Consider the following 125,421-nt stretch of genomic DNA (forward strand, 5'->3'; position numbering starts at 1 on the left):
TCCTGCCATCATCCCTTGACATATTAGCTTCTTGGGTAGACTTACTATTTCTTTATCTTCCACTAAATTGGAAGATTTCAATATAGAAAACTGAGGAACCCATCCCACTCATACTATTTTCTTCATCCAACAGTCATTTTTCAGTTCCTATTATGACCAGTACTGTAAAGGATTATCCACTTCTAAACATCTAACATTTACAGCCCATGTATGCATTCCAGTTCTCTTTTTGCCAAGCCAAGAGAAGCTGCTCCTACTTGAGAAAGAGTGATTGGCCAAGGCTGCAGTTGTTTCACAGAAATTTTCAAAAGAAAATTCCATATACCCACTATCTACCTGCAAGACCCAGTCACTGGGGGAGTGGGAGAGGAGACAGATTCCCCAAGCCACTCCCTAATTATTTCTTTCAGTGAAGAAATAATGAAGCTGCCCAGAAATGTCATGGTATACACAAGTCGTTAGGGAGGAATTGGTGGTGAATACTCCTGCCTCAATTTTTCAGACCCGTAAGTGGGGATTATAATAATCCTTATCTTAATTGTTTTGAGAATTAAATGAGCTAATGCTTTAGAACAGTGTCTGACACATAGTGAGCACTCAATAAAATGAACTCTTATTGTTATCCCAGAATGCAGGTACCCTCACCAGTGCACAGTCATGAAGGCATTGCCAGTCCTGCAGAGAGAATGAACACAGAGAGAACACAGATAAAAGGATGCTGAAGTTAAACAAAGCCACAGCACCATGCAGGCCTTTTCAGTAAAGAATTAAACAGCCGTCCAGAAAGTTGTGAAGCAAACTGGAGAGAAGCCAAGACTTCAGCAGACATCACTGAAAGGGATTTTATACTTAAAGACATTTCTTTGGGCAACTTAGGACCTGTCTGTGATGAGCACTGAGAGCCCTGAAAAAAGACTTCTAGCAGGACAAGAACACCTTAGATCATCCAGAAAAAGGTCCAGAAAGAACTTAGATTATTCTTTGAGCCACACTGCATAGGCTTATTATCAGTTCTTTAGTAAGAAAGAACAGGATAGTAGTCCACTCTAAAATCTTTATCATAAAGCTCACCACAGTATGGATTTAGTCCTTCTTTTTACAAAAGTATCCTTTGTCTTTGTAAAGTCATAGATGAGTTGGGCTTTGTGCTAGACATTGGAAACACATGGTGAACAAGACAGACCCACATGAGTTTATGATTCAATAGGAGAGACTGACATTGACCAAGTAATCACACAAATGTCATTGCAGGCTTGATAAGTGCCCAGAAGAAATATAAAGTAGTCAATGAAGATAATATCTGGGAATTTGAGACTTGGGGGTCCGACAGTTTTCTGACAGTTTTCTTTCCCAGACAGTGCCCCCTTATCCTGAGGGTGTGGCAACAGCATTGCCACACCCTCAGGATAAGGGGGCACTGTCTGGGCAAGAACTGTAGCAGATGGTGCCAGGGAATAGAGAGTGTGCTTGAAGGCTCTGGGGTGGGGCTCTGGCTGTGGGCCAGCAACTGGAAGAAGGCTTGTGCAGGGAGCATGTCAGCAGGATAGAGAGCCTGCCAGGCAGGGCCAGGTTAGCATCTTTGCTTTCTTCCAAATACAGGGCAGGTCATTGAAGGGTTTAGGCACACACAGTTGATTGTGACATATTTAGATTTGTGTTTTTAATGGATCCTTCCAACTGCAGTGTGGAAAGGAGTTTGAGGGACTAAAATGGAAAAGAGAAGTCCATTTTGGGAGACTTTCAACCTGGCCATTAGAACCAAGATTATGGTGAGCACAACCAAACACAAAGACCCCTTTACTGAATCAGATCCCAAAAGGCTCATACCTGAATGGATGCTCCATGTGCTGGAGAGACACACAAACTGTAAGAGTCCAGGTGACCACAGTGAAACTGTTATTTGGGTAAATTTAGTTGAATCAGAAAGTGTCAAGAATAACACTTAGCCATATAGAAGTTCATGAAAATAATGGGCTTGACCCAGCAAAATAAGTAGCTGGGAATGTGAGACTGAAATGATTAGCCAACATACTGGGGTTTTGAACAGGCCACCTGGATTCAGAGCAGCTTAAAAACAAGAGAAATTAGACAGATGAAGATCAAATTACTCCACCAGTTTTATTAAAAGCAGAGTTGAAGAATTTGGCTTAGGTCTACAGGCAAGCCATGTTGCAAAAATTTCACTTCTAAATTCACACTCCGCCTCTCAGAGTGTGCCCTGTAACTGAGGGAGGAGGTGCAGGATAGAGCCTGTTTGGGGAACTTTTGCCTTTTGTGGGCTCCTTCCATAAGCAAACATTAGAAATTATATTTTACAGCTGCATTGGTACAGAACTATAAGCCAGGGTGGTTTATATTCACTTTCTCTTCTGATTTTAAAAGAAAAAAACTTTTTTTGTGGCCCTCTAAACCAGGATGCATCAGCCCAGCACAGGGCAGAATCCTGGTGTTGCAGGTACATTGGTCCTGAGATGCAGGAAAGGGGACTTAAGCTGAAAGTGCCCATGATGGACAGTGCTAACCTTCATGGGATCTGCCTATGGAACATGACTGGTTGTCCCGCCAACAAACTACACTAGGATCCAAAGACATGTTCTGGTCCTGGATGACCAAATTTCTGTACCAGCAGATTCTGGTTCCCTCAGTTCCACGTACCAAGTGGCATTAAATACAGTCTTGGGACTTCCCTGGCAGTCCAGTCATTAAGACCACACTTACAATGCAGGGGGCATAAGTTTGATCCCTGGTAGAGCAGAGACATTACTTTGCTAACAAAGGTCCATCTAGTCAAGGCTATGGTTTTTCCAGTGGTCATGTATGGATGTGAGAGATGGATGGTGAAGAAAGCTGAGCGCCGAAGAATTGATGCTTTTGAACTGTGGTGTTGGAGAAGACTCTTGAGAGTCCCTTGGCCTGCAAGGAGATCCAACCAGTCCATCCTAAAGGAGATCAGTCCTGGGTGTTCACTGGAAGGACTGATGCTGAAGCTGAAACTCCAATACTTTGGTCACCTCATGTGAAGAGTTGACTCATTTGAAAAGACCCTGATGCTGGGAAGGATTGGGGGCAGGAGGAGAAGGGGACAACAGAGGATGAGATGGCTGGATGGCATCACTGACTCGATGGACATGGGTTTGGGTAGACTCCGGGAGTTGGTGATGGGCAGGGGGGCCTGGCATGCTACAGTTCATGGGGTTGCAAAGAGTCGGACACAACTGAGCGACTGAACTGAACTGAAGAGGAGCTAAGATTCTACATGTCGTGTGCTGTGTGGACAAGAAATAAAAATAGTCTAGTAGCCAAAAATAATGTGTTTTCCAGTCTTTGTGTCTCTTGGAGCATGTTAATTAAAATCTGTAACTCGTCACAACACATCCAGAAAGACTGTTCCTTCCTAATTCCGTCAAGCCCTGCAACTGACTGCCCTTACAGCAAACCCACCTATCTGACCCTAGTCTGGCTTATCGGTTTCTGTCTGGGTGTTTGAGTTGTCACACTTGGACAAGTGGCACATGTGTGTTTCAACAGCTGGTGCTTTCAAACTCCAGAGAGGGGTTCCATGATGAAGTTTCCAGGCCTGTGATGCAGCCCAGCTGCCAACATGACCTGCATTTCCAGGGAGGATAAGTAAGCCATAGTCTTACATCTTTGACTAAACAAGATCCACGCCTTCTGATAAGGCAAGAGCTTAAGAAATAACTAACTCCAAAGTGTAACTGCCTGTTTTCACATGATGGGAGAAACCACATCTCTGTATTATTACAAGCTTAAGTAGGCTCTGGGAGTGACTCTGTGCTATTAAATCTTTAAGAACAGTTGGTGTTCTATATATGCAAATTTCTACTCACCAGGCAGACACTGCAGCTCCGTTTGCTTGAAAAAGATGGCAGAATAGCCTGGACCTAGACTTCCCAATACATCTCAGGAGGCTGAGTCTGGGTCTTCCTACCATGCTCCATCAGTGGTGAAACTAAGCCAAGCCAGCCAGGGGCTGGAATGCACCCGCAGTCAGATGCCCCTACAGTTCTTAAAATTTTGATGAATAAAAGCTAGGGGGTAAATTGCCCTGGCATTTAAAAGCTCCAGTAGTTTCTATTTCACAGGCAGTGAAAACTTTGTTACTTTGTTAGGGTAAAGTGGTACCAGCCTTCCAGGGAAACCAAAACTTGTTCTGCGTCTCACAGGAAGCTGAGGACACAAGCATGTGAAATTATAAGTAGGAATTTCACAGGGCACAGACTCACTTGTACAAAGCATGTTAACTGTCTTTCTTTGGGTGCCTCAGATCCTCATTTGTAAAATGGAGACTATTCCTACCTTAAAGTTTATCACAAAGATTAAATGAACTAATACAGGGAAGCTTTTCATTCAGCATATACTCGAATACTGAACAAAGGTTAGCTATTACACAACTGTAATATATTTTATATACTCACTTACTCAAAAAATACATATGTATATATATTTAAATTCTATCTCAAGCACTGTTCCAGCTGGCAGCAAAAACTCGGTCCCACAGAGAGGAAACCCAGCAGTACAAAGTCCCTGTAGAAGATTTGAGCCAGTGGCATTAGGAAAGGACACTTTCCTTGACATCCCTGTCTTTGTTCCTGGCATTTCTGCATTTGTCTTTGCTTCCTGATGTGAGAACCCCACTCGGAAGCCTGGGAGTGTGGCATGACCTCCCCAACACCTGAAAGTGGGAAAAGGAGTGGCAAGGGGGAAGCATGTCAGCTAATATTTCCTGCTGCAATAGAAATACTCTACAGTTCCCATGTAGCTTGTGTTTATCATCTATGAGCTGATAGTCTCCAGTCTGGATGAGTCCTCTGACTTCTAGATTTCTGTACCCAACGGACATGTGCACTTGCAAGTCAAATAAGCGGCTCACATTGAACAGACCCAAGAAAAGACTCTTGGCTCCCTTGCCCCCCTCCCCAGTGTTACAAACCCAGTCCTGCTATCTCAGCAAATGGCCCCATGGTTCACCCAGCTGCTCAAGCCAGAACCTAGGACTGATCTTTGAGACCTCTCTTTCCTTTACCCCCACCCATATCTCATCTATCCAGTAGATTCTGCCTCCGGAATTCATACCAATTCTGTCCTTGTCTGTCCATCTCTGATGCCACCACCCTACACCCTAGTCTGATCCTCCATCAGCCCCATCAATAGCTTCAGATATGGTCTCCATGCTGCCCTCTTAGCAGTAATAACTCATTTCTCTATACAGTGGAATGATCTAATATAAACTGTATTATATCCCAGCTCAAAACTCTCAATGGTATCCCTTCCCACATAGAAATGTACAAACTTCTCCCCCGGGCCATGTCATCTTTCTGACCTTCTCTTATGCCATCTTCCTTCTGCTCTCTGCACACACCCACGCTGGCCTTCTTTCTGCTTTTCAACATGACAAGTTCATTTCTTCCTTGAGGTCACATGGGACTCTTTTTCTTGTGCCTTCTCTCAGTGGGTTGGCTTTTTGGACTCAATTCAAGAAGGCACCCTAGTGCTAACTACCCAAAACTAAGTTAGTCTTTTAAGTCTGTTTGTATCACCACCCCTCCCATCTTTATCATATTGCTTACCATTCGTTGCTTGAAGTTAACTTATTTCTCTAGTTGTTTGTTATCCCATCATATTAGAAATACATGGCATTTTATCCATTACTTTACAGTTCACACACACATTTGAGATCCAGGAGAACAATGATCTTGTCAGGCACAGTAGTATTTTTTAATAAATGAATCATCTTATTTGATACTCATGTTCTTCTCACTCAATCTCATGCAATTCATACACAAGAATAAAATAAACTACTTGTAAATCTCTGAAACATAATAATTTCAAACTTCCTTGACTTTACACAGTGGTTCCCTCTGCTGAAATGTCCTTTATTTGTTCTTCTATTCATCCTTCAAATCCCTGTTTGATAAGCAGCATGCAGAGGGATGCGAATAGGAACCATGGAACTGATGAGGCAGGGAAATAGGTAGCCTGCTGCCAGTTGGTAAGGTAAGAACTTGGGGCTTGAAGGAAGACTGGAGTCTCTGTAGGGAAATTCTGCCCCAAACCTGGAGCCTTCCCTTTCCTCAAGACAGGAAGCTAGGGGGTGGGGGACTTTGAATATTCAACAGCCTACTCACCATCTCCATTTGTGTGTTTTTTTAGGTTCCCAAACTTTTACTATCCAAATAGAACTTGACATGTAAGATAGCCCCAGTCACCTGCTCAGCCTAAAAGCCGCAGAGAAATTTTTGACTCCACCCCCCACACATACAACACACACACACACACACACACACACACACACACCTCACATCCAATTTGTCAGCACATCTGGGCCCTTCTTAGCGCTGCCCCCCAACCCCCCACTGGCACCCTAGACCAAGCGTCATCATCCCTTGGCTGAGCCATTATCATAACCTCTAATTATCTCTCTTCTCTCTCCCCTTGTCCCGACCCTTCATTCTCTGCAAACAGCCTAGCAACCTTTTTAAAACCTAGACCCTGGTAGGTGGTCCTAAGATGGCAGAGGACTAGGACAGGGAGACCACTTTCTCCCCCACAAATTCATCAAAAGAACATTTAAACGCTGAGTAAATTCCACAAAACAACTTCTGAATGCTGGCAGAGGACATCAGGCACCCAGAAAAGCAGCCCATTGTCTTCGAAAGGAGGTAGGAAAAATATAAAAGACAAAAAAAGAGACAAAAGAGGTAGGGACAGAGCTCCATTCCGGGAAAGGAGTCTTAAAAAGAGAGAAGTTTCCAAACACCAGGAAACACTCTCACTGCCGAGTCTGTGGCAAGTCTTGGAAGCACAGAGAGCAACATAATAGGGAGAAAAATAAGTAAATAATTAAAACCCACAGAATACGAGCCCAACCATAACTCCCCCAGCGGAGAAGCAATGCAGACACCTGCACCCGCCACTAGCAAGTGGGAGCTGGGCAGGGAGGCGTGGGCTGCATTGCTTAGAGTAAGGATCGGGCCTGAATGCCCCGAGGGTAATCAGAGCGAACTAATTTGGCCTAGCAAACCAGACTGTGGGATAGCTACCACGCGAAAAGCCCTAAGACACCACCAGGCCTGCACACAGAACAAAGGGCTGAACAGAACTAGCCAGCTTCAGACAATCCCCCTCCAGTGACAGGCAGCCAGAGCTGGAAGGGGGCAATCGCAGCCCCAGAGAGACATTATCTACCTAACTGCAAGCAGGCTTCTTTGCTAACTAAGACTTCTTGGGGTTCTGGACAGTCATCATCCGCCTGAGAAGGTGCGCTGGTTGTACACCCAGAAAACCAAGCAGCAGGGACAGGAGAGGCAATAAGTCTCAGTGACTGCGCTCGCCAAACACCTCATCACCCAAGCTGCTCAGAGCTGGGAAGGGCACAAAACGCAGGCCCAACGGAGTCTGTGCCTCTAAAGACTGCCCGAGTGCCTGAATCTGAGTGGCTTAGACCTGGGAGGTGCATGCAGCCCAGGGCCCACCTCGGATGGTTCCCAGCGGAGCAACCTAGAGCCTGAGCTGTGTGGGTAGGGAGGGTGCACGCGCCATGAGCGGGGGCAGGCCCAGTGTGGCTGAGACACTGCAAGCACATGCCAGTGTTATTTGTTTGCAGCGTCCCTCACTCCCCACAGCGTGACTGAACAAGTGAGCACCGCCCCCCCCCCCAAAAAAAAGTGTCCACCACCGCCCCCCTTGTGTCAGGGTGGAAATCAGACACTGAAGAGACCAGCAAACATAAGAAGCTAAAACTGAGGGAACCGCCTTGAAAGTGACACTGCAATAGATTAAAACCCTGTAGTTAGTACCGACTACATAGGAAGGGGGCATATAGATCTTGAGAAATATAAGCTGGACCAAGGAACTATCCGAAAATGAACTGACCCCACACTGCCCACAACAACACCAGAGAAAGTCCTAGATATATTTTTACTATTTTTACGATCATTCTTTTTTTTTTCTTTAACTTTTTTTTAATTTTTAAGTCCTCTATTACTCCTTTAATTTTCATTTTTATAACCTACTATTACTTTTCAAAAAAAAGACTATTTTTTAAAAGCAAATTTCATATATATTTTTTAAAAATAATTTTTGTGACTTTGTTTTTTTCTTCTTCTTCTTTTCTTTAATATTGTATTTTGAAACTCCAACCTCTACTCTAGAATTTTAATCTTTGCTTTTTGATATTTGTTATCAATTTTGTACCTTTAAGAACCCAATCTTCAGTACCCATTTTTACTTGGGAGTGAGATTACTGGCCTGACTGCTCTCTCCCCCTTTGGACTCTCCTTTTTTCCACCAGGTCGCCTCTGTCTCCTCCCTCCCCCTTCTCTTCTCTACCCAACTCTCTGAATCTCTGTGTGTTCCAGACGGTGGAGAACACTTAGGGAACTGATTACTGTCTGGATCTGTCTCTCTCCTTTTGATTCCCCCCTTTTATCCTCCTGGCCACCTCTGTCTCCTTCCTCCCTCTTCTCTTCTTTGTATAACTCCATGAACATCTCTGAGCGGTCCAGACTGTGGAGTGCACATAAGGAAGTGATTACTGGCTAGCTTGCTCTCTCCTCTTTTGATTCCACCTCATCTCATTCGGGTCACCTCTAACTCCCCCCTCCCTCTGTTCTTCTCCATGTAACTCTGTGAACCTCTCTGGGTGTCCCTCACTGTGGAGAAACTTTTCATCTTTAACCTAGATGTTTTATCAAAGGCGCTGTATAGAAGGAGAAGTCTTGAGACTACTGTAAAAATAAAACTGAAAACCAGAAGCAGGAGGCTGAAGTCCAAATCCTGAGAACATCAGAGAACTCCTGACTCCAGGGAACATTAATTGATAGGAGCTCATCAAACGCCTCTATACCTACACTGAAACCAAGCACCACCCAAGGGCCAACAAGTTCCAGAGCAAGACATACCATGCAAATTCTCCAGCAACACAGGAACACAGCCCTGAGCTTCAATATACAGGCTGCCCAAAGTTACTCCAAAACCATTGACATCTCATACCTCGTTACTAGACACTTCATTGCACTCCAGAGAGAAGAAATCCAGCTCCACCCACCAGAACACCAACACAAGCTTCCTTAACCAAGAAACCTTGACAAGCCACTGATACAACCCCACCCACAGTGAGGAAACTCCATAATAAAGAGAACTCCACCAACTGCCAGAATACAGAAAGGCCACCCCAAACTCAGCAATATAAACAATATGAAGAGACAGAGGAATACCCAGCAGGTAAAGGAACAGGATAAATGCCCACCAAACCAAACAAAAGAGGAAGAGATAGGGAATCTACCTGATAAAGAATTCCAAATAATGATAGTGAAAATGATCCAAAATCTTGAAATAAAAATGGAATCACAAATAAATAGCCTGGAGACAAGGATTGAGAAAATGCAAGAAAGGTTTAACAAGGACCTAGAATAAATAAAAAAAGAGTCAATATATAACGAATAATGCAATAAATGAGATCAAAAACACTCCGGAGGCAACAAATAGTAGAATAGTGGAGGCAGAAGATAGGATTAGAAAAGTAGAAGATAGAATGGTAGAAATAAATGAATCAGAGAGGAAAAAAGAAAAATGAATTAAAAGAAATGAGGACAATCTCAGAGACCTCCAGGACAATATTAAATGCTCCAACATTCGAATCACAGGAGTCCCAGAAAAAGAAGACAAAAAGAAAGACCATGAGAAAATACTTAAGGAGATAATAGTTGAAAACTTCTCTAAAATGGGGAAGGAAATAATCACCCAAGTCCAAGAAACCCAGAGAGTCCCAAACGGGATAAACCCAAGGCAAAACACCCCAAGACACATATTAATCAAATTAACAAAGTTCAAACACAAAGAACAAATATTAAAAGCAGCAAGGAAAAAACAACAAATAACACACAAGGGGATTCCCATAAGGATAACAGCTGATCTTTCAAGAGAAACTCTTCAGGCCAGGAGGGAATGGCAAGACATATTTAAAGTGATGAAAGAAAATAACCTACAGCCCAGATTACGGTACCCAGCAAGGATCTCATTCAAATATGAGGGAGAAATCAAAAGCTTTACAGACAAGCAAAAGCTGAGAGAATTCAGCACCACTAAAGTAGCTCTCCAACAAATGCTAAAGGATATTCTCTAGACAGGAGACACAAAAACAGTGTATAAATTCGAATCCAAAACAATAAAGCAAATGGCAAAGGGATCATACTTATCAATAATTACCTTAAACGTAAATGGTTTGAATGCCCCAACCAAAAGACAAAGACTGGCTGAATGGATACAAAAACAAGACCCCTATATACGCTGTCTACAAGAGACCCATCTCAAAACAGGGGACACATACAGACTGAAAGTGAAGGGCTGGAAAAAGATATTCCATACAAATAGAGATCAAAAGAAAGCAGGAGTAGCAATACTCATATCAGATAAAATAGACTTTAAAACAAAGGCTGTGAAAAGAGACAAAGAAGGACACTACATAATGATCAAAGGATCAATTCAAGAAGAAGATATAACAATTATAAATATATTTGCACCCAACATAGGAGCACCACAATATGTAAGACAAATGCTAACACATATGAAAGGGGAAATTAACAATAACACAATAATAGTGGGAGACTTTAATACCCCACTCACACCTATGGATAGATCAATTAAACAGAAAATTAACAAGGAAACACAAACTTTAAATGATACAATAGACCAGTTAGACCTAATTGATATCTATAGGACATTTCACCCCAAAACAATGAATTTCACCTTTTTCTCAAGTGCGCACAGAACCTTCTCCAGGATAGATCACATCCTGGGCCATAAATCTAGCCTTGGAAAATTCAAAAAAATTGAAATCATTACAAGAACCTTTTCTGACCACAATGCAGTAAGATTAGATCTCAATTACAGGAGAAAAACTATTAAAAAATTCCAACATATGGAGGCTGAACAACACGCTGCTGAATAACCAATAAACCACAGAAGAAATCAAAAAAGAAATCAAAATATGCATAGAAACGAATGAAAATGAAAACACAACAACCCAAAACCTATGGGACACTGTAAAAGCAGTGCTAAGGGGAAAGTTCATAGCAATACAGGCATACCTCAAGAAACAAGAAAAAAGTCAAATAAATAACCTAACTCTACACCTAAAGCAACTAGAAAAGGAAGAAATGAAGAACCCCAGGGTTAAGGAAGAAATAGAAAATCTTAACAGACCCATCACAAGCACGGAAATTGAAACTGTAATCAAAAATCTTCCAGCAAACAAAGGCCCCGGTCCAGATGGCTTCACAGCTGAATTCTACCAAAAATTTAGAGAAGAGCTAACACCTATCCTGCTCAAACTCTTCCAAAAAATTGCAGAGGAAGGTAAACTTCCAAACTCATTCTATGAGGCCACCATCACCCTAATACCAAACCTGACAAGATCCCACAAAAAAAGAAAACTACAGGCCAATATCACTGATGAACATAGATGCAAAAATCCTTAACAAAATTCTAGCAATCAGAATCCAACAACACATTAAAAAGATCATACACCATGATCAAGTGGGCTTTATCCCAGGGATGCAAGGATTCTTCAATATCCTCAAATCAATCAATGTAATACACCACATTAACAAATTGAAAAATAAAAACCATATGATTACCTCAATAGATGCAGAGAAAGCCTTTGCCAAAATTCAACATCCATTTATGATAAAAACTCTCCAGAAAGCAGGAATAGAAGGAACATACCTCAACATAATAAAAGCTATATATGACAAACCCACAGCAAACATTATCCTCAATGGTGAAAAATTGAAAGCATTTCCTCTAAAGTCAGGAACAAGACAAGGGTGCCCACTTTCACCATTACTATTCAACATAGTTTTGGAAGTTCTGGCCACAGCAATCAGAGCAGAAAAAGAGATAAAAGGAATCCAAATTGGAAAAGAAGAAGTAAAACTCTCACTATTTGCAGATGACATGATCCTCTACATAGAAAACCCTAAAGATTCCACCAGAAAATTACTTGAAATAATCAATGACTATAGTAAAGTTGCAGGATATAAAATCAACACACAGAAATCCCTTGCATTCCTATACAATAATAATGAGAAAGCAGGAAGAGAAATTAAGGAAACAATTCCATTCACCATTGCAACGGAAAGAATAAAATACTTAGGAATATATCTACCTAAAGAAACTAAAGACCTATATATAGAAAACTATAAAACACTGGTGAAAGAAATCAAAGAGAACACTAATAGATGGAGAAACATACCATGTTCATGGATGGGAAGAATCAATATAGTGAAAATGAGTATACTACCCAAAGCAATCTATAGATTCAATGCAATCCCTATCAAGCTACCAACAGTATTCTTCACAGAGCTAGAAATGGAAATACAAAAAACCTCGAATAGCCAAAGCAATCTTGAGAAAGAAGAATGGAACTGGAGGAATCAACCTGCCTGACTTCAGGCTCTACTACAAAGCCACAGTTATCAAGACAGTATGGTACTGGCACAAAGACAGAAATATAGATCAATGGAATAAAATAGAAAGCCCAGAGATAAATCCACACACATATGGACACCTTATCTTTGACAAAGGAGGCAAGAATATACAATGGATTAAAGACAATCTCTTTAACAAGTGGTGCTGGGAAATCTGGTCAACCACTTGTAAAAGAATGAAACTAGACCACTTTCTAACACCATACACAAAAATAAACTCAAAATGAATTAAAGATCTAAACGTAAGACCAGAAACTATAAAACTCCTAGAGGAGAACATAGGCAAAACACTCTCTGACATACATCACAGCAGGATGCTCTATGACCCACCTCCCAGAATATTGGAAATAAAATCAAAAATAAACAAATGGGACCTAATTAACCTTAAAAGCTTCTGCACATCAAAGGAAACTATCAGCAAGGTGAAAAGACAGCCTTCAGAATGGGAGAAAATAATAGCAAATGAAGCAACTGACAAACAACTAATCTCAAAAATATACAAGCAACTCCTACAGCTCAACTCCAGAAAAATAAACGACCCAATCAAAAAATGGGCCAAAGAACTAAATAGACATTTCTCCAAAGAAGACATACAGATGGCTAACAAACACATGAAAAGATGCTCAACATCACTCATTATCAGAGAAATGCAAATCAAAACCACTATGAGGTATCATTTCACACCAGTCAGAATGGCTGAGATCCAAAAGTCTACAAATAATAAATGCTGGAGAGGGTGTAGAGAAAAGGGAACCCTCTTACATTGTTGGTGGGAATGCAAACTAGTACAGCCACTATGGAGAACAGTGTGGAGATTCCTTAAAAAACTGGAAATAGAACTGCCTTATGATCCAGCAATCCCACTGCTGGGCATACACACTGAGGAAACCAGAAGGGAAAGAGACACGTGTACCCCAATGTTCATCGCAGCACTGTTTATAATAGCCAGGGCATGGAAGCAACCTAGATGTCCATCAGCACATGAATGGATAAGAAAGCTGTGGTACGTATACACAATGGAGTATTACTCAGCCATTAAAAAGAATACATTTGAATCAGTTCTAATGAGGTGGATGAAACTGGAGCCTATTATACAGAGTGAAGTAAGCCAGAAGGAAAAACATAAATACAGTATACTAACGCATATATATGGAATTTAGAAAAATGGTAACAATAACCCGGTGTACGAGACAGCAAAAGAGACACTGATGTATAGAACAGTCTTATGGACTCTGTGGGAGAGGGAGAGGGAGAGGGTGGGAAGATTTGGGAGAATGACATTGAAACATGTAAAATATCATGTAAGAAATGAGTTGCCAGTCCAGGTTCGATGCACGATACTGGATGCTTGGGGCTAGTGCACTGGGACGACCCAGAGGGATGGTATGGGGAGGGAGGAGGGAGGAGGGTTCAGGATGAGGAACACATGTATACCTGTGGCAGATTCATTTTGATATTTGGCAAAACTAATACAATTATGTAAAGTTTAAAAATAAAATAAAATAAAAAAAAGAGAACCCCAGGGTTAGTAGAAGGAAAGACATCTTTAAAATTAAGGCAGAAATGAATGTAAAAGAAACAAAGGAGACCATAGCAAAAATCAACAGAGCCAAAAACTGGTTCTTTGAAAGGATAAATAAAATTGACAAACCATTAGCTAGACTCATCAAGAAACAAAGGGAGAAAAATCAAATCAATAAAATTAGAAATGAAAATGGAGAGATCACAACAGACAACACACAAATACAAAGGATCATAAGAGACTACTATCAGCAATTACATGCCAATAAAATGGACAAGGTGGAAGAAATGGACAAATTCTTAGAAAAGTACAACTTTCCAAAACTGAACCAGGAAGAAGTAGAAAATCTTAACAGACCCATCACAGGCACAGAAATTGAAACTGTAATCAGAAATCTTCCAGCAAACAAAAGCCCAGGTCCAGATGCCTTCACAACTGAATTCTACCAAAAATTTAGAGAAGAGCTAACACCTATACTACTCAAACCCTTCCAGAAAATTGCAGAGGAAGGTAAACCTCCAAACTTATCCTATGAGGCCACCATCACTCTAATACCAAAACTTGACAAACATGCCACAAAAAAAGAAAACTACAGGCCAATATCACTGATGAACATAGATGCAAAAATCCTTAACAAAATTCTAGCAATCAGAATCTAACAACACATTAAAAAGATCATACACCATGATCAAGTGGGCTTTATCCCAGGGATGCAAGGATTCTTCAATATCCACAAATCAATCAATGTAATACACCACATTAACAAATTGAAAAATAAAAACCATATGATTATCTCAATAGATGCAGAGAAAGCCTTTGACAAAATCCAACATCCATTTATGATAAAAAAAAACTCTCCAGAAAGCAGGAATAGAAGGAACATACCTCAACATAATAAAAGCTATATATGAAAAACCCACAGCAAACATTATCCTCAATGGTGAATAATTGAAAGCATTTCCCCTAAAGACAGGAACAAGACAAGGGTGCCCACTTTCACCACTACTATTCAACATAGTTTTGGCAGTTTGGGCCACAGCAATCAGAGCAGAAAAAGAGATAAAAGGAATCCAAATTGGAAAATAAGAAGTAAAACTCTCACTGTTTGCAGATGACATGATTGTCTACATAGAAAACCCTGAAGACTCCACCAGAAAATTACTAGAGCTAATCAATGAATATAGTAAAGTTGCAGGATATAAAATCAACACACAGAAATCCCTTGCATTCCTATACAATAATAATGAGAAAATAGAAAGAGAAATTAAGGAAACAATCCCATTTACCATTGTAACAAAAAGAATAAAATACTTAGGGATATATCTACCTAAAGAAACTAAAGACCTATATATAGAAAACTATAAAACACTGGTGAAAGAAATCAAAGAGGACACTAATAGATGGAGAAACATACCATGTTCATGGATGGGAAGAATCAATATAGTGAAAATGAGTATACTACCCAAAGCAATCTATAGATTCAATGCAATCCCTATCAAGCTACCAACGGTATTTTTCACAGAGCTAGAATAAATAATTTCACAATTTGTATGGAAATACAAAAAAACCTCGAATAGCCAAAGCAATCTTGAGAAAGAAGAATGGAACTGGAGGAATCAACCTGCCTGACTTCAGGCTCTACTACAAAGCCACAGTTATCAAGACAGTATGGTACTGGCACAAAGACAGAAATATTGATCAATGGAACAAAATAGAAAGCCCAGAGATAAATCCATGCACCTATGGACATCTTATCTTTGACAAAGGAGGCAAGAATATACAATGGATTAAAGACAATCTCTTTAACAAGTGGTGCTGGGAAATCTGGTCAACCACTTGTAAAAGAATGAAACTAGACCACTTTCTAACACCATACACAAAAATAAACTCAAAATGAATTAAAGATCTAAACGTAAGACCAGAAACTATAAAACTCCTAGAGGAGAACATAGGCAAAACACTCTCCGACATAAATCACAGTAGGATCCTCTATGACTCACCTCCCAGAATATTGGAAATAAAAACAAAAATAAACAAATGGGACCTAATTAAAATTAAAAAGCTTCTGCACAACAAAAGAAACTATAAGCAAGGTGAAAAGACAGCCTTCAGAATGGGAGAAAATAATAGCAAATGAAGCAACTGACAAACAACTAATCTCAAAAATATACAGCAACTCCTGCAGCTCAATTCCAGAAAAATGAATAACCCAATCAAAAAATGGGCCAAAGAACTAAACAGACATTTCTCCAAAGAAGACATACAGATGGCTAACAAACACATGAAAAGATGCTCAACATCACTCATTATCAGAGAAATGCAAATCAAAACCACTATGAGGTACCATCTCACACCGGTCAGAATGGCTGCTATCCAAAAGTCTACAAGTAATAAATGCTGGAAAGGATGTGGAGAAAAGGGAACCCTCTTACACTGTTGGTGGGAATGCAAACTAGTACAGCCACTATGGAGAACAGTGTGGAAATTCCTTTAAAAACTGGAAATAGAACTGCCATATAACCCAGCAATCCCACTGCTGGGCATACACACTGAGGAAATCAGAATTGAAAAAGACACGTGTACCCCAATGTTCATCAGCAGCACTGTTTATAATAGACAGGACATGGAAGCAACCTAGATGTCCATCAGCAGATGAATGGATAAGAAAGCTGTGGTACATATACACAATGGAGTATTACTCAGCCATTAAAAAGAATACATTTGAATCAGTTCTAATGAGGTGGATGAAACTGGAGCTGATTATACAGAGTGAAGTAAGCCAGAAAGAAAAACACCAATACAGTATACTAACACATATATATGGAATTTAGGAAGATGGTAACAATAACCCTGTATGCAAGACAGCAAAAGAGACACAGAGGCATAGAATAGTCTTTTGGACTCTGTGGGGAGGCGGGGGCGGGGGGCGGTGATTTGGGAGAATGGCATTGAAACATGTATAATATAATATAAGAAATGCATCGCCAGTCCAGGTTCAATGCAGAATACAGGATGCTTGGGGCTGGTGCACTGGAATGACCCAGAGGGATGGTATGCGGAGGGTGGTGGGAGGGGGGTTCAGGATTGGGAACACGTGTACACCCATGGCGGATTCATGTTGATGTATGGCAAAACCCATACAATATTGTAAAGTAATTAGCCTCTAATTAAAATAAATAAATTTAAATTTAAAAAATTAAAGAAAAAAAAAAAAAAACCTAGATCCTGTCACCCCTACTAAAAGCCTTCCAGTGGCTTCCCATCATATTTAGACAGTTCAGCAAAACCTTCATCATGCCTGCCAAGCCTCCCTCCATGCTCTGGCCCAGACTCTGGCCACTGGCCACCTCTCCAGCTTCATTTCCTTCCATCTAGAGCACAGAAAGAAGGTCAAAGACACGGACTCTGGAGCAACTCTTCCATCATTGCCTGTGTGACATTGGACAAATTGCCTGATGTCTCTGTGCTGCGGTTTCTACATCTCTAAAGAGAAGATGACAACACTTTATCAAGCTGCTGTAGGACTAAGGGAGTCCTGAAAAGGGTCTCCAGCCCATAGTAAGCTTCTGTACATGTTTCTGGTTTTAAGTAGTTTGATGTCTTAACCCTCAAATTCAGAGAAGAAAGTGAGTATGAAAAAAAAGATTAAGAGAATATACTTGCAGTTTGCTTAATGCAGTTAAGGACACATTTTTATGAAGTCTCTATAAAGAAGTTATGAAGGTATGTACATAGTGAAATCTCCTTTTGCCTTTTAACTGTAGAAAAACCTAAGAAAGTGTCATGAGTTTTAATAGCATTGAATTAATCAATGGTGTAGTTAGTTAAAAAAACAATAATAGTCTATTTAAAACTCTCTTTTATTTTTTTCATTCCTGATGTTAAACACCTTCCCCCAGTAAAACCAGTCTTGGATTCCAAAGGGGACTGGCAAAATCACTGATCTGACTGACATGGGAAGGGAGGAGAAGGGCACACCTGTGGGCTGGGCGGGCCGGGAGCTCTGGTTGGTGCTTCATGTCTGCCAGGATGGCTATAAATCACCTCTTCTCTTCCTGCTTTGGCAGCTCGGGCTTCCCCAAGGCTGATAAGCATCCAGGTTTTTGCCCTAACATATCTGCTCTCCAAGAAAAAAATAACCCTCTATCTTGGTGGAGGTATTTTTTCTGGCATAATGCCTTCTCTTTCCAATTCTGATGAGTTGATTTTTTTTGTGAATGGAAGAAAGGTAAGTTTATGATATGATTAATATGAATTTTCATATGTCAGAGATAAAAACCAAGCTGATTTTCTTTCACTAATACTGTTTCTTATTTATTTAAACTCTCTTTTCTGTCTTTTTCAAGTCATATGTAGTAGTATGAACTTGACCATGGGTCGTTAGTTTAGGCTTTAGTGCGAAATTATTAAAGCTTGGGAGTGTTTGTTCTTTTCTTTTGGAATCAATAAGGAACTCTCATTTTATTTGTTAAATTACAATGGTAGTGAATTCTGACCCAGGCATTAAAAACTATGTCATCCTCCCATTACATGGATGTTAGCTCTGCTTGAGTTTAGCAATACTATTTTATTTTATTTATGTTTTTACTTTGGAGGCTTGTGTTTTATTCATGGGCTATCAGCCTCCCTCCTGCCCACCGGGGCAGGTAGGAGGAGTGAGGGAAGGGAGGGCAACTGGGCTAGGAGGGGGCCGACTGCCACTGCCCTTTGTAGATGTACTTCAGCATGGTGGTGATGGTGCACATGTCCAGCTCGATTTTCTGAGCCCAGTTCTGCACATCCCTGATTTGTACCTGGTTGAAGTTCTCCACCATCCCAAGCCACTGACCTGTACGCTTGGCAGACTGGGCAGCCTGAATCTGTAGGGTCTTCACCTTGTTGTCCAGCTTTCTCTGGCTCCTGTTGGCCTGGGCCACACCCACATTGAGGTGATCCACAAAAACTTCTGTCAGGCAGGTGGCTGGAGTGATGGCCTCTCGCCTCTTCGGCCGCAGCTTTTTGCATTCGTTCTGCTTGGCCTGGTGGTCTTTCAGCAGGTGAGACAGCATGGTCATGGTGGGCTGGGGGCAGGGCACACCTGGCACCCTCCCAACAACACTGTTTTAATAGAAGGAGTATATGACATTGGGGATAATAATAGCAAAGGAGGATCTTATTTTGCCCTAATAAATACTTTCAGGCTGATCCATGAACCTTGAGGCTAAAGCATCCTGGCCTGCTACTTTGGGCTTGGAGCAGTATCGTGAATGAAGACAACACTAAATCAAGTGTAGCAATGATCCGGCAATTAGAATGGTTGAGAAACATTGACCTGGAATGTTGCATCAGGAACATCGATGTCTTTATAGCACAGAATAGTGTCAGCAGGCTGTGTCTCCTCAATGTAAGGGCACACAGGAGGAAGGGACAGTGGTCCTGGCTTGCAGGCCATCACTCCCGACCTTCATCTTGTTTCCACCTTGGAAATAATTTCTGTAGCCACACAGTTAAGGTGTTAAAGCAGTCTAGGTGTAATGCTTTGCTTCTGCGATGACATTTCACTCAGCCTGCTCTGCACGCTGAGATTCTGAATGGGGAGCACTGAGCTCATCTGTGGCTGAGTGAATCTTCTGAGGGCTCAAAAGGAGACTTGAAAATAGGAGGCAGTTATGAAAAACAATGTGGTTTGTTACTTTTTCTGGGGTGATCAAAAATACGTTTAGTGGAATAAGGTCCTGTGTCTCTAGTCTCAGTGTTGCACCTCTTCCTGATGGGTTCCGCTCCAATTCTCCTCTCTAATCTTGCCTGACTGTATCCAGCAGAGATCTGCCTGAGTCAGGGAGGACAGATAACTTTATCTCATGTGCAGGCTTCAGTCTATTGGGATTAGCAGCCTGGAGCGCCATGTGACAGGCAGAGGGGAGATTCCTGTTCCCTTAAGCTCTTCCTTCACCCAGGCACCTCCGTTTCAGTGGGCAAGGGGAGCTGGTGGGGACAGAAGAGGCTCCCTCATAACATACTCTCCTATGACTCCTTTAGAGAATCTTCTCTAGCTAAGCTATTTCATGACTTCATGTGGCTGAGTTATCCTGAGTCAATTTTGGAATCTGTTTCCCTATCTGGATCCTTTCCGAGTAACTCTAAGGAAAAAATAAGCCAGAACTTACAGTTGTCACATATATGAGAAAGTTCAGAGACAGTGAAACAGCCTTCCATTATTTCTCCAGAATTCTAGTTCCAGTGTTAGAAAAGGCTTCTTTTGTTGTTTTTGGTCCTTGCAAAGACAGCACCTTTCAAAACATGCCCCCAAAACAACAGATAGGATTGCCATAACATGCTGGTATTATCTTCCTAAAATCCCTTCTTATTTCACAATGTAGGTCATAGAGAAGAATGCTGATCCTGAAGTATATCTACTATTCTACTTGAGGAAAATCCGTATCCTTTTATTTTACTGTAATAAATCTGGCTTTGGTGGTAAAAAGAAAACATGCTAAGACTTCTAAAAGAAGTCATTCTTTCTTTTGTATTTGCTCTAGATAAATAACCTTGTATTCAATTTGCACAGTCTAGTTGGAGTTCAGAGAATGCATTTAAAAGTGACAGATATGTGCTATATTCATTGTATTTTTTGCCTGGGCAAAACCAAAATGATCATCCAGTGAACCATGAGTGTGCTAACGTTGGAAATAACTTTTTGACTTTTGAGCCCCCATGGTCACCTTGATGATGATTTTATATTCAGCAGTGTGAATGTGAAAATGTCGAGCCAGGAACTTCCCCAGTGGTCCAGTGATTAAGACTTCCATGTCTGGGGGCATGGGTTCAATCCCTGGTTGGGGAATTAAAATCCAACACGGCAAGCCAACCAAAAGGTTAAATATGTCCAGCCACTTGCTGTGTACATGTGGGTACAGTGGGTACATGCCACTGACAATGACAATGTGTGTACCTTCCCACAAGGGCATTTCATTGACTTGTCATCTATGCCTTTTAATAATCCTTATCAGAGAAAACAAGGTTTTATAAGCATATTTCAAAATCCCAATGTATAATTAATGCACTCCAGCTCTTCACTTCTGATCTGGACCCTTTTTCACATCTCACTCCTCCTGCACCTTCAGTAAATATTCAAAAAGAATTTCTTGGGCTTTAGTGTAACTGTAAAAGCACAAGAGAGTGACTGTGGCAGTGGTTACACAGATCTATGAGATACAGTTGCATAGAGCTGAGTATACCACATAGTATGACAGCATGCATAAGAGGCAAAATCTGAAGAAACTCTAGCCTCTGGTTATCCATCTTCAGTATGATACCTATGTCAGTTTCCCGGTTTTGGTGTTGCACTGTAGTTCTGCAGGATGTCAGCATTGGGGGAAACTAGGGAACAGGTCCATAGGGCAGTCTGTACTATTTTTGCAACTTCTTATGAGACTACAATTGTTTCAAAATAATTTGGAGATTTTTTGGGGGGAGTTTCCTAGTACCTAGTGGTTAGAATTCCAGGCTTTCACTGACATAGCTTGGGTTCAATCCCTTGTCACGGAACTGAGATCCTGCAAGCCACATGGCCAATAGATAAATCAACAAATTATAAGTTAAAAATAAGTATACTTAGTCAGTGTCTACTAAGAACAAGGCACTGTATTAAGCTCTGAGGAATCAGTGGTGTGCCAGACAATCCTCTCTCCAGAATCTTCGTTTCCTTCTGCTTCTGGCTCTTGGCCTCCCAACACACACATCTAAAAACATGAAGCATGACTTCCTTTCTCCCTGACCTTTCCTTGCCAGACTTATCTAATAACTGTGTGTACTTAATGTCTCATTTCTCTGCTGACTCCATCTCTCACTATTTAACATTTCAACCTGGTTTCCTACCCCCATTATTCTACTACTCTAGCCAGTATAGCCCCCCAGTGTCCCCATTGCACTCACTATTCAGGGAATTGGGATTACAGTTGAAACAAAACAAAAAAACCAAACAGGCCAAATCCTTCCTCCTTAGTTTTGCCACCTCCCATTTACCCAGCTTTAAAATCTGTGTTAGTCAGCATACCCTATCACTTCCCTTTTCTTACCTTTCTACATCTGTGCCACACTTTACCATGCTTTCTCTAGACTCCCAAAGTGAAGAAACTCTATATTAGGAACAAGCTGAAAATTCATGGGCTCCCAGGTAAGCAAGGCTGATAGAGCCCTAGACAGAATCATCCCCAGCCTCCCATTTCCCTGGTGGCTCACATGGTAAAGAGTCTGCTTGCAGTGCAGGAGACCTGGGTTTGATCCCTGGGTCGGGAAGATCCCCTGGAGAAAGAAATGGCAACTCACCTACGCTGCCCAGACCTGCTGGGGTGCAACCTCATGTTACCTCTCCTTCTACATGACAGATCCTGGCCTGCTGTTAAGCAATCTGACCTGTAAAAGCAAGATACTGCACCAGCAAGAGTTGATGTCCCACAGCTACATGGATTAAAGAGGATGTGCCGGGGTCCAGCCCCAGTTGGATCCAGGGATTCCCTTGGGAGGATGGCATTGGCGAAAAGGATAGAAATAGAGAAAGAGATAAGGAAAGAATTTTGCAGTTGAGAAAATAGAGGAGAGAAAAGAAGCTGGTATTCCTTGGTTTACGCAGAAAACCAATAAGGCCCCAGCACTGGACTTGCTCTGTTCACGTAGGCCACAGGCGCCCTCTCGAATCGCAGAAGGTGCCCCATCTTAGGCACCTTCTCGAGTGGGTCTTAGAAGCCCAGGCAGGAAAGTGAACGCAGAGAGCCCCTGTGCTCCATGGAATCAGCCTGAATAGGAAAAGGAAAGAGAAAGAACGACATGGGGAGACCAAGCCTCGGTGAGCAAGGCCCGCACTTTATTTTCCAAAGTAGTTTTTATACCTTAAGTTGTGCATAGAGGATAATGGGGGAAGGGGTAGAGTCATGCAAGGTCAGCAGTCCTTGATTCTTATCGAAGCCAGGCTTTCTTTCTGCAAACTTATCATATGCAAAAGCTCTAGGTGATTTACATCATCTTCTGGCCAGGAGGCTTGTTAACCTTCTATGACCCTTTCTTCAGAAAACTTATTTTTCTCTAAAGGTGATTATTCTAAAGTCAGGCGCCACCCTCTGAAAGAATTAGATAAAGTTGCTTTCCTATAGGGCAAAAGTGTGGTGGGCTATAACAAGAAAAGAATTAACTCAAGGGTCCAAGGTTACAAACATTAAAGCTACTACTTACATTTCTATACACCAACTATATTAATCAATACACTCCCAGGGACACAGCAGGTAAGGGATATGGAAACTTGGCAGCAAGCATTAGCTCAACAAAGAAATCCTCTACTAGTTCTTTTCTAACAATTTTAACTCTCTGAGAAGCTCTGCATTGTTAGAATATCTTAAGCTTCCCGTGCCTCACGTGGTTGGGAGGCTGTGAATCTGAACAAACCTGTCAGGCAAGCTAGAAAGTCATCAGAGGGGTTTGAATTGAAACACTCCTATTATGCCCAGAAGATTTATTAACTAGAGCTCTAAATTGATTTTCTTCAGAGAAAGGTGGTAAGGGATAGCCCCCCATTAACGTCAGAAGAGTTGGTGAAAGTCGTGAAATGGTAAAACAGACAGATTCTGGTTTTGGGGTAGACGCTCAGGCAGACCAGGGATGGAGCCCTTGAGCCCTGACTCGCCTTGCCCGTCAGGGCTCTCCCGCATGACCTTGTCATGGGTGGGAACTCCCGTGCTGGCTCCCGGCAAGGATGTGTCATTAGGGAGTTGCTTTGATGCAACTGTGAGATCCTGGCTCTAGGATAAAACTGGAAACGCTTATCCTCATTTTCCCTCACTCTTCACATACCCAGCCCTATCACTTCTTGCAGTTCTTGAAACAACTCTTCATTCAGTAGATGAATTTTACCAAGCACCACGTGTGCAGAAGTAAGCTAGAAGACACAGCCTCTGCCCTCAGTCTAGAGAATGAAGAGACAGATAGCGGGTGTGATGAGTGCCGTGTTATGGGAACATGGACAGGGCACTCCCACCAGGCTTGAAGAAGGAAGGGAGAGAGAAGGGTTGTGTAGGAGTTGCTGGGAAAGGGGAATTCTTGGGGAAAAGGGTATACTTGGTGGTGGTGTGGGGGGGATGGGGTGGTGCAGAGGCAAGAGAATATATTGCTTTAGAGGAACCCAAAGCAGTTTATTCCAATGGATGTACAGCTTTGGGGGGTGGGGGTGGGAGGTATAGCAAGAGATGAATGAGGAGTGAGATCCTTGAGGCAAAGAGTCAAGTTTGGCATGCAAGACACAATCACTCACTGATGAATGACCAGAGGTCAGTGGAAACTCCAGGGTCAACTGCACACGCTGGCCGTGAGCATTTAGTCTCAGGGTAACTTCTGTATATGCCCATAGTGTTGTGTATCTTGGTGCCCTGAGAAAGCTCTTTTCTTAAAGGACCAAAAAATAAACTTCTGATATATTATTGTTTGTATTTGACTTATGTGGGGTTGTCAGCTTTAGCATATAGAAATATAGTATGCCCAGGTAAATTTGAATTTGAATGCATGGGACATACTTACACTAAAATATAATTCATTTTTTATCTGAAATTCAGATTTAACTGGGTGTCCTATATTTTGTCTGGTCACCCTACCTAGCAAAGAGCTTTAGGATGAGTCAACAGAACATGGAAGAAACTGCCTGAATCAGGCACTTCTGGTGGGACTGGAGGAAGGAGGCATCAAACTACTTGTGTGGTAACCAGAGGGCAAAGCAGCTGGTTGAATCAACCTTTCACTTTTCACTCAAGGCAATGTTAACACAAGAAGCAGAGAGCTGCTTTAAGGTCTGACAGAGTGAACAGTCAAAATTTGACTCTTCTTTGAGTCAGACGGCTCCTGGATTCCTTTGCTTGAAAATATCAGGTCACCAAAGGCAAAGAGAAGGGGTTTCTCTGACTTTTCCATTCAGGTCAATGGAACACTCTAAGGCATCACCCACGAGACTCTGCCTGAAGAAAGCAAGCTTGACTTGCCTGAGTGGGCTCAGACGAGGGAACAGAGGAAGCGGGGTGCCACCCACTCTGAACTTCTGCAGAGAATCTCAGCTTCCTACTCTGCAGTGTCCTGACCTGTTATTACCTCTTCATGGGCAGAAATTTCTAAGATGAAATTATTCTCAGCTTCCACCCAAGCCAATTATAATCTGCACCCATGAAATCTTTCTTAAACCTCACCTGGAAAGGTCCCAAGCAAATTCTAGTAGACTCTAATAGCACCTGAAGCAAAAGAATCACATACATTATTTGTTCTTTCTTTGTGGAAACATGCCAGTATCTTACAGGGAAGAGGTACGAAAGAGTTTGTTGATATTACTGGTTCAGGAACCAAGTTATCAATTCATATTCTCTAATCTTGTAATCCTATAAGAAAATAAAAGCATTACATTGCTGAACCAGGAAAAGTTAAACTTCCTGGTGGGGGTTTCTAAGTTTTACATATGCACCACCTCCCAGCACCTCCACAACAACAATATGAGTGTAGAATCCATTGTCCCCAACTCTGAATTCAACAGGCTTTTCCCTATTCAAGTGGATGAAGACTATCATCTAACTGGCATGAGGCTCTTTGTAGTCTTCACGTGTCCCACTCAGTATGAATATCCAGAGAACTCACTTTAGAAGCATGAGCTTTTGATTATAAGGTGCTGCCCTCACCCCACTGGAGAGCTACCATACTGTCTTTCTAAAATCAAGAAAATGCCACATTCACAAATGCATCGGGGATTTCAGATAAAGCCCTGTGATGTAGGTGTGTAGGGATATCTTCTCACCTGTCATCAATTAGCTCACTTATGTGCAAAAAGTGGAACAGCTTTCTTAAGCAGGGAATCTTAGGAGAGTCCAGAAAATGACTCACTTGTTATCAGTATCTGAGGAAGAAAAGTATAGAAAGCATAGCAGCCTGGGTCCCTCTTTTCCTTGACTCCCTTCCTTCCAGTCCACCTCACCGGCACCAAATACAGCTGTGGGAGCGGAGGCTGCGGTGCCTGCACTGTCATGGTGTCCAGATACAACCCAAAGACCAAGAAGATCCAGTATCCTTTGCATTGGCCCAAGCACTTCTGAAAAGAATGCAGAACCTCCACTTCCTATCCCTGTGTCCCCTCTCCTCTCTCCAGGTGTCCATTGTACTCACATGGCCTCTGGACCTGCTCTCCTGTGACTTCCCAAGCTCCAGATCTTTCCTATGGACTTTCTTCCCATCAGGGTGTATCTGTGCTGGATTCCAGTCTCTCAGGGCCACTCTGTCTCTTGCTGTACAGATATTTACTTTGCTTTTGAGCAGATCTGACTGAGGGCCAGGCAAGAACGGGTTTACACACAAAGAAGTGATGCATTGTCCTGGGAGAAGGTTTAGGTCAACATACATTAGGAAAGTTATTCCTTTGAAGGGCTGAGACCTCCCATCATGCTGTGTGACTGAGCTAACGTCACCTTGACCTAAAGTGTAAATTTGCTCACTGATTGCATGCGGTAGCAGAGTTGTCAAGCATGATTCCGAAGTTTTTTGTCTTAAGTCTCTGGGTTATGCTGTTCACAAATTAGGAAGAGGAGAAGCAAAAGAAAGGAAAGGGGTGAGTTTAGCTTTGGATGAATAGCACAGCAATTACTATGGGACATGCGAGAGGAATTGTCCACAGGTATCTACATAGACAGGTCTACTACTCAGAGGAGAGGTCTCATCTGGAACTAATTTGTTGAAAGTTATCAACATAGATACTAACAATGACAATAGAAATAGCTAATGTTTATTGAATGCTAGGCAACTGTTCAAAATAGTTTACATCATGTTATCATATTTAGTCCCCAAAACAACTTTAAGACAGACTCGACTGTCACTCATATTGAAAAAAGAGGAAATGGAGGCAAAAAGGGTTAACTAACTTGTCAAGGTTATGAGGACCAGTTAGTGGTAAAAGCAGGTTTTCAACCATAGTCGTTTAGAATGTAGCGGGAATCACAGGAGTGCTTCCAAGCTCAGGACACTGCAGAACAAGAGACAGGGAGATGGGCAAAGAAAGACACCCCCCAAAGGAGACCAAGAGGGGTTAGCCAGGGATGAAGGAGGGGCATCCAGAAGAGAAAGTTCCAAGGTGGTAGAAGTGCAATAGTATGAAACACCAGGACATGGCTCAGAGCCATTAGATTGCTCCCAGAGCACTGTCAGCAGACTTGTGGGGCTGGAAGATGAGGTACAGATACGCAGGAGTGACTGGAGGGCCAGGAAGGCATAGATAGCTTTTGAAGAAACTTGACTAAGAAGAGGAGAAAGATGGGCTGGAGAGAGACATTGGCCTGGGGATTTATTGTTAGCACAAAAAAACACTTGAACTTCTAAATTCAAGGGAATTTAGAGAAATGAGACCCTAGAAAGGAAGAGGTTAGAAGGGCAATTGATAGTGAAGCAAGTCCTTGGGAAGACAAGAATAGAAAGGATTCAGGGCACAGGGGAGGAGGAGGGGTGGGGTGTCCTCACCCTCCAGGCTTGGACTGGGGGTGAGGCTGACTGCAGCTAGAGATGAGTAGGTGTGGGCTGGGCAGTGACAGGAGAATATGCCTCTATTTCCTGGATGAGGCATAAGGCTAAGACAGGAAAGCAATGAGCCCTGGGAAAATTGAGAGAAAAGGAAGAGGGAGATAACATTAAGAGAAACTAAACTTAATGGAGGAGGGCAGCTGGAGGACAAAAAAAAAAAAAAAAAATGCACAATAACCCAGGGTTCACTCTTGCTCTTATGGAGGGTGCCTTAAGTACTCTTCCGAGAAACTAAACTGGACTAATGAAGCCTGGACCCCATTCCCAACCAGTGGGATGAGAATCTGATGTAATCACATCTGCTGTGTCAATAATACAGACTCTAGTGTGAGAGAGATGGTCAAGACGGGGGCATGAACCCATGGCTTACATACTTGCCCATACACTGGAATCAGCTGAGGAGCTTTGAAAAGTGATGGAGTGATTGCATCCCAAAGATTCTGGTTTAATTAGGCTAACCTTGGACTTCCCTGGCAGTCCAGTGGTTAAGACTCTGTGCTTCCAATGTAGGGGACCAGGGTTTGATCCCTAGCCAGGAAACTAAGATCCCACATACTGTGTGGCATGACCAAAAGTTAATAATAATAATTAGGCTAGCATGCAACCAGAGTTTTTGTATGTTTAGAAACTTCCCACAGTTGAGAATCACTGGGGTAAATTATCCCATGATGGTTTACATGAGTCAGTATATCATTTTATGATGAGAAAAAGCCTTTTTTCTCTGAATGAGAAAAATAAACAGAGAATGAGGGTCTCTTGGAGGTTCTACACAAAACTCATTTTTCTTTTTTTCCATTTCTCTCTACCATTCTACTCCAGCCATATGTTAAGTCCTTTCTTGAACACTTCCAAAAAGTTATGGTTTTTTATCTAGTGTTCTCTGTGTTCTCAGGGAAATATAGTCTCAAGACCCTTTCTAGAAATAACTCCCTGAATTATGTTACCCCCTCCGTGTGATTCCAATGTGTTCTCTTTACAAAATCCCATCACAGCCATTATCCAGTTACAGCGTGCCTGGTGCCCATCTGCTCTCTGCATGGGGCTGCTGTCACCACTGTGGAAGGTGTAGGAAGCATCAAAACCAGGATTCACCCCGTGCAGGTAAGAGTACAATGTGGTGGGGACCCAGCGCTGGTATCGGCACCCTCTATAATCTAATGGACTCCAGTTAGGTCATCAATTTTGAGATTTTTTTGTGCTTTTAAATTCTCATTTTGTGGGATTTAGTGCTTCATAGCTAGGGATCTTTTCAGAGATTGGCGTATAGGGACTTCCATGGTGGGCCAGTGGTTAAGATTCTGTAGTCTTCCACTGCAGGGGGCACAGGTTCCATCCCTGATGGGGGAACTAAGATCCCAAAATAAGATGCCCAAAATAAAATAAAATTTTTTAAAAAGAGAGAGAGATTTGTGTATAAACCGAGATTTCTTCATCTTCATAATTTTAATATATCTTAACTTCTCAGTCTCATCCTTGCCCTAAACTAAAACAAGGACAACCCAGTCTGATAAGAGAAGAAAATGAGATAGGAAACTAGAAGTTTATAGAAGATACTACTTGTCTACCACATTTCAAAATTACTAAACTGTGAATAAGAAGCTAATCTTGTATACAAATACTCCCCAAATGTCTCATGAGAAGCTGAACACCATGCTACAATAAAGCAGAACTAAAATGACGAAGTATTTATTGATACTAATGTTCAGGGGACTTTTTAAAAGAAACTGCAATACTACTTTTATGTACTATTGAACAAGAGTTTCTTCGGAGGTTAAGTTTTAAAAGCAGGGTGTAGAAAGAAAATTATGGATTGCTGTAATCTCCTTGGAAATTTCTTCCCCTAGAAGGTTGTGTTAGAACATGGAGGCGCAGAGCTTCCTCTGTTGATATGTTGCATTTATGAGCACTTTTGGTAGTGCTTGTCTTTCAACTGTAAACTTAATGACTTTTTGACCTTATTAAGCTCTTACTCCACACTTGGCTCACCATCTTAACAGTTATGGAAACAACCTAATGCTGCAGCTTATCAGATTTCTTCCTCCCAAATTCTGACAATACTTGATAGTTCAGGAGTGTCCCAAACAGGCTTTTACTGGCATGTGAGAGCCGCTTCTCTTGTGTTGTTGGAAGAGGGTGATTGCTATGACCAGTGTGTTCTCTTGGCAAAACTCTATTAACCTTTGCCCTGCTTCATTCTGTACTCCAAGGCCAAATTTGCCTGTTACTCCAGGTGTTTCTTGACTTCCTACTTTTGCATTCCAGTCCCCTATAATGAAAAGGACAACTTTTTTGGGTGTTAGTTCTAAAAGGTCTTATAGGTCTTCATAGAACCGTTCAACTTCAGCTTCTTCAGTGTTACTGGTTGGGGCATAGACTTGGATTACTTCTGGGAAAGATTAAGGGCAGGAGGAGACGCCGACAACAGAGGATGAGATGGTTGGATGGCATCACCGACTCAATGGACATAAGTTTGGGTAATCTCCAGGAGTTGGTGATGGACAGGGAGACCTGGTGTGCTGCGGTTCATGGGGTCACAAAGAGTTGGACACGACTGAGCGACTGAACTGAACTGAACTGAGAGCCGCTTGGTAAATGTTAGGGATTTTGTGAGCCAGGCTTTAAGCACAGCTGTTACTAAAAACTAAACTATACAAACTTAAAAGTAGGTAAATGATATTAAAAACAACGTTAATAAATAGTAACTTTTACTGTATCCCAATCATTTTACTACATTTTTCTATCACCTATGCTTTTGAGGACATTTATGTCTATTGTAGCTACACAGTGGAAGTACCTTGTAAGTGTATCCACATTCAATGACATCACATCAGAAGTTTAACCTCAGCCTCCATGGAAATATTTATATTACCAAAAATAGTAGAAGCTACAAATAAGGACTGTCTTCCCAGAGATCCAGTTGTTAAATATTCACCAGCACATGTGCTGTGTCTGTCTATATGACACATCTGAAACAACTTGCCTTCTAGCAGTAAACCCAACACAGCCATATTTTCCTCTAGCACTACAGCAATGTCTTTCCTTTCAGTTGAACCACAGATGAAGTATTTGGCTTCCATCTTAAGGGTCATGCTGTTTGAAAAATGTTTATTTAAAAACATATGAATCACATTCAGGCCAGTGAACTGAAGTATCCTCAACTCATTGAGAAAGACATGGGACAGAGACATACAGTGGGACCCACAGAGTCATGTTTCCCATTCGTTCATGGATGGGGTCTTTGTATAGAATGGACAAAGTAAATTGTCATTTCGCATTCTGTTTCTGTTTTGCACTCTCTTTTTTTTATTGTTTTGTTGTATTTAAATGCATAAAGTTGAAAGTGCATAAATTAAGTATGTAAATGGTACAACACTACTAAATTATACTTCACAATTTTCAAAGCATGTATTTAGATTGTCATTTAATCCATAAAACATTATAGAATATAAATGAAGAAGATAAAACTTACTTGCCAGAGACTGTTAAATGATTGTATATACTCATTTATTTATTCTCAGTTATCTTGTGCCATAGATACCATTATTATTCTAATTTAAAAGATGGGAATAACTTGTGGACACAGGGTGGGAAGGAGAGGGTAGGATGAATTGAGAGAATATTATTGACATATATACACCGCCATGTGGAGCCTGCCAGGCTCCTCTGTCCATGGGATTACAAAAGAGTTGGACATGATTTAGCAACTAAAACGACAACAATGTGTAAAGTAGATAGCTAGTGGGAAGCTGCTGTATAACACAGGGAGCTCAGCTGGGTCTCTGTGGTGACCTAGAGTGATGGGATGTGGGGTGGGTTGGGAGAGAGGCATATGAGGGAGGGGACATATGTATACTGATTTACGTTGTTGCACAGCACAAACTATTAATAACACAACATTGTAAAGCAATATAATGTTGTTTAGTCACTAAACTGTGTCCAACTCTTTTGCTATCCTGTGGACTGCAGCGCCCCAGGATCCTCTGTCCATAGGATTTCCCAGCCAAGGATACTGGAGCAAGTTGCCATTTCCTTCTCCAGGGAATCTTCCTGACCCAAGGATCAAAATGCATCTCCTGCATTGACAGATTCTTTACCACTGAGCCACCAAGGAAGCCCCAAAAGCAATTATACTCCAATTAAAAAAAAAAAAAAAGTTTTTTTAAAAGGAAGTGAAAAAGATGAAGAAAGGAAGAAAGTAAAATAAATCATCCAGAGACCCACAATTAATGAATACAGGAAGGACCTAAATCCACATGAACATGACTTCAAAGCATTTTACTCATTACTTAAACTATATTCTTATTTCACAGGAAAAGAAACCAGAGAGTCTAGAGAGTAAAATAACTTAATGCATGCCAATAGGCTTTTCTTGAGTGGGTAGGTGAAACATATGATTTCAAGAAATAGAAATATTCTTCCAGAATGACATTTTTCACCCTACAGTTATCTCTAGAAAGCTAAATATGTAAGCTTTGCTCCTGTCTGGTATACAAGGAAGGGAAATGGGAGGTTTAAAGTAGAAGTAATGTACCATTTTCCCCCCAGGAAAGACTTGCCAAGTGTCATGGGACACAGTGTGGCTTCTGCAGCCCAGGAATGGTGATGTCCATCTATACGCTGCTGAGGAACCACCCGGAGCCCACCCCTGAGCAGATAACCGAAGCTCTTGGAGGTGAGGTTTCTCAGCCCTCAGCAGGCAGGACTTCTAGAGGGAGGTGCCCAAGGAAGGAGGGAAGAAGGCCCCAGCTGGTGGAGAGAAGCTTTGGGGTTCCAGGCACCTGGTCAACAAGTAGGCCTCATTAGCCCTCATCTTGACCTCAGTCCTCTCTAGGAAGGGCCGCCCTCATTGGTCAGCATTGGTGCCAAGAATTGGGGCAATACTGTTTCATTACAAACCTTTCTCCTTTAATGGAGCCTGTAGTCACTCTGCAAAAGCATTCAAACAGGCCGTTTCTAACATTTTTAATACAATAGTTTCCAAATGTAGAAATCTGGGTAGTGTACAAGAATGAGATTTTTTGGCTTATTTTTAAATCAGTCTGTTAGAACCATTCATTAACTCTACTTACTAAAATTTATTTTTCAAAGAGAATAGATTTCAAAAACTTTATCTTTTTCTGTTCTGGTTGGGTTCATTACAAGATCAAGAAGCCCATAAACAGGAATTAGTTATCACAGATAAGCTTGGTGAGCAACTCAATCTCCTATGACAAAAGAGCTATCGAATTTAAGTGAATTTACTACCAAAAAAAAGCATTTTATCAAATGTAGTTTCCTTCAATTAACATACTAGGTTCAAGGTAAGCAGTTACTAGTTCTTTGAAGAAAGCTGTGGAAGAAAACCTCGAAATGTTATAAGAAAACTCTTTGTCCCTTTCGGTAAACAAACCTACACAAAAATTCAGTTTTATGATGAAAAGATACAGACTAAAACAAAGTAAAATCTCAACTTAAGTTGTATGATAACTAGAATATAAATATTCACTAATATTTTCCCTTATCTCTCATCAACTTCTACATTCAACATTTTTCAGTTTCTCATTAAGTATTATAAGAATTTTGGCCAATGGTTTCAATTATAATTTTAACTAAACCTGAATAAATTTGAATAATAGATAATCTTTGTTTTATAAGATAACCCACACTAACGAGATATTTAGAGCTTTGAAAAGTAAAGGTATTGTGATTTGCCTTACTTTTTCTATGTTTCTTTGAATATACACAGACAGACTTATAAACATGAATTATTTCCTCCCAGATTCTATGCCTATAACTCACTTAACCACCAGGAGACGGCTGTAAAGTTTGGCTAAATTATAAAGATAACTTTATTCTAGGCATGGATAACTTCGAGAGTATATTCACACTTCATTTACTTGATCTCTTTCTAGAATTATAAATGCTAGGCACACTGATAACCTTCATGTTCATGTTTTAAGAAAACTGATCAAATAAAAACTCAAAAGGAATGCAATTAGACATGACACATACCTTCTATAATGATCAGCTGATACAAATGACCACTTCATTTAATCTTGTTTTTTTCTTCAAGACTAAGAAAAGAAAAATTTTGAATTTCCATATTTTCTCCCTTAGAATCAGAAAATTTTCTGTAATGGGTGCTATTAGTTTCCCTTGGTGGGCTTTTACTAGCGCTTCTGATTATGTGGCAAACAAAACTAAAAGCTTTGATATAGCTCTATCTAGCTTTTAATGCTTTCTCACTGTTTATCAATGAGAAATTGTCCTTTGCCTCTTAAATAGTTCAATCTCATGCCCTACAGCTATGTTCTAGGTATTTCAACTCCTTTTTTCTATGCCAAAGAGAGATTTATAACTCACAAACTCCTGTATTCTTTCTTCTTAAGCAAAAGGAAAGATAAAATATGGAATCTAAATCCATCCTTGTGCATGTAGTTTCTTTCTAAACAATTTTTGCTCAAATAAAAAAAGAGAAGTAAACCTATTATCCAGTTTTTCCACATGACTCACTGGCAACAAGTTTCCAAATAACACTTTGCTTCTAGCTAACTAAAGCTGCCCAGTTCACATATATACATTGCTTCTGAAATTTTTAAACTGTATTTGAACATAATAATCTTAAATTTATTTTTAACATAAAAATGATGTATTTCTATTATGAAAAATGAAAAAAAAAATGAAAAGATAAGGAAAAACTCATTCATATTCCTGCTACTAGAAGACAACCACAGTCAAGATGCTTCTCTTTCAGTCTCTTCTGTACATAGTTTTTGTAAGGCTTATTTTAAATACTTGTGACTATCATGTATGCAATTGCATAGTACATATACAATTTTTAACTATACAACATAAGAATTTTCCCATATTACTAAAACCTCTTTATAAATATCATTTATACTGGCTTCAAATTTGAATATACTTTTTTTTTAATATTTTATTTTATTTTTTAAACTTTACAATATTGTATTGGTTTTGCAACATGAATCCACCACAGGTATACACGTGTTCCCCATCCTGAACCCTCCTCCCTCTTCCCTTCCTGTACCATCCCTCTGGGTCGTCCCAGTGCACCAGCCCCAAGCATCCAGTATCGTACATCGAACCTGGACTGGTGACTCGTTTCATATACGATATTATACATGTTTCAATGCCATTCTCCCAAATCATCCCACCCTCTCCCTCTCCCACAGAGTCCAAAAGACTGTTCTATACATCAGTGTCTCTTTTGCTGTCTCGTATACAGGGTTATTGTTACCATCTTTCTAAATTCCATATATATGCGTTAGTATACTGTATTGGTGTTTTTCTTTCTGGCTTACTTCACTCTGTATAATAGGCTCCAGTTTCATCCACCTCATTAGAACTGATTCAAATGTATTCTTTTTAATGGCTGTGAATATACTTTTTTTAAAGGACAGTGGTTTCATCACTGTTTCTACCATATTTTGAAATGACTAATTAAAACAATACCAGGTCCTTATTGAACACCTACTATGCTATACTGGGAGGATTCAAGAACATCTAAGACTGTCTTTGCTTTCTCCATGAGCTTAAGAGCCAATGAAGGAAATGAAGCATGCACATAAATGACCCTACTCCAACATGGTCAGCGATAGACCTGGGGAAGGATCCAGACAATGAGTGTACGGCTCTGGCTGGGGTGTTAGAGCAGACTCCATGGAGGAGGGGGGCTGTGGCCCTGATAAATGGACACAATCTCCCCAAGCGGACCTTTGAGGCAGAAGAGACTACATGAGAGAAGCTTAACAAAGGGGCCCATGTGAGATGTTATGGGGGACAGTGGTCACATGTTACATGAGTTAGCGTGGGGGTGGGAAATAGGTAGGAAGGGAAAAAACTATAGAGATCTCTGTGATATTTCAGGATAAAACTGTAATCACAAGTATATTCTAATTTTTGAAGGGCATTTCTGTTTCAAAGAACCATTTTGTTGGTTTGAGAAACAAAAAGTAGAAACCGAAAAACTACTAATATAGCTATTCCAATGAAAAAAAGCACAACTATGCAATACATCTCTATCATTCCTTAAACATCAATTTCTTCTTCAGGTAATTTGTGCCGCTGTACTGGATACCGACCAATTGTAGAAAGTGGAAAAACTTTCTGTGCGGTAAGTAATGATAAAAAATATTTTTTCAGTTAATTTAACATATTAAAAATCCTTTGTGTAAAACTGTCTATTGCATTCAGTTATCTCTAAAATGTTGTGCTTTCTATCCACTGAAAGTTATTAAATGCCACTATTGTTGTTTTTAAAAATAAATCTTTAATATCTATCTTGTTTACAGCCCTAAATTAGGCACTGTCTTTAGAAGTAAAGTATGTGGTCCATGACTTCAAGAAATGCAAAGCCTATAGAAGAAAATTAAATATATAGATTAAAAAACAATAAACACATAGTTGAAAAGCAAGATATTAAAAGCTCAATATATCCTCTCTAGCGGGCTTCCCAGGTGGCACAGTGGTAAGGCATCTGCCTACCAATGCAGGAGATTTAGGAGACTTGGGCTCCATCCCTAGGTTGGGAAGACCCCCTGGAGTAGAAAAATGGCTACTAACTGCAGTGTTCTTGCCAGGAAAATCCCATGGACAGAGGACCTGGTGTGCTATAGTCCATTGAGTCACAAAGAGTCAGACACGACTGAGTGCAGCACAGCACAGCAGCATAGCCTCTCTACCTTGTAAATAAATTTTAGAGGAATACGGATTAAACAGAATCAATGAGTGGGGAGGGAAGATACAGAGGAGACTTATTGGAGAATGAGAGTTATGAGCCAGGTCTTAAAGGAAGTGATATTAACGGGTGGGTAAAGAGAGGCCATTAGAAAATTTCCAGTAAGAAAATGTATGGAAGTAGAAAAAAGAAAGGATGTCCAAAGTTCAACTAAGAAATTGATGTGGCTGAAGCATTAAGGAATTTAGGCTCAAAGCTGATACCTACTATATAGTCATTGTTTATTCTCAAGCTAGAAGTCACACAAGAACAATATTTCAAAATTCTTGGCACCTGTCTATAAGAAAAATAAGCCTGGAAAGAGAGGATGGGGATGAGGGCACGGACTAGTGCAATATCCCATGAATGAGGGAATGAGGACCTAAACCAGTGTGGTAGATATGGGCCCAAAATGATAACTTTCAGGAAGAGGATTGCCAGAATCATAACCTCTAGATGATAAAGGAGGCAGTGAGAAAGAAATCCAAATCAGCTTCCAAACTGAGACATCAAGGAATCAAATAGGTTGAAGGAAGCTGTAAAAGAATGATTTAGTATATGGCCTGGAGGGGGGTGATGTCTTGAGATAGATTTAGTTTTCATAAAGTTAAATATCAAGACTAGACATCATCATGACAAGTATTCAGTTGTGTTTTTCATCACCCATTTTTATGTAAAAAATTATTTTTATATAATTTTGATTGACCAAAACCAACTCAAAGGGTGCAAGTTCATTCCAAATACTAAAACATCTAAAAGAAATCTTTGTTTAGACCAGAAACAAAGAATTTCAAAAAAATTTCCAAACTACAGGCTAGTTTATTTTAAATCCTGAGTAAGATATTTTTTATGTTGTGCTGTATGTGTGGCCATTTTGACTCATGAGAACAGCAATTTCGAATGATTCAATCTATTACTATTTTCCTGGAGGCAAAATACATACAAAAGTAGACATTTTGTCACACTCACTCAGGGTCCCCACATTCAGCCACTAGTTGGTCCCTTTATTGTGCATGATGTTGTCACAAAGTCCAAATCCCTTCTCAACTCTGGACAGTTACCTTATGAGTGAAAATACCCACCACCATTCCTGCAGTGCTTCCTGTGTGTCAGATACTGCGCACACCTGTCACATATTTAAATCTGACAAACCTCTTGGGGCGGGTTTTATTTTCCGAATTTAACGAATTCAATCCAGCTAGTATGTGTTAAAGCAGGAACTAGAACCCAGGTCTCTTTGACTCCACGTATAAAGCCAAACCATAGGTCTCCAGACCACCACAGACCCTTAGGCTGTGTCTACATGTGAAAACGGCAAACAGGAATGATGATTTGTTTGAGAGTTGCAGGAACTGACCGGTGAATTCAGGCCAAAAACACTACTTTGACTCTACATGAAATGTCCTGAAAATTAAGGCAAAATGTTTTGGGACTTGCGTTCTCCAAATACTTTGGAATAGCTCCAAAAACATTCAAAGAAACTCAGGTTTTTCAGTCTATTTATATTTATATACAGGACATCTTAAAGGCAGTTTGTCTTCCCAGGACTTCATTAAAAAATACACATGCATCACCCTTCTGATGAAAAGCCAGCTGTTTGTCTTTCTAATTACCACCTTGTAACTATACTCCTTTGACCTCACTTCCAGTAGGAAGCCTTAGCTGACTGACCCACCTTCCTCTAACCGCCTTCATCTTCCCCTGAAACTCAAGCAGAACCATTTATAAGACCCTAGCAGGAACATCGTTGCACACTCCATGCATTTTGTCTGATCCTTCAGTTATGGAATAGCTTATACTATGTCCCACTCCATTACAGAGTCCCTGAGCTTCCCTGGTAGCTAAGATGGTATAAAATCTGCCTACAGTGTAGGAGGCCCCAGTTCAATTCCTAGGTTGGGAAGATCCCCTGGGGAAGGCATAGGCTACCTACTCCAGTATTCTTGGGCTTCCCTTGTGGCTCAGCTGGTAAATAATCTGCCTGCAATGTGGAAGACCTGGGTTCAATCCCTAGGTTGGGAAGATCCCCTGAAGAAGGGAAGAGCTACCCACTCCAATATTCTGGCCTGGAGAATTCCATGGACTGCAGTCCATAGGTTCGCAAAGAGTCAGACACGGCTGAGTGACTTTCGCTTCACCGAGGGCCAGGATGGGCTCTGTTACTTCTTCCATAGCTCCTCTGGGGCCTGGGCACTGCTGGGTGCTCAGGTTGGTGTTTAAAAATCAACCAATGGATTTGTTATAAACTGTATTACTTCCTAAGGAATCAACTGTTTGTCAAATGAAAGGATCAGGAAAATGTTGCATGGATCAAGAAGAGAAGTCTTTCACAAGTAGACAGGAAAAAGTAAGTATCTATTATTCTACTTAAGTTGGAATTGACTGAAACATGCCCACATCAATCCAAATTTATTATTCTAGTCTTTTCAGTGAATAAAATGTAAAGTTAGTGAATTCAAGGCATAAACAGCTTTTACAAGTCCCCCAGATTAGCAAGCCCATGACTTTCATGAGGGGCTTCCCAGGTGGCACAGTGGTAAAAGAATCCGCCTGCAGTGCAGGAGACATAAGAGACGTGGGTTCAGTCCCTGGGTCAGGAAGATCCCCTGGAGGAGGAAATGGCAACCCACTCCAGTATTCTTGCCTAGAAAATTCCATGGACAGAGGAACCTGGTGGGCTACAGTCTATGGGGTTGCACAGAGTCGGACATGACTGAGCATACGTGCACAGACTTCCATGAGGCTAGTCACCACAGAAGACTATTTTCCTTCAGAAGCACTACAAATTTCTGTGCCTTAATCTGGGCTCACCCCCTCTGTAACCCCCCAGCAAGCACTACAAGGGATGAAAGCAGGGACACATCTTCATGCCTGTGGCAGATAAACACCTGCCAGTGATACCTGAGACCCAGACAGAAGTTAAAATCCAATTCCTGACACCAAAAGAGGAAGCCCAGAGCCCAGCAGATCTGCCAGGGAAACCATCAGTGTCCGCTGAGGGGGGGGGAGGAATTCTGCCAGGGCTGCCCTGTGGCTCTGGGGCTTCTATTTTATATACAGAATGAAGTTTCACACTGAGAGACTCCTGTGCATCTCTCAGCATCTCTGAAGTTCCATTTGTGTTTTGTTTTGTTGAGATGTGTACCAAACTGTACAACGAAGATGAATTCCAGCCCTTCGATCCAACCCAGGAACCTATATTCCCTCCTGAACTGATAGTAAGATACTTTACTTTTGTTGTCTTATAACATGATGTGGTTTAAGCATTTTGCCTTATACTATGAGACTACTGAGTTTTAGATCCTAAAAGTTGGGAGTGTGTCCAACATGATAACCCATTTTTAGAAACATGTTCAGCTCTGCTGTGAATAGTATAAAACAGACAGCTTAGGAAAGCGGTGCTGCCGGGACCACAGGGGTGCTTGGGTCCACCCCTCCACTGAAGATCCTGAGCTCAGAGAGTGTAGGTGACTTAACCAAGATCACACAACTACACAGTGAGATGCGTCAAAGACATTTTGTAAAACTAGTAAAGTAAAAATCAGATGATACTTATTATAATGGAATTTCATTATTCCTACTCTTAACCTCTGTGTTCTCAACTCAGTGGGGAGAGAGAGAGAATAACACAAACAGTGTGATATGCCCATCATTCTATTCCATGGCTCTGTCCTGGAGAGAGCATGAGGTGAGGGCTATGATTCTACTGGATTCTCAGAAAGCTTCAGTCCCTATGTTACCAACCAGGGTTCTTGGCCTCCTTAATCAGTAGAAACCTATCAGAGGCCAGACAAGAAATTCAGGTAAACCTTTACTACGGCCCCTGCTGCAGCATGGGGGAGTCAAAACACACAACAGGTCCCCTCTCTGCTTGCTTGCTCCCTGAGGGGGCGGTGAGCTTGTTCCTTATATGGCATGAGGGTAGGGGTGTGTCCAGGGGTCAACCCGAAGGGATGGCTTAAGTGGTTTGCCCACCCCTTAGGCGATGTCATGTGCAGGGGGTGTGTGCAGTACCTGCTTTTTCTCTGGCTCTTCAAAAGCGGCAGCTGGGTTTTTGGGTCTCTTTGTATTATTTGTTCAGAATTTGCCTCAGTTGCCCATGCACGTAGTTATTTTTGACCCATGCAGTTTCCTTGTATTTTGTTACTCAAGGAGAGATCCAGGGGCAAGCATTACAGCACTCGAGCAAAAGGTCCCAGGTCCCCGCCTGTCTCACACACACACCCCTCAGAGCGTGAGAACCTGGACGCACCTCGTGTTTAATGATTATTTGTATGTGTAGATATGTAGATAAAGATAGATATTTTAAATATATTAGTATATTTGATCAGAGAAGGCAACGGCACCCCACTCCAGTACTCTTGCCTTGAAAATCCCATGGACGGAGGAGCCTGGTAGGCTGCAGTCCATGGGGTCGCTAAGAGTTGGACACAATTGAGCGACTTCACTTTCACTTTTCATTTTCATGCATTGGAGAAGGAAATGGCAACCCACTCCAGTGTTCTTGCCTGGGGAATCCCAGGGACGGGGGAGCCTGGTGGGCTGCCATCTATGGGGTTGCACAGAGTCAGACACGACTGAGCGACTTCACTTTTACTTTTCACTTTCATGCATTGGAGAAGGAAATGGCAACCCACTCCAGTGTTCTTGCCTGGAGAATCCCAAGGACGGCAGAGCCTGGTGAGCTGTCTATGGGGTCGCACAGAGTCGGACACAACTGAAATGACTTAGCAGTAGCAGCAGCAGTATATTTGATATATATTTTAATATTATATATATGTACAAAGTTGTAAAAGTATCCATTTATACTCTACCAGATGAATGATTTAAGGGATTTTTTTACCCAAGGATAATATTGCTAATAAGCAATTTCTGTCCTACCGAAGAATCTAATTTCCAAAGAATCTAATCTCCAAAGGAGGGGCCCCTCTGAGTCACCATTACGGCAGAATTAGAGCAAGAAGCCTAGCCCTTTAATTCCAGGCTAAGATACCTTCAAGCTGCCATGCTGCCTCCTCTCTGTGTAGTCACTTCACAAATGCAGAGTTTGCTCTACTCTATATGCAGCTGTTGATGTCCAGACACCTATTATGAGAGTTATTCAGTGGTGCTAAGACACATCTTCTCAATCTAGGTAGCTTCAAACAAGGCCACCTTCTCCTGATACCCAGAAGTTCGGTTGTCTCAAAAAGCTAAAATAAACAGCAGGCTACTTAGACACCCAGAGCATTACTTGGAAGTCTATTGGCTTTGCTTCCCTGTAGAGAATGGCAGAAGACCCGAACAAAAGGAGGCTGACGTTCCGAGGGAAGAGGACCACCTGGATCACTCCTGTAAACTTGAATGACCTTCTGGAGCTGAAAACCAGTTTCCCTGAAGCCCCCATCATCATGGGGAACACTGCAGTGGGTAGGTGGTCTAGGGGCATGTTTTTTTAGTCTAGATTGGGGGTAACTCAAACGTGTCTCTTTTAAAACTCTGCACAAATGCGATTTACTTTTATTAGTGAGTGCCTATGATCCTTTAGAATGTTGTGTTGTTTCCTTTTGTAAGTGAGTTGCTGTGTAATTTCCACTTTGAATTATCAGCAAGCCACACATCACTGTCTTTCTTTTCTAATTGTTTTACATATTTTTCTCCTTAAGGACCCAGCATTAAGTTCAGAGAAGAATTCCATCCGGTTTTTATATCTCCACTTGGGCTTCAAGAACTATATTTCGTGGATAGCACAGATGATGGTACGTACCTTTTTTTTTTTTTTTTCAAATAAGATGTAACCATTGGCTGCTGCTGCTGCTAAGTCGCTTCAGTCATGTCCAACTCTGTGCGACCCCATAGACAACAGCCCACTAGGCTCCCCATCCCTGGGATTCTCCAGGCAAAAACAATGGAGTGGGTTGCCATTTCCTTCTCCAATGCATGAAAGTGAAAAGTGAAAAGTGAAAGTGAAGTCGCTCAGTCGTGTCCAACTCTTCTCGACCCCATGGACCATAGCCTACCAGGCTCCTCTGTCCATGGGATTTTCCAGGCAAGAGTACTGGAGTGGGGTGCCATTGCTAATGGGCTGTTAATCAATTACAAAAACTGGACTAATTTGAGATCTTCATAGAATAGCTGACCTCATTTACTCTTTCAGAAATATTTATTGAGCACCTATGTGAGTCTTCTATGAGCTTTATCAAACTGCCTACCAAGCTGTGTCACCATGGACTACATTGTCATAGAAGCCATAATGGCAGGAGGATGGCACACAGCTCAGCCAAGTATAGAGAGAGTGACTGAATAAGAAGACTTAAGACATTATTGGAGAAGGAAATGGCAACCCACTGCAGTGTTCTTGCCTGGAGAATCCCAGGGACGGGGAGCCTGGTGCGCTGCCGTCTATGGGGTCACACAGAGTCGGACACTACTAAAGTGACTTAGCAGCAGCAGCAGCAAGACATTATTTGGCCAGTAGGAAAGGTTCTTGCCTACTCCCTGATTACTCCCTGATTCACAAATTTGCTTGAGGCATATCCTATATACATGCACACTCACCAAAAAGAGAAAAGATCTGGGCCATAAGATTTGAAAATTTAACTATAAACAACAACCTTATTTATTTTTACAGTCTTCACAATTTACTAAGGGTTCTCACATCTCTTATTTGTTTTGATTCTCATGACAACCCTGGGAGGTAGACAGAGCAGGTTGTCTTGAAATCCCCATTCTCCTAAAGAACATACAGGATCAAAAGGCTTAAGTAACTGCTGAACTTCACACGGCTAACACATGGTCAAGTCAGGACTAGATCCTAAGTCTTCTTACTCCAAGTCAAGTATTCCTTCTTCATCATGCACCAAATAAGGCTATCTGAGACACGTGTACCACTGTCTACTATCCAAACTCAGCATGTGAATGGATAAAAATCATCAGTTCAGTTCAGTTGCTCAGTCGTGTCCGACTCTTGGCGACCCCATGAACCGCAGCATGCCAGGCCTCCCTGTTCATCACCAGCTCCCAGAGTCTACCTAAACCCATGTCCATTGAGTCGGTGATGCCATCCAACCATCTCATCTTCTGTCATTCCTTCTCCTCCTGCCCTCAATCTTCCCCAGCATCAGGGTCTTATCAAATGAGTCAGCTCTTCACATCAGGTGGCCAAAGTATTGGAGTTTCAGCTTCAACATGTCCTTCCAATGAACATTCAAGACTGATCTCCTTTAGAACGCACTGGCCGGATCTCCTTGCAGTACAAGAGACTCTCAAGAGTCTTCTCCAACACCACAGTTCAAAAGCATCAATTCTTCAGCACTCAGCTTCCTTTATATCCAACTCTCACATCCATACATGACTACTGGAAAAATCTTAGCCTTTACTAGATGGACCTTTGTTGACAAAGAAATGTCTCTGCTTTTTAATATGCTGTCTAGGTAGGTCATATCTTTCCTTCCAAGGATTAAGCGTCTTTTAATTTCACAGCTGCAATCACCATCTGCAGTGATTTTGGAGTCCAGAAAAATAAAGTCAGCCACTGTTCCCACTGTCTCCCATCTATTTGCCATGAAGTGATGGGACCAGATGCCATGATCTTAGTTTTCTGAATGTTGAGCTTTAAGCCAACTTTTTCACTCTCCTCTTTCACGTTCATGAAGAGGCTCTTTAGTTCTTCTTTACTTTCTGCCATGAGGGTGGTATCATATGCATATCTGAGGTTATTGATATTTCTCCCAGCAGTCTTGATTCCAGCTTGTGCTTCTTCCAGCCCAGCGTTTCTCATGATGTACTCTGCATATAAGTTAAATAAGCAGGGTGACAATATACAGCCTTAACCTACTCCTTTTCCTATTTGGAACCAGTCTGTTGTTCCATGTCCAGCTCTAACTGTTGCTTCCTGACCTGCATATAGGTTTCTCAAAAGGCAGGTCAGGTGGTCTGGTATTCCCATCTCTTTCAGAATTTTCCACAGTTTATTGTGATCCACACAGTCAAAGGCTTTGGCATAGTCAATAAAGCAGAAATAGATGTTTTTCTGGAACTCTCTTGCTTTTTCCATGATCCAGTGGATGTTGGCAATTTGATCTCTGGTTCTTCTGCCTTTTCTAAAATGAGCTTGAACATCAGGAAGTTCACAGTTCACATATTGCTGAAGCCTAGCTTGGAGAATTTTGAGCATTACTTTACTAGCGTGTGAGATGAGTGCAATTGTGCAGTAGTTTGAGCATTCTTTGGCATCGCCTTTCTTTGGGATTGGAATGAAAACTGACCTTTTCTAGTCCTGTGGCCACTGCTGAGTTTTCCAAATTTGCTGACATATTGAATGCAGCACTTTCACAGCATCATCTTTCAGGATTTGAAATAGCTCAACTGGAATTCCATCACCTCCACTAGCTTTGTTCATAGTGATGCTTCCTAAGGCCCACTTGACTTCACATTCCAGGATGTCTGGCTCTAGGTGAGTGTGAGTGATCACACCATTGCAATTATCTGGGTCGTGAAGACCTTTTCTGTACAGTTCTTCTGTGTATTCTTGCCACCTCTTCTTAATATCTTCTGCTTCTGTTAGGTCCATACCATTTCTGTCCTTTATGGAGCCCATCTTTGCATGAAATATTCCCTTGGTATCTCTCATTTTCTTGAAGAGACCTATAGTCCTTCCCATTCTATTGTTTTCCTCTATTTCTTTGCATTAATCACTGAGAAGGCTTTCTTATCTCTCCTTGCTATTCTTTGGAACTCTGCATTCAAATGGGAGTATCTTTCCTTTTCTCCTTTGCTTTTCACTTCTCTTCTTTTCACAGCTATTTGTAAGGCCTCCTCAGACAGCCATTTGCTTTTTTGCATTTCTTTTTCTTGGGGATGGTCTTGATAAAAATCATACGTCTGAGTAAATCTCAGATACGTAAATAGAAATCAAATGGAGAATTATCTGCTTTCCCCTCTGATCTTCCCATCTTAGTCTGCTCATTCTTTTCTTATTTTTTTTCTTGTTGGAAAGTCCATATTAATGGAGCCACAGAAGGAGATGGAGCAAGGAAAGGTCAGGCTGTATGGAGAAGGGCTAGAAGGAAGGGATGTGGTTAGGGTGTGGTAGAGATGGAGGGACTGGATGTTAGAACCTGGAAAATTAAGTCAGTATTTCTCAACCTTTTCATCATTTCTCACTCTAAGGAGTGATGGACATTTTTTCTCTCATCATCCTCCATAAAATTCTAACATCACAGATAGACCATATATCTGTATGGGTATCAGGGCTTTATAAATAAAAACAATAAGATTGTTTTCACTGCCTTAGTGGCAGTATTGCCCCCATTGAGAATGCATGAAGTAGAAGACATCACTACTCAAAACACTCCCTGTAAGCTCACAGACAGATAGAACTAAGCCAAGTTTCCAGCAGGTGTCTCTTCTTGTTATGATGAAGGAACAACAAGAAGAGATGGTTTGGAAAAAGGGCAAATGAGCAATGCAGATTTGGAAGTCAACTTCCACTCAAGTGTAATGATCTTGTAAAAATCTTACAGGATCTTGGTTGAAATTTTCACATTTGATCCGTCTATTCAGGACAGCACTACACTGGGAATAAACAGAGTGATGAGTTTCAGATATCTATGGTTGAGGTGTCCTAAAATCTAAGGCAGATACAACTGTGTACATGAAAGAGAAAAGTCTTTGGTACTTAATATTTGAGAATAAAGCAAATTGCCAAAATATCTTTATCTTTGTTTCTGTCCTTCTAAGTTTATATGAAAAGAGAAGATATATTTGAAAGAGTGTTTCCAAGCAGCCCATGCATCTTGTTACCTTCTACTTTAAGTTTAAATTCCATACCTTACTTTCAGGGGTGACGATAGGCGCAGGATACAGCCTGGCCCAGTTGAATGATGCCTTACATTTTATTGTTTCTGAACAACCAAAGGAGAAGACCAAGACCTACCACGCTCTCCTGAAGCACCTGAGAACACTTGCTGGAGCCCAGATTAGGAACATGGCGGTATGTTCTCTAGTGTCATACGAGATAAGACTGTGTCAGAGCAGCTTTAGAGACGGTTTTGGGACAATGAGAATTGTATTGACAGCAGCACAGCGCATATCTGAATTTAGAGTTTCCTCAGGCTCCAAGTCTCCTCACTTCGCCATGTTATTGGACACGTGCTAGGGTCAGTTCTGAAAGAGGTTTTTTTCCTCATGGCACATGGAAAGGCAATATTTTCTCAAGCTATAAGTTCGAATTGGCGTCAGAGGAGTGGGACTCTTGCACACTGTGTTGTCTGACTGTATTTAGCTGCACGCCCCCCCCCCCAAGTTTGCCAGATCTTTCTCTGAAACAAAGAAGAGAATTTTTAAAGCTTACACAAGATCACTGTATACATAATTCCTTATTTTTCAAATGACTGAGTGTAGCTTTAAAAATGCCATCTTTTCTTTTTAATCTAGACTTTAGGCGGGCATGTGGTGAGCAGGCCTAACTATTCTGACCTGAATCCCATCTTAGCAGCAGGAAATGCTACCATCAATCTGATATCTAAAGGTAAGAGACCAAGCTTTAAGCATTTGATTTTATAATTATCACATCAGTTACGTAGCTCCTTTGCAAACTATGAACAAGGAACCCAAATATATCTCACTTAGACTCACCAAATATATCTGGTTGTATCTACATTACCTCAAACATAAGGATGAAACTGAGATCAATCACCTTGTTTTCCATATGTTCTATATCTTGTAGATCACATAAGTTACTGCTCCTGACAGTTTTTCTGAACTAGTTGGCTGTATTTATGCGTAGTCCAAATTGTACTATCAAGGCAGATAAAGGAAAATTTAATGAGGTGTATGTATGTGATTTTAAAGTTTTATGGCATATTTTATTTCACAGTTTCATAAAGGTGAAATTTTTCCTTATAGTACTTTTCATTTTAAACAAAATCAAATTTGTGGGGCATATTACTCATTTCTTCTCTCTTTAGTCAAAGATAGCTTAAACTTTGCCAAGGGAAAATGATTTAAACTTAAAGAAATAAAAATAAAGACAAATGTGTGTTATTCACAGGTCTATTGATATAAGATACCTTCTCTTTGATTAAAATCAGATTTTTAAAACTATGGTGGAGCAAAAGAGAGAGTATAGTAAACTGTTTAAGGGGGGAAAGTATATATCAGGCATCCCACCCCTGCCATTCATCCCATCTCTATCTCTTTGGACAGGTCATCTATCCTTTCTTGACTCAGGGCCTCAGTTTTCCCATCTATGAAATACACTGGAACCAGTGTACCCATCACCCATTTGTGAACCTCCTTTATACTAGGCCTTACTCTTTGCAACCACGACTGAGCGACTTCACTTTCACTTTGTACTAGGTAGTTTCCAAATAGCTTTAAAGTTCTTCAAAGCCCAAATGTTGTGAGTGGTGTATAATGGGCAATAAGAACAAGAAAGGACATGTTAGTGTACTGGGTCCAACCCTGCCATCATGCATGAGAAACCAGAAGCCCAAGGTTCCAGGACCTGCCTCAGCCAACCCAGCCCGGAGCTAGACGAAGAACCCACATCTCTGGCTCCCAACTGCACTCTCTTTCCACCAGTGCATCATATCTGTCCCTTTGGGCATATTCTCCAATTTGATAACTTCATCCTAATCAAGGTCATTTTCTCTAATAGAAGGAAAACGGCAGATTCCTTTAAATGGCCGTTTCCTTGAGAAGTCACCTGAAGCCAACCTCAAGTCAGAAGAGACTGTGTTATCTGTGTATATTCCGCACTCTACTCAGGTAAGGGCTCCCTGACCCGCCGCCCACCCCAGGGAAGCCCAGCTTCACCCTGAGCAGCAAGCCACATATGGGCTTCCGAGGGAGAGGTGTCCTCTCCTTTCCAACCAGCTGCTGCAGGGCGCCTTTGGGGCTGCTCACAGGAGGGGTGCATTCCCAGGTGACCATCGGATTTGCTTTCTTATCAGAGCCACGGTATGAACTCAGGGGCCCTGGGTGCTTTGCCTTCTGTTAGTCCTTTCCTCCATAAAAGCTAAAGTAAAAAATATATATGACTGTGTCAGTATAAAGATATATATGATCCAGGCTACCTTCAGTGTTATATATTCATTATCATTATATTCATTTTTCCTTTTGATTTTAAAAGAAATGAAAACATTTCCATGAGCCTTATCTCTCTGCCTGCAGGGAACATTAGCCCTGTAAAAAAGAGAGCCCTTTGTGTGAAGAGCTGAACTGGGAGTTTCAGACAAAGATGAAACTTAGCCAAGATTGAGTAATAGTCTGTTGACTACAGCAAGTTTCTGGTAAACTGAAAGTTCATTACCATAAATTTACTACCAAGTCAACCAGATATTTATTAACCAGATATTTTAAGTACAATTTTCTATTTATTAACTATCTACTACTTTACATGCCTGGCACAGTGCTAAACTCCGAAGACTACAAGACACAGCGTTCAGTCTTTAAAGGTCTCTACACCTATGGGGAAGGGCTTGAAATAGGAAAAAACTAATCTCAGACAGGAAATGAGCGGACAAAGAATTGAGGTAGTTTCGGTGATGGGGAGAACCCTGCCCTGGTGTTGTTAACCATGAAGGAAGGCAGTTGAGATCAGCATAGGTCAGTGTAGAGAAGGGGGTGGTCTTTCCAGGATTTTTATTTAATTTAAAATCTTTTTTTTAGTTTTGTACTGGGGTATAACTAATTAACAATGTTGTGATAGTTTCAGGTGAATAGTAAAGGGACTTAGCCATACGCAAACATATATCCATTCTCCCACAGACTCCCCTCCCATCCAGGCTGCCACATAATCATTCAACTTTTTTTTATTCTATGAAACAAATAGTCAAAGAGTTAATAGTCTCACGGGGATGGGGGCTGGGGGGCATGGCAGGCTGAAGGCCAGATGGCTGGGCAGGTTGTGTGGAGCAACCTGAGAGATGAGTCTGGAAAGGAGGTTGGGGCTCCATCACCAAGCATATCTATTGCTCTATTAAGGAGTCTGTATGGGTCCTAGCAAACAGTCACCTCTGAAGGCTTTAAAGAAGATCCAATCTTAATGAAAGGCACTTTTGAGAAACATTGATCACTAGAAAGATAGAGGATAAGTTGATTGGAGGATAGCCTAAAAGTCGAAAGGCCAGTTAGGAGGCTAATGCAATAGTTCAGGCAAGGGAAGGTGATGAGGAATGAGAGGCAAGTCCCCACCAGTCAGTGCAGTACAGCAGGAAAAACCAGTGTCTCTCAAACACTTCTTTATCACCTTACTTTCTAGATCAAAAATGTGTGCTTCTTGTCAGGGTCCATGATGGTAGGGTCTAATCTCTCCCCTGCCCCCTACCAAGATGCTGGCCACGCAAAGAGGCTTTCACGCTTTGTGGCTCCAATGTTTCAAACTAGTAATGAAACTCAACCTAGAATGACAGATTTAAACTTGGCAAGCACTTTGGAGACCGTTTGTCCTGTGGGTTCCAAGGTTTTTTCCTACAGTAGAATTCTTTATTCAGATAAGATTTACATAGAACACCAAACTAAAACTGCTACAAGTGGAAGTGAGGAAGTTCACCCTGAGAGGCACCCCACCTCCTCATCCTCCACTCAGCCCTCTCAGCAGTCACCAAGTTGCCATCTGATCAAATTAAACCTTGTCGTTTTAAAGAGAAGTAAAACTGGAACAGTTTAAGTCCCCTGCCCAAGGCCACACGTGGATTCACAGAGGAGGGTAGATGAGCACAGACCCCAGAGCCGGCACTGCCGCTTCCTGTGTGACCTTGTGCAGGCGACCCAGCCTCGCAGTTTCCTCATCGGGAAAGTGGACGTGAGCAGAGTTGTTGTGAGGATTAGATATTAACACATAATATAATACAGAATAATTAATACTTAATGTAATACATAACAATAAATACAAAGCACACGGGCAGTATATACTCCACAGTCAGTTCCATACTCCATAACCACGCCTGTGTGAGAACTTATATCATTCACAAGATCTTTTTCAGGATCAATACCAAATGTCATTGTTGCTGTACATCAGACAGTGAAGCTAAGCACTACACGTTGTTTTTCTGTCTCTAGTGGCACTTTGTGTCAGGACTCCGGATAGCCCAGCGTCAGGAGAACGCCTTTGCCATTGTCAATGCTGGGATGAGCGTGAAGTTTGAGGATGGCACAGACACCATCAAGGAACTTCAGATGTTCTACGGAAGTGTTGGCCCCACTGTTGTGTCTGCAAGCAAAACCTGCCAGCAGCTCATTGGGAGGTATGTCATAACACATCTGAAGCATGCAACCCAGGCCTTGCCATTTTAATATTTCAATGAAAATAGCACTTGGAAAATTTTTTCTGATCATAATATACATATATATATATACACATGCATATAATGTGTTGAAAATTTAATCACTGCAGAAAAGTACAAAGAAAATAAAAATCACCCAAAAACCAACCACCTTCAAGATACAATGATTCTTTTGTTGTAGTTTCTATAATAATAATTCACAAATTAATCTAAGATAATCTAAGTAGATAGTATCTCCAAAATTCCACTACAAATTAACCTGAAAAATAAGTAAATGTTTCTAATACTGTGTCCTAAGACAACTGAAAATGTCCTTAAAGAGCTTAAAGAAGATGAAATAGTCCAAAAGATGAATTGGCCTTCCTCCTGTCATTTGCATTATTTCTAGCATTTGGACAGCAAATTTTTGAAGTTCTTCTAACCAGTAATTTTATAGTAATTTTCACCCACCCATCAGGTTTTTTGTCAACAATTAGAACTTAAAGCAAGTTTTTTCTGATACTGAAATAACTAAAATAAGTGTTCGCAAAGCACTTATATAATAACTTTCAGCCATGAAAAATGTTGCAAGTATCATCAATAATTCAGTCATTTACTAGTCTTTAGTCAGGAAGATTCCCTAGAAGAGGAAATGGCAACCCACTCCAGTATTCTTGCCTGGAAAATTCCATGGACAGAGGAGCTTGTGGGCTACAGTCCATGGCGTCACAGAGTCAAACACGACTAAGCAACTGAGCATGCATGCGCTTGGGCAGGTGTGGTGTCATTGTTGGAGACACAGCCACGAACAAAACAAAGTCCCAGATCCTGGGAAGCTTGATTTGAGTACTTTTTTCATCCAAGCTATTTGAGGTAAATCAACATTCCCAGGCCATGACATTAAAAATAATAAAAACAATCTGATTAAAAAATAGGCAGAGGATTTGAATGGACATTTTTCCAAAGAAGACATACAGATGGCCAACAAGTGTATGAAAAGATACTCAACATCACTAATCACAATGCAAGTCAAAACCACCATGAACTATCATCTCACATGTTAGAATGAGTATTATATAAAAGACAAGAAATAACATGAATGGAGAATAGGAAACCCTTATGCACTGTTGGTGGGAATACAAATTGGTGCAGCCACTGTAGAAAACAGTATAGAGGTTCCTCAAAAAATTAAAAATAGGACTACCATATGATCCTACAAAGAAGATGGAAACATCTACTCAAAATACATAAGCAATTCCATGCGGCTTGCAGCATTATTTACAATAGCCGGGATAATGGCAGCAAACTAAGTGGTCATTGATGATCAATGTATAAAGGATATATATATATATATATAATGGAATATTATTCCATGATAATAAAAGAAGGAAACCTTGCCATCTGTGGCAACATAGATGGACTTTGAAGGCATTATGCTAAGTATGATGCAGAGAAAAACAAATACTGTACGATCTTATATGTGGAATCTAAAACAAAGCAAAAACTGAGCTTGTAGATACAGAGAACAGTTCGGTGGCTGCATAGATGTGGTGGGGTGGAGGATGGAGTACAAAATGGATGGATGGGGTTAAAAAAGTACACATTTCTAGTTACAAAATAAATGTCATTGGGATGTAATGTACAGCATGGTGACTATACATAATAATACTATATTGTATATTTGAAAATGGCTAAAAACAAAACTAGATCTTAAACGTTCTTGTCCTAAGAAAAAAAATTTGTAACAACATATGGTGATGAATACTAACTAGACTTATTGTGGTGATAATTTCACAATATATACAAATATCAAATCATTACATTGTACCCCTGAAACTCACATAATGTCATGTCAATTACACCTCAATTAAAAATTAAAATTTTTTCAATAATATTTTTGAAAGGAGGACTTTGTAAGAAAATTTGGGAGCCACTGCCCCAGATTCTAAAGAAAGCTAGTGAGGGATTTGAGAGTCTTTTGTGTAGACTTCAAAGACGGATACATACTGCTCTCCATCTTTTCGTACTCTGCTGGATTAGTGTTTGTCTCTGCCTCTTCTGTGAAATGTTCACACTCTTTCCTGCTAGGAAATGGAACGACCAGATGCTGAGTGATGCTTGCCGATTGGTTCTGGATGAGATTTACATCCCTCCAGACGCTGAAGGTGGCATGGTAGAGTATAGGCGAACCCTCATCATCAGCTTACTCTTCAAATTCTACCTCAAAGTGAGGCGAGGGCTGAACAAAATGGTAAGGACTACTTCTCTGGGTCTCTGGGCCCCCTGGCCTCCTGGACATGAGCCTGCACATGAAGGGCCTCCATGGCCTGGTTTTAATAATACACAGAGCGTGTCGAGGGTGGGGCCTTCCAGTGGCGCTTCCCCGCCTCCAACAGCTTCCTCCTCACCCTTTTTGTTTCTCTCCTTCCCTCACCCTCCTTCACTCCTGAGCTGAGAAGGGGATGGATGACCTTGTTATTCCATTTGCTTTATAATTTGTATGACAGAGGCTAATATGCAGTGTCAAGTTGATTTATAGTAGTGAAGAGCCTTCAGTGAGCAAACTATAATATTTTCCTTAAAGTAAGACCTATTTTAATATTTTAAAAATATGAATAAGACAAAAAGGAAGAGAAAATCATCTATAATCCCATAGCCTGTACATAACCATTATTAGTATTTTATTATGTACTTCTTCAAACAACAGTGCTAGCCCAGGGAATTCAAAGCTCAGGGCTCTCTCCCAGCAGAACTGGTATCTCATGCCTGGAAGAATAAATAGAATAGCCTATTTCTGACATGTGTTTTTCCAAGTTAGTCACTCAGATTATAAAATTAAATGTGAAAAAAATCTTCTTTTCAGGACCCCCACAAGTTTCCTGATATCCCAGAAAAGTTCGTGAGTGCTCTAGAAGATTTCCCTATAGAAACACCCCAAGGCATTCAGATGTTCCAGGTTGGTGGCTGGGGTGTTTTGCTTTTTAATCTGTCTGTGCATGTAAGTGTATGCCATTATGCATATATCTTCCTTCTTTTCAAGAACTTATTTTTTATTTTTATTACTTGTACAGACAAAGTCTGCTAAAGCCAGTTGATGGGTAACATTGTCACCCACACATGGCTTTCTTGGTTTAGCTTCTATGCTTTTACTAAAGGCTACACAAAGAATTAGATTTTGTATCTCCTTTCCCTTCTATTTTCAGTTTTGCTGCTTAAAATTTCCTCCTTTTCTTGGCCAGTGTCTGTCCTTTCTTTAAACTCTGACTTAGCATTTACTGCTTCTATAGAGACTTCCCAGCTTTCTTATAATTGAAAATTTCTCAGTCCTGTCTGACTCTTTGTGACTCCATGGACTATACAGTCCATGGAATTCTCCAGGCCAGAATACTGGAGTGGGTAGCCTTTCCCTTCTCCAGAGGATCTTCCCAACCCAGGGATCGAACCCAGGTCTCCTGCATTGCAGGTGGATTCTTTATCAGCTGAGCCACACGGGAAGCCCAAGAATACTGGAGTGGGTAGCCTATCCCTTTTCCAGAGGATCTTCCCATCCCAGGAATCAAACCAGGGTCTCCTGCACTGCAGGCAAATTCTTTACCAACTGAGTTATGAGGGAAGCCCCTGCTTTCTTATAATCATCCTAAATCTCCCAGAAATTTGTGTATATTTCTTGCACCAAATTAGTTGATGTCAACTGTTCTTTATTGCTATACAAAGTTGATCACATTATGTTAATGTGTTACTGTGTATTCTGATACTTCAACAAGGTCGTAGAGTCTTTGAGGGCAAATAAAAAAAGTCTTCCTTTTTTGGGGTGAGGGGGTGGTTGTAATCAGAATTTATCCTTTATCGTATGGATCTTTATTAATGTTGACTCACAGATATGGATACCCAATTGCTTATAGTTTTTTTTAACTTTGGGGTAAGCCAAGCTATATCTATATATATATAGATAGATAGATATAGATATATATATCTATATATATATATATACCAAGCTATATATATATTCCCAGGTTTCAGTGCTTGAGGATGCCTGGTAATAAAATAACTTGCTTTGTTCGTGAACAGTGCGTGGATCCCCACCAACCCCCACAAGATCCAGTTGGCCACCCAGTCATGCACCAGTCAGCCATTAAACACACCACAGGGGAAGCTGTGTTTGTTGATGACATGCCCCCCATCTCCCAAGAACTCTTCCTGGCTGTAGTCACCAGCACCAGAGCTCATGCAAAGATAATGTAAGAAAACAAAACATCCCTATAAGTTACTGGAATGCATTCACAATTTCATATTAGAATTGAAAATTTATTATATATTTGGGTCAAATAAGAATAATTTCCTCTTTTGGATGGGAATCAGTCATTTTTTAAATATAGTTAAGAAAAAAAAAATCTATGACCAAAAGTAAGAACACCTACTAACTGCTGGCACTTTCCACATGGAATACTGCCCATGACTTGTTATGTGGTCACCAATTTTTCCTGGTGTTTAGGAATCACTTGTATTACCCTGAGCTTACCTCTGTAACTTCAGTGTGTGCTTTCAAAATTTCCTTCCTAGATTAATTGATACTTCAGCAGCCCTGGCCCTTCCTGGTGTTGTTGATGTGATAACAGCAGAGGATGTTCCAGGAGATAATAGCTATCAGGGAGAGATTTTCTACGCACAAAATGAGGTGTGTGATTTGTGCGCCGCTTATCATTCAAATGCTTTGCTGGAAATGCCAAAATGATTATTGGTCATGGGCCCATGTTCACATCACAAAGACCTTCAGGGAACCAGTGACTCCCCCTCAAATTCTCTCTTGAATGGTGGACCCTTTTGAGATTCTGTTAAAAGCCATAAGCCTTCTCAGGGAAGGCTTCTAAAAAACCATCAAGTGGTAGAAGCAATACAGAGCATAGGACATTAAAGGAACCAACATTATTTCAGGACAACCGGATTACTGGCTGTGATATGGGAGTGGGAAGGAATGTGGCTGAAGACAGTCACAGGCCAGGTCCTTAAATTCTTCCTCCAACCTATGTATCCCCTGAACCCCATTCAAGTTACTGTTTTAGATTTATTCTCATAGGTTGAAAATAATACAACATGTGGCTTTTTGCCAGGTAATTTGCGTGGGTCAGATCGTCTGCACTGTGGCTGCTGATACCTATGCTCATGCAAAAGAAGCTGCTAAAAAAGTGAGGATTGTTTATGAAGACCTAGAGCCCAGGATTATAACAATAGAGGTACGCAGGCCATTCCATGTCTCTAGAATGACTAGGGTGGTATAATTTTGACAGAATTCAACCCATGGGGTCACAAAACAATTTAGGGCTCACCTATACTGGGTTTAGAGCTGTCCATAGTGTTAGAGAGAAGGCTCCAGCAATCTGCACCTCGAAACATAATACAGAGTATTTTCCTGCCTGGAGCTCTCTCCCTTCTTGTGTCCATTTCTCCTCCCTTGATCTCTTGCTAAGGCATGGCCACAGAATACAGATAAGGGATACCAGGGGGATGTTCTACAACCTTACATACAAAACTAGTCATTGGGAAATCCAGAGCATGTGAAACTCAGAACAGTTGTAACATTTACTATATTACAGCTTGGGTCCTCTGTCTCCCTGCCTACTTCCTGCTTAAACACAAGCCCTGGAGATAGTACTCTGACTGACAGTCTGACTCTATTGTCTGCTGCTGCTAAGTCACTTCAGTCGTGTCCGACTCTGTGCAACCCCAGAGACGGCAGCCCACCAGGCTCCCCCGTCCCTGGGATTCTCCAGGCAAGAACACTGGAGTGGGTTGCCATTTCCTTCTCCAATGCATGAAAATGAAAAGTGAAAGGGAAGTCGCTCAGTCGTGTTCGACTCTTAGCGACCCCATGGACTGCAGCCCACCAGGCTCCCCTGTCCATGGGATTTTCCAGGCAAGAGTACTGGAGTGGGGTGCCATTGCCTTCTCCAGACTCTATTGTCTAGTGGGACCTTAATAGCAATGAAAGCATTGACAAGTTGTTTCAACTCCTGATACCTCAGTTTCCTCTACTGTAAGATGGGAACCATGAAAGTACCTACACCAAAAGGTCACTGTGAGGTTTAAATGTAAGAATTCAAATGCCTGGAACAGCACTTGGGACATGGGACCCATTCAATAAATGTTAGCTGTCATTTTGTTTCAGCTGTTTTTGTTAACAAGGACAAGAACATATTCTCAGTGCTTTATAACCCCAGTGCCTAGTGAAGCACTAAACCCATAGTAGGTGCTCAATAAACATGTGTGATGGAAGGATAGATGAGTCCATAAGCAATGTGAATCCCAGCCAATGGGAGGCAGTCTCCATCATTTTCTGTGATTGTCCTCTGTTCTTCCCAATGGTTACCGAGGTCAAGTATTTCCCAATTATCCTCTGAATGCCTCTTAATTCTGTCCCTTTCTTTCTATTCTCATTTTGTCTCCCATCTCATGGTTTGGCCAGATCCTCATCACCTGTTGTCAGATTAATTATCATAACTGCTTTAAAAGGAGTTTTGTACTCTGTTTCAACCTATCTGTCCATCACATTAACTTTCTAAGCCTCAAAGTTCATCAGATCACTTCTTCCACACAGCAACATCCCCTTAGATGAAGTTCTTAGTATGGAACTCAGGATCTTGTGGTGGGGGTGGGGGGCTCTTCTGGTCTTCATTGCTGTGCACAAGCTTTCTCTAGTTGTGGCGAACAGGGGCTACTCTTGTTGCAGAGCATGCGCTCTAGGGCATGCAGGCTTCAGTAGCTGCAGTGCATGGGCTCAGTCATGGCGGCATGTGGGCTCAGTAGCTGTGGTGCATGGGCTCAGTCGCCCTGTGGCTTGTGGAATCTGCCCAGATCAGGGATTGAATCCATGTCCCCTGCATTGGCAGGCAGTCTCCCAACCAGGACCGCCAGGTAAGTCCTCAGGATCTTTCTTAATCCAACCTCAAGGCACCTTTCTAGTCCAATCTACTGTTTCTTGATAGAAAACCCCCACCCTTCCAGTTGGCTTGTTCTCATTTTGGCCCCTCAGCTTGGTTTCAACCTCAAACTATTGCTTTATGAGGCGCTTTTGACTGTAAATGATTCTCCCTCTCTTCTCTAGCTGTCCTAATCTCATTCAATTCAGCACCTAACTTTCATCACCTACACAACGTCACCCTTGAGCGTTCCTGGCCCCACCAACCTCCTCCTCTTGTCCTCTCTTTATTCTGTTATTTGCCCCCCTCACCACAAAGTTGGCACCTTAACACCAAACTGCCTCAGGCCCTCACTGTAGGACCGCATTGTATATATCTATCCTTGTCTCCCTCTCGGGTCTTCCTCAGAGCCCTGAACGAAACTAAGGCAATACCAATGCCTGTAATCCATTTCAACACAACATCTGCTGTCTCTCCTTACTGCTTGGATTGTCTTTGTGTGTGAAGATCTGATTGAGCAGGAGCTTGGGGTTTTGATGGTGGGTGAATGGCTTATTAGAATGCTTTTAAAAAAACAACACCTTTTTCTTGTTTGTTTTGGTCTGCAGCAAGCCCTAGAGCACAATTCATTTCTTTCTGCTGAGAAAAAAATTGAGCAAGGAGATGTAGAGCAAGCCTTTAAATATGTTGACCAAATCATTGAAGGTAAGTGACCTTGAGCCAAAAAGGTAAAGCCTTTGCAGTTGAAGACTTAATTGAGTCATCTGGCTTGAGAAATACTAGAGCTCTCAGGCAGAGTTTCTCAACCCTAGTGTGATTTTTGAATCACAATTTTAAATGCACAAATAATAAACTTACTAAGCTCAATGAAATTTTACATATGTATAAGTCTATGGATGGGATGGTTAGATAACATCATCAACTCAGTGGACATGAATCTGAGCAAACTCCGGGAGATAGTGAAGGACAGGGAAGCCTGGCGTGCTACAGTCCATGGGGTCGCAAAGAACTGGACACAACTTAGCGACCAAATAAGAACAACAATAGGCCTATGTAAATACTACCCACACCAAGATATAGAATATTTCCAGCACCCTGAAAGCTTCCTTGTGCCCCTTCTCAGTTAGTAAACCTCCCAAAGACTTTTGTTTTAATTTTACTTATTTGGCCGTGCTGAGTCTTTGTTGCTGTGCAAGGGCTTTCTCTAGTTGGAGTGTGCAGGCTTCTTTTATTGAAGAGCATGGGTTCTAGGGCTCTCAGCCCTCAGTAGTCGTGGCATATGGGCTTAGTTGCCCCTCAGCACATGGAATCTTCCCAAACCAGGGATCAAACCAGTGCTGCCTGAATTGGCAGGTAGATTCTTAACCACTGGACCACCAAGAAAGTCCCCAAAGATTTTATTCTAACCTTTACCACTGTAGATTAGTTTTACCTCTTTTGACCTTCATATAAATGGAACCTTATAGTATAACTTTTGTGCCTACTTTTTTTATTCAATATTGTGTATGGAGGGCTCATCCATGTTGTTGCATAGATCCATAATTCTTTTTCATTATTCAGGAGTATTTCATGGTATAAATATTTATATATCCATTATATCTGTAATTATACCCATAACTTATTTATCTATTCTACCATTGATATGCATTTGAGTTTTTTCAACTTGGGGCTTTTATGAATAGTTCCTGTAAACACTGTTATTATACATGTCTGTGGTGAGCATAAGCACTCATTTTCAATAAAATATACTCAGCAGTAAAAATGCCAAATAATAGTGTTTTAAAATCTTTTACTTTTAGTTAGTGCCAAACATTAAAAAATGTTTTTCCTATTTTATTCCTAATAACAATTGTAAAAGTTCCATTGTTTGTTTATTATCATCAGTCTTTTTAGTTTAGTTCTTGTACACCCTTCTTAATATTTCTTTCTAGTACTTGATACTTTATAATGTTATTGTAATGCTATTGTAAGTTATATTTTTATTTAATTTTCTACTTATTTATGTCTAGTATATAAAGACAGTTGGTTTTTGTATATTGATCTTATAGCCAGGAGTTTCACTAAATTCCCTCACTATTTTAATAGTCTTACAGAGTCTCTTGAATTTTCTGTGTATAAAGTTGTTTCTTAACAGTTTTATTTATCTTTCCTAATCTTGATACTATATTGTTTGCTTGCTTGCTTGTTTTGAATTGCTGCACTGGGTAAGACTTAGTACAGTTTTTTAAAATACAAATATCCAGATCCCACCTCAGACTTGTGAAATCAGAACCTTGGAGTATAAGGTCAGAGAGCATCAGTATTTTATAAAAGATCTCCATGTGGGTGAGTCTAATTTGTAGCCAGAGTTGAAAGCTGCAGTTGTCTTTACTAAGAGAATTGCTACAAGTCTTAAGTAAGAGAAAATAGTGATTTTTACAGTAATTTTTACCTACTTCTAAATAAGTGGAATGGCAAGTGCTATATTTTTTACTGAAATGCCTTCAGAATACTTGTTTCCCAGCATCATTCTGTTTAAGCAGAAAGTGTAGACTAATTCCCAATCATAAAAACAATTTACTACCTCAGAAGAATAGTTAAATACAAGCAGGAAAGCTAAGAAAGATGCTCAGAGATTTGACAGCATCTACTCTTGTGTCAAACACTCATTACTCCATAATATATTTTATAGAAGAAACTAAATGAGATTTTACAAAGACTATAAATTTAAGCTAATGGTTATTTAGTTATGATAATAATATCAGTTACCATTTATCAGGTACTCATTGTGCCAGGCACCATGCCAAGCATTTTACATGTTTTATGTTATTTAATCCTGACAACAACCCTAAGAAATGAGTAATATTATTATTAAGTCTAGTTTAAGTTCCTAAGTATTACTGCTTACTATTTAATATGTAAGTAGAACACTGCTAAGAAAGAACATATCAGTAGTTGCATTTTACAGATGATGAAACTGAGGCTTTGAAAAGTTAAGTAACTGGTTGAGATCTCATAACCAGTTAGCAGTAGAACCAGGACTGGAGCCCAGAATTGGCTGAGCCCTAGGCCCTTGTTGTTAACCATAGTAGTATATTTTCTTTGAATTTCTGTTCTCACTGAGGATAACAGAATGACAAGATGCTAGGTAGCTATTTGTCATTCAGGATTCTGGCCATAGTGGGAGTTCAAGTGGGAAGTTTGAAAGACAAAGGGAATTTAAAATTTGGGCAGAAATGATGAAAAATTGAAGACTCTTGAGAGTCCCTTGGACTCCAAGGAGATCAAACCAGTCAATCCTAAAGGAAGTCAACCCTGAATATTCATTGGAAGGACTGATGCTGAAGGTGAAGCTCCCATTCTTTGGCCACCTGATGATAAGAGCCGACTCATTGGAAAAGACCCTGATGCTGGGAAAGATTGAGGGCAAGAGGAGAAGGGGATGACAGAGGATGAGATGGTTGGATGACTTCACTGACTCAATGGACATGAATTTGAGCAAACTCCAGGAGATAGTGAAGGAAGGGAAGCCTGGCCTGCTGCCGGGGACCAGTCCCGGCTGATCCAGGGTATTCGAAGGAGAGATGGCGTAGGCGAAGATCAGAAAACAATTGCTTAATTAAACGTTAATTAAGGATATAAAGAGTAATAGAATGAGGATAGCTCAGTGAGGAAATTCAGTGGAGAAAAGAGGCTGAAATAAGGATAGCTCAGTGAGGAAGTTCAGTGGAGAAAAGAGGCTGAATAATTCAGCCAGAAGGTAAGAGAAAGAATGACATGGTGAGACCAAGTTTCGGTGAACAAGGCCCGCACTTTATTTTCCAAAGTAGTTTTTATACCTTAAGTTATGCATAGAGGATAATGGGGGAAGGGGTAGAGTCTTGCAGCAAGCCAGGCTTTCTTCCTGCAAACTTATCATATGCAAAAGCTTAGGTGATTTGCATCATCTTCTGGCCCGGAGGCCTGTTAACATTTTAAGACCCTTTCTTCAGAAAACTTATTTTTCTCTAAAGGTGATTGGTCAGGAGCCACCCTCCAAAAGCATTAGATAAAGTTGCATTCCTACAGAGCAAAGGTGTGGTGGGCTATAACAAGAAAAAGAATTAACTCAAGGGTCCCAGGTTACAAACATTAAAGCTACTACTTACACCAATTATATTAATCAATACACTGCCAGGGACACAGCAGGTAAGGGATATGGAAACTTAGCAGCAAACATTGGCCCAACAAGTGAAAATCCCTTCACCAATACAATTTCTAATCAATCTTTTAACTACTCAAAAGAATCTGTGTTTAGACAGTTTAGAACATCTCCTGCCTCTCACAGTTGGGAGGCTCTGAACAATCACCTGTGGCCGGAAAAACCTATTCAGGGAGGCTAGAGGATTTCCAAAGGAGTTTGTAGGTTGAAACACTGTCACACCCAGGAATTATTAACTGGAGCTGTAAGCTAACTCTTTTTCAGAGAGGTAGTGGGGGACAGCCCCCCGTAAAGTCAGAGGTGTAGGTGAAGGCACAAAGCAGAAAGTAGGCAGACTCTGGTTTTGGGTGTAAATGCTCGAGAATTTCCAGGGGGACTCCTGAAGCTCGATCCCGCCTTTGCGTGTGCCGAGCCTCCTTCCTCATGACCTTTGTCATGGGCGGAGTTCCTCACGCTGGCTCCCGGCAGTGATAGAATTCCAGTTGAGCTATTCTAGATCCTGAAAGATGATGCTGTGGAAAGTGCTGCACTCAATATGCAGTATGCACTCAATATGCAATATGCCGGCTCCCGGCAGCCTGCTCCAGTCCATGGGGTCACAAAAAGTCGGATACGACTAAGCAACTGAAAAACAACACAACTAGGAGTTATTGAGAATATAATGTAATAGTTTAGAGCATGGATCCTGGGGTCAGGCTGCCTGGGTTTGGATCCCAGCTCTGCTCTTTACTGGCTGTGTGACCTTGGGAAGCTTACTAAACCTTTCTATGTCTCAAATTCCTAATAATACCTGCCTCATAGGATTGGTACAGAGATTGCATAAATTTATTATCTATAAAGTTCTAGGCCTCAGAATAATATCTATCATATGTAAAAACTGTTTAATTATTAAATAAATTTGAATTTAGATTAAAATCAGTATATACATGCTGAAAGCAAACTTTTTTTGTAGGGGAAAGGGTGCCTTTTTACCTGACTCACATTCTGTCATCCCAAGAAGTAATTCAAGAAATCCTTTGTTTTCTGGCAAAGCAATTCACTTATTTTTAACTGCACGGGGTTCCTTTGGTTAGTTTTAAATTAAAAATACTACCTTTCAAATACTTAAATAAGGGCTAAATGCGTCTCTAGTACAACCTACAAAATAATAAGGATGAGGAACTTATTTACAAAACAGATACAGATTCACAAACTTAGAAAACAAACAAGGTTGCCAGGAGGGAAGGATGGGGAGAATGGATAGTTAGGGAGTTTGAGATGGACATGTACACACTGCTATATTTAAAATGGATAACCAACAAGGACCTACGGTATAACACAGGAAAGTCTCCTCAATGTTATGTGGCAGCCTGGATGGGAGGAGAGTTTGGGGGAGAATAGATACATGTATATGTATGACTGAGTCCCTTTGCTGTTCACCTGAAACCATCACAACATTGTTAATTGGCTATGCTCCAAAATGAAATAAAAGCTTTAAAAATAATAATAATAAGGATGTGAGCCAGAAAGAAAAACACCAATACAGTATACTAATGCATATATATGGAATTTAGAAAAATGGTAACAATAACCCTGTGTATGAGACAGCAAGAGAGACACTGACGTATCGATCAGTCTTATGGACTCTGTGGGAGAGGGAGAGGGTGGGGAGATTTGGGAGAATGGCATTGAAACATGTATAATATCATGTATGAAACGAGTCGCCAGTCCAGGTTCGATGCACGATACTGGATGCTTGGGGCTGGTGCACTGGGACGACCCAGAGGGAGGGTATGGGGAGGGAGGAGAGAGGAGGGTTCAGGATGGGGAACACATGTATACCTGTGGCAGATTCATTTTGGTATTTGGCAAAACTAATACAATATTGTAAAGTTTAAAAATAAAATAAAATTTAAAAAAAATAAAATAAAAATAAAATAAAATTTTTTAAAAAAGGAAAAATAAATAAATAAAATAAGGATGTACTGAACAAGCCAAAAATCTCAGCTAAATCAACAAGAGCAGGCTGGTTTTACAGTAGGTACCCTCTTTGTGACCCAATAATCCTGACATCACCTAATTAGGGTACATACTATTATTACCTCCAATTTTCCAGATGAGGAAATGAGGATTTACTAATTTGGCCAAATTCACTGAGTGAGGATATAACAGAGCTAAGAAATGTGGTCATATTGGCCTGTGTACTCAAGTCCAACATACCACAGATCTCACCACCCACTGGACAGGCCAAGAGAGGGGAATGAGCCAGCCAGAATCAGGCAGCTGGTGAGGCACAATGAAGATAAATGGAAAATGTGATTTAACCAAATGATGCAACGTCAAACTCTATAAACTAAAGCAACGTGTTCTGTACAAAGTAAACACCACCAAGAGTCCCCAGGTTGGAACTTTCAAGTAAACCTCGTCCTGTGTTTATGCTTTATAGGTAAGGTCCATGTGGAAGGACAGGAACATTTTTACATGGAAACACAAACTATCCTGGCTATCCCCCAAGAGGAAGATAAAGAAATGGTGCTACACCTTGGGACACAGTTTCAGACCCATGTGCAGGTAACAGAGTGTTTTTGGAAAACGAGGCTCCAAACGGCTGTGTGACAGAGGCCCTTACAACCAGGCTTTCCACTCTAGGGGCCTTTTGATGCCTACACTCCCTGCACACTTGCCATTAGCAGAAGTCCAGAATGAAGGAAATGGGGCAGATATTTTCCTTAAAGGGCAGACCTTTCAGAGATCTGAAAACTGTGCTGCCTTCCCAAAACAGAGAGCAGAGTCTATCTTTCCCTTCTAACAACTTATAGTGTAAAACCTAATCTCAGGGAGGTCAAAGCCTTAATATTGCATTTACATTTCCCTTTGTGGTTCTTCTGAGCTGCATCTCTGTGTGAATGTTTTTATAAATCGGTGGCATATGGGTAAAGTGATTGCATCTTCAAGACATTTTCAGCCCAGCGCAGCAGCATGTGAATTCCAATCCTGTTCTGGTGGTTGAGATTTAACCTCACTGAGGCAAGTAAAGAAAATCCTCTGACATTCCCCTCTTCTGAAAAGTGGAGCTGTAGGTCCTAAAGCAGTGGAGGGCACAGGGGATACTTGGCCAGTTCTTCTGGGAGGGGGAGTAATGCCAGCCTCACTGAAGGAAGGAGCTGGGGGCTTCCTGGTGGAGCACAGTGAGTGGGTAGCTTGAGGTCCTGAAGGATGGCGAGCCTCAGTAGGTGGAAGAAGCTCCCAGCTGCCATTCAAAGAAATAAACATGTATAACAGAACTAGCAAATCAGCAGATACTTAATCCAGAGCCCTTGAGAAGATGCTGATGCTGAGCTGAGATGTAGCTGTGGCCTCCACTGTTGCAAATTTTGGAGTGGACAGAGATGGAAATATAGGCTTTGATGCTAATCTGCTACATGATCTCTGACAAGCAGCTGGATATCAATATCTTCTGTAAATTGAGGAATTTGATAAAGATCACCCCTGAGATCTCTTTTGGAAGACCGTATGTCACTCTGGGGTCCAGAGGAATAATATGTATGTCCCAAGGTCCATAGTTATTTTCCATCAACACCTTCTGAGGTGCAATCAGTCATGACAGCAGGCATTTCCCAGGGATAATGGGGGCACTGGGTACTCACAGCCCAAAGCCCATAACCTAGGCAGCATCAAAGGCAGGCCCAGTAAAGAATTTGAATAGATATTTCTCCAAAGAAAGTCTATGAATGACTAATAAGCACATGAAAAGATGCTCATGCGTGCCTGAATATTAAGTCTCTTCAGTCATGTCCAACTCTGTGCAACCCTATGGACTGCAACCCACCAGGCTCCTTGGGTTCAGTTCCTGGTTGGGAAACTAAGATCCCACAAGCCTTGTGTGAGTGTGTGTGTGTGTGTGCACGTAAGTCACTTCAGTCATGTCCAACTCTTTGGGAACCTATGGACTGTTGTAGCTCGCAAGGTTCCTCTGTCAATGGGATTCTCCAGGCAAAAATACTGGACTGAGTTGCCATACCCTTCTCCAGTGATCTTACTGACCCAGGGCTTGAACCCGCATCTCTTAACATTTCCTGCATTGGCAGGCTGGTTTTTTTTTATCACTGGTGCCACCTGAGAAGCTCAGCATCATTAAATCACTGTGTGTGCATAGTCGCTCAGTCGTGTCTGACTCTTTGTGACCCCATGGACTGTAGCCCACCAGGCTCCTCTGTCCATGGGATTCTCCAGACTAGAATACTAAAGTGGGTTGCTATGCCCTTCTCCAGGGGATTTTCCCAACCCAGGGATCGAACCCAGGTCTTCTGCATTGCAGGCAAGTTCTTTACTGTCTGAGCCACCAGGGAAGCCCACTAGAAAAATGCAAATGAAAAACACAATAATAGCAGTTCACTAGACAAACAGAGGACAAACAGTAACAAGTGAGAATGTGGAGAAATTAGAACATTTATTCGCACAACAGAACATGAAAAATGGCAGAGCCACTTTGGAAACAGCTTGGCCGTTTCTCAAGATGTTAAAGATACAGTGATCATATAACCCAGCAATTTCACAACTAAGTATCTGTCCAAAGTGGACTTCCCAGGTGGCTCAGTGATAAAGAACCCACCTACCAATGCAGGAGATGCGGATTTGATCCCTGAATCAGGAAGATCCCCTGGAGAAGGAAATGGCAACCCACTCCAGTATGTTTGCCTGGAAAATTTTCCAGGGACAGAGGAGCCTGGCTGACTATAATCCATGAGGTTGCAAAAGAGTCGGACATGACTTAGCAACTAAATAACAACAAATATTTTCATTAGGAGTGACTCTTAATAGATATAAGTGTTCTTTGGAGATGCTTAAAATATTCTAAAATTAGATTACAAAGATGGTTGCATAATTATGTGAATGTTGTTTTTGCTCAATTACTGAATTTCTCTTACTAGGTAGAGAGGAAGTACATGAGTGATGTACAATAAACCAGTAAGTTGCACTTATGTGACTTTGGGAACTTACCTCTTTCAGGAATATGTGGCTGCAGCACTAAACATCCCAAGGAACAGAATCGCCTGTCACACGAAAAGAGCTGGAGGAGCATTCGGGGGGAAAGTGAGCAAGCCTGCTCTGCTAGGAGCTGTCAGTGCCGTGGCTGCCAAAAAGTAAGAGTTACAGTGGCCGCAGGGCAGACGCCACCTCTGTCCCCCCAGCCCCACACCCCAGCTTTCATCCCACTGCTCATGGCCCTTCATTTCCAAAGGGTGTGGTTAACACGTGGCTGCAGAAACACTGGACCTAGAGCCAGAGGGCCTGGGTGTAAGCCCTGCTCTGCCCACTCATTCACGGGGTCATCTTGGGCAAGTCACCTTGGTTTCCTCACCAGTAAAGTAGCGAAAGTAATAGCTACCTGTTTCCCAAGGTGGTTGTGTGAAATAAATGTAATCACTATAAATTTTGACTCACTGCACAGATGTAACTTGGGGTTACTTTTATGAGTTGCATTGACTTTCACTCGTTTAAATGTTTATGTTTCAAATCATTAAAATATATCAAGCTGAGTTTGGCTGAGTGGAGGGAGGGTCAAAATCCCAACCTAATGAGGGGCATGTTTTTTCATGAAATAAATCAGGTCTGTTGCTGCCTGGGAATGTTCTCTTAGCCTCTGCATGTTCTGGATGGAATAACCAGACTCCAGGAATAACCCCAACTTCTGTGAATTAACCTTGTAACTACTAAATTTCACTGAGTATATTCAGGATAAACCTAATTTACCCCTGGTTACTGCTCCAAAAAGAAAGACTATGAATGTTCCAGCTTGTTGGCACTTCCCAACAATAGAGAAGACTATCCAGTAAGTACAGGTGTGTAGGCCTTGGGAGCACTCCCGCAGAAGCGGGAGGAGTGTTCACTAGGCACTTGAAGAAGGAAGAGTCTGAAACATGAAGAGTCTGAAACATGAAAATTCTGAATGCAGCCAGGGGAGGTTGACAAACGATTGTTTCTCAACCCTTTCAGCCTCCACATCCCACTTATAACAAATATATTATCCCCCTTTTAATGTCCCTAGATGAAATTAATAATAGTATAACCTGGTTAACATATAATTGCAAAATAATCATACAATTCCTTGATGTAACATAAAAAGAAATAAAAAGGAAGTAAACATAACTAAATAATATGTTATTTCAATATCTGAATTCTCAGATGTGACTAAACCAAAATGATTACAGTAATAGGGGTTCTTTTCCCACATTTTAATACCCGCACAAATTTTCAGAATGTTAAGGCCTGCAACTACCCCCAACCCCGCATTGAGAAACCACAAAACTGGATTATCTTAAGCCTTCTTTATTTTAGTGCATCCCCCCCGCCCCCATCATGAAACATCAGCAGGTTAACAGAGTCATCTCCTACAGGACTGGCCGCCCAATACGGTTCATTCTGGAACGTGGTGATGACATGTTGATAACTGCTGGCCGCCACCCACTGCTCGGAAAATACAAAGTGAGTGACAGCAACAATTTCAGGGGACTGCTTAAAACACTGTCCAGTGATAACCAACGTATAGTACAGACAATTTACTAAGTTCTGTGCCACTTGAAAGGACATTGGGATGCTGCCTAAAACTAATCAGAATTTCCTATTGAGTTCATGGTCTACTTGGGCACCATCTTCAGTGTTCCTCTGGTGACTTTCACATCAAACCATGAGCATAAGCTGGGTACAGATCGACAGCTGTGATCAGATGTGTTTGTGTACAGCATGGTCTGGTTGTAAAGGACTATTGAGAAAACGATTTACTTGTTCTATCACTTTGCAGATTGGATTCATGAACAATGGTGTGATCAAAGCTGCTGATATTGAATATTATATCAATGGCGGATGCAGTCCTGATGAGTCTGAGTTGGTAAATAAGAAATACACCTTTCCCTTAAGTTACCATTGCACTGTTCTTCTTATGAATAATCATCATACAAATTAGACAAATTCTGTGAAGCATTTGAGTTAGAGATGACATTTGGATAAGTGGTTTTGAATACTTGATAGATATGAAGGTTTGTGTTGTTCTGCTTTAACTCAGGTGATGGAGTTCATGGTGCTGAGAAGTGAAAATGCATATTATATTCCTAATTTCCGGTGTCGGGGTAGACCTTGCAAAACAAATTTGCCATCCAACACTGCTTTTCGAGGATTTGGCTTCCCCCAGGGCATAGTGGTCGGTGAAGCTTATATAACTGCTGTGGCTTCTCAGTGTGACTTAACCCCTGAACAGGTAAGTCATCAGTCAGAACACCCTAACAAAATTCCGACATTGCTGGCTCAAATATAAGTTGAATATCTATGTATATTAATAGATGATGTCAGCTTCCAGTCTTGAGGTGTCTGGTGCTAAAGAACCCACCTGCCAGTGCAAGAGACGTGGTTTCATTCCTGTGTACCAAGTCAATCATAAAACTTATTAACCAAAACAACAAATAGCACTTCTGATTTTGTGGATCAGCTGGGTAGCTCTTCTGGTCTAGACCAGCTCAACTAGAGTTTTATAGTCTAAAAGATGGTCTAAGCTGGCATGTTAGTGGTCCTTGGGCTGATTAGTCTAGGGGATGTCTCAGCTGGGAAGGCTGTCTTTGCTTCACGCAGTTTCTCACCCTTGAGGAGGCTAGCCCAGATTAGTTCTCAAGGTGGCTCAGAGAATGAGTAGCAAGAATGTGGCAAGCTCTAATGCACAAACACTTTTCAAGTCTCTGCTTATATTGTCCCATTGGCCAAAGAAGTCTCATGGCCAATCCCAGAGTTGGTATGAAGCATCCAAGGGCATGAATAGAGAAAGTGGAATATTATGGCCATGTGTACAAGCACTCTAGCACAGTTCAAGATTTTGAGGAATTAATCTGAGAATGATTAAGAATAAAGAAAAACTGTGTATGAGTAAAAGGCTGTGGGATCAGGAGAATTTTGTCTCAGCACAAACAAATCTTGGGACAGAGTTCATAATAACAGTACCTACTATTGTTCAGAGTGGTAAAGTTAACTGAGGAAATGCACTTAACCTACAACCTGGAGCATATGAAGTGTTCAATAGTGGTTTCTATTGTTATTATTGTTAAGTTTATACATGTATGTTTGTACTTACATATCCATAGCCATTTCAATAATTGTTTTGTTTTTCAGAAAGACTTTCTTCATATCAGGTATATAGCAAAAATGCTAGCCTCACGCCAACAATAAACATATAGCCTTGAAATTCACTTTATTTCCCTGTCTTTCAGGTTAAAGAAATAAACATGTATAAGAGAACTAGCAGAACAGCCCATAAGCAGACATTTAATCCTGAGCCCTTGAGAAGATGCTGGAAAGAATGTCTGGAGAAATCTTCCTTCTCTGCTAGGAAACTGGCTGCCGAGGAATTTAACAAAAAGAACTACTGGAAGAAGAGGGGGCTTGCTGCGGTCCCCATGAAATTTACAGTTGGGATGCCCACAGCCTTCTACAATCAGGTGAGGTCAAGGCGGGCGTCTCTGGCAGAGAGACATGATTGTCTCTCACAATCATGTGTGAGGAGGGATGGCCCCTTCCAGGGAGAAAAAGAAATGGGGCACTTTCCTATAGCAGGAAACACAGTGGATTTAGGCAAACGTTGGAAACCACAGGTATTGGAGCAGACCTGGGGCAATGCAGTCCCAGGGACCTTAGAAACAATCAACAGATAAAGTCCAGCTCAGGGGGTTAGGCCTTGGACTGGGCCCCAAAAGTGATTATTGTAGTATGGCATCAAATTTCAAATCCATGAGAGAACTGGAGGAAATAAGGATCCCTTCCTCTGTTTTCTAATTTCTCAGTGGCCATAGTCATTTGAAAGTAAGAGATTTCAAAAACACACGAGAATAGAGCTCTCCTATCCATACAGAACTTGGAATTTCTATACTGAGGCTCAGTGACTACTATGCCTCCTTTTTAATTCCATCTTAAACAGTTTTTCGTAGAGTTCTTATTTCTGATTTTTTTTTTTTTTTTTGGCTTCTATTCCCATCAATCTCTGAAATATTCTCATACCCAAACCCATACAAAGACAGGTGCCCTTACTGGTGTGAATGAGTTTTGGCCAAGCTGTCTTTTATTAAAACTAGCTTTAATATACGCTCTTCCTCAGAGTCTACTAACAAGGTAGAAAGGCAAGTAAGAAGGAGGGAGGGAAGGTCAGGAGAGTTTGGAGCAGATGTTCAGTCTTTCCCCCAGGTAGTATTTCTCAAGCCAGAATAACAGATCTCCTTTAAAGGAAAACAAATGTATTCTTGTGGACTGTCAATGGGTGCTTATTTTTTTTAATATTTTTAACTGTGTGTAACCACAGAACAAATAATAAGCTTCTTATAGCTCTTATGCCTTTATAAAATACAAATTTGGAAAATTAATAAAAACAGTACTGATAAATGCCAATAATGTTCAGAACAGTAACATTAACTTAATGTGGTAAATTATATTGCTTTTCTAAATTAAATTCTCACTTACAAAATGATGATGGCTCTGCTGCCACTGCATGAGGCATTTTGTATCCCAAACATGGCCAATTATCCATATCACCTGGGAGTTTCTTTAAAAATGGGTATTTGAACTCCAAGTTCAACCTTCTACTGAATTGGAATTTCCATAATGGGACCCACACCGCTCCCCAACCATGATTCTTAAGGTCAGTAGCATTTGGAAATTATTACAACATCCTGACTTTCTTCCAGCTCCTCTAGTATCCAGGGCAGGTTGTGCCTGGAAATTGACCTATCCAAGTTCCATTTGTTTTCAAATTAATCTTCCTGTTTAGGGAGGAACAAACAATAGAGTTTTGTGCAGGTTGGGGCTTTGAAGAGGCAACACGCAAGCCAACCACACAATGCCTGCAGTGGGCAGGACACTTGTGGGAGTGTGGCTGAGCCACACTGCATGCCTCTGCACTTGTGTTTGCAAGTCTGGGGCTTATTGACAGGGCTTGTCTGTAGCTATCTGTAAAGGCTTTCCTCTCCAGGATAAACAATGAGAGGTTGGCTCACTGAAGCAAAGCCATTCGTCGGGTAACCTCAGCTAAACTCATGGCAACATTTGGCCACATCAGCATCCAAACTGGTATTATAATTATTATCCCCAGGCTGCTGCTCTTGTCCACATCTATCTCGATGGCTCCGTCTTGGTGAGTCACAGTGGCTGTGAACTAGGACAAGGTCTTCACACCAAAATGATCCAGGTGAGATATGTATTCCTTTTCTCCACTGTGGAAGAGCGTAGCTGGACCTCAACCTTGTCTGCATATGCTGTCCTAAACTAGATGTCCTAGAGTGACTGTACTGCTGTGCAGCTACTGTGAAAGAGGCATAAAAGAAAACACAAACAGATTCTTCGGTTGGCCACAAAGAAAACCGCGTATGCTTCACAGTGCCATTTAAAATCTTCTGAATTATATAATCAACATATGAAATCACCAATGTTCCCTTAAATGTTCATCAGTACAGGGTAGCCAGGTTTTATACTCAGTTCAAAAAAGAATTAAAAGGTTTTTAACTTGTGGGGAGGGTAAAGTCAATGAAATAAACAGTATTTTTCTTCTGCTCCTGACAGGTGGCGAGTCGTGAACTGAACATCCCTGAGTCGTATATACACCTGTCTGAGACGAACACTACCACGGTTTCCAATGCGACCTTCACAGCTGGCTCAATGGGGGCAGACATCAACGGGAAGGCTGTGCAGGTGACTTTTTTTTTCATTTCTCAGTCACCCAGGTGACCATGCTGGAAAGGACCTTGTCCCATCCCTTCTTTTATGGAACATGAAACTGAGGCCAAGAGGGGTCAAGCAGGTGGTTCTAGATCTCTCAGCTAATCACTGGCAGAACCAAGACTCCAAGTGGTTCCAGCTCCCTCTGTGGGCTTCTCTCCCTTGAATAAAATCTACCTCTGCTGCCGCTGCTGCTGCTAAGTCGCTTCAGTAGTGTCCGACTCTGTGCGACCCCACAGACGGCAGCCCACCAGGCTCCCCTGTCCCTGGGATTCTCCAGGCAAGTCTACCTCTAATTGTTCTAATAACTCTAAGATCACTTAAAATCCATTTTGGGGGGCCTTGCCACATGGCATGCAAGATCTTATTTCAACTAGGGATTGAACCCATATGCCCTTGCAGTAGAAGCACAGAGTCCTAACCACTGGGCCACCAGGAAAGTCCCCCATTGGTCTCTTTTATCTCATTTCAGTAATTTAAATGTCCAATCCAAAATTCCAAAATGTACTTCAAATTCCACTGTCTTTGCTACTTCCCAGCTTGGGCCTGCAGGCGTAAAGGGGCAGGCATGGCTTCTCTCCATTTCTCTCCCTACCCTTTCTCCCCCTGCCACCATCCTCCTCACCTACATTTCAGGCCCTTATAAAGTCCAAGGAAGAGCGAGCACAGAGGTGAGAGGCAGAACAGGTCTTACTTGGCTGGCATCAGAGTAATCTGACTGTGCCATGTCTGATTCCTCCCCTCGTGGGTGCCATCGTGAGCTCCCTAGAGACCCCCTTCCAGGCAGCTTTAACCTGGGCCATGCCTCTCTATGGCTTTAGCCACTTGTGACCTGCCCCAGCCCCACCCTGAGCCCCAGGCCAGCTGCCTCCTCTTTCTACTGAGGGGCCTCCCCACTTTCAGGAAGCTCTGATACAGGAAAGTAAAAGTGAAAGTCACTCAGTCGTGTCTGACTCTTTGTGACCCCATGGCCTATACAGCCCATGGAATTCTCCAGGCCAGAATACTGGAGTGGGTAGCCTTTCCTTTCTCCAGGGGATCTTCCCAACCCAGGGATCGAACCCAGGTCTCCCGCACTGTAGACGGATTCTTTACCAGCTGAGCCACAAGGGAAGCTCTGATACAGGGGGTCCTTTTAAATCTAGAGATTAGAGGTTAGCCAGAGCTGGGAGGCAGGGCAACAGAAATTATGTCATAACAGTTATAGAGTCACCAAAAAATACATACAAGAATAAGATTGCTTTCAAAAATCAGTGGGCAAAGTACAGCTTACAACATGGAAACTTCGTTTATTAATAGAACTATGTGGATATTGCTGGGCCACCTTTGAGACAAAATAAAATCCTTCACCTGAAGTCTAAAAATGTAGGAGATCTCAAAATGAAGCCTTCCTACACACTGGCTTCCGCTGTCTGATTTGGACAGAGCTGTGTCTGGCAGATCCAGAGAGAGCTACTTGGGAGGAAAGGAGGAGAATTTGGTCACCCAGTTGCCATCAGGCCTCCCACAGCTTTGCAGTGGGTTTCCATGGTGGGTTGATTACGAAGAGCTTTCGAGGTTCACAGCTTCCCAAGGCTCTAGACTCTTTGTCAGCCAACCATCATGCCAGATTTTCAAAAGAACCACGTGGAGCAGAAGCTGGGGCTTCATTGGCTGCAAAGGAGACAGTGGCTCTAGCCCTGTGTACATAGGCTGTCCGTTGGCTGAGGAAAGTGAAGTTGTTAATTTCAGAACCCCAGAATTCTTTTTTAAATCTCAAGTCATTTATATGGGAGTAAAGTATAGGAAATAGCTATAAAAAAGAAAAAAATGCCTTGCAGAGAAGTCCTGAATAATTTCAAATTAAAAGCATCAGTAAGAGGATGAGGTAAATCAATACACATTAGTACATTTAGGCCTACAGAAGTAGAGATTGACGAAGTATTAAATACCACAAAGCATAGAAAGCAGCAAGCAGAGAAGACTGCTTTCATTTTGATTTTGTCTTCTGAATTTTGTCTTAAAATGGAATGGTTAAATACAGAGAAAAAAAATATCACCCAGGGCGGCATCGACAGCACAGACACCACCCAGAACATGTGTACCTCTGGGGACTGGTGGTGAATGGGGGGATGGTGCCTCCCAGAGCTGGCCCTCCAGGGCCCCAGCCTGCCACCGGCAGCCTCTTACCTGCAGACTTGATTCAGAAGCAGACTCCGGTCTTCAGGGACCCGAGCTCTGGGGAATGCATATCAAGGTCTTGGAGTAACTCTGAAGCACCTCTCCCTGGGCTCAGCATGAGAAAAGCTCTGCCTGCCCCTCCTCCCTGAAGAGACGGAGACCCCAGGGCACCAACATCCTTCTCCTTGTGACACCCTCTTCCTCATTACAAGTTTCTAGTCTCCTGGCTTCAGCCCTCTGATCCCACTGAGGCGGGTGAGGGAGTGTGTGTGCAGCCACCCTTTCTCTGCATGACCTGCATAGGAGGTAGAGCACCTCGATTTGGAATGAGGGGCTGTTTGTCAGCTACCAGTCTCATTCTTGTGGGTCCTTAGCCTAAAATGAGTTAGCAAAGCCTTTTAACATCCTGTCAGTAAACAACAAATTATTAAATAATAAGAAAGAAAGAAAAAAAGAAAGGCAATGTCAGGTGTCATGAATCAGGAAGTTATGAAAAGAGCAAGTGGAAGTGTTGAGGGTGCCATCTTAGGCGGCAGGGAAGTCAGGCAGGTGCTGACCCTGAGCCTGGTACCTGAACAGCTAGGAGGAAGCAGAGTAGGAGGCAGGCAGGAGAGGTGAGACAGAGAACTGAGGGCGGAGGCGGGCTGTACCTGCTCACTGTCAAAGCTGGATAAGGTTGTAAGTGGAGAATATTGTACTACCCTCCTTACTTTGGTGTATTTCAAATTTTTCTATAATGCAAAGGAAGCCATAAACATTAGTATCTGACATTTGGAGCTTCAATAGGAGGAGGTGACCTTATCGGAGAACGTAAAGTGAGAGAATTCTATGTAGGAAGAAAAGGCATTCAGGAGGTTATACAAGATGGCAAAATTCTCTACAACATCTCACTTTCTTAAGGGAAAACTTACCTCAGGAGCCCCTCACTGTTGAGTGTAAAGCTTTGCACAGGAGCATGTGGTCAGGGTGCCAGTAAGGGGAAGAACAGCTGAGCTTCAGACAGGCGGGAACTCTGACTCAAGTTTGTCTTGAATGTGGCACCCTTGTAGAAGGTACCTGTTGGTAATGAGGTCAGTATTGAAAAATCGAATGAGCCAGCAAAGGCGGATTTATGAAAACAGGGATCTCCCTGATACATGAGAAGCGAGAGGCCATTTCCCAAAGACAAGAAGACAGAATAGAAGAAATAGAAACCAAGAGAGGGTGTGTGGGGGTGGGGGGGGGCTCTGAGTCTGAGAGGAGTAACTAAGGGCAGACAAGTAAATAGATTTGTATTTGAATTGAGTGGAAGCCAAGCTGAGGCCCACCAACACCTGGGGATCAGTAGGGGTAATCTTAAGGGTCTGAGATTTCATCTCAATAATTTGTATCTTCATTTCAATGAAAATCTTTGAAAAATTAAAGCAGGCATGTTTTGCATCATCAGAATGACCACTTTATAAGTGGAGTGTTGCCAAGAGATCTCTTTGTCCACATTTGGGACCAAGAAGTATACTTTGTGTCAAGGTAACAATAGCAGAGATGGACTTGATACATGAATGATGTTTCCTTGCCCAGTGAATAGCAAATGATGGCAAAGTACGAAGTGCAAAATAAAAATCCATAGCAATTTAAATAAGAGAGAAAATTGATCCATCAATTGGCACACGCTAGGCACATCAACTCCGAAGTATGTATGCCTCAGCACTCCAGACCGTTCTTCATTCCAAGCAGCAGTTTAGCTTCAGAAAAACAACATCAGCAACCCACTAAATTAATGTTATTCAGAATTTTATTGGTCTATAGATTGGTTTGCATGCTTTGTCATTTTATTTTTGCTTTAGAGTTATCAAAGAGCTATAACTATAAACAGACTTTATCTAACTTTATGTTAACACATATTTAAACAAGATGATAATAAAAATAATTTTCAGTCAACACCTCAGGAGCCACAGGATGTCTGTCTCCCTCAGAGGGGTTCCATCCGTGACTCACATTTAAGAAGCCCTGCCCAGAGGACTAGGAAGCAGGTTCACAAAACTGATCATCTACATTTTAATTGATTTAAGTATTTTGCTGTTCCCTGAGGCCTTCATTTCTGATATTTCAAATATTTCTTTTTAGAATGCCTGCCAAATTCTAAAGGCCCGTCTTGAGCCAGTCATCAGGAAAAACCCCAGGGGAACGTGGGAGGCGTGGGTAAGTGTTTTCTTTATCACCCTTGCCCGGAAAAGGGCAGATACACCCAGGTGGGTCAAATCCTGCGTGCATGGACCAATTTGTGGTGCCCTTTCAAGGACAAAACATTTCTTAACATTACTTCTGCTTTTCCAAAAGAGTAAGAGAGATGTCTGTGTTCCCTGCAATGTGACTTTATTTCAGAGCCCAGTCTCACACAGAGCATGATGACAGCATAAGTAATAAGTGTTAGTCACTCAGTTGTGTCTAACTCTTTGTAACCCCATGGACTGTAGCCCACCAGGTTCCTCTGTCCATGGAATTCTCCAGGCCAGAATACTGGAGTGAGTTGCTATTTCCTTCTCCAAGGGATCTTCCCTACCCAGAGATGGAACCCAGGTTTCCTGCCTTGCAGTCAGATTCTTTACCATCTGAGCCACCAAGGAAGCCCTGATGACAGCAGAGGGTCTAAACGGAAACACACCCAGTATTGCTGCGCTGCCCTGTCACTGCCCAGGCCCCCTGGGCCTGTGCCCTGGTGCCTCAAGGCCTCGGTTTTCTCACCAGAGCAACAGAGACAACAGCAGTCCTAATATCAAAAGATTACTCTATTTTAATAACTTTATAATAATTATTTAATTAATATAATTATATTAAATATAATAAGCTATATTTAATTAATATAATGATTAATTATTTTGTTTTTATTATTATAGCCATTAGTAGAATTATTCCCAACCCCACCCAGTTTATTCCAGCAGGGAAGCTGACATAATACACTGAGACAGCCATTCAAATTATTTGGGAAAAAGTCAGGGTAAGAATACATACATGAAAAAAAAAAGAATACATACATGCATATACACATATACATATATGTGTGTATAAAAATAGATATACATACCTGTGTGCATACCTAATGTACATAAGTGCATGAATGCGGCCTAGCCCGTTTTCTAATTTAAAAAGCCAAAAAGAAACACTGATGTATAGAACAGTCTTATGGACTCTGTTGCAGAGGGAGAGGGTGGGAAGATTTGGGAGAATGGCATTGAAACATGTATACTACTATCATGTATGAAACGAGTTGCCAGTCCAGGTTCGATGCACGATACTGGATGCTTGGGGCTAGTGCACTGGGACGACCCAGAGGGATGGTATGGGGAGGGAGGAGGGAGGAGGGTTCAGGATGGGGAACACATGTAAGCCTGTAGCAGATTCACTTTGATATTTGGCAAAACGAATACAATTTGTAAAGTTTAAAAATAAAATAAAATTTTTTTAAAAAGCCAAAAAGGGTGAAAAAATAATAAACTTCATACTACAATCTCAAAAAATAGAGAGTCCTGGAGTACAGCCAGCAGCTGCCTTTAAGCGCCTCCCTTGGAAAGCCTGACCTGTGGCTTGTATGGCCGTGAATCTCACTCCAGGGGAACCTAGATACAGAGCTCAGTGCAAACTAGAGGAAGCAAGCCCCTCATGGAAGGCCTTTCTCTTGCTTTCCCCAAACTTTTATTTCTTTGTAACCAATGATCTCTTCCAGATTTCAGAAGCCTACAAAGAATCCATCAGTCTCTCCACTACTGGATATTTCAAGTAAAGGACATTCTTGTTTTGGCTTAGATTACACTTAGGCAAGGATGGTGTGCACTCAGCTATCTGACCAAGTGCCCTGAGAGCCCTGGAGCTCTTCTGGGCCCCTTGTCAACCCTCAGCCCTGGGTCATGGGGTGCGAAGGGAGGTGGGGGAGGACCAAGGACTCCCAGGGTCCGCCATGCTATTAACCAACCAGAAGGGACGCCATAGCTCCGTACATGCCACTCTGACCATCCCAGCAACTGTGCAGTGGAGGGCAGGGGTGGGACACCAGGGGACCTTCTCCCCACGTCTGCGGTGGTTCTCTTGCAACTCTGATCACTACCACCCCACTCTCAGGAAATGGGAAGAGAAGCATCAGCCACAGGGTGGGTGCTCTCTTCATCTCCAGGACCCAGAGCTCAGCAGGCGTTCAGTCCACTAGTGGGGAAAATGCCTTTTCTTTTCACTCCTGACTTCTCTTCTCAGAGGCTACCAGACAAATATGGACTGGAAGAAGGGGGAAGGTAACGCTTTCCCATATTTTGTTTATGGAGCATCCTGTTCCGAGGTTGAAGTCGACTGTCTCACAGGGGCTCATAAGGTAAAGAGCGGCGTTTGTGTTCACCATCTTCACAAACATAGTTTTCTGTGCTGTAAAGGTTCTCCCAGTGGAAGCACCAGGGACAGATACATAATTGGAGTCCAGATCTATTTTAAGTAAACAGTGTTTCCCATTGTGCATTTTCTCTCATGTGTTTTCAGCTCCTTAGGACTGACATCTTCATGGATGCTGCTTTCAGCATAAACCCAGCTGTGGACATTGGACAGGTGCGTGATACCCGAACTGCCGCCACAGGGGCTTTTGGTCAGTTCCCTTTAGAAAATTCTTTCCCAGAGTCCTCTAAATGTTGTTTATGCCTGATACAAGAATTCTACAATATACAGTATACACTGCACACACAAATAGATAAGATATTGGAAGAATATTCAAGAAAAAGTTGTCTTTTCTTCAGTGGTTGCCTTTATGGCAGGAATATGTATGATTTCTAATTTAGCTTTCTGATTTAGCCTCAGTTCCATTCAGTTCAGTTGCTCAGTTGTGTCCGACTCTTTGTGACCCTATGGACTGCAGCACACCAGGCTTCCCTGTCCATCACCAACTCCCAGAGCTTGCTCAAACTCATGTCCATCAAACTAATGTCCATCAAGTTGGTGATGCCATCCAACCATCTCATCCTCTGTCATCCCCTTCTCCTCCTGTCTTCAATCTTTCCCAGCATCAGGGTCTTTTCAAATGAGTCAGTTCTTCGCATCAGGTGGCCAGTGTATTGGAGTTTCAGCTTCAGCATCAGTCTTTCTGATGAATATTCAGGACTGATTTCCTTTAGGATAGACTGGCTTGATCTCCTTGCAGTCCAAGGGACTCTCAAGAGTCTTATCCATCATCACAGTTCAAAAGGATCAATTCTTCAGCACTCAGCTTTCTTTATGGTCCAACTCTCACATCCATACATGACTACTAGAAAAACCGTAGCTTTGATTATATGGACCCTTGTCAGCAAAGTAGTATCTCTGCTTTTTAATATGCTGTCTAGGTCGGTCATAGCTTTTCTTCCAAGGAGAAAGTGTCTTTTACTTTCATGGCTGCAGTCACCAACTTCAAGAGTCTGTCACTGTTTCCATTGTTTCCATGAAGTGATGGGACCAGATGCCATGATCTTTGCTTTTTGAATGTTGAGTTTTAAGCCAGCTTTTTCCCTTTCCTCTTTCACTTTCATCAAGAGGCTCTTTAGTTCCTCTTCACTTTCTGTCCTAAAGGTGGTGTCATCTGCATATCTGAGGTTATTGATATTTCTCCCAGCAATCTTGATTCCAGCTTGTGCTTCATCCAGCCTGGCATTTCTCATGATGTAGTCTGCATATAAGTCAAATAAGAAAGGTACAGTATACAGTCTTAACATACTTCTTTCCCAATTTGGAACCAGTCCATTGTTCCATGTCCAATTTTAACTGTTGCTTCTTGATCTGCATACATATTTCCAAGGCAGGTGAGGTGGTGTGGTATTCCCATCTTTTGAAGAATTTTCCAGTTTGTTGTGATCCACACAATTTCAAGAAGTAAATGTTTTTCTGGAATTCTCTTGCTTTTTTGATGATCCAAAAGAAGTTGGCAATTTGATCTCTGGTTTCTCTGCCTTTTCCAAATCCAGCTTGAACATCTAGAAGTTTTTGGTTCATGTACTGTTGCAGCCTAGCTTGGAGAATTTTGAGCATTACTTTGCTAGCATGTGAGATGAGTGCAATTGTGTGGTAGTTTAAACATTCTTTGACATTGCCTTTCTTTGGAATTGGGATGAATACTGACCTTTTCCAGTCCTGTGGCCACTGCTGAGTTTTCCAGATTTGCTGGCATATTGAGTGCAGCACTTTCACAGCATCATCTTTTAGGATTTGAAACAGCTTAGTTGGAGTTCCATTACCTCTACTAGCTTTGTTCATAGCAATGCTTCTTAAGGCCCACTTGACTTTGCATTCCAGGATGTCTGGTTCTAGGTGAGTGATCACACCATCATGGTTATCTGGGTCATTAAGATCTTTTTTGTATAGTTCTTCTGTATATTCTTGCCACCTCTTCTTAATATCTTCTGCTTCTGTTAGGTCCATACTGTTTCTGTCCTTAATTGTGCCCATCTTTGCATGAAATGTTCCCTTGATAACTCTAATTTTCTTGAAGAGATCTCTGCTGCTGCTAAGTCGCTTCAGTCGTGTCTGACTCTGTGCGACCCCATAGACGGCAGCCCACCAGGCTCCTCTGTCCACGGAATTCTCCAGGCAAGAATACTGGAGTGGGTTGCCATTTCCTTCTCCCTGAAGAGATCTCTAGTCTTTCCCATTCTGTTATTTTCCTCTATTTCTTTGCATTGATCACTTAAGAAGACTTTCTTATCTCTCCTTGCTATTCTTTGGAAGTCTGCATTCAGATGGATATATCTTTCCTTTTCTCCTTTGCCTTTAGCTTCTCTTTTTCTCAGCTATATGTAAGGCCTCCTCAGACAACCACTTTGCCTTTGCATTTCTTTTTCTTGGGGATAGTTTTGATCACCGTCTCCTGTACAATGTTATGAACCTCCGTCTGTAGTTCTTCAGGCATTCTATCGGATCTAATCCCTTGAATCTATTTGTCCCTTCCACTGTATAATCATAAGGGATTTGATTTAGGTTACACCTGAATGGTCTAGTGGTCTTTGCTACTTTCTTCAATTTAAGTCTGAATTTTGCAATAAGGAGTTCATGATCTGAGTCCTCAGTGGACATTAATGTGTTCATAATTAGGGAACATTATATAAATACCTAATAGAAAGTTACAACAGTATTCATATTAATATTGGTTTTAAGTAGACCACAATGTAGCAAAATAGAAGGGAAAAAGAAATGCTTAAAGTTTTTCCCCTCTTGCTGAATTTCTGATTTTTATCTCACAAATAAAATGAACATGACCAAAGGCTTTTTAAATTTAGAGTTAAAACCTTTCCAGCTGTTGGCATACTTTGCTTTTTTTCTAGCCTCTAACTCACAGTGGGTTCCCACAAACCAGCAGCATCAGCCCACCTGAAACCTACCAATCAGCCCCGTGACAGGGAGTCAGCTAGTCCATTCCACACCTGAGGAACAGTCTACACCCGCTGAGCAGCTTGGCTTCACACCCGACAGACCTGTGGTGCTTTAGTATGCAAACAGCTTCCCGCTGTCCTAAGTCCTAGGTTTATATAGTCCTGGTTTGTATAGATTGATGTACTTTATAAGGAACAGATGGGCCACTCGGTATTTCTCAAAATGTGATCCTCAGAGTCTGCAACAGAAGATCTGTAGAGTTTATTGGAAATGAGGATCCCTGGCCCACCCAGGCCCAGACTAGCTCCATCATAACTTTGCTAGGCTGGGACTGGATTCCCCACTTTTTTTTTTTAAATTATTTATTATAATTGGAGGCTAATTACTTTACAATATTGTGGTGGTTTTTGCCATACATCGACATGAATCAGCCACTTCTGTACATGTGTCCCCCATCCCAAACCCCCTCCCACTCCTCTCCCCATCCCATCCCTCTGGGTTGTCCCAGTGCATCGGCTTTGAGTGCCGTTTCATGCATCGAACCTGGACTGGTCATCTATTTCACATATGGTAATATACATATTTCAGTGCTATTCTCTTAAATCATCCCACCCTTGCCTTCTTCCACAGAGTCCAAAAGTCTATTCTTTGTATCTTTTTTGCTGTCTCACATATACGGTTGTCATTACCACCTTTCTAAATTCCATGTATATATGTTAATATACTGCATTGGTGTTTCTCTTTCTGACTTACTTCACTCTGTATAATAGGCTCCAGTTTCACCCACCTCATTAGAACTGATTCAAATGTATTCTTTTTAATGGCTGAGTAATACTCCATTGTGTATATGTACCACTGCTTTCTTATCCACTCGTCTGCTGATGGACATCTAGGTTGCTTCCATGTCCTGGCTACTATAAACAGTCCTGCGATGAACACTGGGGTACACATGTTTCTTTCGATTCTGATTTCCTTGATGTATATGCCCAGCAGTGGGATTGCTGGGTTATATGGCAGTTCTATTTCCAGTTTTTTAAGGAATCTCCACACTGTTCTCCATAGTGGCTGTACTAATTTGCATTCCCACCAACAGTGTAAGAGGGTTCTCTTTTCTCCACACCCTCTCCAGCATTTATTGTCTGTAGATTTCTGGATAGCAGCCATTCTGACCGGCGTGAGATGGTATCTCATTGTGGTTTTGATTTGCATTTCTCTGATAATGAGTGATGTTGCACATTTTTTCATGTGTTTGTTAGCCATCTGTATGTCTTCTTTGGAGAAATGTATGTTTAGTTCTTTGGCCCATTTGGAATTAAGCTGCATGAGCTGTTTGTACATCTTTGAGATTAATTCTTTGTCAGTTGCTTCATTTGCTATTATTTTCTCCCGTCCTGAAGGTTGTCTTTTCACCTTGCTTATAGTTTACTTCATAGTACAAAAGCACTTTTAACCTGAAATTCACTGCAAGCGGGTAAGGCTTAGGAACCACAAGCCCCACCTCCCATTCCCTTTTCTTCCCTTCCTCCCAGCTCATTCCTGCCTCTTCATTGCTTAAGCAGAGGCAAAAAGGGAGAGGTCATGATCAGGAAAATCTTGCATTTTTTCCATTGGAAAAGGAAAGAAAACCACAAGTGGGTTAAACTGCAACTCTTGGAATTTGATCTTTTCCTTAGGGACAAGCATTTGGAAATATTCAAATTTAGTGTTTAAATTTGTTTATCTTATTCTGTAATTTTACATTTCAATAAAATGCAAACTCTACTTCAATTTTTAACCTCCAGGAAAATACTCCTTTTAAACGAGACCTTCCTTTTCCTAAGAACACAGTCATTTGTAAACAGGACACAGCATGGCTTTAATTTTAAAATATTTAATTTAATAAAAATATTTCTTCCAGCCCACCTTGTTTAACACTGATCTACTCTCCATAGTAATTTATAAAAGGAAATAATGAAGTGCAGAAATTATAATAAATACAATGTCAAGGTTCCATTTATTCTAGTTCATGTTCCTTTAATGTTAGCTTCTTTATTTTTTTTAATTGCTTTTAACTGCTTTTTTTTAATTGGAGGACAATTGCTGTACAATGTTGTGTTGATTTCCGCCGTACAACAAGGTGGATCAGCCATAAGTATACATACATCCCCCTCCCTCTTGAGCCTCTCTTCCACCCCCACCCCATCCCACCCCTCCAGGTTGTCACAGAATACCAGGTTGGGTGTTCTGTGTTATACAACAACTTCCCTTTAGATACCTACTTTACATACAGTAATGTCTGTTTCAATGCTACTCTCTCAATTCATTGAACCTAGAGTAGTCTGTTATACAGAGTGAAGTAAGTCTGAAAGAGAAAAACAAATATCATATGTTCACCCATATATATGGAATCTAGAAAAATGGTACTGATAAACCTCTTTGCAGGGCAGGAATAGAGAGGCAGACACAGAGAACAGACATGTGAACCTGAGAGGGGAAGGAGAAGGTGGGACAAGTTAAGACAGTAGCTTCTTTTACAAGTAATTCAACAGACATTTTACTGAAAATCCATGTACCAGGCACCATGAATAAGACAGAATACAGGAAGGTCAGGCCCCAGTGTACTTACAAGCTAGTGAGAGTGAAGCAAGAGCAAAAACAGAACAGAGAGTATACAGGGAAAATGCCCTCTGATCCCACCTTGATAGGGTAACTTGTTCAAGATGCTGCGAACCTGGATGAGGCAGTTCCTAAGTCCACCCAGGATGGACTTGGATGGTTGGAGGACCCAAAAGTCTCCAAAGAGGCAGTTGTTCTTTGACTGGACTTGGAGGATGAATAGGCATTTGCCAGGTGGACAAGCGGAGTGGTGAACAATGAAGAGAGTAAACTGCTTTACAAAGACTTGGAGGTCCTGGGAATTCCTGGTGGTCCAGTGGTTAGGACTTGGTGCTTTCACTCTCCTGACCTGGGTTCAATTCCTGGTTGGGAAACTAAGATCCCAAAGCCTCATGAGCGTGGCCAAAAAAATATACACACACACAAAAACCATCAAGACTTGGAGATCTGAATGAATCTGGTGGATTTGGCACGTTACCCAGAATTTGAGAAGTGTCAGGTCCCTGGAGGGTGGGGTCTCTGGTGAGAAGAGCTGGGGATGAGACCAGGCTACCTCTGGATGGCAGGCTCCAGATCCTGGGGACCATTCATAAAGCCACCACAGTGCCTTCAAGAGTGGCTTACTATAGTGCAGAGCTCCATTTTCAGTCACATTGGAACACTTATTCAAGCAATATCACATAGTTATGAACTGGAATTTTTGCCAGTAGATTGAAGGAGCATTTGTCCAAGGCATGGGATTCTATACCATAGAAGAGCTGAAATACTCTCCAGAAGGCGTGCTTTACTCTCGAAGTCCAGATGACTACAAAATCCCCACCGTCACTGAAATACCTGAAGAGTTCAATGTCACTTTGGTGCGTTCCCAAAATCCCATCGCCATCTACTCGTCCAAGGTAAGAACCCAAGACCTCTATGTGAGTTTGTTAGGGCTGCCTTAACAAAATACTACAGACTGGGTTGCTTAAACAATGGAGATACATTTTCTCACGGTTCTGGACGTTGGGGTCCAAGATGAAGATGTAATTTCTTTTGAAGCCTCTATTTGGCTGGCAGATGTACACCTTCTCCCCGTGCCTTTATATGATCATGGGTTTATCATATACTAAATGTGTCTCTGTGTCGTAACATTTTTTTTCTTAAAAGGACACCAGTCATACTGGATTGGGGTCTACCCTAAAAATCTCATTCCTTAATTATCTTAAACCTAATTATCTTAAATTTAATTATCTTAAACTTAATTATCTCTCTAAAGACCTTATCTCCAAATATGGTCACAGTCTGAGGTAGTCAGGGTTAAGACTTCAGCATCTGAATTTGAGGAGGCACAATTCATCCCATAACAACCTACTCTGTCAATAAATAGTAAAATAGGGACTTCCCTGGTGGGCCAGTGGCTAAGACTCTGTGTTCCCAATGCAGAGGGTCAGGGTTTGACCCCTGGTCAGGGAACCAGATCCCCGATGCAGCAACTGGGAGGATTCACATGCTACAACTAAAGATCCTGTGGACCATGACTAAGGTCCAGCCCAGCCAAATAAATAAAAATAATTTTTTTAAAAAAAGAAATATAAGCAGTCCCGTGAATTCACTTAACCCTTGCAATTACAAATCCCAAAAGAAGGGAAAAAAAGCAAACATTCACTGACTTCAGAAGCCCAAGTAGAGTCTTCACTCTCGGGCTGTTGTTCAGTTGCTCTCAGGAGAGATTATAAAATGAGTTTGAATCAGACAAGAAGGGCCAAGGAGTAAGCAGACATCTTGGGTCATTATGCTAAGTGCCACCATGAGATTAAACTGAAGTAGACATATTTCACTGGCCCTGGACCTTCTTTTCTGCAACCTTCCCACGCCCTCCAGACTCAAATCTTTCTTATCTACACTGCCTCTCCCCTCGCTCTCCCCAAGTCAGGATAAACTTTCACACAAGCTTCTCACTGACAGTTTACTCTGAGGTGTTAATGCCACAAATACAGGAGGTGTTGACCCCAGGCTCCATAGAGCCAACGAGCTCTCACTGGCTCATAAAGACTTAGGGCAAGGTCCTCAAACACGTGTGGAAAACAGACAACTTCTCCAATGGAAGTTCTGTTCTCTGACCACATCTGGCCAGACAGATGGCAACTTTAACCTCAGGCTTTCAGAGAATTCGCTTTCTTTATTAGGAGTAGGTCAGGTTGGGAGGAAGGTGAGACTTCCTGTCCAAATGATCTCTACCTCCACTTCGCCAGACATTGACCAGGGACATTGCCAAAGACCATCCTGACACAGGGCACAGCCCAGGCCCTCAGGACCTAGCCACCTCTCTGCCCGGTCTACTGCCTGCTCTCCCTGCCTCCCCTCTCCTCAGAGGAAAACCCTCCTTCTGCCAGCTCCTCCTCTCCCTCTCTCCCCTACATTTGCTTCAGAGAGAACACCACAGACTGGGATAGCCTTTATCTGCTTGGGCCCTTGGACCTATCTCTCCACTAAGGCCCTGGACACAGACCAAGGACCAGAACACGCTGAAGAAAGAAAGAGGAAAAATTAGTAAAAAGAAGCATTGCTGAATTATTCAGCATGTAATGCCACCACATCGTTCATTCAAAAGCACCCAACACACAGTCAAGGAAGTTAACACATACAAAGACTTCCACAGTCCACCCTCCAGGGGCAACCATCTCACTGTCTTTCAAGCTCAACTACAAATATTATTGTTGTTTTGTTGTGGTCTTGAGTTCAGTGAAAATACTCTGGAGCTGCAGTTGGAGTATCCTAGAGGGCCCTGAGGGCTTCTGTCTCCAGAACTTTACCTGGGTGGGGGGAGGTGCGGTGGGGGGGCAGGGAGAGACAGATTTTAGCTGTCCACTGTCCTGATGCCCCTGGGACATTTTCAGGAGCCACTCTGAGGAGGACCCCACACACACACAAATCAGCAGGCGGGGGAGTGATGGCGGGAGTGGGGAGGGTGGGAAGCAGGGGGGTAGGGTGGGAATTTGATTCTGGTAATTCTGATGCAATACATTCAGAGGGCTGTAAAATCAGGAGGAGTGAGTGTGTATGTGTGTGTGTGTGTACATAAATTAGTCCTAAAAGAACCATGCAATTCTGATAGCCTTTTACCCTCCTTCTCAGGGGTTAGGTGAGGCTGGAATGTTCCTGGGATCCTCCGTGTTGTTCGCCATATATGATGCCGTAGCTGCTGCCCGCAGAGAGAGGGGGCTGACCAAGACTTTCACCCTGAGTAGCCCAGCAACCCCTGAGTTGATTAGAATGACTTGTGTGGATCAGTTCACTGACATGGTAAGGCTGGTGAGGAGAGCTCCCTGTTAGAATCACCCCTTATGTGAACTTTCAGGTTCTTGGTATGGATCTGACAACCATGTAAAAATTACAGGGCAAGTTCATCTTTTCCATTGAAAATTCTCATTCTGGCTTCACTTACTACTTCTTATATGCTTCAAACTGCAAATACAGCGGCAAAGTGAGCGACCCTCTTCAAATGATGGTTTAAAGTTTCAGATCCCAAATAAAAGCACACAACTGACCCAGTGCTCATATCAAATGGACATGCTAGGTTACTTTAAACATTTTGTAAGATGAAATTGACGTGCTATTTTCATTACCTTAATAACTAAATTAGATTAAATAGACATCAGATCTGGTCAATTATTCTGAAAATATCTGTTAAGCAAACTAATAAAAATAATTTAAATGAAACTATCAAGTCACGGGGCTTCCCAGGTGGCCCTAGTGGTGAAGAGCCTGCCTGCCAGTGCAAGAGACTCAAGAGGCACGGCTTCAGTCCCTGGGTTGGGAAGATCCCCTGGAGGAGGGCATGGCAACACGCCAGTATTCTTGCCTGGAGAATCCCATGGACAGAGACTAGCAAGTTACAGTCCATAGGGTCGCAGAGAGTCAGACACGACTGAAGTGACTTAGCATGCATGCACATCAAGTCACTGGGCACACTTTGATATGCCCTGTAATCACACACTAATAGATAATAAGTCCATTTTCCAGCTGCTAAAAATACATCTACAACTATCATCAGAGACTGTTTCTATACTGAACTGCTTACTGCAGCCCTAAATGAGTCTCTGGTGTAAAAAAAATTCATCTCCTCAAGATGGAGGAGATACATGCATACTTACAGCTGATTCATGTTGCTATATAGCAAAAACCAACACAACATTGTAAAGCAATTATCCTCCAATTAAAACCTTTTTAAGAATTAGATTGCACTTTATGCCTTTGAAATTACAGGGCTTCTAAATAAGATGAATCTTATCCCAAACATAAGAAGTATATGAGAATAAGGAAATTTAAAACTCAAGGATTGAAAGAAATATGAAAATTATCTAATTTTGATAAGAATAAAATGGATATTGACTTTTCTTTTTTAAAAAAAATTTGTCTTCTGAATTACAACTTATTTCATATAACAACATTTTATTAATAATTTTTTCTTTTGATCTTCTTTAGATTCCCAGAGATGATCCATCAACATTTACACCTTGGTCCATCCATGTGTCTTAATCCTCAGAAAACGTCTTTTCCTCAAAAATTGCAAGAATACATGTTTGACCTTAAATTTTTCAAACCCAAGCAAAATGTAGGTTGGCCCCCAAATTTTCGAGGGTAATTTTAGCATCTTTTCATTATTCTCTGTGGTTTAGACCACTGTATGATTATGTTTTAGGATTCACATTTTCACCAAAATGTATAAGGAAGTTTAGAGTCAAAAATTCTTCTTTTCATTTGTATTATCATGAATATCGACAGCATGAGAATTTTCAACAGTGGTGGAGTTTTCATTACCCAACAACTCAATAGAGACTGCTCGTACTTTGTTCTACACAAGTTTGCTCACCCCCAAAATCATTCACCCCCAAAACTCTTGGGATTCCCCGAAGCCAATGGTGTGCTGGTAGTAGCCAGTTCCTCTCGAAAAATCAATGATTTGTTTTATTTGCCAATTTCCACGTTGTAAATACCCCACGTCAGCCAACTCCAAACCACAGACAAGAGGTCTCTGAAGGCAGAGTTGGAAGAGATGCTTGAAACCTGCTCATGATCTCCAACTTGAAAGCCCAGCACAATCCTTGGTTTCTGCCATTCCTCCCATGCAGCCCATGTAGATGCGGCTCAGAGAGGTAAACTATCCAGAGCCTCCAGCGGGTCCTCGTCTGCCATGAGCCATGCTCATGGCACCATGTCTTCCTTACCTGGGAAACAGCACAGAGGAAAACGGCTCTCTCAGATCACCCTGGTGTCCCTTCTTTTGGCTTAGTGTCTAAAAGGTGAAATCAGAGCCCCCTTCCTTTTGCCATCAAAGGGCCACAAAATCCTCAGGGTTCTCTTTCAGTTATTTCTTAGCTATTTTACATTGCATTTTCCTGAGGAAATGTAGTCTTATGCCAGAGAAGATGTTCAGTCTCCTGTGAAGTTTGAAAACACGAATAAACTAAATCATTTGTTGGGATCTGTGTGCTAGGTATTAAAGCTCTGCATTTGCGTAGAGAATGGACATGGAGGGAAGGAGAGGGTGGGATGAACTGAGACAGTAGCATTGACCTATATACAATATCATGTGTAAAATGGCTAGCTAGTGGGAGGCTGCTGTATAGCACACAGAGCTCAACTCAATGCTCTGTGGTGACCTGGAGGGATGGGATGGGGGTGCTGGGAGGGAGGCTCAAGAGGGACAGGATATACGTATACACATAGCTGATTCACCTTGCTGTACAACAGAAACCAACACAACATTGTAAAGCAATTATATTCCAATTTAAAAAAAAGCTCTGCATTTATTAATAGTAATTTTGTGGTGGAAGAATAAGTTTGTAGCAACTCTTTGTGTGTGTGTAAAACTAGACTGGAAGAAGAGAAGGTTGGCAAATAGAAAGGAAAGGCTCACCAGTCAGCCTCTTATTCTGTGAGAAGTAGGGGTGTGTGTGTATGTGTGTGTACATGTGTTTTTAACTGTCTTTTAATTCACCTGCTAAGTCACTTTAGTCGTGTCTGACTCTGTGTGACCCCATAGACAGCAGCCCACTAGGCTCCTCTGTCCCTGGGATTCTCCAGGCAAGAACACTGGAGTGGGTTGCCATTTCCTTCTCCAATGCATGAAAGTGAAAAGTGAAAGTGAAGTCGCTCAGTCGTGTCTGACTCTTCTCGACCCCATGGACCGTAGCCTACCAGGCTCCTCCGTCCATGGGATTTTCCAGGCAAGAGTACTGGAGTGGGGTGCCATTGCCTTCTCCATTAATTCACCTAGTAATCTAAATTACCTGGAACCCAGCCCACAAAAACTCTTTGTCCCAGGCAAAACAGTAAAAATAAGGTAGCTGATATATTTTTCTAGCAGTAAAATAGGAAAGACACATTCATCACAAACATAATTTTAAGAGTGTTATACTTCCTAGACTGTGTGAACAAGACTTCTGATAACAGAAACTGGATTTTTACAAAATAAATCTGATCACTTCAGTAGTATTTAGTTAAGTAGAAGAACTAGAGTTGGGGAGGAAGAATTTATAAAAATAGTACAGTTTAATGGATAGCAAGTTTCAAATATAAGATTGCTATATTGATGCCTTTAAAATTTGACAGTTTATATTATAAACAATCTATATTACTAATTTAGATAAATATCTGTTATTGTGTGTCTAATTTTAGATGTTATTACAGTGATAGTTGTATGAGAAATGTAAAATACAAGCTTTCAGCCAGAGGACTCAGTAAACAGTCAAGCATACTCTGAGTGATAGAGTACATGATCATTATTAATTCTGGGCAAAGCTGCTAGTGCTTGTCACTCATAGAAACTTACCTTTACTACTGCTTAACTGTAAGCTCAGTAAAAGTTTGTCAGAACAGAAATAATATTATGTGGCAGGTACTATGCTTGCTGCCTTTTTCCTTTCAACTTAAAAGACACACAAGGCCCAACTGTCTTACTTCTCCTGGACCGAAAGTTTATGATAGAACAGTTTTGTGCAACCTTACAAAATACTAGAGAAATGGAGTTGAGTGAATAGTGGCTGGGAGGGATTTGATTTCATTTCAGTATCTTGACCCTGCAGCACCGGGCATGATCTTGGCTTTTAGAAATGGGGGAGGTCAAAAAGAGGGAGAGAGTAAATGCTTGGATATAAGAATGCTTGGATATCTACATTGTTTCTTTCAAGGGAAAATCTTTAACTCCTCCTCGCTTGATACTTTTTATGGTGTAAATTAGCCATATTCTTAACACTATCAGAGCCAGGGGATCACAAGTTGACTTTTCTGAAAGAAAGTGCTGAGACAGAGTTTAGGGAGCACGATGTTTCTTAGGGCTCAATACTTTGGCCAACTGATGTGAAGAGCTGACTTATTAGAAAAGACCCTGACACTGGGAAAGATTGAAGGCCAGAGGAGAAGAGGACGAAAGAAGATGAGATGGTTGGATGGCATCACCGACTTGATGGACATGAGTTTGAGCAAGCTCTGGGAGATGGTGAAGGACAGGGAGACCTGGCGTGCTCAGTCCATGGGGTCACGAAGAGTCAGACACGACTGAACGACTGAACGACAACCTGGGAAGGAAAGGCTGAGGAAGCAGAACTGGGCAGAGGGAGAAGTCTAACTGATAGAGGTCCCTCTAAGCATCAGGACCCTAGCAGGGAGCCCTGGACCGAGCACTGACCCATGGAGCAGTCCTGCTCAGGCTGAAATGGACAGGCCTGTATATCTCCTAGTGACTGGTTCACTGACTACAGGCCTGCCCTGGAAAAGCTTAACCTTGAACAAAGAAACTCCTCTGCTCTAAGGAGACCCCGAGGGCACTGACAGCTGGAGACCACACTCCAACAACACTCCCTACAGCCGGGTGGCAGGTCCTTCCAGGAAGGGGAACTGAGAATCTCACCTCCAGTCTACCACACACATCTCCCAAAGTGATCCTCCCTGATTCATGAGTTTATTAACATGCAAATTCTACATAGGTGTATGTTGTAACTCACAGTTATACATTGGATTAATTACCTTTATAAAAAAGAATAATTCTGATACTTTTGAAATGTGGTGTTGGAGAAGACTCTTGAGAGTCCCTTGGACTGCAAGGAGATCCAACCAGTCCATCCTAAAGGAAATCAGTCCTGAATAGTCATTGGAAGGACTGATGCTGAAGCTGAAACTCCAATACTTTGGGTACCTAATATGAAGAACCAACTCTTTGGAAAAGACCCTGATGCTGGGAAGATTGAAGATGGGAGGAGAAGGGGACAACAGAGGATGAGATGGTTTGATGGCATCACCAACACGATGGACATGAGTTTGACTAGGCTCCAGGAGTTGGAGATGGCCAGGGAAGCCTGGCGTGCTGCAGTTCATGGGGTCACAAAGAGTCAGACACGACTGAGCGACTGAACTGAATCAAATTCTACCTTCAAAGAAATACACAATTTATGTATATATAACATTTCAATATTTTAAGTTAGTACTTGCCCCAGAAATTTCATATCATTTGTTTGCTATATGCTTTCCTTACTTATTCAGTTGAATTTGATTAAATTCAGTTATTATCACACTGTACCAGATGATGTTATTCATTACAAATAAAACCTCAGGGAAAAAATATGAGGTTTTAAAACTCATTGTTGTTGTGTAGCCACTAAGTCTTGTCTGCTTCTATTGCCACCCCATTGTAGCCTGCCAGGCTCCTCTGGCCATGGGATTTTCCAAGCAAGAATACTGGAGTGAGTTGCCATTTCCTTCTCCAGGGGATCTTCCCGACCCAGGGATTGAACCCAGGTCTCCTGCATTGCGGTGAATTCTTTACCGCTGAGCCACAGGGAAGCCTTTTTAAAACTCTTACCTAAATTTTATTATCTAGAAACTGATACTAGGTCAAGAAAATTAATTTGCTCTGAACCAGTAAATGACTGGGTAGAAGTGTTCAAGAAGGTACAATTTCCTGCAGAGCTCTACAACTCTGAGCCCTGGTTGACAGGTATAAGAGCAGAAGTATTATATTAATAAGAAAAGACAAATTTTGTTGTTAACATTTGCCTGATATGTCTTTCACCCATCTATATTTGATCATTTCCTTTTTCACTTTAAACATGTTTCTTAGTACACACACTTACACACATATATAAATACATACATATATACATGTATGCATGCTAAGTCACTTCAGTCATGTCTGACTCTTTGCAACTTCATGGACTGTATGTAGCCCACCAGGCTCCTCTGTCCATGGGGACTCTCCAGGCAAGAATACTGGAGTGGGTTGCCATTCCCTTCTCCAGGGGATCTGCCCAGCCCAGGGATCAAAACTATATCTTTTATGTCTCCTGTATTGGCAGACAGGTTCTTTACTACTAGTGCCACTTCAGAAGCCCTGTATATCTATATATATCTTAGTGTATATATATACGTATACATATACATGTGGCATGTACATATAGATAGTATATGCTAGGTTTGGGGTAATTTTTCTCATCAAATTTCTAGTCATCATTTTTAAATGGTAATCCATTTCATTTGTGCCTTATAATTGTTTCAAGTGTTCAATTTTTCTATTTATTTATACATATAATAAATAACAAGTTATATAATTAATGTCCTATGTTTTTATTATTCAGACTTGCACTCCCCTTCACCTTTCTTATCAGGGTTGTTTTTTGTGTGATCCTTCTCCTCAGGTAAGGCGGTTGTTACCCAGGCAGGAATACTTATTTCCACCAACAGGGTCTCCAGTGCCCTTCTCTCCTCTCAGAAACCAACCTACAGCTGCTAGTCTCCTGCCCTCTAGCGTCCAATGTGGCAGCAAGCACTTCGATGCCAGACTGAGTCTTTTTCCTTCATAGAAAACTTGATCTTTCAACCTGAAGTGCAGTGAAAGTCGCTCTGTCGTGTCTGACTCTTCGTGACCCCATGGACTATAGAGTCCATGGAATTCTCCAGGCCAGAATACTGGCGTTAGTAACCATTCCTTTCTCCAGGGGATCTTCCCAACCCAGGAATTGAACCAGGGTCTCCTGCACTGCAGGAGGATTCTTTATCAACTGATTTCTTTAAACCTAATACCTTGTAAGAAATTCTTTTTATCCTCAGAGTTCCAAGATGCTGTCAGCGGATGTCAGGTGTGTGTCTTTTTCTTTAACCTAGCGTGGAACTTGAGGAGAATGCCCAGTCTCTAGACTCAGATCTCTCTCAGCTCACAGAAAGTGTCTTCAAGTGTTCATGGTTGCTTCTCCTCCACCTCTTCCTTTTACTCCTTTAGCTGTCCTGTTCTTCAGGCTTTATCTCTCCCATCTAGGCTCCAGGTCTCATTTCTTTCTTTAAGATTGCTTCTTCTGCATGTCTTTACTCTGTGCTCGGGTTTATGTATTGCACTTTGTTTTCCAAGTCACTAATGTGGGTTTCCTTGTCTCTCCCAAACTGGTGGTGGCTGCCAGCATTCCTTGGTGTTCCCTGGCTTATAGACACATCGCTCCAATCTGCCTCCATCGACTGAATTGTTAGTTGGTTGGTTGGTTTTTTCCCTTGAGAAAGTCTTGAGGGCAAGGGTTGTCTTAGTCCATTGGAGATGACAATAGTATGTTCTGTTTTGAATGATCCTCTCTCTAACTCTCGGGTATGTATGAATTCCCAAGGGCTGCTCTAACAAAATACCGTACACTGGCTGGCTTAAAACAACAGATATTCATCTTCTCACTGTTCTGAAGGCTATAAGTCTGAAATCACAGTGTCAAAGGGTCATTCTTCCCCTGAATGCTGAGAGACAGTCTTTCTTGCCTCTCTAGGTTGTGGTGGTTGCCTGCGGTCCTCAGTGTTCCCTGGCCTAAGGATACATCAGTCTCTGCCTTCATCCTCAGACGTCTGTTTCCCTCCCTGTATGTCTGTCTCCAAATCTATCTCTCCTTATAAGGACACCAGTCACTGGATTTAGAGCCCACCCTAGTCCAGTGTGACCCATCTTCATTTAATTACATCTATGAAGACACTGTTTCCAAATAAGATCACAATTGGGAAATGCATGCAGCTCAGTCCCCAACTGGCCTCCTTAAAATTTTATTTGTCGGCTCACTGGGCTCCCACCTAGTTACTGGGATACCTAAAAGGCAACAGATTATAGAAGCCAACATGTTCCTGATCCACCCCATGGGCTGGTAGGACAGAAGCAGGGCCAGTGCCCTGCTTAGGAGACTAGAGGTGGCCACACAGCCCTACAGCCCCTTGATTCCCCTCATAATTGCCCAGACACATGGGAAGGAAGGGCTCAGACAGCCCATGTGGCCCCTGATCTCCTATTCACACCAAAGTCAAATATCCTCTCCATGCTTCACCCACAACCCAGAGGACAGCTGTCCTCCAGATTCATGGTCTTCAAGATAAAGATTTCCAGGTTCTTCCCCAGCCTAGCACTCCTCCCCCACACAGCCCCAGGCCTTACTTCCCACAAGCCTAGCTGGAAGGGGCAGGGAAGGGGTCTCACAGCCAAACAGGCTGAGAATGGGGGGGGGTCTGGAATATGGACATGTAATGACCAACCCAAGGTCATTTAATGACCTGCCTAGGGGGTCTTCAAAGTGACCACTGTCAGTCTGCTTGCCCATGTTCCATCTCTGGGTTTCAAAGAGCTCACACAGAAGGGACACCCCAAAAGCAGTGGCCAGTACTTTCCCATATACATCAGCAGGCAACACTTGTTACAGCTTTTTCCCCAGAAACAGGTGTGTTTGAATTGTTGGGGAGGGCAGTATCATTTCCAACAGTAATCCTTTCATTGGGTAACAGGAATTCTTTGATGTTAACTCCTAAGACCTTTTTTTATAACAAACATACAAGTACCTGGGTCAATAGACGTGGAACTTTTCTCACTCACAAGAACAATCTATTTGAAAGTAATGAAATTCAATCTCCCCCTTTCATTAAATTAAAAAAAAAATCAGTGGTTGCTTTTTCCCCCACTGTTTTGAATAAGATCTGAGAATCAGAAAAACTTGGCAGACATCCTCTTGCCTTTCTACGGGGAACAGCCTTTGGTCACTCTGCCCTGAGTGATCTTTTGACTCAGCTCCCCAGAGCCCCAAGAGCTTCTGAAGGAGAGAAAATGTGAGGACTTTAGGCCTCACCCCAGCCCTCCAGGCTACACAGTGACTTTTTAAAATTTGTTTACACTTCACAGGATACCATTCAAACAAAACTTTCCCCGGCTGAAACATGTTTGGAAAAAGACTTCTCTAAAGCATTTCAAGATAGGTTTCCAGATTCCCAGAAATTAATGAATTTGGTTGCCTAATCCAAAGAATTTAGACCTTCCAACTCTAACACTGTAATCTGACTTCAGTATTCTAACACTGATCTTCTCCATTTAATGCTTGTGCCTTCTGTTGATGCTGAAGGAGTTATTCCTATAAATATTTTTTTTATGAATACTTGTTCCTTTTTAAAATTATTTGTTGATTCATGTGGCATACAGGATCTTTAGTTGCAGCATGCAAACTCTTATTTGCAGCAGATGGGATCTAGTTCCCTGACCAGGGATTGAACCCCGGCCCCCTGCATTGGATGTGCAGAGTCTTAGCCACTGAACCACCAGGGAAGTGTTCTTATAAATATGTTCAAACAACATGCTTTTTGTTGGCAGTGGCCATGCTCCTGTAAATGGGAACCATGTGCTCTTTGCAAGCACTGGCTACCCTGTTTTAAAGGGCAGAGTAAGGGAATTCCCTAACAATCCAGTGGTGAGGACTCCATGCTTCTACTGCTAGAAGTCCAGGCCAAAAAATAACAAATGACAAGGACAGGGTAAGATAGTGAACCCACTGTGGACCCATAACAATGCCTGTGTCAGTCTTGCCCTCAGCGGAAGCAGCCAGAGGAAGGGCTTCTCCACATGCCCCTTTCCCTCTCTTTGCTCCGCTCCATTCCCATTTCTCATGGAATCAGCTCCTAGTCCCTTCCTCAGGGAGGCCTTCTCTGATTCCTCTCCCCAAACAAAGCTAATCTCCCTGTTCTATGCTTCTCACAATGGTTGATTTCAGTTACGTGTAAATTGTTTCTCATATGAACCATAAAGTCTCTGGAGAAGGAAAACCAGTAGATCTTGTTCCCCATTGTGCTTAATACTGGGTTGGCCAAACACTTTGTTCGGGATTTTCCATAAATGTTATGAAAAACCCAAATGAACTTTTTGACCAACCCAAATGAATGAATGATCACTGACGCCTCCTTCAGTTAAAGTATCTGGAGTAATCAGTCAGGCATTGACGAAGCCCTGCAATGAACAAGTCATCATCCATGCTGAGCATCGTGGGGAACACAGCCAGCTATTTAACCTCCAGGAGAGTATTACATAATTGGAAAAATGAGATACAGACACTAATAAGACAACAGACTATTAGTAACAGATTAGAGACTAGTTTCCTGGTTCCCAGTTTATTCAGTGGAAAGTAAAGAAGCAATCGGTTAGAAATGCAGATGATTTTAAAGGAATTGAGAGAAAGGAGAGAAGGGAGGTTTGCTTCTCTTCTTGATGATAAACAGAGAAGGGGGAGGGTAGGAAGACAAACAATCACAGGGAGGCAGGAGCAGGGTTGCTGTCCCTACAGACATAGAAGTGCCTTCTTCAGTCACTCAACAGTTGTTCAATAGGCAATTACTCTGTGGTCAGCACCATTCCAGGCCCGAGAGACAGTGGTGCCCTCAGGGAGCTCACCTTCCAGTGGAGAAAGCAAATAACAGGTAAAGAAGCATCCACATTAGTGGATGAAGTACCATGAAGAATATGAAACAGTGGTTAGGAGAGTGCTCCTTCAGACGAGAAGTTCAGGTAAGAGCTCAGACCCAAGTAGCAAGAAGGCACCGCCAGGCCAACATCAGAGAGAAGAGGAGTCGAGGTGGAAAGGGTCACACGCACCAAAGCCTAGGACAGGAAAGAACTCCGTACGTTCAAGAAGCAGGGGAAGGCCAGTGTAGCAGAGACGACAACCAAGGGAGGAAGCGGTGAAGCTGGTCTCAGAGAGGGTATGGGCCCGTCCCACGGGCCTCCTCAGAAAGCCTGTGAGGTTTTGCTAAGTGCAGTGGGGACCACTGGAAGGTTCCCAAGAGAGAAATGCCAAGGTTAAGCGGAGGAATGATGATGAGGGGATAGTTTGGCTGGAGCAGGAGACTTTTCTGAAGAGAAAGAGAGTCTGAAGCCTGAAACAAGGACAGATGGTAGAAGGCTTTGGACACTAGGCTGAGGAGTTTGGACCTTATGCTCCATAGGCTCCAGGCCTCAGAGGGCTACTGGGGTATTTGTAGCAGAAAATGTCAGGATCAAAAAGGCTGACCTGGGGGCTTCCTTGGTGGCTCAGTGGTAAAGAATTCACCTGCCAATGCAGGAGACAAGGGTTCAATCCCTGATCCGGGAAGATCCCGCATGCTGTGGAGCAACTAAGCCCATGCACCACAATTACTGAGTCTGTGCTCTAGACCCTGGGAGCCCCAGCTACTGAGCCCACATGCTGCAGTTACTGAAGCCTGAACTCCCTAGAGTGCATGCCCCACAACAAGAGAAGCCGCTGCAATAAGAAACCTGAGCACCGCAACTACAGAGTAGCCCACAAAAAAGCCCTCATGGCAACAAAGACCCAGCACAATCAAAATAAATCAATAAATAAAATTATTTTTTAAAAAGGGCTGACCTGAAGGTCTTACCTAATTCGCAGTGTGATCTGCAACTTCTCCCATGGCCCTGTTGTGCATTTATTCAACAACTTTCTAACACATGTGAAACACCACATACATACCCATACACGTACACATGGGTGTGAACACTTGTCTCCACAGGTATATGAAGCAGGTATGCCTGCGACCCAGGAATTAGAGCTGTGAAGACAGTTGGAAGCTGTCAGCTCCCTTCAACCAGGAAGTGTTTTCTGGACTAGCTCTGCTGGAAAGAATCTGAAGCTACATCCAGATCAACTGGGAAAGAGCATGCATGCGTGCTAAGTCACTTCAGTCATATCTGACTTTGTGACCCCATGGACTGTAGCCTGCCAGGCTTCTCTGTCCATAGCATTCTCCAGGCAAGAATACTGGAGTGGGTTGCCATGCCCTCCTCCAGGCGATCTTACCAACCCAGGGATCAAACCTGCGTTTCCTGCAGCTCCTGCATGGCAGGCAGACTCTACCGCTGAGCCACCAGGAAGTGAGAAAGAGGAGCTTCCTCAGTCAGCCAGGTCAGGAGGTTGCCAGGTCTTTACTATCCCTGGCCTGAGGCATCGGCACACATTGAGTTCACCTTAAGACAAGGGGTTGATAACATCGGTGAGCCAGGAAGGGCTAGCGAACAGAGAGGTTTTGCCTTCTCTCCTGAAACCAGACCACACAGGCACGAAGGACCTGCTTCATCCATCCATGAGGCCAACCCTGGGCATTCATTTCATTGAAAGAATAAGAACTGCTTGATTTTATCCATAGATATCTAACTGGAGTTCTTCAAACAGATCAAAAAGGATATTTTTTTTTTTAAGTAATGAATCTGTCAGATGTTTTAAGCCAGAGAGCTTGGTTTTAGTTCCCATTTTGCCATTTACTCTTGCATGACCCTGAGTTACTGATGTCACTTGAGTTCAGTCGCTTGGTCATGTCCAACTCTTTGCAACCCCATCGACTACAGCCTACTAGGCTCCTCTGTTCATGGAATTCTCCAGGCAAGAATACTGGAGTGGGTAAGCCATTCCCTTTTCCAAGGGATCTTCCTAATCCAGGGATCAAACCCAGGTCTCCTGCATTGCAGGGCAGATTCTTTAACCATCTGAGCCACCAGGGAATGCCATCACCTATCTGGGCCCCAGTTTATTTATCTGTTGAGTGGCTGACTAAACTAGACACTCTTTTCCAGTGGAATAATCCTGTAGGTGGAGAGGAAGGGCATCAAGGAGCTAAGTGGATGAGATATCCCACACCTCCATGTCAGGGCACAGACTGGACTGGTTCACATGATTCCCTATGAGGAGACATTTCTGCAGCTAGAATTAGAAAAAGGTTGGGGAAAGTGGGAGGTCTCAGAAAGCCCACTGCTAGCTCTCTCAGAGGAGTAAATCCATCCAGGACTTGTTCCTGGAGCTGAGTTAGCACGCAGAGGGGCTTTGAGTTTAGACAGTTGTTTATAGTTTTCACAGTGAAGCCCTCCAACTTCCAAGGATGCAAGAAGAGGCATGGGCTGGAAGCATGCCTTCCACCCCAAGCCTGGGGGAAGCCAGGATTGGTGGAAGGCCAAGTGAGGCAGAGTTGGGAGGCTGGGCCACAGAGATGCCCTTGACTTAAAAGGCCATGAAGCCAGGTAGTCTCCACCCCCTTGCTCTGCTCCCTCGGGCTCCACACTGTCTGCTTCCACACCAGGAGAGATTTCAGTTGCTTGGACCTAAATCTTGTCTGCTCGTTTCTACGGCTGGCTCCAGAGAGCACTCCCCCTAGAGCTGTAAGGCGAAACTTCATCTCCAGGTGCAATGCCTTGCCCGTCGAGATCGGATGAGCTGGTTTTCTTTGTGAACGGGAGGAAGGTAAGTGTTGGGTATCACCTCCACAGTTTGCAGAGTCAGCAGGAAACTTCTAGCCTGAGGGAAGCACATGTGACCTGTTTGGGTTGAGACCCCCTCCAATCAGGGACAAGAAGCCAGAGACTGGGAACCAGTCTACTTCGGCCTGTTCTACATTCCACCAGGGAGTGGGAGAGGTGATAAAGCACTGGGGGTAAAGACACGTGCCTCATGTCACATGGCCTGGGTTCCAATCCAGCTCCACCATTTACTGCACAACCTTCTACAAGTCACTTCACTTCCCTGAGTCTCAGGGTGCCCGTCTTTATGACTATTGTAGAGATCGAAAGAGAGATGCTTCTTTCATTGATTAGAAACCTCTAAAATGCTTATAGAGGACCTCAGTGCTGGGCCCAATACACCAGAAGCACTCTATTCTAGCAATGTATTTTGATTCTCAAATTCAGGAGGATAAGAAGTGGAGCATTCTTTATTTTTCTATTTATGAACTTAATTTTTCTGTTCAGTTTCCATTATACAGAATTAGTTGATATGTGCATGTGTGCTAGGTCACTTCAGTTGGGCCTGAATCTTTGTGACCTCTTGGACTGTAGCCCACCAGTCTCCTCTGTCCATGGGATTCTCCAGGCAAGAATACCGGAGTGGGTTGCCATGCCCTCCTTCAGGGAATCTTCCCAACCCAGAGATCAAGTTTTTGTCTCTATGTCTCCTGAGTTTCACTGGGTCATCCATTCAATCCCCATAATAGTCTCCTCTCTGTTTCCAATGCAGGTGATTGAAAGGAATGCAGACCCAGAAGTCACTCTCTTGAGCTTCCTAAGAAAGAACTGGATCCTTTTGGCCAGAGTCTTGGCCAGGTCTGTGTTTGCCTTAAAGCTTAGGCTAGCTGTGATTATGAAAATTAATCAAACTTCTCTATCTGCAAACAGCCAAGCCCCTTGGCCCTCATTCTCTTTTTGCTCTTGGCAATGGTTCTAAGGATATTAAGTTAATTGAGCTATTTGAAAAGGATGAAGTTTCCCCAGAGTTTCTTATATCTTGATTTAATAGCCATGAAATAGAAGCTAAGCTCTTTCCTTCAGTACTAATTATTCCTTTAAGGGCCTTCCAGCTTCCCAAGAGGGTGGTTATATAAGAGAGGTTTGTTTTGCATGTACCTTACCCTGGAGGAAAACCAAATTCTCCAGATTTAGGAAGAGCACGTGTCATAGGAGATTACCTTTCTCAACATCTATTTTCTCACAAGAGGTTTTCCCTCAACTTTCTATATTCTGAAATTTAGACTTTCATAATGGCTAACATATTTTAATTGATAAATCTAGTGGATCTTTCGAAGAAGCCAAATTTTTTTAAAAGAGACATTATAAGTTTTGTTTAAAAGCCCACATGGTTATCACTCACTGTCAAATGTTTGAAAATTAGGAAATCTCATTATAAAAAAGAAATAGGAAGAAAAAAAAAAAAGAAATAGGAGTTTCTCATGAAAAACAGTCATTCTTACCTGGCAGCAATCTTGCTTAGAGCTGAGTGGGGCCTGTCTGTCATCCTCCATCTAAAAGGGAGCCCAAGCTCTCCAGGTACACTCAGCCCACTCCAATTCATTCACATACTCTCTGATAAGCATTTATGGTTATGACTTAATTTAGATGAACAAGCCATATGGCCTTTTTTTAAAAAGCCAGTGATTCCAAAGTCTTCTTAGCCAGTCTAGTTAATTACTAGTTTATCCAATCCATAAACTATGTGGAAATGGACCACAATCAGGGAGAAAGATGACTTAAGAGAGGAGCAGAGGCTGGGCCTTGGGATTGGACCTGGACCAAGAGGGAGCAGAAAGGTACTCCAGGTAGGGTACGAAAATAAGGGTGGGAGTTTCTCTGAAGGCTCACTGACTGGGTTTCAAATGCAATACAAATAACTGAGAAGATCTAGCAATACATTAACCTGATAAAAATAAGTACTTCTCTTCCAATTACATTAATTGGAACCCAGAAGACTACCTATAATGAAATAGGATTTTTCTAAAGGGCTTTTACTTTTGTTATCTGACAAGATGCTTATGATAAGCCTGTGAAGATCAAGTAGATACTGCTTTTCCCTCATTGCTAGTGAGGAAACAGGTAGGGAGAGGTTTGTGTGTGCAGCATCACACAGCTAGTAAGACACAGACTGGTCTTAACTGAGGCTTGGAGGCAGGGAAATGTCTTCTCAGACCTGCATCTCACTCCACGAAGGAGACTTTCCTCACTAGCAACACCCTAAGGAGGAAGCTCTAATGGCGGCGACATGTCCACCAGGAGTCTTTCCTTGACCGGCCCTCCCAGTGCGCCTCACCGGAACCAAGTACGCCTGCGGAAGAGGAGGCTGTGGTGCCTGCACCGTGATGGTGTCTAAGCGAGACCCCACATCCCAGGAGATAAGGTATCCACACAGATGCCCGGAGGTCAGGCTCGCATTCTCCTCTCACAGCTGAGGACGATCTCAAAGGCCTTCCAGCTTTGTGATTCTAACTCTCTCTAGGTCTTAGACCTCTCTGAAAATCTGATAAAAGCTTGTGCTTTTACAAAAACTACTAATGCACAACACTGTAAAACAACTATACTCCAATCAAAATTAATCACAAAAAGAAACTAATAATGTTTTACACAGTTTCCAGGGGGCCATGGATCTCCCAAGGCCCATTGATGCATCCCAGTTAAGAAACCCCAACTTAGGGACCTCCCTGGTGATCTAGCAGTTAAGACTCTGTGCTTCCACTGCAAGGGACACAGGTTTGATCCCTGTTGGAGGAAGATCTGGCGTGCTGCAGATCCCTCATGCTGTGTGGTGTGGCCAAAAAAAAAAGAAACTCCAATTTAGGCCAAACATTCATTTGACAGGTGAGGAAACTGAGGTTCAGAAAGATGAAGTGACTTGTTCAGTCATACAATTAGTAAGCCGTAGAACAAGAACTCAGGCCCACATTTTCTGGCTGTTTTTACTGTTGAACTGAACCCGGCCCATGATTTCAGCATTTCATTAAGGGCCGGATTCCAGTACTTGGACTGCTCCCAAATCTGCTGGCCCAAGATTGCAAAAAATGGCCTCAGGACACAGGCTTTCCAACTTTTCTAAATAACCTTATACAGAGTTTAAGATAAACAGTCAAAAAAATTCTCAAATATGGTTAAAAGACAAGGTGGGCCTTTTGCCTGTTATGGGATCAATGCTGTAATGAGTAATAATTGACATCCAAATTATTCCTGATGAGACAAGTCCATACCCACTGCATCCAGATCCAGCTGGGTCTGTTCTGGGCTTGGAAAGGGTTTCTGAGGTTCAGAATGCCCATATTCCCCCTAAGAACCCCAATTATTACAGATGATAGACAGTCAGCAGAGAGGACTCTAATTCTCCCTCCTGGTCACCCCTCCAGTCCGCCCCCCTCTAGACTGAATGACAGGCTGGTTGAGGGGAGGGGTTCTGCTACGCTTCTTCGTTCCCACATTCCCACCAGGCAGAACTGTGTTACTCCTGTTGATTTTCCCTGTGCTTCTCACATAAAGACACTTCTCTGTCACCGCCTGCCTGGTGCCCATCTGCTCTCTGTATGGGGCTGCTGTCACCACTGTGGAAGGTGTTGGAAGCATGAAAACCAGGCTTCACCCCGTGCAGGTAAGAGCACATCCCAATTTTCTCACTTCTTAACCCTATCTTTGAAATCAAAGCTGTGTTGACTGTGCCTCCTAGGGCTTCTACGTTGTGGTCCAGAAAGTAGAAGCTTTAGATACACCCTGATCCAGATAATAATATCTGTTAAATGACTTAAAACAAAGCTAGAAATACATCCATATTTCATTAGCTGATCATCTTTCTTCTTATTTTGTCTGCTTGAATAGTAACAGCATGATCAAAATATTAATTAATGCATATTAGACTGCAATGCAGAATAAATATTACACAGAGGGTACTATGCATAGAATAAAACATCTCGAGGATGACAGGGTAAAGTTTAAGTTTATTCCCTCTGGTATGGAGTTTTAAGAGTACTGTGACACGTATGGGCAGAAACACACCAATCTCTCAGTCATCGGCACAGGGGTTGGGGAAGTCATACATTCAGACACACTAACGCTGCAAGTACAACCAGGCAGGAGTCAACTGAATTTAATCATAAGAATCAATTCCAGGAATGTCAGCAAAGGCAAAAGACCCAGCAGAGTTTACTAGAGTCTCTGAGAATGTCAGAGAGGATGCTTACCCCGAGACCGATAAGCCCAAATCCTAGGATTACACTAAGATCTGCATCCAGAGCAAGCCTTCTCAAGCTTTAATATGCCTAAAAATCAATCAGCCAGGAGCTTTCTAAAAATGCAGATCCTGATTCAGAAGGTTTAAAACAGAGACCTGAGGTTCCACATTTCCTACAAGATCACAGGTGGGACCAACAACAACACTGCCAGTCCACGGACTGCACTCTAAATAGCCAGGACCTAGAACACAGACCCGACTGCACTCTAAATAGCCAGGACCTAGAACACAGACCCGACTGCACTCTAAACAGCCAGGACCTAGAACACAGACCCGACTGCACTCTAAATAGCCAGGACCTAGAACACAGACCCGACTGCACTCTAAATAGCCAGGACCTAGAACACAGACCCGAATCTTGGACCTTGGAAAGCAGAGCTCCTTTTGATCCACACAGAAGAATTTGGAGAAGAGAGTAATATAAGCTCCATAGTGGAGAGTCTCTCAGTTACTCAGAAAGAGGTGACCCCTGCTCAGAACCAAGCTGGGAAAGACGTGGAGGTGCTCGATAAAACCGTTTTTTAATTACACACACATTCCTTGTCATTACTGATTTCTGGAGAATTCTCACTCTGGGAATGGAGGTTGTGCACCAGTAATTTCCTGTTAGAGGGATCTGGACATTTGAGCTTGAAAAGCAACCGTAATGCTAGGACACGGCTGCCGGCTCACCTCCCCTGGGAGCAGCCAAGGAAAGGGGATGCTGGCCAACTCTGCCCGAGGTGAGGGTGCACTGCTCAGGGAGGAGGTCCCACTGTGACAAGGGAGACGCTTGACGTGGACCCTGGTGGGAGGAGGTGACAGTGGGAAGTCAGGGCCTGTGACCATGCCTGTGTCCTTCCAGGAGAGGATTGCCAAGAGCCACGGTACCCAGTGCGGCTTCTGCACCCCTGGGATGGTGATGTCAATGTACACGCTGCTGAGGAACCACCCACAGCCCTCTGAGGAGCAACTGCTGGAAGCCCTGGGGGGTAGGTCTGACCTGAGGCCAGGCGGGGGCATGTGTCACGCTGTGCTTCCCCCTACCATGCCACCCCAGCCCCACTCAGGGACCCCCTCAATTGTTTCTGAAGTAGCTGCTTTCACCAGGAGCAGAGAATGTCAAGCTTAGCAGCTGCTCACCAGAGCACTTGCTCCCCAAACAAGTGGCCCACACCCCCATCTTAACACCCTGCTTTCTCTTCCCTACCCAGTGACTTTACCTGGCTGCCTTCATTTGGGCTGTCATAACAAAGCACCACAAACTTGGGAAAAGAAAACAACAGGAATTTCTTCTCTTATGGTTCTGGAGGCAAAGAGTCTGAAATCAAGGCCCTAGAAGAGACTTTTCCTTTCGTCTTTCCAGCTTCTAGTGGCTGACAGCAGTCCTGGCCCTCCTTGATTTAGAGATTCATCACTCCAATCTCTTCTTCCATCTACTTATGGCCTTCTCCCCTGTGTATCTGTGTCCAGATTTCCCTCTTTTTCTAGTCCAGCCACTGGATTAAGGCCTACCCTAAGATGAGTAGGGCTTCCTCTTCACCTGATTACATCTGCAGCTCTGCAGAATTTCAAATAAGGTCACATTCACAGGTTCCAAAGATATCTTAGCACATCTCTGGGGACACGATTCAACCCATAACACAGCTCTTCACATATTGAAAGGATCTTTTCAAATTTATAATGGGTTTAAGTTACTAAAGAGGAGTTCATAGACATATCCTTTTTGCAGGAAACCTCATGGGTTTCCCAGGTGGCGCTAGTGGTAAATACCCACCTGCCAATGGAAGAGACGCAGGTTTGATCCTGGGGTCAGGAAGATCCCTTGGGGTAGGAAATGGCAACCCACCCCAATATTCTTGGGGAATTCCATGGACAAAGAAGCCTGGAGGGCTACAGTCTATGGGGTCACAAAGAGTTGGACGCAACTGTGCACGCACGCATGCACGCGTGTATTCACATACACAGCATCTTCTGCTTCCTCTCAACAAACCTCACACTGGATCATCAACCATCACTAAACAAGACATCTGTTAGACACATAAATCCTTAGTTTGAGGCCTGAAGTCTAAGCCCCACACACTCTCCTAGTCTTCCAGTTATAGTGGACTTCCTTTACTCTCTCTGCTCCGTTACAGGACATCCAAACAAGTCATCTAAAATCCTGCCTTCCTTAGGTCCTTCCACTACGTGAGGTCCTTCAACAAGTCCTTATCCCTCACATGGCCACACCCACCCTCCTTCCCCCGGCATTCAGAGAAGCCCAACAGCTGGCCTCCCGAACTCATTCTTCCTCCTCAGCTGTGTGACTCCCTACTGGCCAGTCTCCTCTCAGCCCTCCATCCTCTGCACGTTTCCACTTTTGCCTGCACTGTTCCGTGAACCCCGAGTGCCCCTCCCGTGCTCTCCATCAATCCATTTCTTTCTCATCCTTCAGCATGAGCTTCTTTGTGAAGCCTCTCCAGATGACCTCGATTCCACACTAACCTTCCTCCACCACAGCCTCCCCCGCACCTTCATCCCTTGGAAACCTGAGGCTCTCGTACTTTCCCATGCAATAGAATCACCACAGACCTCTTAAACGCAGATTCCTGGGCTTGTCCCCAGACATTCTGATTTAGAATTGGAGAAAGGCCAGAGATTCGCATTTTAAACAAATACCCTAGGAAATTCTGAAGCAGTGACCTAATGTCCACTGAGGGGCTCTACTAACAAGCTGTCAAGGCATGATACCTCGCTCATATACAGCCTTAGAAACAATGCATATTTTCCTGTTTTAGGATCACTTACATCTTACATAGTATCTGAAATATAGTTGTTGTCAACAGATACACGTTGAATGAATGAATAATTTAATAGATGGATGCAACTGAGCTCACCAGATAGACTATCGTCTTCTTTCAAACAGAGAATAAAACTAGAATTGAGGTGACGGGAAGGGTATTATCTAAGAGGAAGGAAAAAGCAGTGAACAGCCTAGCAGATATTCAAATATCCTCAAAAACAAACACCTGTCTTCAACTTTCTAAAGAAAAATAAAGTAAAAATCACTAAAAATAAAACATACTGATAACTTTGCTTTTTCTCTGATTAGGTAACCTGTGCCGCTGCACTGGGTATCGGCCAATTCTCGCAAGTGGGAAGACCTTTTGTTTGGTGAGTAGGGGGCTGCGGGGGCACCCACAGAGCAAGAATGACGGTGACAGACGGTCTAGTCTGGGAACACAGGAGTCGCGTTTTTAGACCATGCAAATAGATCGTAAGGAAGACTGACTGAGTTATCAATAGCTCCATCTAACTCACAGGAGTCTGAGCTCTTTGTTGAGGGAAGGGTGGGTGTTATACTACTTTTCACCCTCGACATCACACCACCAGAAAGCCAGGTGATCTAGCCAGCCAGCTAGACATCTTCCATGACGATTTCAGCAAGGCATCGGGACAGGACAGGGAGGAGGTCTCCAGCAAACCCAAGGAGACAAGCAAAGACACGGAGTTTGCCTGGGGGAGGCAAGGTTAGTGCCAGGAATCCAGACCAGCTGGGAAAGTGTGAGCAAATAAAGAAGCCAAAATGGCATAGTAGAATCCAAACTTCACCCCAACTACCAGAGTGCAGAGAGATTCCCCCACCAAATAGTGACACCTCACTGGGCTGCTGTGAAAATCAAATGAGAAATTGAAGGCACGTAGCAAAGTCTTGAACTCAAGACTCACTTAAAACTCAACACGTATTTACTACTGTATCGAGGATGCCCTCGACACTACAAATAGTGTTTGCCAGGGAGATCAAACACATCTGATCACCCTCTGCAGAGGGCAGGAAGGACATAGGCAGTACCACCCTTAGACCCAAGCAAGGAGGATCCCAAACTTCAGAGAACCCCTCTCCGGTTCCCTTACAGCCAATCTCAGGAGGCCACAGGGCCAAAGTGACTTGTTCACTTCAAGCCTTCACCCTTTTCTGGACTATGCTCCAGACATGGTCTTGACCCCATTCCCAGGAACAGGCCTCTTCCTCCAGTCCATCTTCCTTGAGAAGATCATAACAGCCAGCATGTGCACCAGAAGCCAAACACTGGCTATTCGGGGAGGAAGTAGACAGAATTTGGATTTGCAGGCTGGTTTACAGGTGTGTGAGGCCCCTCACAGTACAGACCTAGAGCCAGGGTGAGGAGGGAAGAGCAGCAAGCCCCAGGCCAGGGCCTCCATCTGTGCTCTTGCCTCAGCTCCAAGAAGAGTGGACAAGGGCCTAGAAATGAACCAGCAGGTGTGTCCCGCTCCCCAGAGCCAGGCCCATCCCCCATGCCTGTCCCATCTTCTATTGCCACACGGGGGAGCCAGTGGTTGACAAGCTGAGAAATAAAATGTATGGCTTGTAAAGCCATCAAATTACTGGTGTAAACGGAAAAACACTTGTGAAATACAAATGAAGGAAGTTAAAGGCAACCTCTCTCCCTCTGGAACATGGATGTTATCCACCTTTCCAAGCACAGCCTTTGGGGGTAAAGGAAAAATTGTAGTCAGAGACCCACCGTGCAGCCAACAGGCCCCAGGAACCTTAACGGGTGAAAGGAAGCGAGTCCCAAAGCAGGAATACCCAAGGCTCTTATCTGCTAAGCAAGCGGAGACTGGCTTCCTCTGTTACCACTCACTCATGGTCTGTCATGAGAGCTCAGAGTTTTGAGTGAGAGAGGAAGTGCTACTGGCTTGGCTCAGCTGGTTTTGCTTCTTGGGCAGAACTAGGGAGCTGCCAGCCTGAGACATTTGTGCAGAGACAAAGAATTCAAGTATCTGGAAGAAAGTATTTTACTAGAGACTTAGGAGAGACTATTTGAGGAATAAAATACAAGAAGTAAGGTTGGAGAAATGGGAAATGAAAGAACCAGCGAATGGAAACCGGCTTTAAAATTCACTGATTGTCCTTTCATTCCCAGTCAGTGCCATACAGATTGCAGATGGTGGGGAGACCTGGCTCCAAAACTGCTTTCTTTCTTTGTTTTTCTTTTTATTTTCTCTTTTTTAGGTCCCTATATAAATGATAATAGTCAATGTTGTCAAATCTTGCAGAGAATGGATACTAGCAATGGTTATTGCTCTGAAAAACATCTTATCAAGTGATTCTACAACTAGGAATTCACCTTAAAAAAAATTCAGAGATGTACACAAAACTATACCTGCAATGAACAGAAGTGTTTATGTTATTTGTAGTTATAAAATATAGGGAAAAAATTAAGTATACATCAATGGCAAATTTTACAAATATATTTATGGAATAGCCAGAAGATAGATTAATATGCCATCAACAAAAATATATTTTAAAGACTTTAATGACAGTAAATAAATGAACAAAAAGTCAAAATAAAAGGCATATTGTACTAACTATAAATATAGTACAAATATATATTATATAAAAATGTTTATCAGTAATGATAGTTTCTTTTATATTTCTTCATATTCTTTATTATTGTTTATGCTATTTATTACATATTGTGAATATATTATATATTCTATCTATATTATTTATCTATATTATATATTCTGTATCTGAATCATATTTTTAAAATAAAGCAAAAAGGAAAGATCTTCTGATTATCCCTATCCCAATAGAAACCACCGAAAGCGACTTAAAAAGCTTGGAGCCTCATTTAAATTGCCAAGCCCTTTAAGGCACACACTGATTTACATGTCAGAAAGTTTTTCATAGCAGAGGCAGGTGGTGAGAGGGAGGCTCAAGAGGGAAGAGATATATGTATATGTATAATTGAGTTGATTCACGTTGTTGTTGTATAGCACAAGCTAACATAATTATACTCCAGGAAAGCGAGTATACTCAAAATTTCATCTTTTTTAAATAGATATCTGTTTTTAAGTTTTTCATCTCAAGGCATTTCACTGTCCTAGGAGTCAAATGGCTGTCAACAGAAAGGAACAGGAAAATGCTGCCTGGATCTGGGAGAAAATGATTCTTCCTCGCTTGGCAGGAAAAGTGACGTGAGTCCCTTTGCTTTGTCTTCTCCCCAAGAGTATCACTTAACACCAACAGTGCTGAAACTGTGCTTGTGCGCTCTGATGGTCATTCTCTGCTTCTACAAACGTCCAAAGTGGAGGCATGAATAAAGCACTTTCCATTTGGGAGCAGGGTAAAGAGGTGATTGAAAGCTCGTGCTCTGATTTCCCTCTTCACTCTCTGGAAGGCTGAAACAGTAAAACCTAAGCCGGTTTAGGTCAGAGAACAAAGACTTGCCCCAGCTCTGCGAGTCCTGTCCTTGCCTAACCTGGCTCCTGCCGCCCTGTCTTCTCGCACTGTCTCCCCCTCTGCAGAGAGAGGGCACTGCTGCCTCAGGGAGGCTGGGGAGCCCGTCCACACTCAGACAGCGAGTTCACGGCCCCCACAGCTGGGACATCCAGCCTGAAACACCCCAGTCTCTGGCTTTGCTCTCTGACAGATGCTAGTTTCCCAAAAAAGCCCCACTGCCAAGTTCTTACAGGAATTATTTAGAGAAAATTCCTAGTGAGAAGACAGGAAAAATAGAGTCTGCTCCCTGTAGACATGGAAAGCTAAACGAACAGAGCTGCCCTTACACAAAACTGAGCCCGTCATTCCCTGCTGGTTTTGTTTTTACCCTTAACACCTACCTTATTTCCATTCTTGGCCTCCCCTGTCACTTTATTTCTGTCCGGGGAAGCTGTGCAATGGAAGAGAGGGATGTTCCCCAGGAAGGCAGGCTACACCACGGACAACCACTTCACGGAGGATCAGTGCCCCCTGGAGGGCTAAAAATATTCTAAAGTCTGGATTTTTTAGCCTCCGGAATTCAATCTGTCCCTGGTAGCTCAGTGGTAAAGAATCTGCCTGCAATATGGGAGATCTGGGTTTGATCCCTGGGTTGGGAGGAGGGCATGGCAACTCCACTTACCTGGAGAATCCCCATGGACAGAGGAGCCTGGCGGGCTAGTCCATGGGATCACAAAGAGTCAGACACAACTGAGTGACTAAGCACACAGCACACATGACTGGGCTCTGGCAACCACCTGAATCACTCTAACCAAACTCAAAAGAACATATTTAAACTGGACTGTGCCGCAATATTCATTTATAAAGAGAAACACAATTTTAAGGTGGATCTTATGGGCACTGAGCCACATCCTTTGCTGTAGGAAAGCACGCACAGGATGTCACAATATAAGGGGAAGATTGCTTGGTGAGCATGGGTGCAGAGCCATTGATAATCATAAGGGGAACAGCAGGGAAGACCCCTCTCCACCCATCAGGTAGACCTACTAGATGGCACGTGTCTGCCCCATGACACTCCCATCTCTTGAAGCTGTGCTACTGTCTTCCATGGGGTAACTGTGAAGTCTTGGCCTAGCTCCTGTTCAGGGGAATTTTAATTCCTCAGCTCAGATCCATTGTTTTCCATTTTAATTCTCAGACACTATCTTACTTCTAGGTTATAGATACACACCGCATTATTGCCCCCAGGTACTGCCTACACTTCTAATTCCAGCTAAGGCAAAAACTGGTCCTTCAGATGCTGGCAGGTATGTCTCAGTCTGGGATCCTACTAAGGACCTACACAAGGAATAATGCAAGTTTTCCTTCCAGAATCTGGGAAGACCTTACAGAGACAGAGGGAAAAGCAGGGGAGTGTTGGACAAATGTCGGGTCATTTCATCTACATGTCACAATTACCCTTCAAAATAGTCATTATTTCACTGGGAATTTGGGGTTGGTATTTACAGACTGTTACATTTAGAATGCATAGACAACAAGGTCCCACTGTATAGCACAGGGAACTATATCTAATCCCCTAGGATAAACCATAATGGAAAATAATATTTTAAAAAGAATGTAAATACGTGTAAAACTGAGTCACTTTGCTGTACAGCAGGGATTGGTATAACATTGTAAATCAACTATACTTCAGTTTTTTAAAATAGGTATTATTTCTATTTAATCTTTAGAGAGATTGAGTACATTTCTATTGAGAGGGTCAGAGAGCCAAGTTGTGGCAGAGCTGATAATGAACTCAAATCTGTCTCCCCCACCCCACCAGCCCCACCCACCGACGTGCTCGGCCAGCCCATCTTCCATGGGTTTCCCCATTATATATCCTTCCAGCCCCACACCCCACAGTTCTCTCCTGATTTGCCTTACTGTTTAGGAAATGTCTTGAGAATAAGTGTTTCCAAAACTAAAACATACTTAATTTAGAGAGGATTGCAGTTTGGGTAACTTTTCACTGTGCTTTGGTTTCCTAATAGATGAAATAGAGATGGCAATTTACTTTCTTTGTACAATTGTTGGGGAGGATTAAGTAAATTATTAATATGTGTAGAAAGCACATGGAATGTAAGCACTCCATAAATGCCAACTAGTGTTATTAAAGCAAGTGGGGTGTGTGTATGTGCTTACACAAGAGCATGTATGTTCAGAGTCGTGTTTTACTTAAATTACAGGACTTTTCAGAGCTTTTCGCATTTTGAATCTTAACTTGACAGATGAGGGAGTAGTGGCTCGGACACAGTGAAGAGGATTTCCCAAACTAATTGACCTCTGATTGTTTTTCATAGACAGTCTTTGTATTTTGCAGGATACTATTTGAACTGGTTCATAGGATATCCTTTTCTTTAGTGTCAACACAATTCTTATTTAAAACTACTTGGTTTGAACTATTTTCCCATACAAGGAGAGTCGGAGCTATTATTGTGTTCATTTTGCCTTATTAATGTAAAGAATTATGATGCTGTTTCCAATTGACCCCGACTGATGGAACCATCTTCTTCTGCCCTTATAAAGATTTGCACAGAGTTATTTGTGAAAGAGGAGTTCCAGCCCTTGGACCCTACCCAGGAGCTCATATTTCCCCCGGAACTCTTGGTAAGAGGAGTTGGGTGTTTTATGTGCTTATTGAAATGTCACTGGTTATAAGCTCAGTTTTTAAAAACCACTTTTTCCATCCTGTGAAATTATCAAATTGTAGAAATTCTTGACCAAATCAGAATGCTTGTCCCTGCCTGGCTCACCCAGCCCTGGCTGATGCCCTGTACACATTCCCCAAAGCCTCAACTGAGGCTATATTTTAACCATTTTTGTTATTACTTCCATCATTGTCATCTGCACTGTATCCCTATTGACTGTCCCAATCAATCCAGTTTTTCTCAACTTCTAACTCAATCTTTCCAGCCCTTCCCAGATACTGACCTCAAGTGGCACTTCCAGGGCCTCCCAGTTCTTCCCTCTGTCAGCATTTCTATCTTCCCTCTCTAACATCCAGTTGTTCCATTCGATAACATATGTATTTCTGAAGGGGTTCTGATATGTTCATTCATACATTCAACAAATACTAATCATTCAGTAACATGCCAGGCACTGTTCTAGGTACTGAATACACAACAGGGAACAAAACTCACCCAAGGACCTGCCCCCAAGGAGACTGTAATTTGATTGGAGAGACACATAATGAACAAGACAATAGATGATATCCCTTATACAAATAATCTTTTAAAAAATGATACAAATGAATTTATTTATAATACAGAAACAGACTCACAGACTTAGAGAAGGAACTTACAGTTACCAGTGGGGAAGTGTGTGGGAAAGGGATAATTAGGGAGTTTGGGATGGACATGTACACACTGCTATATTTTAAATGAATAACCAACAAGGACCTACTGTATAGCACAGGGAACTCCGCTCAATGTTATGTGGCAGCCTGGATGGGAGGGGAGTTTGGGGGAGAGTGGATACATGTGTGTGTATGGCTGAGTCACTCTGCCATGTACCTGAAACTATCAACATTGTTAATTGGCTATACTCTAATATAAAATAAAAAGTTTAAATAGATAAATAGACAGATAATAGATAAGTTATACAGCGTGTCAGCAAGTGATAAGGAGAACAAAATAAAACAGTGAAGGGGGATAGGATGCAGGGGGTTGCAATTTTCAATATCTGGCCAGAGAAGACATCTCTGAAAAGGTAGTATTTGATGAAAGTGCTGAAGTAGGTGAAGGAACTGGTCATGGTGGGGAAGAGCAATCCAGGCAGCGGGGCAGCAAGTGCAGAGATACCAAGGAGAGGAGAACTCCTGTCCTGATCAAGGACAGAGCAGGGGCCAGCCTGGCAGGAACTCAGGGAACCAGAGAAGTCAGAAAGTTGCAGGGCTGGGGGCAGACCAGGACCAGTCTAAGTCCTGGACTTAGACTGCTTGGCTTTTACTCTGCATCAGATGAGAAGCTATCAGAGAGGTTGGACATAAGAGGAGTACGCTCCTGTTAACCTTGTAATGGGTGGGATCTGGGGTGGTTTGGGCTGCTGGGACAGGAATAGCCTGGGGATGGGTGAGAGAAGGATCAGTGAGCCCGTCAGGGCAGCTGTGCCCTCCTGAGGATGGTGGTGCTGGGCCAGGCAGCCAGCATGCGCCTGGTGAGGGGCCAGTGGAGTCTGGATACACTTTTGGAAGAGCCAACAAGATTTCCTGATGAATGTGATGTGGTGTGTGGGGAGAGAAAGGAGTCAAGGCTGACTCCAGGGCTTTGGGCAGCTGGAAAGGGGAGTGGCCATTTACTGAGAAGGGGAAGACCTCTGGAGGAGCAGGGGATTTTTCCCTTAGGGAATCCTTTCTGAGGGGGCTTGGAGGAGGATGGGGCATGAAGAACTCAGTTTTGGACATGTTAAATTTGAGATGCCTATTATACATCTAAGAAGAGACACTGAGCACTCATTCAGGTATGTGAGCTTGGATTTCAGAGGTAAAACTGAAGATTCTAATTTAGGAGTATCAGTATAATTATGATTTTTTAAGGCCATGATACTAAATTATGCTAAGTTAATCTATACTGAAGAGTCAATGACACATGCCAGCTCATATTGTCACTTTCCTCCAAAGCACTACACACAAACAAGTCTTAAGCTAAAAGGAATAAATATCTAATTATGGAAATTCAAGCATTAGCCAATGGTATAGTGAGTATCTTTTTGGTCAGGGGAAACCCAGAACTTTTGAATCTCTCTAGAGAAACATACCTCCACCCAGAGTCTATCATAACCCAGGAATACAGATGTGCCCACGTGCACACACCTTTGTTATTTGCACTTAGAGAATGACAGAGAACCCAGAAAAACGAACCCTGACCTTTCACGGAGAGAGGGTTACTTGGATCTCCCCTGGGACCTTCAAAGACCTCCTGGAGCTGAAAGCAAAACACCCAGAAGCCCCGCTCATCCTGGGCAACACATCACTGGGTGAGTGATTACAACAGTTCTCACACCACCACTAGGCCTCAGTGCCAAACGGGACTTCCTGTCTCCTAGTCTAAAAAACTGCTTTTTAAAGATAAAGACATCATCGTTTTTAATAAAAGTGTTATAGTAAAATAATGTATTATAAAATGTACTCTTATATTGTATATTATATAATAATTATTTATACATTACCTTTTATGTATACTATATATAAATATTAGTGTGTGTATATATATATATATATATATTTCCTGGTGGCTCAGATGGTAAGGAATCTGCCTGCAATGCAGGAGACCCAGGTTCGATCCCTGGGTCAGGAAGATTCCCTGGAGGAGGGCATAGCAACCCAGTCCAGTATTCTTGCCTGGAGAATCCCATGGACAGAAGAGCCTGATGTGCTACAGTCCATGGGGTTGCAAAGTGTCGGACACAACTGAGCAAAAAACATAATATACTGCATATACTTTTATATATACATTACATAAATAATATTAAAAGATAATACAAATATGATAGTATTATCATATAATAAATAGCCTCGAAAATTCAATATACACAGACCCTGTGAGTATGCAGTGTAACCCCTTGAGGTGTGCAGCAGTATTAAAGGACTGTTAATTATTTAATTTACCTTGTCCTTTTAAATTTTGTTTCCATTAGGTATTGAGTAAATTAAATAGAATTTTATGAAATACGGTGGATATATTAACAATCTACACCCAGTTATCACCACCCTCACTTTGAGAACCAGAGCTTTACCAAGAAGTTTGCCCCATGGGCCCCCCGAGACCATAGTCCCCGCCCTCCCCTTCCTCTCAGGGGTGCTCATTAGACTGAATATGGTGTTGGTCCATCTCTTCTCTGTTTTTTACATGTTATACCCGTATATTTGAGTTCCTAAGCAATGTGTCGCTTAGTTTTGCATATTTTTGAACTTCACTCAAGTAGATGGACACAGTATTACTCCTCTACAGTTTGCTTTGTGCATTTAACATTCTTGAGCTGGGACCTGCCCACATGGTTGCACATAAGTGTGCTAATTCCATCCTGTGCCGAGGACACAGTTCACACTTCCATTCCATTGCTCAAGGCCATGGCATGTTTTCCAAGTCTTGGCTCTTTCAGATACCTCTATACACATCTCCTGAGAGTCTTCTAAGAATCTCTCATCCATTTTATTTCCTATTTTTATATTCACATAATGCTACTGCTAACTGCTAAGTCGCTTCAGTTGTGTCCGACTCTGTGCGACCCCGTAGACAGCAGCCCATCAGGCTCCCCTGTCCCTGGGATTCTCCAGGCAAGAACACTGGAATGGGTTGCCATTTCCTTCTCCAATGCATGAAAGTGGAAAATGAAAGGGAAGTCGCTCAGTCGTGTCCGACTCTTAGCGACCCCACGAACTGCAGCCTAGCAAGCTCCTTCGTCCACGGGAGTTTCCAGGCAGGAGTACTGGAGTGGGTTGCCAGTGCCTTCTCCATTCACATAATGACTATAGATAAATACATATACTGGAAGCACATGTGCTATAAAATTACTTGGCAGGGTATATGGCCAATGCTGTCACATATATATGCATTTATTGCCAGTGTTTAAAATTAGCATCTGAATATTTTAATGAGAAACTTTCAATGCCAAAAAATTGCATTTTCTTTTTCCTAACTCTCCCTCTCTTAAGATATATACTGCATTTACTTTCAGGACCTGCCATGAGATCTAAAGGATGTTTGTACCCAATTCTCCTCTCTCCTGCTAGGATTTCTGAGCTGAATGTGGTGTCTAAAACAAATGATGGTGAGTTCCAGGTTTTCTTTGTAAAATATCCATGAACTAATCCCTGCACTAAACACTTGCACTAACTAAACACTAAATAGTTTAGAACCTCATCATACATTTATCTTGTCTGACTTGTTTCCAACTCTTTGACATTTTTCTGATGCGATATTATATTCCCACCGTGAAATTTTACTATCAAAAGCTTTGTACAGAATATGGGGTATTTGGATGATGTCATTCAATACCTTGCAGTCACCTGTAGGATTCTTGCCTATAAAGAGCCATGATGGAACTTCCTTGGTTGTCCAGTGGTTAAGACCACGCTTCTAATGCAGGAAGCGCAGCTTTGATCCCTGGCCTGGGGACTAAGACCCCACATGTCTGCCTCTCAGTGTAGTCAAAAAAAAAAAAAAAGGCATGGCGACACAAAGGCAATAAACTTGCAGTGTCAGTTTAAGGAGAAGACAGCAAGAGAGAAGTACTATCTATCAGTTGGATGGTCAGTTCCAGGGAGGGAGGCAGGTTTGCAGGAGGCATTTAACTTAGTGTCTGGCATTCAGATGCTATTTGTCTCTTAGGGGCAATGGCAAAAGGCCAAGTAAGACAGAAACCTGCCCAGGGTAGCACCCCTGGTCATTTGCAACATCCTTAAGGGCCCACTATGTGCAGACTCTTCATCAGGCAAGGTGGCACCCACAGAGCAGGAAGAAAATATCCAAGACTTTGCCTTCAAGATGCACAGCAACCCCTTTAACGAAAGGACTTTTATTTTACTCCTTCTTTCATCCAGCAGATCTCTTAGCATACATGTGCTTGTCTAAGGTACATGTGTATATGTACTAAATGACTTAATGGAAAGAAAAAAAGACTAAATGAATGAGTGAGCCAGGAACTTGAATTTGGAATGCAGTGGTAATAATGATTTCCTTAACTCGGGCAACAGGGAGGTTGGCTGAACTGAAAGCTTTAGTCCAGACTGACTTGTAGACCATCACGTGTTTTTGGAGATCCGTGGTGGGCAGGAGAAGGGACCCACCTTGGCAGTATCACTGCCATCCCGGAGTCCTACCTTCCCGGCCTCAACCATCATCAGCCAAACTTAGACTGTGCTGCAGACCAGCAAGCCTGCCTTCCCTGACCCTGACCCACCCATTTGCAAGGAAAGGGACCCTTCCTGGTTTTGCACCACAGCCTCACAGCTTCAGCCTTGTGTTTAAGTAGCACATCCACACACCACTCAGAAAATGAGGGGAGTGTATATCTTAGATATATCTGAAATCTTGGGGTTGGAGAGAAGAGGAAGAGAGAAGAGTAAAATGGGTGGTTTGGGGGTATAATCAAGTACCCTTTTTTTTTTAACATTTATTTATTTGGCTGCACCAGGTCTTAGTTACGACTCGCAGGATCCTCAATCATCACTGTGGCCTATGGGACCTAGTTCCCTGACCAGGGATCAAACCCAGGCCCCCTGCTTTGGCAGAGCAGTCTTAGCCACTGGACCACCAACAAAGTCTGTCAAATGATTTAAGCAGACAGTCAAGACAGGACAACCCTTTTCCTCATCTTCACCCCAGGCCCATGGTTTAGCCCATGATTTTCAAACTTGTTTAAGCATCACAACTCAGTCCTCAAACAAATCCTAATAGATGAAAATAAGCTCCTCTGTTTGAAGGAGGGGGAAGACTTTCTCCATCCCACCAAGCCCCCTATATTTCCTCCAACAGGGCTAGGACAAAAGGAAAGAGATCTGGCCCAAGGTCTGCAAACTGGCTGGTGGCCGGTCACCAAGGCACACATCTCCCATATCCAATCCAGAATTCCCATCTTTACTGCCATTCCCTGTCCCCCCAGGCCCAACCCACTGGCTGTCCAACTGGCTCTTTGTCAGTTTAGACTCAGCAGGCAAGATAGAGGCAGATTCTAAAATCTTAACCATGTGTTTTCCTTGGGGCCCCTTAAACTTTAAGTGTGAGTCACCTCTGGAAGCCTCCAGGGACCTTTCTCAGGATGCCCAAGCTTTTCCTGAGGCCCAGAGGAGTGAAGAACACTTGTAGGGGAGGGTTACACTGGAGCCAGCTGTACCCACCACCACCACCAGCAACCCCAGGAAATAAATATCTGTGACAGCTTGCGTTTGTTTACATTTTGTGTGCTAATCCATGTCACCTACTTGTTTGGCTGGATATACCCCCCACTCACCTTCAAAATGTTTAGTACAGTAAGTGCTACAGGAAGTCAGTGCATCTTAAACCCATAGACCCTCAAACTCTGAAAAGCATGGAGTTAAAATAAATCCCATGTTCTGAGAATCATATAAAGATAAAGATCTTTGCAACACCATTGAAATGCAAGCTAGGTTTTGTGACCAAAGGTGGAATAAAACATGAATAGAAGTTCAGTAAATAGAATTTTCTCAGTACAGTTGTGTCATGCCTGACACAAAGTGAGGGGCTACTGTGAGCGATGGAAAGAATCAGATGTCTCTAAAATGGATTGTCTCGCCTCAGCCTGAATCCGAAACCCATACTTATGAGGACCTAGGCAATAGGGAAGACAGCTGACATACTCTCCCCTGGGGCTGAACTGCATTGCCTGCCTTTTTTTTATTTAGGTTAATTACTTTATTTTTTATTTATTATTTTTGGGCACGCACCATGTAGGATCTTAGTTCCCTGACCAGGGATCAAACCCTGCAGTGAAAGTACGGAGTTTTAACAACTGGACCACCAGAGAAGTCCCTGAACTTCTCTTTTCTATCTATGTCAAATAACAGATGGTCGTGCTAGACTGTGTAATGCTGCTGACCATAACCAGATAAAAATCTTTGCCTCTAATTTCTTCCCTACTAATACGGCTCTGGATCTATATGACAGGAGGAATTGTATGGTAGGAAACAAGCATGGTCTGCCCAGTGCTCCTGCAGGTAAAAGGAAGGCAAGATTTTGAGGAAGTGAAAGCTTTACTGGAACTTGTGGTGATGGGAAGCAATAGACAATCACCGATGGGACCAGATCCCGTGTGCCTTTTATGAGATACTGATGCAGAAACAGGGTGAGGATTCTAAGCTGAGAGACATTCCAGGCAGAGGAGCAGTATAGTTACGTTAAGGCGTGATTTGCTTATGGGCTTCCCTGATGGCTCAGACGGTAAAGAATCCACCTGCAATGCAAGAGATCCGCGTTTGATCACTCGGTCGGGAAGATCCACTGGAGGAGGAAATGGCGATCCACTGCAGGAGGAAATGGCAATCGACTCCAGTATTCTTGCCTGGAGAATCTTATGGACAGAGTAGCCTGGTGCGCTGCAGTCCATGGGGTCGCAAAGAGTCGGACACGACGGAGTGACTAACACTTTCACTTTCAAGATTTGCTTAGCATACAGATAATAAGAAGCAGCTAGTAGTTTTGTTAATCAATTAGGTTAACTATGATCACTGAAACAACACGGGGTGTTAGTTATGTGGGTATGTTGGTAGGACTGGGAAAGTATTGCACCAAGTACATTTTTCAGTTCAGTCATTCAGTCGTGTCCAGCTCTTTGCGGTACCATGGACTGCAGTGCTCCAGGTTTCCCTGTCCATCACCAAATCCTGGAGCTTGCTCAAACTCATGTTCATCAAGTTGGTGATGCCATCCAACCACCTCATCCTCTGTTGGCCCCTTCTCCTCCCGTCTTCAATCTTTCCCAGCATCAGGGTCTTTTCCAGTGAGTCAGTTCTTTGCACGAGGTGGCCAAAGTATTGGAGTTTCAGCTTCAGCATCAGTCCTATCAAAGAATATTCAGGACTGATCTCCTTTAGAATGGACTGGTTGGATCTCCTTGCAGTCCAAGGGACACTCAAGAGTCTTCTCCAACACCACAGTTCAAAAGCAGCAATTTTTCGGCACTCAGCTTTCTTTATAGTCCAACTCTTACATCCATACATAACTATTGGAAAAACCATAGCTTTGACTAGACAGACCTTTGTTGGCAAAGTAATGTCTCTGCTTTTTAATATGCTGTTTAGGTTAGTCATAGCTTTTCTTTCAAGGAGCAAGCATCTTTTAATTTCATGGCTACAGTCACCATGTGCAGTGATTTTGGATCCCCCCAAAATAAAGTCTGTCACTGTTTCCATTGTTTCCCCATCTATTTGCCATGAAGTGATGGGACTGGATGCCATGATCTTAGTTTTTGAATGATGAATTTTAAACCAGCTTTTTCACTCTCCTCTTTCACTTTCATCAAGAGGCTCTTTAGTTCCTCTTTGCTTTCTGCCATAAGGGTGGTAACAACTGTATATCTGAGGTTATTGATATTTCTCCAGGCAATCTTGATTCCAGCATGTGCTTCATCCAGCCCAACATTTCTCATGATGTACTCTGCATATAAGTTAAATAAGCAGGGTGACAATATACAGCCTTGACATATTCCTTCCCCAATTTGGAACCAGTCTGTTGTTCCATGTCTAGTTCTACTGTTGCTTCTTGACCTGCATACAGATTTCTCAGGAGGCAGGTCAGGTGGTCTGATATTCCCATCTCTTTAAGAATTTTCCACAGTTTATTGTGATCTACACAGTCAGAAGCTTTGGTGTAGTCAATAAAGCAGAAGTAGATGTTTTTCTGGAACTCTCTTGCTTTTTCAATGATCCAGCGGGTGTTGGCAATTTGATCTCAGGTTCCTCTGCCTTTTCTAAATCCAGCTTGAACATCTGGAAGTTCACAGTTCAAGTATTTCTGAAGCCTGGCTTGGAGAATTTTGAGCATTACTTTGCTAGCGTGTGAGATGAGTGCAATTGTGCAGTAGTTTAAGGATTCTTTGGCATTGCCTTTCTTTGGGATTGGAATGAATATTGACCTTTTCCAGTCCTGTGGCCACTGCTGCGTTCTCCAGATTTGCTGGCATGTTGAGTGCAGCACTTTAAGATCATCATCTTTTAGGATTTGAAATAGTTCAACTGGAATTCCATTACCTCCACTAGCTCTGTTTGTAGTGATGAAGGCCCACTTGACTTGGCATTTCAGGATGTCTGGCTCTAGATGAGTGATCACACCATTGTGGTTATCTGGGTCATGAAGACTTTTTTTTTTACAGTTCTTCTGTGTATTCTTGCCACCTCTTCTTAATATCTTCTGCTTCTGTTAGGTCCATACCATTTCTGTCCTTTATTGTGCCCATCTTTGCATGAAATATTCCCTTGGTATTTCTAATTTTCTTGAAGAGATCTCTAGTCTTTCCCATTCTATTGTTTTCCTCTATTTCTTTGCATTGATCACTTATATCTTATATATATATATAGATATATAAGTGATCAATATATATATAATATATAGAGATATATATATATAAGATATATAAGATCTTATATCATATATAAGATATATAAGATCTTATATCTTATATAAGATATAGATATAGATCTTATATCTATATCTTATATCTCTCCTTGCTATTCTTTGGAACTCTGCATTCAAATGGGTATATCTTTCCTTTTCTCCTTTGCCTTTTGCTTCTCTTTTTTTCTCAGCTATTTGTAAGTCCTCCTCAGACAACCATTTTGCCTTTTTGCATTTCTTTTTCCTGGAGATGGTCTTGGTCACAAATCTCTGTGCATAGTTCTTCAGGCACTCTGTCTATCAGATTTAATCCCTCGAATCTATTTGTCACTTCCACTGTATAATCGTAAGGGATTTGATTTAGGTCATACCTGAATGGTCTAGTGGTTTTCCCTACTTTCTTCAATTTAAGTCTGAATTTGGCAATAAGGAGTTCATGATCCGAGCCACAGTCAGCTCCCGGTCTTGTTTTTGCCAACTGTATAGAGCTTCTCTATCTTTGGCTGCAAAGAATATAATCAATCTGATTTTGGCATTGGCCATCTGGTTATGTCCATGTGTAGAGTCTTCTCTTGTGTTGTTGGAAGAGGATGTTTTCTATGAGCAATGTGTTCTCTTGGCAAAACTCTGTTAGCCTTTGTCCTGCTTCATTTTGTACTCCAAGGCCAAGTTTGCCTGTTACTCCAGGTATCTCTTGACTTCCTACTTTTGCATTCCAGTCCCCTGTAATGAAAAGGACATCTTTTTGGGGTGTTAGTTTTAGAAGGTCTTGTAGGTCTTCATAGAACCGTTCAGCTTCTTCTTCAGCATTACTAGTTGGGGCATAGACTTGGATTACTGTGATATTGAATGGTTTGCCTTTGAAACGAAGAGATCATTTTTAATATTAATGAAAATAAAGTTATGTGGGAGAGTGAAATATTCTCCAAGGTTAATCCATAAGAGAAAAATCAAAGCCCACTCTGCAACCTGCTTAAAGAAAAACAAAAAAAACAGACTAACAGCAGTTAGAAGCCAGCCCTGGAAGTGACCAAATCATACCCTGTGTGTTAGTGACTCATTCCACAAACCCCAGGGGAAGTTGAAGATTAATTTTTTAAGGTCAACTAAGTCATCTCCTGATGGTTTGGGTGACTTCTTCATTTTCAAAGATTGAGCTGAATCCTTTACATCCCTACTACAGAGAAACCCAGAGCCCATGCTACTATCAATATCAATACTCACAAGTACGACTGAAACAGTTTTTTTATATATAAATATTTGCCATTCTCTTTTTAGATATTATTTATTTTTCTTTTGACTGCGCTAGGTCTTCTTTGCTGTGCACAGGCTTTCGTCTAGTTGTGACAAGTAGGGGCTACTCTCCAGCTGCAGTGCACAGGCTTCTTATTGCAGCAGCTTTTCTTGCTGTGGAGCATGGCTCTAGGCATGAGGGCTCTACAGCATGGGCTCAGTAGTTGAGGCACAGGGGTTTAGTTACTCCACAGCATGTGGGATCTTCCCAGATCAGGGATGGAACCCATGTCCCCTGCAATGGCAGGCAGATTCTTATACACTGTTGCAGGGAAAGCCTGCAACAGTTTTTAAATTCTGAGTTATTTCCTTGCCAGCTAGTGAATTAGCAAATAGTAGTTTCTTTTGTTTGTTTTGTTTTGTTTTCATTTTGTTCTGTTTTGCAAAGAGAAAAGGCTTTATTGCAGGGGCTAACCAAGTAGTATTGCCCTGATCCCGGGATGCTCTCCCATTTCTCCTGACTCCCTAGCCCCTCCCTGGGAACCCCACCCTCCCACACTCAACAACACCCAAAGTAATACCC

The 125,421-nt window shown here is 42.2% G+C and overlaps 3 protein-coding genes across 3 annotated transcripts; 2 read left to right on the top strand and 1 right to left on the bottom strand.

Moving 5' to 3' along the window:
- The first annotated feature begins 18,071 nt into the window (after positions 1 to 18,071).
- On the top strand, positions 18,072 to 90,266 carry LOC133226993 (aldehyde oxidase 4-like). Its single transcript, XM_061381198.1, has 35 exons — positions 18,072 to 18,259; positions 20,391 to 20,448; positions 25,993 to 26,089; positions 28,584 to 28,692; positions 32,137 to 32,263; positions 35,643 to 35,704; positions 38,571 to 38,654; positions 39,445 to 39,525; positions 41,572 to 41,716; positions 41,953 to 42,045; positions 46,129 to 46,280; positions 46,724 to 46,817; positions 47,949 to 48,058; positions 50,354 to 50,538; positions 52,645 to 52,807; positions 53,420 to 53,512; positions 54,625 to 54,794; positions 55,117 to 55,231; positions 55,665 to 55,787; positions 58,079 to 58,175; positions 64,076 to 64,200; positions 66,640 to 66,773; positions 68,028 to 68,115; positions 68,432 to 68,518; positions 68,693 to 68,884; positions 69,882 to 70,109; positions 71,750 to 71,845; positions 72,217 to 72,345; positions 76,636 to 76,710; positions 78,233 to 78,285; positions 78,754 to 78,868; positions 79,030 to 79,095; positions 85,185 to 85,370; positions 87,589 to 87,756; positions 88,939 to 90,266. Exons 1-35 carry the CDS (start codon positions 18,206 to 18,208, stop codon positions 88,990 to 88,992), a joined length of 4,008 nt encoding a protein of 1,335 aa, XP_061237182.1. The 5' UTR covers positions 18,072 to 18,205; the 3' UTR covers positions 88,993 to 90,266.
- On the bottom strand, positions 18,249 to 19,129 carry LOC133227010 (biogenesis of lysosome-related organelles complex 1 subunit 1-like). Its single transcript, XM_061381238.1, has one exon. The coding sequence runs from the start codon at positions 19,083 to 19,085 to the stop codon at positions 18,711 to 18,713; it is 375 nt and encodes a 124-aa protein (XP_061237222.1). The 5' UTR covers positions 19,086 to 19,129; the 3' UTR covers positions 18,249 to 18,710.
- Positions 90,267 to 105,979: 15,713 nt separating the features above from the next.
- On the top strand, positions 105,980 to 108,509 carry LOC133256161 (aldehyde oxidase 2-like). The gene is made up of 2 exons (XM_061430992.1): positions 105,980 to 106,258; positions 108,361 to 108,509. Exons 1-2 carry the CDS (start codon positions 106,114 to 106,116, stop codon positions 108,507 to 108,509), a joined length of 294 nt encoding a protein of 97 aa, XP_061286976.1. The 5' UTR covers positions 105,980 to 106,113.
- Positions 108,510 to 125,421: the final 16,912 nt, after the last annotated feature.

This window comes from Bos javanicus, chromosome 2 (assembly GCF_032452875.1).
Source record: "Bos javanicus breed banteng chromosome 2, ARS-OSU_banteng_1.0, whole genome shotgun sequence".
Taxonomy (NCBI): Eukaryota; Metazoa; Chordata; class Mammalia; order Artiodactyla; family Bovidae; genus Bos; species Bos javanicus.

Excerpts from the sequence above, each read along its gene's own strand:
- LOC133226993 (XM_061381198.1), top strand. The coding sequence starts at position 18,206 with ATGCCTTCTCTTTCCAATTCTGATGAGTTGATTTTTTTTGTGAATGGA. Across the intron at positions 20,449-25,992 it reads ATTCTACTTGAGGAAAATCC|TCCACCTCACCGGCACCAAA; the intron begins GTATCCTTTTAT and ends CCTTCCTTCCAG. Across the intron at positions 78,286-78,753 it reads TCCACTACTGGATATTTCAA|AGGCTACCAGACAAATATGG; the intron begins GTAAAGGACATT and ends TTCTCTTCTCAG.
- LOC133227010 (XM_061381238.1), bottom strand. The coding sequence starts at position 19,085 with ATGACCATGCTGTCTCACCTGCTGAAAGACCACCAGGCCAAGCAGAAC.
- LOC133256161 (XM_061430992.1), top strand. The coding sequence starts at position 106,114 with ATGCCTGTGTCCTTCCAGGAGAGGATTGCCAAGAGCCACGGTACCCAG. Across the intron at positions 106,259-108,360 it reads ACTGCTGGAAGCCCTGGGGG|GTAACCTGTGCCGCTGCACT; the intron begins GTAGGTCTGACC and ends TTCTCTGATTAG.